Source organism: Diabrotica undecimpunctata, chromosome 5 (genome assembly GCF_040954645.1).
Source record: "Diabrotica undecimpunctata isolate CICGRU chromosome 5, icDiaUnde3, whole genome shotgun sequence".
NCBI classification, from domain to species: Eukaryota; Metazoa; Arthropoda; class Insecta; order Coleoptera; family Chrysomelidae; genus Diabrotica; species Diabrotica undecimpunctata.
The window spans coordinates 98,378,814-98,522,992 of record NC_092807.1 but is presented as its reverse complement, the minus strand read 5'-3'; the positions used below and the strand labels follow the sequence as shown (position 1 = coordinate 98,522,992).

At 32.6% G+C, this 144,179-nt stretch overlaps 3 protein-coding genes across 7 annotated transcripts in view; 1 reads left to right on the top strand and 2 right to left on the bottom strand.

The window, feature by feature from the left end:
• oys (lysophospholipid acyltransferase 6) overlaps positions 1 to 34,531 on the top strand; it is a 312,406-nt gene extending 277,875 nt beyond the window's left edge. For 2 of the 4 annotated variants that reach the window (XM_072532326.1, XM_072532323.1), the window contains exon 2: positions 33,059 to 34,531. In XM_072532326.1, the coding sequence (XP_072388427.1) occupies positions 33,062 to 34,267 (1,206 nt within the window). In that variant the 5' untranslated portion in view covers positions 33,059 to 33,061 and the 3' untranslated portion in view covers positions 34,268 to 34,531. Of the gene's footprint in view, positions 1 to 8,412; positions 8,509 to 22,720; positions 22,919 to 33,058 lie in introns of those variants that run through there. The other 2 variants (XM_072532325.1, XM_072532324.1) reach the window with 2 other exon arrangements.
• LOC140441541 (uncharacterized) overlaps positions 1 to 65,856 on the bottom strand; it is a 129,942-nt gene extending 64,086 nt beyond the window's left edge. The window contains exons 1-3 of the mRNA XM_072532327.1: positions 65,659 to 65,856; positions 48,078 to 48,272; positions 47,178 to 47,351 (exon numbers count right to left, since the gene is read on the bottom strand). Of these exons, the coding sequence (XP_072388428.1) occupies positions 47,178 to 47,351; positions 48,078 to 48,272; positions 65,659 to 65,710 (421 nt within the window). The 5' untranslated portion in view covers positions 65,711 to 65,856. The remainder of the gene's footprint in view (positions 1 to 47,177; positions 47,352 to 48,077; positions 48,273 to 65,658) is intronic.
• A 17,243-nt stretch (positions 65,857 to 83,099) lies between these two features.
• On the bottom strand, positions 83,100 to 143,361 carry capu (formin protein cappuccino). 2 transcript variants are annotated; one of them, XM_072532317.1, is made up of 11 exons: positions 143,217 to 143,361; positions 135,871 to 136,842; positions 123,221 to 123,400; positions 111,568 to 111,743; positions 109,016 to 110,027; positions 98,182 to 98,208; positions 93,360 to 93,739; positions 90,850 to 91,059; positions 87,379 to 87,703; positions 86,131 to 86,428; positions 83,100 to 83,341 (listed from the first exon to the last, which is right to left on the bottom strand). In XM_072532317.1, the coding sequence occupies exons 2-11, from the start codon at positions 136,589 to 136,591 to the stop codon at positions 83,218 to 83,220; spliced, it is 3,453 nt and encodes a 1,150-aa protein (XP_072388418.1). In that variant the 5' UTR covers positions 136,592 to 136,842; positions 143,217 to 143,361; the 3' UTR covers positions 83,100 to 83,217. The 2 variants fall into 2 exon arrangements, with proteins under 2 accessions (XP_072388418.1, XP_072388420.1); XM_072532319.1 differs by lacking the exon at positions 98,182 to 98,208.
• Between the last annotated feature and the right edge of the window lie 818 nt (positions 143,362 to 144,179).

The window sequence follows — 144,179 nt, the reverse complement described above, 5'->3', positions numbered from 1 at the left end:
TCGCGAGTGTATATATAAGCATGCATATTTGGCACTTTATATTATAAGATGTGTAGTTTACAATGTTTCTATTTTTTCTTGGGTATAGGTTTTCCGTTTATTGAAAAATAAAAAAACTTTTTACGACGTTTTACTACAAGTGTGTATATTCATATTAATGTATGAATATAATAATGTCTTTTCAATTATAATAAGCAAAAAAATGAATTTTTTATTTTATACATATTTTTTATTTTAATTTTATACATATTTCGATGGTCGGATTCATTACTGGAATATTTCCAAAATCGTGTATTTTGAACAAAGGTTGTAGAATGGTTAAATATTAAAAACACTTTCTGAATACTTAATTAACATTTAAAATTAGAAAAAATTGTTTTAAATTAATGTGTTACAAAATATCTTCGAACTTTGACTTGCATTTTCCAACATTAGCTTAATTTACAATGTTTCAGTATGAATCCGGCCGACAATTCATAATAGCGATTTATTGAATATTTTATACTACATTATTAAAATTTATTTCTTAAAGTTACCAAAATTTGACATATTTTTGTCTAATTTTCTTTAATAGTTACTGAAACTAATATGTCTGTTTATTTCTCTTAATCTTATATAATGTGCGTGTCTTACTGAGACATAGGAGTACCTCAAATGGTATCGTGGTATTCTCAAGCTTTAAAATTCGCAAGAGTTAAAGTTTTCTATGTCAGCTATTGAAAGATTTTAGGTTTTTTTTTTGATAATGAGCTTTCATGGATTTTACAAAACAATGATTCCATTTTTAGTGTAGTTTCACACAATTTTTCGTTTTGGGTACAAAAGAGAACCCCTCTAGAAACTGTCTTTATCTGGTTCCATATATGACACCATATATGAAGTTTTTGTAAGGTTTCCTAAACTATATTTATGTTTGAATTTGTAGACATGATACACATTGTAGCAAAATATCGAAATCGTAGCTTGATAAAGAACGCGGGAAATATTTTGTTTAAACTATCGAATATGAACATTTTGTCATTTTGTTTTGGTCAAAATATCGAATATACTGCAAACTGACGAAAATAGAATATTCGATACTTTTGTTTTGTATAAATATAATTAAAGGAACATTTTTTGTACAACGCAAAATGACGAGTGTGTCACATTTATGAAATTTCACAAGCCGAAAAAGACCTTTGCAAAGTTTGTGTCACTTATGATGGTAGTCCAGATGACTACAAGGTTTTAAACCGCAAAGCCCATCACAAACACCTCGAAAGAAAAGATGCAGCGAGAAAAAACGAAATGGAGATAAACAGTCGGCTTTGGAGAATAGGAACATATTAGCATATAATTTCGATCTGCAATCTGTTTTGTCTTTTGTCTACAATCTTTTTTATGTGAAAAAACTTGCCATTTATAATTTGACCATTTATAATTTATTTTTTTTTTTTTTTTTTTTTTTTTTTTTTTTTTTTTTTTTTTTTTTTTTTTTTATGGCCTTGGCATAGCCAATTGACCAGACTATTTTGTAATTTGTATTCACAGAACAACAATCAGAGTTCGAGTTAGTACTAAATGTGAGTTTTAATTTTTCTTTTTATTTTAATTTTTTTTTATTTTTATTTTTATTTTTTTTTTATTATTTTTTTTTATTTTTTCTTTTTATTTTCTTATTTTTCTTTATATATATTTTTTATTTTGTTTTGGTCATCCTTTGTAATAATTTTGTTTTACATTTTTTTTTTGTTTTGTTTTTTTTTTTATATATTTTTTTTTTATTTTTTTTTTCGTATTAAAAGGTTTATTACATGATTGGAGTTCGCAAATTGCTTACAAGTTTCATCTTAATTCTATGGTTAGTAAATTATATTGTTTAAAGTTTATATTTACAATTTCTTATTAACTGATAAATACAATTATAGATTTCTACGTTTCCAGAGAAAATTAATTCATTTATGTGAAATGGGAAACAGACATTTAGTTTTCGTAAATTTTCATATAAACACGTAATATTTCCTTGTTGGTTTACACATTCTAACAGGATATGTGTTAAATCTCCATATTTACCACAAGTACAGTTTGGAGTGTCTACTAAATTCATTTTGCACATTCTTGAAGGTGTTAGAGCATGATTTGACCTTAGTCTATTAATAGTTTTAATAAAACTTCTGTTGGACTCTGAATGAAACCACCTTTTTTTAAGAAGTGTGGGTTGCCAATATTTAAATGATGACTGACTTTCGGATTCCGTATAATTGGCTTGCCATTTTAATTTAAGCCGATGTTTATTATATACATCTATATATGATACCGGTAAAATATTGTTGTCTATGGTTTCTCCGCTTGATAATGCTTCTTTTGCCAGAGCATCTGCTATTATATTACCCATTATCCCAGAATGGCCTTTGATCCATGCGATAACAACTTCTCCTCCGAGCTTTGAAACCTCGTAGTACAATTTTAAAATCTCTATATCTAGATGAGTCAATTGCTTGGATTTATTTGTTATACCTAATCTTTCTACTGCACTTTTACTGTCTGTAAATATTACACAGTTCTTCATTTCGTTTGTCAAAGCGTGAGAAAGAGCAAACTTTAAACCCAGCATTTCGGATGTGTAGATGGTGGCTTCATCAGGTAACTTATATTTATGCTGTAGTCCAGAATTCTGTTGGTATATTGCGCAAGCAGTGTTATTTCCTTTTTTTGAACCATCAGTAAATATATAATAATAATTAGGCCATTTCTTCTGAATTTCTGCGTTAAACATGGGGCCTTGGACATCATTGAGAAATTCTGTCTTGATTTTTATTGAGAACAGTACATGAGGCTTTTCAGTATAAACTGGTGGAAGATGACCCTTATAAAGTACCTCTTTGAATTTAGACAGATTTCTATAGCTTACCGCCACGAGTGGAGATTTTTTCTTAAACCAATACCTTTTAGTCAAATCTAAAACAGCCAGATTGTGTATATCTTTAAGAAATACTTGGTCTCTGCTAATGGTACGAGCTATATATTTGTCGGTAAGATACTGCCTCCGTAAATTCAATGGCGGTTCAACAGCTTCAATTTCCATTACATTAATTGGTGTAGATTTCAGATACCCAAGGCACAAGCGTAGGCACTTATTTTTCTGTACCTCAATTTTTGTTAAATGGGTGTTCGATGCGTTTCCATACAAGTGGCAGCTATAATCGAAAACTGGTCGTATCATAGATCGATAAAACATTAAACTAATGTTGGGATCTGCACCCCAGTTTGTTTTACAGAAAGCTCTTAGGATATTCATAGTTTTTTCGGTTTTTTTAATGATATGATGAATATGGTCTTTCCACAAAAGTTTTCTGTCTAAATAAGTTCCCAGGTATTTGATACAGTTTTTAATTGGAAATTTGAATTGACCACAACTTATATATCCTTCTGGAATTCTATGTTTTCTAGAAAAGAAGCAGATTTCTGTTTTGGATTCTGATAATGTTAATCCATTTGATTGATAATATGCATGTATTGTTGATATAGCTGTTGTTAAATTATTTTTAGAAACATCGATTGATTTGTCTGATGAATAGAGTACCACATCATCTGCAAATTGTAGTATTTTTGTGTTAATAGGAACAATGACTTCTAAATCTATATTATATAAAATATATAAAAGTGGACTTAAAATACTTCCTTGCGGCAGGCCTATATTGGACAGTCGAGGAGAAAAAAATTTCTCATTGATTTTTAAGTAAATCAATCTCTCTGATTACAAAGTTTTCAAAAAGGATGTTATACCTATAGGTATCCCGACTGACAATAACTTTTGTTCAAGGATATCCAAATTTATATTATCAAAAGCAGATGATACGTCCAGAAATGCAGCTGCAGTAGATGAGTTTTCCGTGAAATTGACTTGAACTGTTGTTACGAGAGCAGTTATGACATCTTGCGTGGATTTGAACTTGCGAAAACCAAATTGGGAGTGTGGGAGAATGTCATTAAATTCTAACCAATGCTCTAATCTATTTTTAATTAGTCTTTCCAGGGTTTTAAGAAGACAAGAAGCTAGAGATATTGGGCGATATGAATTGTAATCGTCATCACGTTTGCCAGGTTTTCTTATAGGTATTATAATATACTCCTTCCAGCTTTCTGGAATTGGTGCTTGTTTCTGCCAAATATTATTTAGAATATGAAGTAGATGGATTTTATGTTCATTTGTCAGGTTAGAAATCATAGAATAAGATATATTGTCTTTACCAGGAGCAGTATTGTTATTTTGTTTGAGGACCCTTCTTAGTTCCCATAGATAGAACGGACGATCTAAGCAAAGGTTATCTCTAGAAACAGTGGCTATGGAGTTGGTAATATCATTCGGAACCCAATCTGGAGAAATTTTTTGGTAAAACTCTGTTATCCATGGTTCGTCCGGGTCAATAGGCAATTTATTGGATTGTTTGCGATTTTTGAAGCAATTTACTTTCCTCCATACCTCCTTGATGGGAGTATTTTGATTCAAACTTTCACAATACTCCCTCCAGTTTTTCCTTTTCTTCTCCTTAAAGGTTTTCTTCGCTAATGCGTCCATCTTTTTGTATTCTATTAGGTTACTTATTGTGGGATTTTGCTTATATTTAATATAAGTTAATTTTCTGCGTCGGGCTGTTTCCTGGCACGTTTTGTCCCACCAAGGTTTTGGAATGTGATGTTTGTTGGTAATATTCGTGTATTGTGGTATTGCTGTATTGGCTGAGAAGTAGAAGTTTTCAATTAGATCACCATACGTCCTGGGTTGGTTTAGAGATGTAAAGAGTGATGAATACAAATTCCAATCTGCTTTGTTGAAATTCCAGATTTTGTGTAGTCTCTGGGTTTCTTTTCCCTTTGGGTGATAAATTGAAAAGATAATGGGTAGGTGGTTTGATCCATGGGGATCTTGTAAAACATTCCAATTCAGTAGCGCTATAATATCTTGAGTACATATTGTGAGGTCTATTGCAGATGCTCGTGAATGTGTGGTTAAAGGAACAAGGGTGGGTGAACCGTCATTTAAAAATACAAGGTTACACTGCTCGATAGCATCCAACAATGATTTTCCAGATGTGTCATCAACTTCACAGCCCCATGCGACATTGTGCGCGTTAAAGTCACCTCCCAAAATAAATGGTTTTGGTATAATTTTAAAAAAGGATAGCCATTGCTGTGTTGTAGTTTTGTTTTTCGGTTCATTATATAGGGATACAAGATGAATGGTTTTATTTGTTGATGGTAGTTTAAAGGAAATACATGTGTATGTAATAGGAATATTTATGTTAAATCTAATTTCTTGACATTTAATATTTGTTTTCAATAAAATAGCTGACCCACCATATCCATCTATACGATCTGTTCTAAAGCAATTAAAGTTTTTAAAGTTATAATACAAACCAGGCTTAAACCATGTCTCCGATAATAAGGCAATATGAATTTGATTTTGATGGAGTAAAAATTCTAGATTTACTTTATTTGAAACTGCCGAACGACAGTTCCATTGCAAAACATTTAATTTTGAGTTTAGGTCTGCGAATTTGATAACACATCTGGATTTACATGTTTACTAATTAGTTGGATGATTTCTGATTTAGAAACATTTAAATTATTTGTTTGTTGTAGAGAATTAACAATTTTCATAACCAATTCTAAAATTACATTAATTATACTAGGATCTAGGACCTCTGACTGTCGATCTGTGATAATTGTTTTTTTGTATTGAGGGCTACTTAATATTCCTCCCGAAGTACTGGGAACATTAACCTGAGAAATAATCTCTTTTCTGATCTGTTCAGATGGATCAGGAGTATTTGGCCTTGGCCTTTTATTAGATTTATCTTTTAATTCGTTTGAGTTACTGTTATAAAGCAAATGGGAAGCAAATTGTTTTCTAGAGGAGTTGACTTTTGGAATATTCTGAACAGAAGTAGAGGAAGAACTAGAATGTAAATAGGTAGAAGAAGTGGGTTGAACAAGTAAGTCAAATGGATGGCTCGTATTGCTTTTATTTAAAATATCTGCATAGGAAGTTTTGGGAACCTGTTTATTGGCATCAAAAAAGCTTATGTTGGAAAAACTCATAGCTTCCTTAATTAATTTTTGTCTCTTAAACTCTGGACACACTGATAAATTTGTTGTATAGTGATTTCCTTGGCAACTGAAACATTTTGGGATATAGTCATTTATTTGGCATTCTTTTGTATTATGTGACTCTTGGCATTTACCACATCTTGGGCGACCTTTACACTGACTACCTAAATGCCCATATCTGAGGCAATTAAAACATATTAAAACTTTTTGTGTATAGTGTTCAACCTCTTTAATAACTTTATTTATTGAAATATAACGCGGCAATATCTGAGATTTAAAGGAAACAATACACGATTTTGTGGGAACGTAAATTATTTTTTTTGAATCATTTTCAATTACTTCCTGTTTGCGTTTAATTCGTTGAACGTTTACAATTTCAAAGTTACAATGACTATCATATTGTTTAATTTTTGATTTTACATATTCTTCAGAAAATTCGGTATCAATATCTCTAATTATCCCTTGTCGGAACAGAATGAATTTAGGTATATACAATTCTAAGTTATTTTTAACAAATACTGATGAATTTTTTTGATTTATTAAATAATTTGCATTTTTGTAGTCTGTTAATTTAATCCTAATTCTATTACGACCAATAGAATCAATATTTGTAATTTTTGAGTCCAATTCAGGAAACGCAGAAAGAATAATGTCCCCAACTCTTAAAGCATTTAACTTACCGGTGAAAGATCCCGAGAAATTTTCTACGTAAACATGATATGGTCCGGTATCTTTATTTGTATATAAATAAACCTGTCTATTATTTACCTTCTCATTAACGTTAGAACCATTATCGTTTTTTCCCAAAGAATTAGACATTAAATTAGTACTTACATTCTGGTTCTCTTGTTTTTGTGAAATTGTTTCCATATTTGTAAATTCCATCATACCAACCTGATTTTCATCTTTATCATAAGGGGGAGGGTCGGGGGGCTTGCTGCCCCCATTTAATTCACTCATCTTTATGAAAAAACACCTATAGTTTCACCAAAATTAATTGTTTATCGCAAAACAACAAAACAAATAGGAAAAAAGTTTTGTTATCGATACTATTAACGCCGATAATTTACACACGTCCGATCGATTTGAATTCTACCGAACAACTTGCATTTATAATTTAATAGACGGGAACGTCCAGTGTTTCATAGGGGATGAAACCGAAGGAAAAGGCGGTAGTACTCAAATTGCTACATGTATATTTAAATGCATCATGTCTTACCCTGATGTTGAACATGTCAAAATTATGTCCGACAATTGCAGTGGATAACAGAAAAACTTTGCTTTTTCTGCTATATGTCATGTTGTTAATTGTCACCCAAATTTAAAAACAATTGACCATGTGTTTTTGGTACCGGGTCGCTCAAAAATAGAATTCGATTCTGTCCATTCAAAAATTGCATTCAAGTCAAGAAATTCTCCTGTATACACCCTTGAAGGATGGGCACAAATCATAAGGCTTGCACGCACTAAGCCATGCCCTTTTAAAGTGACATACCTACTTCATGACGACTTCTAAGATTTTAACCAAAGAAGAGTGACATTTGCACTAGAAAATAAAATAAAACCAAAGTACAAGCAAAAACAATATGAAAAAGAAAATGAAGTAAAAGATGAAGAGCAAACAAGTAATTGAAATACTAATTTTATATACATAGATGGTATATAGTACCAGTATCGGAAAAAATGAAAATAACAAACTTTTCATGAAGACTAGCATTGACGGAGACTTTTTATTTTTTATCTCTTGAAACCAAACAAAATAGAGGCAACCAAAATAGTATAAACCCCGTTAAAGAATACGAAGAAAGGCTCCCAATCACGGATGCGAAGAAAAAAGGCCTCTTATCACTATGTGAACAAAACTTAAACCGAGGCCACCAATCACCAATATTACCAATCTTTACCAACATCTAGTACTGCCAGAATTGTCTTCCAGAACCTGACGCAAGTGAAGACAATGGTAACGTTTAATTCAAAATTTAACTTTTAATTTACCTTTATTTTACAAGAATTGAAGGTCATGACTGAGTACTTGAGGTATCTACAGGACGTGAAGTTCCATAATTAATGTATTGTGATTATTTTTAACTTTTATGTTGTTTACGTTTCTAATTACATTAATTTTATAGTAATACATACTTTCATAAAAATACTTTTAATAATTTCTTTAAACATATTTTCCCATTTTATCCTACAACTTCAATTTTGAATTAAATGTTTTGTAATAAACTTTGTAAGAACATTAAAATTATTTAAATTTTCCTTCTTTTCAATAAAGAATATGAATATGTTAAAATTATACAAATATGAACTGTCGAAAATGTCACATTCGCAATTTTGACACATCGGACCAAAACAAATCGTTGATTAATACAAAAAGCAAAGTAACGAATGTGATTTTTTGGAAAGACAAAAACGGTAAGGGGTTTAATTTTTTTATCAATCTAACAAGGATTAAACGTTATATATAAAAAACAAAAACAAATTTTTCCATTTGTCAAGGATGTTAATTCTCTAAAAAAGAGTTATCTTCCTCTCCTGAAAAGTACCACTTTTCACATTCGATAGTTGGAAATATTCATTCGATAGTTGGTAGGGACGATATTTCAAGGAGTCCCGATAAATTTTTTCTTTCACCTCATAATTGTCTGCGACTTTCAAAACGTCATCGTCAATTATATTCTTTAATTCTTTGGAACCTTTAGTTTTTTCTACCAAATTAGATCGCATTTTTTTCCAAAGCAAATATCTTCTGACGCCGAAATATCGCTTGGCAATTGAGGACTTTCTACCGAGCTGATACTTACGCAGGATTTAGTAGTTTCAATAGTATTGCGACATTCTGTAAAGATCGCCGCCGAATGTTTTTCTAAAATATACCATCTTAATCTATATTTAAAATCTATTGGCGAAGGATGATCATTTGCACCACTCATTTCTTGAATATAAGAAGCACGTCTCTAACACGTCTCTCCTCTTTGAGTCTGCTTTATCGAAACCTTTTTTTAGTAATTAAAAACACGATTTGAAAGCAACTGGTATTTTCTGATATCTGTAAATAATTGCAACACAACTAAAATAGTGATATTCTACCGAATTAGTTAACAACGTTAATACCTATTTAAAGGCTATTTATGTGCTCTTATCACCCTAGTTAAAAGTTTTTTCTAGTATATTATATTATGATAGTGTGCAATTATCATTAGCGGTTAAACTTAATTTATGTACTCCGCCATAAAAGTGTTAAAAATAATAAGTAGAATATTGAATGGAGTTTTTTTATTTAATGGCAAGTCGACGTAAATGATGATAAAACTGTATATTTCGCATTTTAAGTACGAAATGACAGAAAAATCTCTGTCATTTCTCCTGAAACCTAAAGAGATTCTTAATCTCTGTCGTTTTTGTTTTAGCTACATCCGTGATTACTATCAACTCCTCTCGATATTATGCACCTTCTTCACCACTATCTAGTGCTTTTCTATTCTTGTAGTCTCGTCCTCTAAAAAAGTTTTCTATATTTTCGTTGATCGACTCTTTTTTCTGCGTTCTTGAAGGCTTTAATCCAAGGCATCCTTCTCAATGTGTCTAATGGTTTCGCTAAGAGATGTCCAATTATATTAAATTTTTCATCATACTTTCCTGAAGAAACCTCTTGTGGCCTTTTATTACGGTCCATTTTCCTTTAAGTTTTCTTTTTTCCTTTACTATCCTGTACTCCGACCTTTCCAAAATTTTCGTCAAATTACTGCATAAAAACAACTGCATCACTAACAGTACCTACAGTCTTGCTTGTGACCAAAGTTCTTCTTAAACTAGTTAAGATAAATAAAGATACGGTGACCTAAAATACTCTTTAAAACAATCCTCCATTACCCTGTCTCCGGCATAATTTGTTCTCTCACCGATCTAACTCCGCTAGTTTTTTGTCATTATGCAAGTTTTTCAGGTACTTTCAGATTCAAAGCTGTAACGCCTGCGCCTTAATCCGTGCTCTGCACTCAATTTTCTCAAAATGTGTAACGTAAACAAACTATTTACTTAAGTACACAAACAATCTAGCCCTTTCTGCTCGTGTCATAGAGTTTTTGTGCGGTTCCTTCAAAATCTGTTTGTATTATCTTTAAAATTAAAATGAATTGGCCGCCATTCCTTAATAGTTTATCCTTGTAAGGAAACGAGCTCAGACAAAGAAATAAAATGAAAAATTTAAAACAAAGCTAACCTTTATTATTTTGTAACGAACAAAAAGTTATTAAAATATTCTACCTTAAAAAGTTACGTCATCCCAGAAAAGAAATAAACAATTGGTGTTTACGGTAGTAAATTACACATGAGAAGTTCTTAAACAAAACTAAAATTCAAATCATATCAGAAACATTTTATATCTTGGCATTAGATTATGAATGAGAAATATATGAGAATAAAATTATACTTTATCCCAAATTTCGAAATTCGTTCACATAAAAAAATACGTTTATATATTAGGTAGAATGTAGATATTTATTGTAATTAAACGATCAATAATAAATCATTTCACTGTTAGCTGATTCTAACTGACAGTGTGTACTGGCAGTGTAGAAAGGAACTACAGTAGCGTCCTTGAGCTAATTTAAATGCACTCGGTGGATAGATGGCGTGAGCAACATTGATTTGAATATTTACTAGGATAATAAATTTTGAAACTTTGAAAAATAATTTGAAACTTTCGAAACGGTTACAAATGCTTAAGTAGTTTTTGGTCATTCTGCATACGTTTTTGCTTCATATGCAAACACTGGCCGCACTAGCTTTGTGTTATTTGACTTTTCAGATCGTAGTAACGTTTATTTGCAAGATTTTTTAAAATTTCTTCGCTGGCGTTGTTATCTCTAGTCAGTAACGATCCTAGCTATTCGAAGGTGACAGCAAGCTTCAATTTCATCCCAACTAAATGTAGATAGATAAAAGCAAAAAACTATAAAAAACACAATTTTTTTTATTATATCCTGGACCAGAGATTTCGTCACTTACAGCCAATCTTCAGGTTCCCGATAAGGTTACTCAATGCTATTTAACTAATAAAACAAAGACATTGTACAATTATTGTTATAGGTTTCTATACGTTATTTGTTTGCAACTGGCAGCTCATCATAAACGCAAATCTGCAAACAGCAGGTAAGGTGGTCAAACTGAAATCACTCCTCTCCTGTTAAAATGTAGTTTTGGTATTATTTTTCAAAGATTCTACTCTGTTCACATAGAAATATCAATACAAACCCATGGATTATATACCTAATAGGTATGAAGTCTGCTATTTTTTAATGAGAAAAGTCTTTCTATTGGAATTATCCGTAATTAATTCCCAATAAAAATAGGAAATAATATTAAAATGCAACATGAAAATAGGTTCAGAATAATAATGAGGTCTTTGTGGTCATAATCTTCCAATCAAAAGTTTGGATCAATTTTTAGCAATTCCATAAATTTTCTTCCCAAAATAATTTCGTAACCGATTTAGTAACTAGTAACTAAAAAATATTATCGATAATATTTTTAATAAAAACATTGGTGATGCGTTTAATTTTGAAATTATAATCAAACAAACTATTTCTATAGATAAGAATAAAAAACCACTTATTTTTCATATTGTTATTAAAGGTTGAATTCATTCTCTATTCATTTTAATTCACCAACAATAAAAAGTACACCCACTTACCGTAATTACCAACCAAAATAGTTTATTGCTTTGTCAAGGTCGAAAATAAAATAAATCAGCGTTTTTGTTATGATAATTTTGGATTTTTCACTGGGAAGATATTATGTTGACTAGGTTCAGTATCAAACCAAAATAGTTTGATAAGATGTTGATATTGGTTATAAATAACTGAACTGATATTATTTTCGTAACCATAATTTTAAATTGGAGATGAACAACAAGAGTATACAATGTATTGAGTGCAACAAGACATTGAATCAAATTAATATGGGTCCCAACATTGTAACAGCTCACATGACATTTTAATAAGTAATATGCGTCCTCTATCGTGAGCCAGCTGTAACAACACACGTATTCACTCTATCAGTGATTATGTCCTCATTATAGTTCCCTATTTTCTTCGATATAAAAACAAGGGTACCATTTTGCAGAAAACGAGTATCGCCCAATATGGGCAACAATTAGACGCTGACTGTTACCTGGCGCTGCTCGCAAACCTGTCGATAAACCATTAACAAAAGCTGACTAAAACTGGGCCAATTGTATATACAGCATTAATTTAAGTGTACTTAAGATAAAGATTTTACTTTTTTCCGCACAATATTCCCAAATTGACCCATACTATTATTTTTTTCTTAACTGTTAAAATGTATTTATAGACCGGCAGCGTTTTATATATCCAAAGTTAACGGGTTACATAGGTCTTTTATTTTTAAAAATTGCATGTAATCTATATAAAAGTGTAGTACTTTAAAAGTATTTACACCAAATTTGAAGTAAATTCGAGCAATATTACCGGAGTTATAGAGATTTGAACACCGCGCGGTCGTGCGGTCGGTACCTGCTCTCTCAGTTTAAATAAACGCATTTTTTTGAAACTGTGTTTTTCCGTGGGCTAGGCACAATTTCTCAGTTCATCTTTATAGTATTTTTTCCTCACTGAACATAGTTTTTAAAACATTTTTTTCGTATAAAATCAGGACAAGTCGACTGATTGAAAATCACTTTGTTCAATCACGAAATAATAGTATAAAGATGAATTGTGCAAAGTTTCAGCAAAATCGGTCGATTCGTTCTCGAGAAGTCGTGTCTACCGCACCAAAAAAATGTTTCGAGAAAAACGCGTTTGAAGTTTTTAAACTGAGAGCGATATTCAAATATCTATAAAGCCGCGTTTACACGATGACACTTGGCGAGACAATTGTCAGAAGACAACTGACTGGCATGAAATTATTGTCTTCGTCTAAACACTTCAGGCCAATTGCCTTGCCAACTGCCCTCACAATTGGCCCAAAATTCAGTTGTCTCCGGGAGTAGACTGAGGACAATGAGCTGCGCCTAGTGAGCCCCCTCACCACTCGAAACCTGAATTGTCGCGACAATTGGCGCCGTGTGAACGGTGTAGGCCAGTAGTGCTGTCTTGTTTTTTGCCAGTTACCTCACCGGACACAATAGATGACGAGCAGTCGGCCATGTTTTAGCTGCCTTTGCCATGGCAATAGTTAACCCCGTATAAACATCTTCTCGTTTAACTGGATTGGCCTCCGACAATCCGCAACCACGTGATGACAATTGTCCAATGACAATTGTTTTGCCAATTGTCATCGTGTAAACGCGGCTTAACTTCGGTAGCTTGAAAAAGCTTGAAAGCTTGAAAATTAACTGACTTATTGAAGAAAAACCAATGATATTTTTGAGAGATAATTTTGTAGCGTGAAAAATATACGTATTTTGGAGCTCTCACATATCTAAAGTACGTATAAAAAATTTGTAGATGAATATCTTCTTTCCAAAAACGACATTTTCATTTCTAAAACTCAAATATGCAGAATCTTTACAACCAGTAAAAATGAAAAATTTGATGTACTAGTCCAGGTATTTTTTTTATTTACAAAAAACCCGCTTCAACCTAATAGGGTTATTAGCGGAAAGGTAACAGTTAATTAATTGTGCTTATTAAATTAAAGTCTTTTAAAGACAAAAGTAGATTATTTATAGTGTTTTCTGAATTTAAAATGTCTTTAAGATTGTTTGGTAAATGGTATTTAATTCTGTGACTAATAAACTTTTCGCACTTTTTCACTAGCACATGTTTTACAGTAGGGGGTGAACCGCACTCATTACAAATTGGGTGTTCTTTTTTCTTGAACAAATGTTTATGAGAAAACTGGGTATGTCCAAGTCGTAAACGGAAAATAACTATTTGCTTTGTGATGTGATGTGATGGGATCCAGAGACCTTGATGCTTGCATCTTTAGTATCCAATTTATTTAGTTATTTATTTATTAGTAAAGCTAATGAATGTTGCGTGTATATTTTCCTGATTATTTCTAGTGATGACATAGAATCTGTGACGATTAATATTTTGTTAATCTTATTTGCATTTGCGTGTAGTATCTTGGTAAATTGCATATAGTTCTCTTGTTAATATAGTTGCAGTGTCTGGAATTCTATATTTGAGAATCTCTGTGCTGTTAATTATTGCCACTCCGACTCCATTTTCAGTTTTAAACGCGTCTGTAGAGTATACTGTGTAATCGGAATGGGAGTTAATTAGATCTCTGAACAGTTGTATGATAAGATTAGAGTTGGTGCTATTTTTTTGGAATTGTAATAGACTGCAATTGACTGTTGGAATTTTTATAATCCGAGGTGAAGATGAAGATATGGTTTTGTAAAAGGAAAGACAGTTAATATTTGATTTCACGTACAGTGCGTTTGTGTATCCTCTTGTACGTATTTCATCCTAAAAGGAATCTTCGGAGCGGCTATTCACAAACGCTCTGAACGTGAAATCAATCTTTCCTGTCGTAGTAGTTTATCATCAGATGTCGCTATTGCGTCCATATCGAAGCCATTTTAGTGTTGCTTCTACTACGACAGGAAATATTGATTTCACGTTCAGAGCGTTTGTGAATAGCCGCTCCGAAGAATCCTTTTAGGATGAAATACGTATAAGCGGATACACAAACGCACTGTACGTGAAATCAAATCTTAAATGTCTTTCCTTTTATTTCGGTATACTCTTTATGAGTACTAGAAACCAATTCGCTAAGGATTTTTGCTTAGTTGAGGAGATATGTTGGGGAATGCAATTTTAAATTCCCCATGTCTCTAATTACATCATTATCAACGTCTGTTTTGACTTGCATTTCTTAGAAAGCACAGATTAAAGCAGAAATCTGAATTTGGTTTTGACAATTAGAAATCTTCGGATTTCGTTTCGTGATTTATGTTTTTGTGTTGATATAAGGGTGGAAATTGCTTCCAGTTAAGTAGTTCATTGCATGATAAATTATGCGGGAATATGGGAAATGGAACTTTGAAGAGTCGTTAGCCATGGATATGTCTAAAAGGTTATTTATTGGAATTATTTTATTTAAAGTTATGCTAGAAGTGTAATTAAGGGTTAATTTGCTGCCTACGAAGCTCTAGCATGGGTTCACCTATTTCAGCTTGTATGCTATTTATTGGAGTTGTTCTGTACGCTTGGAGGAGCTGTTAAAGAAGATTTTTTGTAATAGCACAGAAGCTTGGACATCTTCGTGTGTGGTTGTAAGAAACTTGGTTTATTTTGTAATCTAACGTTCGCGATTTGCTCGGGAGATAATTGTCAAAACTGACCTCCAATTAATAAAAAAGAAGATGAAGTCGATGAAGATGTATCAAATGATTGTGATGGTTCCTCATTTTTTACTATTTTTTTACATAATTTACCATAATTTTTACATATTAAATAATTAATACAAAAATTCAAATAACAATAAGTGTTTTGTACTATTATTAGGGTAGAGGTAGTTTCAAATGGTTAAAAAAGTTGCAACCAAATAAATAATGTTTCATAAGCAAGGAACAAATTTAATCTACTATTTAATTAAATAGTAGAATTTTAAAAACAGGTATTGAAAAAACTTATAAGACCATAGGCACAAAAAAAAAGAAATTTGGAAATGGAATCAACAAGTTAAAATGCAGTGATTGAAAAAAAAAACGACCATATCACCAAATAGGAATAAGTATTTGCAAAATAAGACGAAAGAAAACAAAGAAATATACAATTGGGACGTGCTATTTCTGGGACAATAACCTTGGTATTTACATTTTGTTATCAACAGTCATAAATTTATTTATCAATAATTATACAATTTCATTTATAGGATTAAAAAAGTAAAAAACTGAACACAAGCAATCAGAAATTGTAGACCACTTAAAATCATTGTTTAAGCCTGTATTGTATACCCTACAAAGTTTGACATCATCATTTGGAATTTTTGTTATCTTTTTCACTAAACAAACATTGTGTTATTGTGTACTAAATGACAGAAAGTTTATTTTTATCAACGCATTAACCGAACATATTATAAAACAGTTAAATCAACTAAAGCGGGTGGCCGCACCCTCCGACAAAAACGGAGAAATGTATGTCAATATTTAAACTTCACTATATTTTATCGGTCCTCTTCGTAATTTCTATATCTGAGAGACTAATTTTTACTTTTATTTCACGGTATTTTTGTCTATGAGTGTATAAAAATAAAAAATTTAAATTTCGCAAAAACTATTCAACAATCTGGCCCATCTTTTGCACACAATTCAAACCCTCAAGTTCAGGTAGATTTAAACAAATTTTAATACCTTAATAATATAAAAGTTATTAACAATATTCAAAAACAGCGATTTTGTTGTTCATTTTGCAATAACTTTTTGTTTATCATTCGATTTTAATTTAGTCTCATTTTGTGTATTTTTCTTCTGAAAAAGTTCTCTGTTGAGGTCAAAATGACTAAATCTAAAATAATAAAATGTCTAAATAGACAAGTTTTTAAGTTATGAACAAAAATGAGTTTGGCGTTTTGATTGTTTATTTAAAAATATTTTCACTAAAAAATTGATTAATCCCTAGATGAGAGTCTTTTTGTAATATCTCATACTACACATTTTAACTGTCAAACCCATCTATACATGACGAAAAAATTCTTATTTTTTTCTAATTTGATTGGTCTATTTGTTAATGAACTTTAGCGCTGCTAGAATTGCATACAGTTCTGCATTGAAGATATTTTAGTTGATTTGCGTTTACACGAAAAAATTTTTAGAACTGCTGGAACCTATCTATCACAACGTCGAGGTGTCTGTGGTTAACGAGAATTACTGGATTTTTATCTGATGGTGCATTGAACCATTATCTAGGCAAATAGCTAAATTATAAATAAATTAATCAATAAACAATTTAATTTTTATTATTAGTAGTAAATATCATTAATTATGTTTACATGATTCTCCAAATTACTAGCGATTAGTTGTTAATGTAATATAAATACTATTATAATGACTCTATCGTAGGAATATATATATATATATATATATATATATATATATATATATACATATATATATATATATATATATATATATATATATATACATATATATATATATATATATATATATATATATATATATATATATATATATATATATATATGTATATATGTATATATACAAGAAATACTGGATATTAGTGACTGTCGATATAAACAAACAACCAGTTTATTAGGGATGCAGTGAGAAGGTTTGTCGGGATGTTAAAGAACCACTCTTTTAACTTTTTGTCTAGCTTTCGGAATTGTTTTATTCCTTTTTCAAGACGCTGTAATATAGATAAAAAGAAAATGTAAATATTTACAAAAAATCACAATTCGTCAGTGTAACTTTAGTCGTTGAGATTATTTATAATAAGCTTTGAGCTTTGACCCACAACATTAATAACACAAACATAAAACAATGAACAAAATACATTCTAAAATTTTGGTAAGGATAGTAAAACTTTGTTTATTCTATGACATCTTTTGGTGGTGTGTTTTAACTCTGATACATAGAGAACAGAAAGAAAAAAACAATAAGATGTCAGTTTATATAAAGCTGTTCAATAAATAACCTTTTTGCTATTTCTTCCATTTTTTACGATTCTAGTGATGCCAATAAAATTTATTATTTTCATTGCAAAAAATCATAACAAAATTGCAAAAATATCGCACCACGTTTATTTATTCAATACATTTATAAAAACTGAAATCATTTGCGGCAAAATACAAAAGCTGCATTCCTTACCTTTAAAATGCATCTTGATTTTTGTAGCTAGGACCCTCGGATCAAAAAATATTTAATTTTTACCGTCAAGCTGACACAAATTTGATTGAGCATTGATTTTGCGCGCCTAACTGACATTCATCAAAATCGCCGAGTGTTTCAATCGTTGTTTCTGAGAGAACAGTACCAAATGCCACATTTTTTATTTGAAACATTTTTTTCTATGGCGAACAGATTCTTGGTAAATTCATCTTTTGGTAAAATGATCCTTTTATGGATCTTTTTAGCGTCCCAAAATTGACATTCTCACCAAAATTCAGCTTGTTCGTATGATTTTTAGAGTTTCAGTGCCATTTTCGTCTCTGACGGCTGGAGTATAAATGTATCTTATATACATAATTTTAGTTAATAAAAACTACATTTTACTTATGCGTTTAATTTTAAGATAGTTTTTTTTTACATTTACTGAAAAAACTCAAATTTGGTGCTTTCGTCCGCCTATCACACAATTATAATAACGCTAACGCCCAGTGATCTATTTATAAAACGAGTCACAATTCAAAAATTGTAAACAATTTCATGAACATTTCGATATTAAGAACAATATTACTGATAATTATATACATAAGTAAGATCTTTAAATAAAAAAAAAAAAATTTGGCGGTAAAGAGTTAATTAATACAGGGTTTTTCAAAAAAAGGTAACCCCGTCTCTAGGGTAGGTAAAAAACTGAAAAATAATTGGGGTTTGCTTAGTAAAACATTTTTGTAACGCCATCCGTTTTCAAGATACAGGGCGTTGAAGAAAAAAAAATTTTACGCATTTTTTACGATTTTGCCGAAACTACTGGTAACATTGTAATGAAATATTATACGAATATGTTTTGGAAGCTGATACATCCCATGAATTTGTTTTTATATCTGATTCTCATAGAGGGCGCTAGTTACACGGACCGTACTAAGTATTAGTCAATATAACTTTTTTAAGAGTATAATTCTTAATCAAAATTTTCTAGTAAACTTAAACATCATTCAATTTTACACGAAAAAGGTACTCTTGGTAAAACTCGATACTGTATACCGTTTACGGAATATTTTGATTTGGAAATTATGAAGTAATAATTGATGCTGGTATAAAATAGTTAGTAATTAAACAAAACTCACAAGAAGAAAATTAAATTAATGACTAAGAACATAAAATAAAATTCAATTACAGTAAGTGTTCTATTCTTTTTTCTAAAGATTCCATTAACCTTCTAAACGGTAGGGGATCAACTATGATGTCATTAAATTGACGTTGAATTATTTCTTCCAATTCTTCGCGTGAATTTACCTCTGTAGCATAGACTTTTTCCTTAATATACGACCAAACTGCGTAGTCCAAAGGGTTAAAATCGCATGACCGAGGAACCAATGAATCGGAGCTTCAGCACCTCTACCAATCCATCGATTCGGAAAATGATTACTCAACCAATTACGACACCTTCTATCAAAGTGTGGTGGAGCTCCATCGTGCATAAAAAATAAAGATCTTCGCTCGTTTAGCGTTAAATCTTCTAATATCTCGAATAAAGAATTGTTTAAAAAATCAAGATACATATCACCATTTAAATTTCCAGGTATAATATGATAACCTATTAATTTGTTACCTAAAGTTGCTGCCCAAACATTAACTTTAAATGAGTGTTGGTAATGTGATACTCTTTTGACTCGTGGATTCTCATCACACCAGTAGTGTGCATTATGGGAGTTAAACATACCTTGTCGCATAAAGGTGGCCTCGTCTGTAAAAAGAATGCATTTTAAAAAATTTGGATTGTGAGCTGTCCTATGTTGCAATGTTTCACAAAAATCCACTCTAACCGGTAGATCATCTGGCAAGAGCTCTTGGACTTGTCTGTAATGATAAGGATGTAATTGCTGTTCTTTCAGTATTCGTCAAGTACTTGAAGAAGAAGTATTTGTTTGTCTTGCTATATTCCTTACGCTAACTGTTGGATCTTGATCAAGTAAATTTAAAATATTATTTTCTTTATTAATTGTTCTCGTTATTCTTGGTCTACCAGAATTTATTTTATTTGGTCTCACATTCCCAGTTTCTCGACAACGTCGTTCAACGGCTCTAAATATTTTTTTACTTGGTAAGTTTCGTCTAGGAAACTTTTCTGCATAACGTGTCACAGCTGCACTAGAACATCCTAAACATTCGCCTAAGGTTAATAACATGTCAGTGTATTCAACATTTAAGTACATTTTAATTTGATTTTACAAATAACAAGGTTTCAAAACTCTAATTATTGTTGATTTATCGTCATAACAATCAATAAATGTCAGATTTCCATGGCATACTTGGAGAAAATAGAGGTATACCTATTAGAACTTTATCATTACTACCAGCATAAATTATTACTTCATAATTTTCAAATCAAAATATTCCGAAAACGGTACACAGTATCGAGTTTTACCAAGAGTACCTTTTTCGTGTAAAATTGAATGATGTTTAAGTTTACTTGAAATTTTGATTAATAATTTTATTATACTCTTAAAAAAGTTATATTGAGAACCCTCTATGAGAATCAGATATAAAAACAAATTCATGGGATGTATCAGCTTCCAAAACATATTCGTATAAAATTTCACTACAATGTTGCCAGTAGTTTCGGCAAAATCGTAAAAAATGCGTAATTTTTTTTTCTTCAACGCCCTGTATCTTGAAAACGGATGGCGTTACAAAAATTTTTTACTAAGCAAACCCCAATTATTTTTTAGTTTTTTACCTACCCTAGAGGGGTTACCTTTTTTTGAAACACCCTGTATATACTTAAGTAAAATTTTTGAATTAAAAAAAATTTTTCGGTAAGGAGTTAATTCATATATATATACATATTTTTTATAACCGCATGTTTCATAGGACATCTTTTAGTTTATTTTATATTGGGTGTGATTTGAGTATAGAAATTTTCAACATCGTCCTTGGCTATTAATTACCATGCGTGACTCACAGGTCTGACCTGACTAATGCATGTTATAAAAAAAGCTGTCATCTGATATCTTAAATAATAATTATATATAATATAAAAAATATTACACGGAATGATAAAGATAACGCGCGATTAGGTTATTTATATATTATGGTTCTTCTCAGACCCATCCTTCAATCGTGACGTATTATTGTTTTTAGGTATGTGAAGAATTATTTTAATAATTCGAGACCAATTTGATAGCTGCCAGGATTGTATTAGCGGATATGTGCACTTGTTATATAATAATTTAAGCGGTATTTTATTGCAATTTCCAATTTTAAGTACACAAATAGGTTCTACAACTGGTCCTACGTCACCTTATAATTTTTTAGTCCTAACCTTAGTCTCCATTGCTTCCTATCTTCCAAAAGGTGTTCTTCCAGATTCCACTCCTGCATCTTTGTCCATATTTTTCCGTCAACTTTGTCTAGATCCTCCATTATTCAGCCTTCCATGGAGTTTTCATTTTAGAATGCGGTTCAGAAGTCGCTCTTGAATTATTCTCTATACATCGCCAATCCAGATTTGTTTTAATATCGTCTGCAATATATGTTTTGTACTCATGATTTGTCTTATGCGGTCGTTTGTTACTATTTATTGCCTTGACTATTCAGCTGTGACAAGGCGAGAAATCAGCCAGACCAGCTAGCTCATCTAGCTGATTAGACTACCAGATATGTTGAAATTATAGTGAGATTATGACCCCTTTCTCGCTGTAATCAAAGTAAACTGGTGACAATTCAAAGTAACCATCTGTTAAACAAAATAGAGTATAACAAATTTTCTATCCACTTTCCTCGATTTTAAAATGCTTTATTTTGTATACCTAAAATGCAAATAAACAAGCTTTAAGGATTTACCAGAATTATACGCCTCAGTGATGGAGACCATGAATTTACTTTACCGTAGAGACAGTGTAACAATTTATAATTAGCTTATTGGGGATTGAAAGGGAGACTGAACAATTACTGTGCTTGAAGATAGGGTAAGCAAATAATATGAAACGTTTGCCAACGGCTACTCGCGTTTTGGTTAGAGAGCTAGGTCGTAGATAAGGATTCCTTTATTTACAGAGGACTGGGAGGACTAACTACGAAAAAGAAATAAAAAAAATACGTACAGAGATGTCCTGAGCAACACTACTCAAGAAGGTTCCTAAACTATTTTAAATAGGACACCGTTTAAAAGGATCCTCTTGGTACTTAAAAAGGTTTTTCTTTCCTAAACAATTTTAAGGGTGAATATCTTTCTAAAAGAAATAATTTTAGACTCCTGGTTTAAACAGAAACATTACAGATTGTAACGATAAGACTACCAAAGAGAATTGAAATACTATTATAAAACTAATATCTCAATCAACCATGGGAACTTATCGTCTACGCTTCGCCTAGCTCAGTCTTTCAAGTGTGAATTCGTCTTGTCTTAAACTATTAATTAAACCATGAACCATTAGCTGATAGCAAATAAAACAATGACTTAACTAATCATATTTATTAAAAATAAGAAATAAACCCTGCCAATCCTTTACAGTAAATAAATCTGGCGTATACTTATGGCATCGATGGGTGATCGTGAGGCCTCCCAATTAGGTGGTTAGGTCCTCCTGACAGCTGCAGTTATTCCATACAATATTCAGAAATATCCCATAAAGGAAATAAAATTTTCTATACAGCCAATAAACCCTAGACAATTCTGCAGACCATAAAATAAAGCTTATAATAATTCCTACCATCTTTTATAAATTTCAGAAACAGGCAAAAAATTATATTCCCACTACATTAGAAAAAGTGATTGATAGAAAGTAGAAAGGGACTGCAATGAAGTTAGCACAGATGACATAGGACGAATGCCTATGATGGAATTAGCTCTTGTCAACATAGAGCAGAATATTTAGTCTACTGGACAGAAAGAGAGAGGGCGAATATTTATTCTACTGGAGAGATAGAGAAAGAGAAGAAAGACAGAGGGCGCCAACTACTTTTTGAAAAAAAAAAATAGTAAAAAAAAAGAAACTGAAGGTAAAGGAGTTAATAAATTAACAAAGAAATTAAAATAAAATAATTATTTAAGTATAAATTACCGTGAAATGGGGTGAGATTGATCAATTTTAACTTTATTTGGTTTATTATTTTAAACGTTTTTGTGACTGTTCTATATTTAAACACTTCACGTGTTATATTAATACCTAGAGAGTAGTGATTTAACACTAGTTTTGTTTTAATTATTAAGAAAATCCACTTATCTCATAAAAAAAGGGTGATCAATCTTAGACCTGTACTGGGGTGAGATTGATCATGATATTATGCATAAAACAGTAGTGCTTTTAAATAGAATATGATGAATCTTAACCCGGACTAATTAGGTCAGACAGATTGATCATGCGGGGTGAGAATGATCACACTATTTTTATTGTACTATTCTTTATTTATACAAAAAAAAACATATTTTAACAACTAAAAATGTCATTCAAAAAAATTAAAAAAAAAAAATTTGATTTAACATTGTTTTATATTAATTTCTCCGCGAAAATGATATTTTTGTATCCTATCAGAAATCGTCTTAAGTTACGGATCTGGTAGTAAGGCTACTACTTCCTTGAAGGGAACAGTGGATATGTCATTTTCAATAAGGCCTTGAACTTCGATTTCTTCTCCTTCTAAAACTCCTTTTACCTGACAAACATAGCGAAATTCCGTCTTTTTGCGAGAACCAGACAAAAATCTCACTATCAGGAATTTTCTCTTCGTGATGTAATAATTAAGGACAGAAGTATTTAACCTTCTCTTCATCTTTGTTAATATCAACATCATTGTTGCTGTCATTTAATTCCAGGTTTTCATTTGAATCATCGTCACTGGACTCCTCTGATGGTTTAGGTGCTGTAACACTTTGACCAGGTTCAGCTGCTAACAGTTTTCTTTTACGTCTATTTTTTTCAAAGCCGGAATTGTACCTCAAGGCTTTCAAAAAGTTAGTAAGAGAGCATCTAAGCTCGGTCAATAGCGTCTTGTGGTAGCTTTTCCAAAACTAGATTGGGGTTGAATGGTGCATTGCCATATGCTTCAAAACCAGAAAGTAAATTTCTTTTTACAGCACTTTCTCTCCGTCTGGATTTTTAGGTGATACTTTATTCATGATTTCAAGCGTTTGATGATTTCATGATGTTAAAGTTTTCCTCCAGCTTTCTTTTAAAAACCTGAAGAATGCGACATCCAATGGCTGGCAAATATTAGTAGAGTTGGCTGGTAAGCATGCAAATATTATATTATTTTCTTCACATTGTCTCAGAACATCTGTATTAAAATGAGATACTAGGTTGTCCCCTATTAACACCTTTTTTCCATCGAGTCGCCTAGCATGTGGTAAGAAGCAAGTGACAAACCAATCATTGAATGTTGACATATCAATCCAACCATGGGAAGTTCGATTATATCGTGTCCCCAGTGAGAAACATGGCTGTTCGCAGCATGGGCTGCCTTTGGGACTATTTTCTGTCCAAGTCTCCCATACATATTCCGCCTTGTATATGACGTAAGGTGGCAGAAGTATACCTGAGGCGGATCCACAAATCATTATCGATGTAGCCGATTTTGGATGGTTGCATATTTTTTCGGGATATTTAGTACCTCTTCGGTAGATTTTTTCCGGGGTCATCTGAGACGTTGGACTCGTCGTAATTAAAAATATTTTCAACTGGAACATTTTCATTTGTTTATTGTAAATTGTCAAGTATTATTTTTTAATCAGGTCCGGAGATACTTCTGCTCAGCTTTTTTTAATATTAGTTGCTAATCTTTTACCAGCAATACCTCCGTGTCTCTTCAACAAACTATTTACCCAGTCAATTCCAGGAATATTCTCCTTAAATCTAGATACAATTCTACCAGTCTTGTCCAAAAACTTTTGACGAACATTCTCAAATCCATTGCACTTAGAGGATATCCCCAATCTGCACACGTTAAAATGCGATTTATAATGGCTACTTCATCTTCATATGTGAATACAGATTGTACACCTGTTTTCTTAATCTTCCTTCCACGCTAATTGTTATTTAAAGTTCCGTAGGACAATTTGAATTTTTTTCCGGCTTTTCTTAGTGATATTCCATTTTCCAATACATCGTGCAACGCCTGATTAACTTGTTATTCATTAAAATTGCCATGCGTTCTACTGTCTAATTGTCTTTTGTCTATTAATCTAGTACTCTTACAGAGTATATCGGAATAAAAGGAAAAAGACAGTTAAGATTTAATTTCACGTATAGCGCCTCTGTCTATCCGCTTATACGTATTTCGTCCTAAAAGGGCTCTTCAGACCGGCTATTCAAACCGGCTATTCGCTCTGAAGGTGAAAATAAATCTCTTTTGTCTTAGGAAGCAACTGTAACATGGCTTCGTATGGACGCAAATAGCGACATCTGATATTAAAATCCGTAAAATAATTTTCGAAACCAAATTCAGATTTTTGCTTTAATATGTGCCTTCTAAGAATTGCAAGACATAACAATTAGTTTACGGATTTCAGTAAAAACACTTCGTTAATCTATGTTAAAACTTTAACGATTGCTATTAAATGAATGTTTACAAAAAGCTATTACCGTAATTGTTGAGAATTACAAACTACACGTGAATTAATATCTATGTCACAAATCCCTAATTAGATTCGCAACATTCAGTTTGAATTGAAGAGCATCACGGTTAATTGTTTTTATTCGTAATCTCATTATTTTCGGATTGAGCCTAGCTAATTTATTATTTTTCTTTTTTTATTGTTTTTTGAGCGTATGACATTACATCACAGTATATAAATATAATTATATACACAATAAAACCGCAACATAAGGTTATTACTTACACATGTTTACTTATTTATATATTCAATTGACTCATCTATGGCAGTCAGGAAGTTACTTGCTTGGCTTGACTCCATAATGTGGATATTTTGATAGTACTATAGAAAAAGTGAAACAATAAATGTTGTATATGCCTTGTTGTCATATTTAAAATTTGAAAAAATATATAGGGAATATACAGATTTTCTTGACATGCTATTCCTATTTCAGAGAGTATTTCATTGGCTAGAACTAGTAACGAGTTTATATGACATCATTATTATATTTGGTGAGATCGGAAATTGTAACTGACGTCTGTCATAGTATTAGCATAAATTTCTAGGTTAAACATGATACACTAATATTTCCATTTTCATAATACAAATAGACTGACTGTTGCAAAACAGGCCCATTTCCCCAATGCGACAGAGAAAACTGACGCAAAGCAGTCCCTGCATCTCTTTCTAATGGACCGGGTTTATGGACCACGTGACCTAAATGATCAAAATGGGAAGGTCAGTTTTCTCTGTCGCACTGGAGGAACGGGCCTGTGTTGCAACCGTCAGTCAAAATTTGCAAATTGTCTGCCAGTATGATTTCAGTAGTCTGAAACATTATTTTATTTCATTTCATTAGAATTATCATTTAAACGACTAAGACACCGACGTTGCCGAACCTGTCCGGTCTCGAGAGTTCCACACTGTTGGATGTAACGACACTTGACTTTCAAGGGGATTTCAGATAACTGTAGTACTGCACCTTTAAGATCTAACGTTTCTTCGTTAATCTTTTTACATCTTTTACGTACTCTTCCGTACGAAATTGGGGAAGTAATTTAACACTAGAAAGTCGGAGGGGCCAATTTGGCCCCTGTTGCGATTTGAAGTTATTGTAGTTCTTTTATTTGACACAATAATAATTTCATATTATATGACTTTTAATATTTTGATACAAAGTCTTATTTAACGCAAAAAAATATTGTTTACTAAATTTATTAAATGGATTTTCTCACAAACCTACCATAGAAGTCTGAAGGGGCCAAACTGGCCCTGTATTAATTATTATCGTTTTCTCGGAAATTTGACGATTTCTTTTAACTTTCTGTCGTATAGATAAAATTATGTTTATGTACGTTTATTCCTAGAAGGTATTTTGTTACATACTGTTTGTTCCTTGAAAGTATTTTTTTTATTGAGCGATTTATTAGGTTCTGCTGACTCTCGTTTCTAGAATATTGAAACATTCGTTCAATTGTGAAAATTCAAGACGACTGTAAAGATGTCTCGTCGTGGACTATCAGAGCTTGAACTTCTTGAAGAAATACGAAAAATACAAGAAGATGTTTCGGGAGGTGAATCTGAATTTGCAGAAAATAATGAGTCAGACGATGAACGATACGTACCACCACAAAATAATGATTCAAGTGACTCTGATGCTTCAGAGCAGTTAGAAAGTTTTATTGTACAAGACTCACCAATTTATGTAAACACTGCTTCTACAACTCAACAGCACGAGTCAGCTAATTTTATCGTGAATCCAAGTGCATCTAAGCCAAGTCACAAGAGAAAAAGAGGTCAACAAGGAACAACTATTTTAATCGGAGACACCGAACAATCGAAAGACGGAACAACGTGGAAAGTTATTGATTCTGGATCAGTACCTGGTAAGATTATGATTTTTAGTATCTTCATATTCATTGAATGTTTGCTCATTACACGACGCCGCGCTCAGCACAACATTTATCGAGAGGAATCAGGTCCTACGTCGTATGCAAAAAGGAACGTGAGGAACAATTGTGTGGTAAGTACTTGGCATCTAATAATCAACGACAGCATGTTACGTCATATAAAAGAATGCACTATTGCAGAAGCACATCGATGTTTGAAAAATGACACATGGACTATAACTTTGGAAGAACTGGAGGCTGCCCTTGCTATTATGTACGCAAGTGGAGTCTACGGCGCCAAAATTTTCCCAACCAACAGCTTGTAGTCAACAATATGGGGTTCTCAGTCTTTTAGGCAAACTATGCCACGAGACAGATTCAAGGATATTATAAAATATCTCAGATTTGACATAAAGCAAACGAGATCTGAACGATTGAAAACCGACAAATTTGCTCTAGCCTCTGCGGTTTGGAATGGATTTATAGAAAATAGTGGTGCATGTTACAAACCGAGAATAAACCTTACTGTGGACGAACAACTACTGCCTTCTAAAGCCAGGTGCCCGTTCACACAGTACATATCAAATAAGCCGGATAAGTTTGGCATACAATTTTGGCTTTTGACATGCGTGGAATCAAAATATATTGTAAATGGTTACCCTTATACTGGCACTAATCATCTACGCAAGAAAGATACAAGTGTTGGTGAACATGTTGTTTTGCGGTTAATGGAAAATCAACTGGAAAAGGGCAAAAATGTTACAACAGATAACTACTTTACATCGTTAAAATTGGCCAAGGCATTGCAAAAAAAATTAACAAGTCTTGTGGGTACTTTGAATCGCAACAGAAAGGAAGTTCCTCTAAGCGTAAAGAGTAAAAATGGAGAATTATATGTTACCCATATATTCCAGAGCAACGAAAAGATAACACTTACTGCATACCAAGGAAAGAGTCACAAAAATGTGCTTTTGTTGAGCTCATTACATCAATCAGTGGATGTTGCTGTCGATGGAAAAAAACTTACTCAAACAGTAAGTTTTTATAATAAAACAAAATACGGGGTTGATATAGTGGACCAAATGGCGCGTCTTTATACTACAAAAGTTGCTTCAAGACGATGGCCAATGCACGTGTTTTATAACATTCTTGACTTAGGAGCAATAAATGCATGGATTATTTATAAAGAAGTTACTGGAAGTAAAATCAGTCGTCGTAAGTTTATTCTTCAGCTGTGTGAAGAATTACGGGCTCCATACCTTGCCTCCAGAAATCTGGTACTATACCCAGCACCACCGGATTTACCAACCACCAGCACTGTTACTAGCCAAAAAAGAAAAAAATGTCAGTTAAAAATGTTTTGTAAAGGAAATCATACTTCCAATGAGTGCCACGGCTGTAACAAGGCAATGTGTGGCAAATGCCAAAAACTGCAAACTGTATGGTGTTCCAAATGTTTAAAATGAAACTAAAAAATTAAATCAAATTCTATCGTCAAGAGTTTATATAATTTCTTAAAACTGTTTATTTTTATTTTTTGTTTATTCCCAAATAAATAGTTAATTCTAAACTTGGTTTTTATTGATTTAGGAACTTGGGGCCAAAATGATCCCTTCGGGCTTTCTAGGTAGGTATGCTAAGCCCGACTTTCTAGTGTTAAAGGATGTAGTTCAGGATGGAACAACTTTTGTTGAACCTACTATTGTACACATTTGTCTTATTACTACAGACAAACAGATATCTCGTGAAATTTAAAAGTCACCGCGCAGAAACAAATTTGAAAGTGGGGGTCTAGTAAAGCCATTCGTGCAGTAAACGTTATGCAGTGAGTAGCTGGATATTTTTACACTGTTGCATTGTTTCTTTGACTCGCGGTATTTAAATTTAATTTTGTTGTGATTTTACGTTTGGTATTTGTGTATTTTGTTTTACCCATTTTTATAGTAGTTTATTAAAGATAATTTAGTAGATTTTTTTAGTAGTTTACTAGTTTGTACTAAAATCAATGGATGTTACAATCTGTCAAACTTGCATACTTTAAAAAACAATCAGAGCATTCTTAAATTTTTAAAGGTAAACTAATATAAACAATTTAAAATGAAATCAAATCCAGAATTATTACAAAAATATAAAAAGTTAAAATAATTTTTGATCATCTCTAGGATCAACATCTTCTATGTCTGATTCCGGTAAAGCATCTTTTATGTTTTCGGAATAAGGTAGATCAGTGAATTCGTTTTGAAAATATCCAGGAATCACTTTTTGTTTACAAAGTTTGATGAGATCGTTATATTTGGTGTTTGCTATCGGTAGCAGGGGCAGATGGTCCAGCGAATAGCTCATCCATCAAAAAATTATTAGATATTGGACGAATGATATTGATTTTATCGTCATCTGTAGGAGTCCCAGTTGATGTCATTGACAGATTATCATCAGACACGGTCTCGCCCTGAAAATAAAAGAGTAATTAGTTATGTATAGTTAATAACATCAGACACTAATATAGTATTAGAAACACTAAAAATATTAGACATATAGGTACTTACCAAAAATAAATCTTTGGTAGATGCCCCTGCACTTTCCAAAGCTAGGTTTAGGATGTTATGTATTCATTTTCTACTATTAATTATAATAACAAAACAATACAATTACGTTAACCCAAAAATGGGTTAAAAATAAAGTAATACACAATAGTACAAAATATAGATTTGAACTATTCCACAATTTGGAGTACATTGACCGATATTCTGTTACTATCTATAAACCAAACTATGATTTGGAGCTCTTCTAAACGGCTTCAGGTTACGTGCAATAATGATAATCTTTCTTTTAGCATTTCTATTTTAAAGAAATAATATATTCTATCTAAGCAACAAAAACATTAAAAAAAAACGGCAGGTAAATTATTATCAAACGACAAATTCCACCTGTTTTAGGTAGCAAGATACTACTATTTATCTTGTTTAAGAGAGTTACATCTAGATATAATTAACTAACAAAAAATGGTATTTAATTAATGTGTAAACATTTAAAATACAATCTAAAAAACTTACTAACTTTAAAGGATTAAAATGGAATAGGTATCAAATGAAAGTTGTTCTTAAATTTTCAAAATTCTAGTCGCTTGGTCGCCAAAAACTGTTTAACATTATTTTAAATTACCGCCTGACAAAAAAGTCATCGTAGCCACATGAGAATACAACCAATAATAAATTCAATATCGCCCAAATTTGCGCTTGGTAATTTTTGCCTTTCACCCTGCGATATATTACTAAACTAAATAATTACTAAGTATATTTAAAATGTCATTATTAAAATAAATAAATAAATGTTATTTAAAATATGATATAATAAAAACTAATAAGAAAGTTATAATAAAAACATGTCATAATTATCTCTTATTTTGTAAATATTATAATTTAATCAAATCATTATTTTTGTTTTTCTTCTAAGCTGATCTTTTTATCAAGAATAGTTTTTTTTGTAAAATGTAAGATAGACTTTTCTTCATTTGTATACAATTTTTTGGGACACACTGTGTATCACATCTCACCAAAAATCATTCCCTTATCTTTTAGTCATTAAATTGTTGTGTAAATTATTAGAAACTCATTTTTTCAGATATCAAACTAAAAATACCCAATATTTCTGTGATCATCCACATATTGACAACATTGTAAAATTTTTAATATCTACGGAGTGATTATCAATTTAGTTATTAATGAACGTATAGCGGGATACGAGATATCATATGATACTGTTCATGGTAATAGACACACTATAAGGTAATTTGCTTTATTAGCCAAAAGAAGGCCTTTAACTGAGTACAAAATAAACAATTAGCCGAATCCTAGCTTATGATAGATCAAATCAAACGACGTGAGACTTATAATATATATATATATATATATATATATATATATATATATATACATATATATATATATATATATATATATATATATATATATATATATATACATATATATATATATATGCATATGTATATATATATATATATATATATATATATATATATATATATATACTCGTATATAAATATGATATTGTAATTCTGAAATATGATAAAACAATAATTAAATTAATTATGTTCCAATTAGCTAATTAAAACAAAAAAAAATTCATTGAATGAATTTGATTACGAATACGTGAATAAATGTTATTAACGACGCCAATTTCCTAATTCATATGTTTTCTTATCTCAGGGTTCCTATTTGAGTTAAAAAAATACCTTTTTCTTCAATAGTGTTCAATAAGAAGAGTAGTAAAAGGAACAAAATAAAAAAAAAACTTAAATTTGTGCAATACAATTAAAATATAATGGTAAAATAAACCTTTTAAAACTGTTTATACAACTAATGAAATAAATGTTCCCAAAACATATAGCTTTCACATATAAAATTACAATAGGAAAATTAGTCCAATCTATTGTCTCGTTTCAATAAATTTTTCTCTGCACTTTATGAAAATGATTCAATTTAATTAACTCTCTATCGGAAAACTCCTTTGGTTCTGCTTATAAAAACAGTCCTGTCGATCAAAAGAACGTCCTGACTCACGTTTATATCTCCTTTTGGGATTGTCCATATCTGCTTAACCACGAATCTCTCCGGGAATAATAATTTGTTTCTACCTACAAATTCTGCACCCTTTTCATCCCGCAAATCAGATTTCAAAACTTACTGACACTACTATTTTCACAAAATCTATACTTTTCTTTCAACTTTTAAAACAAAACACATACTTGATCTTTCTTCACTTCCCGTCCAACAGCAGAGATTCCTTTTCTGCTTCAAAAATCATTCTCGTCTCGCGATCCACTCCATAATATTTTGTTGACCAATCAACATCCTCGACTCCATTCTCCAAACGCCAACTCTTTCCAATTCCCATACTTGTGTACAAAAATATCAGACAAATACTTTCTACTTTCTAGTAATACCCTTAATGACTTGTTTTGTGGTAACCGAAATTAATCCTTGAAAAAATGCTGGTAGATTTGATATTTTAATATAACATTTTGTTTACTTAAACTAATCTTAAATACCTATCCTAATTTGAAAAGTCCGAAATTTACAGTAAATCTAAAATTGAAAAATTCTCTTTTCTTCACCAAACAATAAAATTAATTCGTATATCTAAATATGCTATAACTATAACGTGATTTTACAAATTTTTGTGTCTTCTTTTTTAATTTTTCTTTACATACATTTTCGGATCATATCAATATATATATATATATATATATATATATATATATATATATATATATATATATATATATATATATATATATACAGGGTCTAGTAAAAAACATGATGTCAGGTCAGAAGTGCACCTAAGATCGTATTACCAATAGTTATCTTTAAATACGAAATCTATGACACATCATTTCTGCTCTCTTTACAGGGTCGCGCAAGTTGATTGTCGACTGTTAACTCACGTTTTGTTTATTTGACAGTGAATTTAATAACGCAATGTTTTAGGTTATTACGATGTTATTCCCAAACTTATATTTTAATTATTAAATGTAACCTAAATAGTAAAACACGTGTGGGATATTCCTCACTATGCCAAGATATTTTTAATTGATACTAATAAATTTCTATCTCTTCTAACATTTTGTTTCTTTTGTTTCAGATAATGATTACTCAAAATCCACACATAATGCATGGATTGGTGCTAACAGTGGCCTTAATCTACCTATCCTGCGTCCACCTGCATCGTCAAATTTACGATTACGGTTCATACGGCTTAGACATTAGTGGTCCGTTGATGGTTATTACCCAGAAAGTAATATCCTTAGCCTTTAGTCTTCACGACGGTCTTACCAAAAAACAAGACGAAATGACGCACAACCAGAAATACCACGCCGTTTACAAAACTCCCAACGTCTTAGAATATTTTAGTTACTCTTTGTTGTTTCCCTCCTTAATGGCAGGACCTATCATTTTTTACAACGACTATATAGATTTTATAGAGGGTAACAATTACGTCAAGATCAAGAACAGCGTAGAAAACTCGAAAGTTATACGAGAACCTAGTCCAGTGAAAGCTATAATCAAAAAAGTTGTGATCGCCCTATTTTGCGCGTACATCTTCCTGAAGTTCCTACCGAGATTCCCGATTTCGCGGGTGAAAGATCAAAATTTTGTCGAAAGTACAAGCATAAGTTATATATTTTGGTACTTGACAGTAAGTACAACTTTAGTTAGGTTTAAGTATTATTTCGCGTGGACTGTAGCCGATGCTATCTGCAACAATTGTGGTATAGGCTTCTCGGGTTATGCAGAAGATGGTACAGTTATGTGGGATAAGATTTCTAATGTAGATATATTTCAGTTTGAATTCGCTACTAGTCTTAAGCAGGGCATTGAGGCTTGGAATAAAGGTACAAATATTTGGTTAAGAATGATAGTTTATGAGAGGACGAAAAAGTTTTCTACTGTTTTAACATATATATTATCGGCTGTGTGGCATGGGTTCTACCCTGGATACTACTTGACATTCCTTAGTGGCGCTGTGTTTACTTTTGCTGCCAGGACTGTAAGACGCCATGTCAGAAATTACTTTATGACTACTAAAGAGGCCAAATTATTGTATGACCTTATAACTTTTGCTGTGACTCATTTTGTATTCGCTTATCTTACGTTCCCTTTTGTTTCTTTAGAATTCTGGTCTTCCATAGTATTATATAATAGAATGTATTGGTGTCTTCATTTAGGAGCTATAGCTGCGATGATATTTCTACCACAATGTGTGCCTAAATCTCAAGCAAGAGAACTATCTTCTAAGAGCGGTATCGCTTTAGCTCTACGACAAGCGGGACCATATTCCAGTAACGAATGACTGAATAATCAGAGAATTTGACAAAAATCATTTATATTTTATACGCACATACGCACAAATTTCTCTAACAATATGCGACTGATTTTTTTACAATGTTGCAGACTCTCAAAGAACTGACAATTTTTTATAAGTTTTTCAAATACTGTTTCAAATTATTTACATATAACCAGCTAAGTTAATACCAAAAATACTCGAAACGAAACCTTGAAAGTTTTAAATATTTATGTTAAACGTTTAATCAAAATATAATATTGAATGTTTGTACTTTGTGTGTTTTATTTCTTTTTCAAACCCCCCTTATTCTAAAATGGCAAAATTTGTATTAATATGGTAATAAGCTGGTAGTAACATAAAGACGATACCAAGGACTCGTTGCTCATTATCGGTAGCGTGAAAAGTGGGTGTTCGGATTTGATCCAAACTGGCAACAGCGCTCCCGCGTCCTACCCCAAACCACCCTTTGGTACAGACCAAAATTTGACGATACGAAAGATTGCACAGAATTCTCTCTCTTTTACGTTTAACTGTCCGAGAAGACACATCGCTCTTAAGTTCAACTGCCGCATGGTGAACCATCCGATCACGTCTTAACAATAATAACTGTAAGTGTTAATATTTATTATACAAGCAACGGGCAAATAAATAGTAATTATTATATTGTTTATCAACCAATTATGGGTATACTATTTATAATTGAAATACATTTCTACTGAACAAGAGTAGTTTAATTAAATCCACGTAACAAAAAGAACCACCGCTTAATGGAAATATACCAAGTCGAAGGATAATCCGAAGTAATTATACCTTATAATTACTTGTACCTAGCCGAAGTATTTATTCGGCCCACTTGGACGGTGCAGAGGAACCCAGCCCGTTCCAGTGGGTATGAATATGAATAATAAAAAACATATCCACAGAAATAAAAGGAATGAGGAATGCTCCAAAACTGTAAAGCTAAATGGGTGCCAATAAATCTTAACCAGAGAAATATAAAGGACTCAAACTACGTTCTAGTCCATGTTGTGAGACCGCTCCCTTAGGAAAAAGTTATCTGATTGTGTTTCTTTGCTTTTTCTTGGTAAAAAAATGTCACCTTTGAGCAAATCTAAAGGGTGGCGGCCGAAATTTTTGGAAAGAAATTATTTAAGAACAGTGGCGGCCGGTCAGGGTCAGTTGATATCTTTTGTTTCTGTGAAATAAAAAAAATATCTGTGAGATAATAAAGACTAAATTTTATTCATGGTTTTTTAAAGAATTTGTCCAATCTGAGTGTTAAGTGATCCCTGTGCAAGCCACTTTTCAAATTAATGTTCCGAATTCGGAGACATGTGAATTTCTTAAAAAGACACGTTTCGGGGTTTCAGCATGCCGATCCCACGCTTGACGATTTTCATGTAAAAATCAACAGTATATTAGTTAATGAGCAACAAAACATACATTTCTTTCCATATGAATTTAATTGCTAAGTACGGCAAGTTTAAATTTGCCGATGCTTCATTTGGATTGGTGATTGGTCGCGAATTGTACCTTGCGAGCACAGAATGAAAAAATGTTATTTCGGGATGGATAAGTCATAAATAGTTAAGAACTTAAGTAGTGAAGTGATATTGAGATCACGAACTAGCTTTTCTTTCTGGGATTTATTTTTATTTTCTAACGTAATACTGTGATACGTTACGTCTGCAGTAAATAGTTAAAGTTTAAAGGGCTTTTTGATGTATTAGAAGTTTTTTTTAAATTAAAGTGTAAACAAATTCAGGTAAATTAACCTAAAAAATGCAAGCTATGGGAGAAACTGTAAGTATTTTTTTTTATTTATTTATGCCTCAACCTCATAGGGTCATTGGCGTTGTACAATTTAGAGTTTTACAGTTTATTTAGTACATTTATGGAATGTAAGTATGATGTCAAATTTTTCGTATCAGTTCCGTCACTTAATATTGCCTGTAAGGTATCTTGTAATTTATAGTAGTCTCTCCATGCGATATAAAGGACACTCCAGTAAAATATGGCGAACACTGAGCACAATATCACATACGTTGCACTTTGGTTTTAATTCACTCTCTAGCAGATGTTTATGGGTGATGGCGGTGTGGCCTATTCTCAGACGAGATAGGATGGTTTGATGTTTACGCTTATTTGGGGTTGATTTCCAAGGTAATATGGAATGTTTTACTTCTCGTAGTTTGGATGTTGATTTATTCCACTTGGTCTGCCAATCATTGATTATTAAGTTCTTGATTACAGGTTTTATATCTAGATGTGGAATGCTTCTGATTTCTACAGCTTTCGGACTCGAGATTGCTAGTTTTGTCAAGGAATCAACTTCTTCGTTACCAGCATTTCCAATATGGGAAGGAATCCATACAAAGTTGACATTTATGTTCATAGTTTGCAGTTGGCATAATGCTGATTTAATAAGTAGTAGACTTGGATGACTAGGATATAAGTTATTTAGGCAATTACAGAACTTAGGGAATCCGTAATAATGACAGGGTTTTTGATACTATTTTCTACCACAAAATTTATTGCATTGAGAATAGCGGTTAATTCGGCTGTGTAAATGGATGTTGATTTAGGGAGTTTCATTAATATTTTTGTTGTATTAGACATAAATGCTGCTCCCACTCCATCTATAGTTTTAGAGGCATCGGTATATATAAGAGTATGGTTACTGTATGTCTTGAATTCTTGAAGGACATATTGATATAATGCTTTGGGATGATTATCTGCTTTTTTATATATGGAGAGATTGGTATTGCTAGATGGGATGGGAACAGTCCAAGGGGGAACAGTGTTAATATCGGGTATACAATAGGTATCTTGAAATAAACTGTAAGTATTGATAAATCTGATATTGTAAATTATATTTTGTAAAATGTTTGGTTTATAAATATTAGTGCGGGGGGTAAGGGAAGTAATAGATCATTTTCAAAAAATTGGTACAGCAAGTACTGATGGCTTACGGGGGGTGAAATAAAAAAAAACAAACTTTTCTGTTGGTCTTGCATTTTATTTTCGACAAATAGGGGCAAACATCAAAATCCGTGGTATTAATCTGGTTACGATAATTTAAAGGAATTATTTAGGGCTTTACATAAACATGATATTTCGAAAGATCATACATACAGCCAGATTAAATTGGATTTATTTGGAAAACAAAATATCTATGTTTCATTAGATAATGCCCAAATGGGAAAATGCTATTAAACAACGAAATTGTAAAAAATAATCACGCAGTTTTATGTCGTTTAATTGATGTTGTTTTTTTTTTAGTTGTCAGGAATTATCATTTAGGTGACACGATGAATCGGAGCATTCGTTAAATCAAGGTAATTATAGAGAACTAATAAAAATGTTTAAGAAATACGATTTGGAATTTTCTAATTTACTTTCTGATTCAAAGACATTTAGCGGTGTATCTAAAACAATCCAGAATGAAACATTAGAATCAATTAGTTACATTTTGAGTAACGTTATTGAATCTGAGATTCAGGAAACCATTTGCTTTTCACTAGAAGTAGATGAAACTACCGACATAATGATGTCATTCACAATTATCAATTGTTCGACACGCTTTACGTGGTAATATTTATGAGAAGTTTTTAGTTTTACAGACGTGAGTAAAAGCCATAAGGCAGAATATATTTTTGGTGTTTTAAAGAAGGACAGATTAATTTTTTTTTATATCAAAAATAAATTGGTAGGGCAAACTTATGACGGCGCTGCCATGATGTCTGGTGAATTGAATGGTCTTCAGGCAAAAGTAAAAACTATTGCACCGCAAGCTTTATTTATTCACTGTCGTGCGCATAGAATGAATTTAGTTTTGCAGGATACATGTAAAAAAATTAAAGAATGTCGTTTTTTGCCAGTTTCGGCGGATTTGCTTCATTTTCTCAAGCTCGCCTAAACGGATTAATGTTTTAGAACGGTTTGTTTCGAAAAAAAAAAAAAAAATGCCAACAGTGTGTCAGACGCGATGGAATTTTAAATCTCGGTTAATTCTGACTGTGGCAGATTTTCGTGAACAGCTTTTGTTTTTTTTTTGGAACAAGTTTTTGATTTTATTATTGAATGCGACGATTTTGAAAGTGATGATATCTCGATCCGTGAAGCAATCGGTTTGAAAACTTTATTAAATGTTGAAAATTAACATACTTTTAAATATTTTTAAGAAAGTGTTTACCCAAACCGACTTGATATTTAATGCTGTTCAAAATCAGTTAACTGACATTCATTCCAAAAATAGAATAACAAAACTGGTGCAAAATCTCAGAGATGATAGTAATTTTCAGTATATACGCAGTGACGTTTTGGACTCGCTTGATATTTCCGAACCCTCCAGACAGAAAAAGACAAAGGCATGACACAGAAACAGATCTCGAGAAACGAGTATATTTTGAAATTTTGGAAACTATTATTATGCAAATAGATTTCGAATTTTGAAGATTTGCAAATTTTTGACCTCTTTGACGATTCAAAATTTAAAAGTTACGCCAAAGAATTTCCAAGATATTTATTAGACAGGATAGATAAAAATTATCCATCATTCTTTAATAAAATAAAATTAGAAAATGAATTAAGTTTTATTTTATGCTGATCCAAATATTTTAGGCAGGTGGGATAAGTTACAAGATATGTATAATTTTATATACTGCAATTCATTACAACAAACTGTTACCGAAATTAATAAATTACTGTCACTAATTCTCTCATTACCACCAACGTCTACCTCAAATGAACGAGATTTCTCTTGTCTCAAAAAATCAAAACGTATTGTCGAAACACCATGAAACAAGAGAGAATGTCAAGCTTGTCTCAAATGTCAATATAAAAAATAACTTTTAAAATCTCTCCAAATCTCTAATAAATTTTACGATGGCGTTATAACCCATTTTGCTACTTCAAAACAACGTAGACTAGAGTTAATTTATAAACATGTTTAGATTCTAAATTTATAGGAAAAAACAAAAAATTTCCTATGATGATTGAAGTCTTTTTATCAGACGGTATACCTATCTGAGGAGACAAAAAAACCTTGCCGACCTTGTTTCTAAAACCACGTGCCGCCACTGTTTAAGAAGTTTTTTAAACAAACTCCAAAAGAAATAGAGGAACTAATTAACAGTAACATAACTAAAGCATTAAATAGCAATAAAAGTCACTTCAAGTATTTAATTGGTGACTTTCATGCTAAAGTGGGAAAGAGAAACGGCAAGGAACAAGTCGTGGGAAAGTATGGAGTCGGTGAGAGAAATGAAGGGGGAAAGACTGGTTCAATTTGCACACTACCAAAACATGTCTATTGCAGATACATTCTTTAAGAAAAAATCTAAGAGAAAATGGACGTAAGTAGCACCAAAAAAACCATTAAGAATGAAAGTGACTTTATTCTAACCAACAAGATTGCTACAATAATAAACTGTCAGTGTAATAACTAAATTTTAAACTGGCAGCGACCATAGACTAATAAGAGTAAAAATTGTTTTAAATCTGAAACTAGCAAGAATAAAATTAATCACAAATCAACAGTAGCCGGTATAAATAATAACAGTCCAAAAGAAAACTCAGAACCCCTACCAAAGGACAATTTATAACAGATTAAATGACCAAATCGACAGCACTCAATTAATGGAAATCATCCTAGATATTACCAAAGAAATCGGAGACACGCAACAACAAAATAAACATATTAAACTGTCTGATAAAACCAAAACAATGCTAAAACAAAGAAGGGAAATGAAAGTAACTAGCAACGTACAGAGACTACAATACAAGGAACTTTGTAAGACAATAAAAAACAGCATTAAGGGAGACATAAGAAAATACAATAAAAGATTGATGGAAAATGCAATCGAAAACAGAAAAAAAATATAAGAAAACAAGAAAAGCATTAATCATTGGAAAGAAGCAAATCGTGGCTCTAACAAATGAAAACACTAGAATTACAGACACTAATGAAGTAATACAACTAGTGACTACAGTTTACAGCGAACTATACAAAGTTCCTGAAACACTTAAAGAAGCAATCAGTAACCAAGACGATGTACCAGAAATCCTTCTGGAAGAAATAGAATCGATAATTACAAAAATAAAAAGCGGTAAAGCAGATGGAATAGATGGCATAACCGTGGAACTGCTTTAATACGCTGGCAAAAACATGGAAAATCTTAGCAGGCATATTTTCGAGCACAGCCTAAGATCAAGATGCATACCAGACCTCTGGAATACAGCAAACATAATTCTCATTTATAAGAAAGGTAGCAAAGAGGATATTAAAAACTACAGACTTATAATTCTACTACGAATACTAACTACAAGATATTTACAAAGATTATCGACAACCTCAGAGTAGAGAATTTTACTCCTCAATATTTCGCTACTCTAAGTCAACAACCGATTAACCCGGCGTCAACCAGGTGAAATGTGTGTATAATAACCCAAGTGGGGTATTATTGACCCCATTTAAAATTGATTGGAACAACTCAACAAACATTTCGAACACGAATTTATTTTTTTAAATATTTTATTTGACTATCTAAGTTTTCATAAGTAACAGCAGTTTTTACCACTGGATTAAATTTGACCGGCTGCGCCTATTAGGTAAAATACTAGATACATAAAAAATTCACAAAAAAAGATAATGATTCAAAATAAGAGATTTTCCTAAAAAGTTTTTTCAAAAGGTTCAAATAAAAATATAAAAAGCAGGACATTGGATATCCAAGCTTGAAAAAAGTTAGGAATCCCGGAACTGGATACATTCGTCGCAAATGCGATGAAGGTGATCTAAACAATAAAAATTTTGGCATTGATCGAACGTTTGTTTAGTTTTCCGGTCAGATTTTCTGGAACACTTTTGACACCGTCCACGTCCCGTACGTTGCTTTTTCGGTGGAGCTTGATCACTTTCTCCCAAAACGTGAACTATTTTGGATCGTAAATGTTTTGTAACTCGCGGATTACTTTTTCGTTCTTCCATAATTGACGTAACTAATGCTAATCCCAGATCTTCCAGGAATATACGACGTTTCTTTGAATAGTCACTAGTGTTTGTTCTGTAAATTACCTGGCTGTTGATTCCAGCTGTGTCCATTCGTGAAAAAAATATTCTTAGTGGCCACCTTCTACAATTACGAGCTACACTGTAACTTCCTGTCAACTCATCCACCGTATCAACCCCTCCTTTTGTAAAGTTATTGAAACTTATTATTTTTGGTAAAAGTTTCTCGCCGGTAGATTTATCTATTTCGTCATCGTTATGAAGTGATAATAATAAAATCACGTTTTTCCCATTTTTTTGATACAAAGAACACCATAGTTATTATGTTCCTAAAATCCAAATACGGAGGATTGTGGTTGTCTGTTCTTAATCTGTATAAATTTTGGGGGAATCTTTCGCTTGTTTTTCCTCAGAGTTCCTACTGAAGTTAAACTATGTCGTTCATACAAAATTTTCACAAGTTCGTAAGAGGTATACCAATTATCGAAAGTGATATTTCGATTTTTACCAGAAATTGGCGCTATCAGTCTTTGGACGATATCAATAAGTTTATTGTTTATTTGGTATGGCCCATCTGGCTGGGTCCCTGCATAAATTTTTATATTAAAAACATTAAAAGTACGGGAGTCTACTAGGGCCTGAATTTTTATTCCGTATTTCGCAGGCTTGTTCGGAATATACTGCCGAAATGAGCAACGTCCACGAAAAGAATCTAACTTCTCTAACAATCTAACAAATTTTTCAAAAACTGCCCTAATAGAAGTCAACTTATCAGACTGTTGCCTTTCTTGTCGATTGTCTAAATTATCGAAATGTAAGCACTGCAATAAAAATGTAAATTTATTGAGTGCCATCACTGAACGAAATATATCGATTCCTGTACCTTTGTTCGCCAAAGGTCTTTTAGATTACGATGACCATTTCTATATACACCCGCTAGGTAGAGGAGGCCAAATAATGCCTTTATTTCAACAATATTGGTCCTGCTACAATATGCTTTTATCTTTGTAGGCTAACTCTTTTTATCTATCAATACATTGGTGCAGACCGTGATACCTTCAAGCATTTCTTCATAAAAAAAAAAAAAGAAGCCAGCAATCTAAAAGAGTCTTTGTGTTTTTAGCATATGGTTTGGATATTTGGTAAGTTCGAAATGATGTTCTCTGCCCTTGTTCTAACTGCTTTATTCCTATGGTGTTTGTCCATTTTGTTTTGGAATCCCTACCTAAATAATAAGGATATTTTTTATCTTTTTGCTAATTTTCAGATTCCAATACTTCTAGTTCCTTAATTTCTTTATTTTGTTCCTCATCAGACTGATTACTTGTGTGATCAATTTCATTTTCATCGTCGGAGTCCATAATTTCGTTCCTGTGAAAGTGCCAATAGTTTGGCTTGTTCTATTTCGTAATTCATTCTAGAGAAAATAGTTTATATATACAACAAATAACGCCACGAATTAAAATTGTCTTAGTTACCTAGCGAATTAAAATTGTGTCTTCGTCACCCAGGTGGGGTCTAATCGGATTGCAGAACACTGTACTCACTTTGACGATCAACTTACAACTGAAATTGGTTCAGAATATCCAACGGCAACATGTTTTAGTAAGCTATAGAGAACCAATAAAACATCGTGTATTAACCATAGAATTATGCTAGTTCTAAGTGTGTTAGGGGTACCATTAGGCCCCACCTGGGTAACGCCGGGTTAACAAATGCATTATAAGCCAAGAGAGCAGGCTTCACAAGTGGATTCAGTTAATGGACTAATTTATGATTGAACAACGGGGAATCCTTCGACTGTATTGTACGTTCTTTTTATTTTGCTTTCGTTGTCAGTATTAGTTAGTATTTTGTCAGTGATTTTAGAGTAAAATTATATTGGAATATTATCAAGCGAGGGAGATTTCCATCATCAGCTGTTCTTGGTTTATAAAACTCACATGGTCACTTGTCAGCACAACTGTGCCAACGAAATTTGACAAACGGCTAAATAAAAACTAAAAAATAAAGAAAACTTTATAGACTGCTTCATCAAAAATATAAAATTTTTGATGAAGCAGCGAAAATAACAAAAATAAGTTTATGCAACCTACATCGAAAACAAAACTAAAATTAGATGATAACAAAATGTAAATTCTCTCATTGTATTTTCGGACAAATGACCGTTTTATCAATCATACTTTGCAAATTATTTTATAAACAGATTTAGCAATGAACCAAGTTATAATTCTGAGGTCAAGTGATTTGTATGAGTTGGTTTATTTATGGTTTATTAGTCTAGATAAGTAAAGGTAAACTTTATTTATCTTATTACGAAAAACGGACATAAATGGTAAATGTTTTTTTAAAGTTATATACCAAAAAAGAATCAAAAAGGGACAGAAGCGAATAAAAAATTATGGGTCATATTAAGAGATGAAAGATTGAACAATGGAATGGGCAGAAAATATATCAGACCTTTTATCTTTACCTCTTTTTATCTGTAGACAGTGTGTCCGTAAAGTATGGAATAAATTCATATTTCCTACATGAAAAGCCTTTTTGAAAAAATCTAAAACACGTCGATTTTTAAATTTAATGTTCTACATTTTACAACAAAATTTCATTATACAAGGTGATACACATTACAGTGATGACGTCATCGGCTCTTTTTTAAATGTAAAACCCTGTATTTTAGGACATCTTTAGATCGATAAAAATGAACTGATTTCTAAAAAGTATAATACTCTAGTCTAATGGATATAATTTGAAAGATATGCGCTTAGAAAATAAATTATTTATTATCAATTGCAAAAAAGTAGCCTACTTCTAGTTTTTGGTAAACTGTAATTATTTTTAATAACATTCGATAACAATTAAGTAGTACAATAATGGTCTTATAAAGTGACATTCTGGAGACCTCGAGAAACAAAAAGAAGCGTGGGAAGACCCAAAAAGAGATGGATAGACGATATAACAGCTGTAGCTGGAAAGCAGTGGATGAGAATTGCAAAAGATAGAAAAGCGTGGAAGCAATTGGAGGAGGCCTATGTCCAACAATGGATAAATAAAGGCCGAAGAAGAAAAAGTACAATAATTATATTAATTCGTGAATGTTCTGTATTATTGCTTAGAATTAATTTTAAGTAGAAAGGAATTTGAGGGAAAGCAAAGAATTGAAATAATCATGATGATTGGGTATGGAGACAAATCGCGAACTCAGATGGAAGTATGTAATTTATTTAATGATAAATATCCAGAAATACCCATTACGCAGTCAACAGTAAGTAAGATTGAAAAAAAATTTCGAGAAACTGGTACGGTTGAAAATGCACGCAAATCAGGTCGTCCCTCTGTAAATTATGTTACAACATTAGATGTTCTACTTGCTTTTGAAGAAGATGCGCACACTTATGTTCGTAAGGTTAGTAGTGATCTCGATGTTTGCAAAACAACGGTACACAAAGTACGTAAAAGTAAGTAAAATGCACAGTTGTACAGGAAGTAAACGAGGATGATCCAGATAAAAGAATACCATTTTGCAAAATAATGATGGATAACAGCCACCGAAACCCTCTCTTGGTTCAAAGATTATTTTTTCTGATGAGGCTACATTCAAATTAAATGGCGATTCATGGGCAGTTTTTAAGTGGGTATCTCGTACCTACTTTAGTTAATTTATTCCCCAGTACAATTAATCTTGGAGGTTTTGATAAAAGTTTATGGTTTCAACAGGATGGTGCGCCTCCGCATTATGCTTTAGATGTTTGAAGGTATCTCAACGAAATTTTTCCGAACAGTTGGATTGGAAAACGTGGATATACTGAATGGCCAGCAAGGTCGCCAGACCTCAATCCTTCGCATTATTTTATGTGGAGTCATTTAAAGAATGCTGTTTATAAAACGAAACCTGTAAATATTGGAGACTTAAAAACAAGAATCCGTAAAGAAATAAACAATATTTCTTTAGAAAACATAAACAAGGTTCTACAAGAATTTGTACAACGTTTGGGTTACTGTCAAATACAACAAGGGCTACAATTCGAACATTTAAGAATAAGTCATGTATTAATTACTGGATTACTTTCAAGTTATTTATTAATATTATAAGTCAATAAAAATTAATTTTCTAAGCGCATCTTTCAAATTATATCCGCTGGACCCCCAGTATTATACTTTTTTGGAATCAGCTCATTTTTATCGATTTTAAAATGTCCTAAAATACAGGATGTTACAATTAAAAAAAGAGCCGATAACGTCATCACTGTAATGTGTATCGCCTTGTATAATGAAATTTTATTGTAAAATGTAGAACATTAAATTTAAAAATCGACTTGTTTTAGATTTTTTTAAAAAGGCTTTCCATTTAGGAAATATCGAAGTTATTCCATATTTTACGGACACACTGTATATATATATATATATATATATATATATATATATATATACAGGGTGTCCCACACTATTTTACCCATGCTATATCTCTTAAACGAATAGAGATTTTCGAATGGGATGAAAAGTGATAAATTCTACTTGTAATACACTTTAATATGGCAAAGAAAACATCATCCCCTAAATATTCATCCCTTAGTTACAACCCCTAACTTTAATTTTTTTAATAGCACCCTGTATATTTTTTTATAGTTTTGGATGTGGTCTTCTATCGTCTATTCAATCGATTTTTTTAAAATAAAATGGGTTTCCAAGGTATCAAGAAAATATCAGTTTATTTTTTATTTTTGTTAAAAATTAATCAAGATAGTCTTAAAAAATAGAATAGAATATAAAATAGAGTAATATACAAAATATCCAGAGTGTAGTAGGAAATTTTCAAAACTTTCAATAAATCTTCCAAATAGTATATGGAATGTTGATTTAAAATTCTGACAATTTCGTGATACTTCTTGGATATGTTTTTCTAGGAATCTACTAGGTAGGAATAAATATTTATGTATTCTTGATAAGAAGTTTAAATGGGTATAATATAATAGAAATGGGTTCTTACAAGGAGATTCTGATTATAAAGTAAAGTCATTTTTTTTAACAATTCAATTTCTATAATGAATTTCATATTAGAACCTGATATGCAACATAAGTTTTTATGTATGGAAGAGAAGGTTTAGGTACTATTTCATCTAGTGGAACTGGCTGTAAGGCTAAAAAGATTTAACTGTTCTAATCTACAGCAATATTCTACGACTATAACCTAGCGAGAGATCAAAATTAAGACAATTTTGAAGATGAATTGCTAAATGAAGACTTTACTGAACTTTTTGAAGTTGAAGATTTTTGAGCTAACTTTAGTGTTATGGAAAAACTTGAGAAGAATCATTAAACATGTATTATTTTTTTATTTATTATTAAATTTTTCTGTATATAATTTAATTTATTCCTGCCACAGCAAATTGTATAATCAAAAGAGATAGTAAAACATTATTGCGATTTCTTTTAAAAGACAGGTACATTTTATTTTATAAATAAATGTCTATCCTTTATATAACTATCTGTCAGATAAGAAAATATTTATCTGGAGGTGAAAAAACCGGCCATTTCATGCAAATTATTTTAAAATTTTAATTTTTATTTCTTTTAATAACTTCGTTGATCCTAAAAAATTGACTGCGAATTTAGTGATCGGTAAAAAATATAATACAAAACTCGAGTTTTGCCAACAAATAAATTGCCAAACTAGAATTACGCTGGTTTTATACGTAGGACTTATTTGTTATGAAAGTTGTACAACATTAAAATATTATTCTGTTGTCATCCTAGCCTTAAATAGGAGAAAGACAGAAAAAAATAAGTGAAGTGATTCTAGATGCAATTGATTGGATCCCCCGTCGCATGTTGACTCAAAATCACTAGTATTTGATAAAAGCTGATGCCATAAGGAAATAAGTTTAAATAAATATGAGTACTTACTTAGAACTATCATTTGTTTTGATCGTACATCCTCTGATTTAAAAGTCGACACCCCACATGTATAATTTCCTGAAAGCTCGGACGTGGGATTAGGAATAGAAAGTGCTCTGTGGTATTTATTTGGATCTGCAGGATCAGCTTTGTAGTTGATATTTAAACGTCCCTTCAGAATACCTAAAATAAATGCATTCTAAAAATCATCGTAAACAAATGTCAGGCAAGTAAATGGGTATAATATAATAAAAGCATATTATAGCAGTGGTTGGCTGTTATATCAAAATGTAGAAGCAGTGAAACAGCTGCTAAGAGAATTGGTAAATAATTTGTCTCTAGTCGTTTACTCATTATTGAGTGTCGTGATTTCCTATCATACAAGCCCTCTCTTTCCTTCGGCTTCTATCCTGGGCTGCACTCGTGAACTCAGAGAATATCTTGTCACTGGCTTTATGTACTTAATCTGTCCATCAAGTGGGTGTGCGACCTCTGCGTTTGTGCGAAACGTTTTCTGACATTATAAGTCTTTCAAGAGAGGTCAAAGGAGTTGTGATTAGGTGTTGCTTCCTGATAACCCTTCTAGACACTCCTACTCAATTCCTATTCTCACCTCCAAGAAGTGTATCTTAATCACACGGGTGAATGCTGGCAAACCTGAGCAACCTTACTGGAGATTGGGTAACCAACCAGTGACGTCAGGGCAGACGAGGAAGGGGAAAATGGTCCTCTGAAAAGATTGTTGGGTGAGAAGCCAACTACTTAACAGATAAGCCTCGGAGTATAGGACGAATTGATCAGCGACGACTTAATCAACGAAATATGGAATTAGAAATAGGATCGTGGAATGTCTGATCCTTAAATAAACCTGGTGCGAATAGCTATTCGTAAATGACTTAAATAACTTACCGATTGCCGTTGGAGGGTGTCCTGAGATCCACTGATAAACCAGATTCCCGTCGTTAAAGTACCATTTCACTACTAATGCACCGTCATCCACATCTAATGTATAATCGCAGTCTAGTACTACAGGCCGATTGGTGTCCGTCACTGATGGAACTACAATATTGGTGATTTTCACTGCCGACCCGGTTTCAAAAAGACCTTAAATAAAACATAGAGATGTGTTATGATCAATGATTGTTTATTGAAATTAATAGTAAATGAAAATTATTAAGTCCTCGGGAAGAACCGCGTTGGGAATTTGATACTCGACGTTTCGTCACTCATTTTGGAGCCATTATTAAGGGGGATACGGTTTTGTTCGAGTTCGGGGTCTCAATCTGTCTACTCCCCTCACTCGTTGCGTACCAGTATTGTGTTCTGTAGAAATACAAGAATCGTCAAACGGCACTGAGGTCTCAATCTGCTAACTCCTCAGTTTCTAGTGTGACATACCAACATTTTTTTCACAAAAAATATCTGGGAGTTTGATGCATTGTATATTTGGATGCAGTTTTATTTCACTGTTTCCAATATCTAGCAAATGTTTGGAAAACATTTGTGCCGATTGATCCTTTTGCACTTGTACTCTTATGTTAATGGTCAACCGAAATGTTTCGACGTTTGGCAATAAAAATGATTGTTTTAAACATGCATTAATCGGATGATATACTTTATGATAATTGATATCCTTTAAAAGAAGTTAAAAAAATAATTGAATAAAATCAAGATAAATATAAAAATGAACTTGATAAAACCTACCGTTTTTTTTATTTTATTTAAATATTTTATAGAATTTTAAAGAAGTAATAGTGTATATAAAACACAAAACTTACTTAATTGAAATTTGCTTACTGTTATCAATAACATAAAATATCGCACGGCAGAATGATGACAATATCAAAATAGAATGTATAGTCAGTTCACTAATATCAATTTAACTCTTGTAAATTTAACAATTATTTTTTGTGAAGTTGGATAAATAAATAAAATAAAAATAATTACTTTCAATCATAATTTATTTATTTACACCATATAATGTCTTGATCAAATGAACAAATAATAAAATCCCAAACCGTGTTGCTCGATTTTTGAATAAATAATGAAAATCATTTAGAATTATTACTTTGAATTTAAGATGTTAATATTGAATAATACAGTGATGAGTGCCCTACCACCCGGCAAAATAGCGGAAAGGATAGAAGACAGATTAAGTGAGATAGTACGCTATAAAGCTAGTTCTTAGGCTATTTGACTTCAGTCATAGTTATACGGATGACCTCGAAAATATTTTATTTTAATAATTTCTGATGTTAGAATAAATGATTGAATACATTAAGATCTATTATAGTAAAAAACATTAAATAGTAGCGACTTTAAATTATAAATCTTTAAGTTTATTTAATAATAAAAATAATTCAATTGAAATATTTGACTAAACTAAAGGTAGGTATGTTCAGTCCGAAAACAATTATTGTGTGTGGAATTTGTGTAATAGTTAGAGACGTGGTCTATTGACAAGAAGATTGGGGTTCAATTCACACCAAGGATAAAATTTTTGTTTTACTCAATCAAAATAATAAAAAATATGATACATATTAGGTAACAAGTTTTCGAAAAACTCATTTACAATTTATTCTTATTCCAATGTTACAAAATAGAAATACAAAATAATTCAAATTCAATTCCAGTTTTACAGTCTTCAGTTGTATATGCAAAATAATCCGGTGAAGACTGGTTAATGTCAAATCCATCACTAAATTCTCAGTGTTAATATCAACTCCTCTGTACAGGTAATGATTTTCAAAACAATTGACAACATTGGAATGGATGTGCGCTAACAGCTGCCTGCTTTACAGCTAACCAAATCATCAAGCCTTCAGCCATCAAATAATATCGAGAAGTGTTTTTGCACGGTAAACAGAAACTTTTTATTGAAAAAACAATTCGTGAAAATGGTTTTAACGGTCGAGGAAAAAGTGCAAATTGTTGTCTGGCATGTGAATGGATTATCAGACAACATGATTAGACAACAATTTGTAAATATGTTTCCAAATAGGCGGGCTTCAGCACGATCAACAATTCAGTCTATTATACGTAATTTTTTTACATATGGATCCGTGTTCGCTCCAAGAGGAGTTCGTAGACGAAGGGAGGTAAATCCACTTTGGAACTAAGGGACACTTTGATTTGTGCAAGTATTGAGCAAAATCCTACCCAATCAACATCTCGTCTCGGAGAACAATATGGAATTTCAAGATTTAGAGTAGGTAAAATTTTGAAAAGACATGGATACCGTCCCTATAAACTTCATAAATCCAACGAACAATTCCCTGGGGATCAATATAGACGTTTAGAATTTTGTCAAACTGCAATGGAAATGTCACATCAAGATGAACATTTTTTAAAAAACGTTTTGTTCACCGATGAATGTACGTTTTCATTGCATGGCCATTACAATTCAATGAATGCTCGGTATTGGTCTCGAGGAAATCCTCGTCAGATTTATGTCGCTCGTACCCAGCGTCCTCGAAAAGTAAATGTTTGGGGAGGCATAATAGGGAATCATGCCATTGGTCCATTTTTTATAGACGGTATGTTGACTGGGCGGATACTTGGAACTTTTGCAAAATCAAATTGTCCCAGCCCTTCGTAATTTACCAATACCTTTTGATTCCATATGGTTTCAACACGATGGTTGTCTTGCACATAACTCTCGCATTGTCAGTGAATATCTCAGTGCGACTTTTCCTAATCGATAGATTAGTGGCCACGGAGATATTTTTTGGCCTGCAAGATCACCTGATCTTGCACCTTGTGATTTTTTTATGTGGGGATATATCAAGTCCAAACTATATGAAATTGAAGACGGTAGACCTAATTCTGTCCAAGAATTAAGAGAAAAGATCTCTGATTCAATGAGAGGTATTAGTCCAGAAACATTAACTAATGTTAGACGAAACTTTTATAATAGATTGGGTTATTGTTCTGCTGCTAATGGAGACTTATTCGATAATTTTTTGTAAATACATTTCATTAGAATAAAATACGTTTATTTAGAATATTTTTATAGAATTTCTACCTATTTAAACATTTTTTGTAAGTACATTTATTTAGAACGTTCTTTTATGTTTGAAGAATTTTTACTTTATTTTCGAAAGTACGACATTGTTTTTTCAATAAGATTTTCATGTTTTACTGTAAACACTTCTAATAAAGACTGAAATAAATGTTTATTGATTTAAAGCAAAACGATATATTATCTGCATAATTTTAAATTTTAAAAAAGTAAAACCTTCATGTTGGATTCGAACCCTGAGTGCCTTGATGAGAACATTGTGCCTTGAACTCTGATCCATCAGACTTTTACAATTAATTAGTGACAGTTTGGGTTATTGTTCTGCTGCTAATCAAGGCTTATTTGAACATATTGTAAATACGTTTATTTCCAATATTTTTTTTATTTTTGTAGAATTTTTACTTATTTAAACATTCTTTAAACGTTCTTTTAATTTTGAAGAATTTTTACTTTATTTTCGAAAGTACGACGATACTGTTTTTTTAATAAGATATTTATGTTTAACTTTAAACACTTCTAATACTAGTAACGACTGACAAACGTTTAGTGATTCAAAGCAAAACGATCTCTGCATAATTTCAAATTATAAAAAAAAAAGAAATCCACATGTGGGTTTTAAACTCGAATCGTCTGCAACGTCTGTGTCGCAGTGTCGAATTCTTACAACTAATCCACGAAGAATTGATAATTATTTCGTGACAAGAGTGTATGAAACTCGTCAAATCATAGTAGAAATTATTCTTGGTTAATAATTTAAAGCTTTAGATTAAATAATCACTATTAATTAAATTATTTTATTCACATTTTTGCTTTATTGTGGTCAGATTTTACTTTATGCGAAATTAAAAAATGGAAATACGTCACACATACGACGTTACACATAATAATTATGACCGAGGTGATTTAGCTCGAAGCTAACGTCTAAAGGTGTGAGACTATCGATAGTGGTAATGTAATGTAATATAAATTATAGGTTTCTATCGATTATTTCTCACCTCTACGAGTTTCATCTCTTTTTATTTCACAAGGTAACTGTGTTTTCTATCTGTTACGTTAAAAAGCCGGGTGGTAAGACACTCATCACTGTATATTATTGAATTTTATTCATTATTTTAGGGAAATATTAAGTGAAATGACATTTCAGCATTGCATACAACAACTGTAAGTTGCCTACATTTGGCGCAAGTCAACAACTGTAAATTATGTGTAGTGTTTTTTATAAAATATACTTCATTATACCAACACCTATTAGACCTTCCTAGGATTTCAAATAAATATTTTAAAACTATAATTAGCCAAATCTATTTAGTGGTTCTCGATTTATTATAAAAAAAAGTTAAACGCCATTTTATGATATTTTATAATTACATGGATCAAATAAACTAAAACTGTAGAGATGAAGTCGTATAAAACATTTGGAATTTACAATTAAAAAAATAATGCTCATTTATTTTATTGCAATCGGTTCAGTGGTTTTTTGATATTAACTTACAAACACTATGACACGAGGTTTTCATATATAAAGATATTTTGATTTCAAACTCAAGGTAATCAGTTTAATGGTGGATGCCAATTAAAAGCAAACGAGTACGTAATTAAAGTGAGGAAATATGTTTTTGTAAATATGCTGCACAAATATTAAACGTAATTAAAATTAAATCTAGTAATTAATACTTAAAACTACATTCGTACTTATTAAACTTTAAATAATGCACATAAATCATAGAGCTCAATTTGATGTATACAATATATTACAAGTACAAATATTGCAAAAGCTAGATCCATCTTCAATCGGATGGGGGCCTTCTTCAAGAGTCACAACCTCTCTCTTGATACAAAAGTAAGAATGCTGCAATGCTACGTCTTCTCTGTTCTTTTTATGGTGTTGAATCGTGGACCTTGAACGAAGATATGTGCAGAAAACTGGAAGCATTTGAGACGTGACTATATCGGAGAATGCTTAAGATCCCGTGGACTCACCGAGTCACAAATGAAGAGGTCCTCAGAAGAATGAATAAGAACCGAGAAGTAATGACCACCATCAAATCTCGAAAGTTACAGTTCTTCGGGCATATTATGCGAAATGAATCCAGATATGCTCTCCTTCAAACCATCCTGCAAGGAAAAATATTTGAAAAACGAGGTCCAGGAAGAAGAAGAACATCTTGGTTAAAGAACCTCAGAATCTGGTTCAATACAATATCTGTGCAGCTTTTCCGCGCTGCTGCAGATAAGATAATATTGCCATGATGATCGCCAACATTTTTAACGGATAGGCACATCAAGAAGAAGATAAATATTGCTATCTCCCGACAGTTAAATGAATCTCTTTACTGTTTGACACATGTTTCAGAGCATATACATTATAAATCCGACAAATTTGATTTTTGTTCAACAATACTTTGCATTTTTAGGTTTGCAACTGTTAAAATAGATATAGGGGAGGCAATAAAATCCGATGAAAAGTAATAATCTCGAATGCATTTAATATTAAACATAATTTAGAATTTATTTTATATGGGATTAAACCATAATTGGATGTAAGAAGAATAACATTTTATATTTGTTTTGATAGAATGAAACACTCCATATTTTATATATATATATATATATATATATATATATATAAATATATATATATATATATATATATATATATATATATATATATATATATATATATATATATATATATATATAGGTAGATTTTAAAGCATGAATGGGGAAATAAGTAGACTAAGAATAAAAACAAAATTCTCTAATATCCCAATCATTAATTTTCACTACCCAAACGAAGAATATAACATAAAAGTAGACGAGCTTTCCAAATAGATAGGAGAAATATACGACATCGTCCCTAGAAGTCATCAGTTTCGTATTAACATATATGAGTGCGCAAACTTACAAAGAAAAACTTTTCTTAAGAACAATTTTCAACACCTCACTCCAAGGACCTGAATTTAAGTTCAAACATTGTTCTATCATTTCCCAATAACTATTTTGGACCTACTTAATTTTAAAACGTTTTTTAATTGTTAATAATGCGCTTATGACCGAACGGGCGCTCGGGCTGCCGCATGTATAAGAGAGAGAAGTAAATATATGATCTAGGCACAAAGTTTAGCTGGTTTAAATTCTCATTGTAAAAATAAACGACTGCACTGCCATACGAGCTGCATTATCATTTAAACAATAATGGTTTAATAGTTATATATGCACCAAGGGTGTTATTACTTAATTTAACTTACTTAACTTAAATTTAGGGCCGTGATAAATTTAAAAATAATGTTTTTTACTTTTTTTTTTTTTGAGCCATAAAAATCGTAATTTTGCGTATTTCTCTGTTTTAATTTATTTATAACTTAAAAACGATCAAGTTTACAGAAAAACTACAAGGTATCTACTTTGTTCAGAATGATCCAAAAAATTAAAAAAAAATTGTCCGGCCGAAAAAATTGATTGTTACAATTTCTTTTATAAAAAATTATTATTTTAGGGTATCTCATGAAAGTGATTATGCAAAAAATAACAGACCGATCATATTAAAACAATCGGACTCGGACTTCACCTAATTTAATTTATACATAATAGAAGATCCTATTAAGATCGTCTATAGAGTATTCATCATGTCGGGAACATCAGATGAAAGTTTCAATGTAAATAATTTTCCACAACATTCCACTGCTAAATCTTATTGAAGAGTACTAACTCAACAAACATACCCAAGCCCTGAACAAGCAATTGTATTTTCTTCAAAATATAGATTACGCCTTCAAGATTATCTTATACTACTAGGAGCGCTTATACAGCCCAAAAAGAAATTTTTTTTTTCAAGGCTATCCAATAATCGAGTATTCATGTTTCTAGTGGGCAAAGAAATCATGGATAGCTTCATACAGGTACATGATGGTTTAATACTAATAAATGATGAACCAGTTCAAGCTAGAAAATATATTACTCCAGCGGATAGGTTAGTTTTATCAAATGTAGTCCCTTTAATCTCCTATGATATTCTTCTTAATGAATTAGAAAATCTAGGTCTTAAGCTCTATCTTGCTATAGCTCTACCTTGTCCTTGCCTGAATTTAATCATATTTCTAGTTTTAGAAGTCAAGTTTTTATCAACCCTGTTATAAATCCTGTACCAGAATTTATTCTGAATAATCACGGTAAGAAATCCTATCAAATTTTCTTATCCCTAGACAACCAACTATGCTTTAACTGCAAACAGCAAGATGATACCCCTAATAATTGTAAAAATCCTACAAACCCTCAACCATCACCCTCACATTCATCTATTTTATCATACTTCACAAATAAACACCGCAGAAAAACTTTCCAATCAGCCAAGTACATCCAGTAAAAACAGTACAAATGCTGGAAATGTCGAACCAAAAGAATCCTCAGTTACCAATCCAATACAATTACAAATGCAAAAAATAACAGCACTACATCTCCAGATATTACTCAACAGAGAAGCCGTAAATGTGACATTAATCAAATTCTAGCACAATCTCCATCTAATTCACCAGTTCCATCAGAAAATCACAAACACACTGAAATAAGTTTCGCGAAACCAACACAACAGCAACCTAATAATAAACTCAAGACAACCTTAGCTACTGATTAAAAAAAAATAATTAATAAAAAATCACCACCATTTATCCTTAAGCGCGACCAATTTATAGATCAATTTATAGATCTGTTAGAAAATGCACAAGGTTCTCCAGATACTATGGCAACTATAACAAATTACACACATCTGGACTACTATTATTAATTACTAACTTATATGCTCACATAACAGATACATCTCTCAAAATTAAATGTACCAACCTTAGACAAAAAGTTACAAAACATCTCAATGACAAACTCCCTTCTACCGACAATGAAAGTGACCTTTTACAGGACACAGACTAAGAATCACAATAAAACTAAAACTATTCTACAACTAGAAATTAAAAATATCGTTGTTTAAATCAATTCTTCAATGGAATATAAACGGATACTATAATAACTTATACAGATGTTACAAATTATTATTATTATTTTTTAAGGCCTTCTCTCTACTCGGATTGCCGAATGTAGGCCTCTACTAATTTTTGTCATTCATCTCTGTTGTCTGTAAGAGGTTTCCACATTGGTCCTGCAGTTCTTTTAATAGCGTCGCTCCAGCGCATTTGCGGTCTTCCTCTTGGTCTTTTGGCTTCATATGGCCGCCAATTCCCGATTTATTTATTCCGTCGGCCATCCTTAAGACGTTCGTTATATCCAGCCCATTTCCATTTCAGTTTAGCTGCCTGTTCGACAGCATCTTTTACTTTTATTACGAATGTCTTCATTGGTTTTATGGTCTTTGAGTGAGATACCAGCATCTGACGTTCCATAGTTTTTCTGATCTCCATGTTTATTTTAGTGAATGTCCAGGTTTGAGCTCCATATGTAAGTACAGGTAGGATACAGGAATCAAACACTTTGGTTCGCAGTCTTTGAGGTATATTTTTATTTTTAAGTACGTATGAGAGTCTTCCGAATCCTGCCCATCCCATTTTTACACGTCTGCTTATTTCGGTAGTCTAATTTTCATTGCTTACTTTGACATTTTGACTCAGATATGTATATTCATCTACGTGTTCTATCTCTGTCCCTTGGATGTTTATCATAGGTTTGTTGTACCTCTGCAAACACGTTTAGTAGCTGTTGCCATTTCTCTAGAAGGGACCACAAAAATAAATATTTATTCTATTTACTTACTCCCGGGACAACAAAGTGATAAACAGCATCTTTTACACCTTGTGAGACAAATACCATTTCCACGTATTTTAACAGGTGATTTTATTGGTTATAAGAGTATTTGGTGTTTTACATAATAATGATGATAAAAGAGAAATATTTATTGAAGAATTAATAGATCAGTATAACCTATCACTTACCACTATTGAATTATGGACGCCCTATAAGATTCAATATACACACAGGCGAATCAACGCCCTTGGACTTAACGATAGCGGATAATGACATGGGACAGATTAGACTACACTTATAACAGTGATCATCAGCCAATAAATAACAGGTCATGTTCGAGTTTAAAAATGAAAAATACACCGCTAAATCGAAAACCAATGAAGCAAATTTAAAAATATTATAGAAGAACATATCAAACTCTATAAAATATCAGACAATGTTGATAAAGACACAGAAGCTTACTTAAACATCATCTTAGATTCAGCTGAGGTAACAATCAAGAAAACTTCATTTATTACAAAACACCAGTTCCATGGTAATATGAACAATTTAAGATATCGATCAAATAGAATTTCAAAAATTTAAAGTTTAACAAAAAAAAAATTCGTGGAAACAATTTGTATCCACTATAAGCAATAGGACCCCTATGTCTGAAATGTGGAAGAATATTAAAAAAATATCTGAAATACCGGCCTTTAAAAACTTAACTAAAGAAAGATAATAGGGTAATTACAACAGATGTCCTAGAATTTACAAATACAATGCAAATATAAAAATAGATTTGATACAAATTATTATAACAATAATTTGATCAATTTTAAAAATAACAAACAATGCAATGTAATTATACCCTTTGTAGATGACATAGATGCTTAAACTACAAACTTAATATATCTAAATACAAAGAAGCTGTGTCCAGATAATATCTTAATGGGTTTTTAAAGCATTTACCTGAGAATGCACACAATCATCTACTTAATATATTTAATATTATTTGCACAGAACAGAAATTTCGAACAGCGTGGAGAGATTCTATTATAATATCAATATTAAAACCAAAATATTACTAAACAGATCCTGAGTCTTACAGACCAATTGCACTAACATGTACTGCATATAAACTATTAGAAAAAAATGGTCAACCATCGTCTCCTTTGAGAACTTAAATATCGAAATATTATTATTCCAAAACAAAGTAGTTTCTGAGAAAATAGATCAATTCTAGACAATATTATAGACCCAGAAGAGGGTCTATAATATTGTCTAGAATTGATCTATTGATCTATGAGAGTCTATATTCTTTGATATTGAAAGAGCATTTGATACAAACTGGCGCCACTGTATCATCAGATTACTGTACGATTTAGAAATTAAAGGGCACTGTCTTGCATTTATAAAAAACTTCTTACATAAAAGGTATAAGCAAGTGCGAGTAATTGGTAACTTTTCGTCAAAAGTGGAATTAGAAAATGGGATCTCTCAGGGATCTGTTATAAGTCCTACGCTTTTTATAATTGCCATAAACTAATCTTAAACTCCCACTTAAGGGCTGATTATATGCTGACGACGTCAGCTCGTAATATTTGGCCACAGCAAAAACTAAACCAAACCTACTGTAATCAGTACTTAAAAAACTCGACACTATTCACAACACAACACTCAGAATATGTTTGGGAGCCTTTTGTACAACACCAATTAAAAGTTTACTTTGCAAAGCTAATGAATTCTCGTTAAATGATAGAAGAGCTTGTCTTAGACTAACGGATACACCAAAATCTTGAGGATAATCCAATAAATCCCGTCTATAGAAATACTTTTACTGATAAATTACCAAACCCACAGCTAATCCCCGTTCTGCTACACCTTTCTATAAACGAATAAAAGGTCATATTTACCACGCGTATCACTATATAACATTGAACTTACGTCATTTGACAAAAACTCCACTAATCATGATTTAATTATTTCCCGTTACTGAGATTTGTGATTTCTTAGAATATTCCTAACAATTTTTCTCCACTGGTCTTTATCTTCAGCTGCTGTGAGTTTCCAGCTAAATTCTTTATTGATGGCTCAAAAATAACTGAAGGTGTGGGAGCATCTGTAGTAACTCCAGAGAAGGTCGTTACATTCAAGGTATCTATGGTTAGTACTATTTATACAGCCGAACTGTATGCTTTCTATCGTGCCATAGAACTAACCAATCTGACAATAAACTGCAAATATATTATCTTAACAGACTCACTTAGTGCCATACAAAGTATCCGACAAGTGTTTTCAAAAAACCCGCTAGTAAAAAAATTAAAACTGTCTTTTATCAGGCTCATATCAAGGATAATGAGATGAATTTCATCTGGACTCCATCCCATGTAGGAATTAAGGGCGACGAAATTGCTAAAGACGCGGTTGTGAGTGAAATTATAAACACATCGGTATCAAGGACATAAAAGCTTATATAAAAAGAGACATAGAATATGTTACCTACTTTGAGGAGTAAAGAAATAATAATAACGTGTCTCAGACTCGGTCATACTGGGGTAACGCATGATTACTTAATTAAAAAGTGCGAATCTCCACGGTGTAAAACTTGTAATACCACATTAACAATAAAACACATACTATGTGAATGTTCCCTCTAAAATAATCAACGAAGTAACAACCAGATACCAGGAACACTTCTAGAAACCCTAGATGCAGACTGTAATTTCAAAAATAGTATAAATTTCTTGAAAGACATTAGCAAATACCACAAACTTTAATAAACTTATGTAATCTATTAATTTGTCGTTAATGGCCATGTGGTCGACGCGATTATGTAAATAAAAAAAAATGAGTGTGGCAGTTCAGTGGGACTGCTGTTAGAAGTTATACTTCTATACACGCGTTCGCCGTTACAAATTTACATGGGAGTCAATCTGCACAATCATTACATATGTAATGTTATAGATAAGAGAGAGCAGAAAGAGAAACAGAATTAGGTATATAGGTATATGGTGCATCGTTTGCTGTATATGAACAAAATTTGACCTATAATAGAAGTATAATTAATGAATGATTGAATCAATATTTTGATAAAAATGTATATTTTTATTTTCATATACATATGTATGAAAGGAGTTGAAAGCAAAAAAAAATTTTTAGACATACTCTGCAGTAAAATTCATTGTTTATTTTGTTAATAATATAAAAATACAATACAATACACTGCAACATAATTCAATATAATAATACAATACAAATTAAAATGCAACATTCATAAGTATTTAAAATTGATGATAATAATATTAATAAATATTAAATATAGTTACAAAAGGAACATTTTTATTCTCGAGAGAGAAGGAAAGAGAAAATATATCTTCTGTCTCTCTCTTACCTATATCTTATATATGTAATGGTTTTGCCAATTCACTCCCGTACAAATTTCCAACGTCGAACGCGTGTATAGAAGTATAACTTTAAAAAATCATGTATTAAAAAGAGCAGGCACATTCTCATATAATTTTAATCCTGTAAATTTCTATGCATAGAAGTAGAGTGCAGTCAAGAGAAATATTCGAAGATCGACTGAGACTTTTTTATTATAAAACCAAATGTTCAATTTGTACTAAAGGTAAAAATATCAAATAATAAAAAGGTGGTGTACTTCACATGGTGATTGGCAACACGGTAACCAAAACGTAAACAAATATTTTATTTGTCGTCTGCAATAAACTCAATTTCTGAGAGTTGTAACGGGAAATAAATTATTGAAAATATCCAGTGAACAATATAAGACATTAAGTGAAGGAGAGTGCTAAGAAAAAACTTTAAAATCGGTGAAATTACATCCGAAAACACCAAGGCCCTATAAAAAGTAAGATCGCTGTAACTGATAAGCCTAATTAACATCAAAGCATAGAAACGAAACTCTGACCTTTGAAATTGCGACGTTGCCGTTGTGAGTAGACTTTCGGGGTAGACACAGAAAAATAACAACGGTTAATAAACATAAAATAAATACGGTAAACGCTGTCTTCTCTGAACTGTTGAGGTGGAAGACAGTGTTTGGCGCCGGAAAATGGAAAAATATATGAAAAATTTCGACAGTGATGATACACTTTCAGAAGGAGGGGCAAAAAGGAAGGACAGATATAAAGACAGCGAGGAAGAAGATAACATTTTCAGAAAGAGCAAGAAGTTTTCGAGAACACCAACAAAAACTCCAGAGAAAAAAAATGAGGCAACAAAAATTGATCAATTACTAATAATGGTGAGCCACCTCACCGATGATATTAAGGAAATAAAAAGAAATCAACAAGAATGCAAGGAAACGATAGAAAAGCTCATAATGGAAAACAGAGAGCTGAGAAAAGAAAATTCAGAACTAAAACAAGAAAATATAGAGATCAAGGAGGAACTCAGAGAAATAACAAAAAACATGGAAGTTATGGAAAAACACCGACGAATAAATAACATAGTTATGTACGGCCTAAAGATAGACACATATGAGCAAGCAAGGTTAAAAGGAACAATCAATAATTTCATCAAACAACATATAGGAGTAGAGGTTAAAATAAGGAATGCTCACAAGTTAGGCGAAAAAACATGCCTAATTGAATTGGAAAACCAGGAAGAAAAAAGAAAAATAATGGAAAAAAAGCACAAGTTAAAAGAAATTAAAGAGTACAAAATATATATCAACGAAGATGCAACCACAAAAGAACGAGAAATACAGAAAACAATTAGAAACATTGCTCAAGAAGAAAGAAATAAAGGAAATGAAGTCAAGATTGGAGTAAAAAAAATATGGGTGAATAACAGCGAATGGAAGTGGAATGACAAAGAAGGCGCAATATGTAAAAAAACATCAAAAAACTAGCAACTAAATGTACTACTGGAATAAAGTTGACGAAACAATCACAGAACAAGGTTAGCGATAATACGAAAAAAGAAAAAAAGAGGAAAAAAATGATAACGGGACCAAAACACAAGAAAACATTACGAAAAGAACACTTACTTTTGGGAACATGGAATGTAAGAGGCACATATGGAGAAGGCAAACTTAAACACTTAGCGAGAGAAATCGAAAAGTTCCATTTTGACATAGTAGCTTTACAGGAGACGAAACAACTGGGAAATGATATATTAGAAATAGAAGATACAATGTTTTTTAACAGTGGTGGAAAGAATCGAACGTTAGGCACAGGTTTTATGATAAGAAAAGAGCTAAAAGAAGCACTAGTAGAGTTTAAACCAGTATCAGACCGCATATGTAGTATCAGGTTCAAGGGAAAATACCAAAAAATCACCCTCATAAATATTCACGCGCCTTCAGAAGAAAAAGATAATGATGTCAAAGAATGTTTCTACAATGAATTAAACAGAACAATCGAAAATATACCCAGATATGATATGAAAATTATTCTAGGCGACGCAAATGCCAAAATAGGGAAGGAAGAAGTATTTAGACCGACAATAGGAAAATATAGTAAACACAATGAAACTAATGAGAACGGACAATTCCTGATAGATTTCGCAAGAGAAAAAAATATGATCATAATGAGCACATATTTCGAACGAAAAGAAATACACAAGGAAACTTGGATATCGCCAGATAGAAAGACTAAAAACCAAATAGACCACGTGCTCATCGAAAAAGAAGAACAGCAATGTATAAAGAAGATAAGAACATACAGAGGACCAGACGCCGACTCAGATCATTACATGGTGGGCATCAAAATTAAGCAACTGATACCAGAAAACAAAAACAAAATAAAAAAAAAGAAATGTATACATAACCCAATTCGATTAGCAACAAAGAAAGAGCAAGACATATACGAGGAAACAATGGAAAGAGAACTAAAAAAGATACAAATAGAAGAGCAAACTGAGAACAAATGGGAAAACATAAAGCAAATAATGAACAAAGCAGCAAAAGAATGTAACAAACAAGAGAATAAAAAGAGGAAAGACTGGTTCGACATAGAGTGCCAAAAAGAAATAGAAATAAGAAAATCATTAAGGATTGAAATGATCACGAAAGAAACAACAGAGACAAAGAATAGATATAGGGAGCAAAGACAAAAAGTAAAGAGAGTGCTGAGAGAAAAGAAGAGAAAACACATAGAAAATAAGCTAAAAGAAATAGAAGAGAATTACAGAAATAAAAAAATAAAAAACCTATATCAAGGTGCTAGAAATGAAAAAAAAGGTTTCCAACAAAAACCCATATTCGTCAAAAACAAAGCAGGAAATAATATAAGCGGGGAAACAGAAATTGCCGAAAGATGGAAAGAGTATTTTGATGAATTACTAAATGGCAATAATAAGTCAAACCAAAGAGAATACGTGGAAACAGAAGCAAGAATCGAACACTTAGAAGACATAGAAGATAATTCACCCAGCAAAGAACAAATCGAGGAAATCATAAAAAATCTGAAAAACAACAAATCCCCTGGAAGCGATAACATAACAGCAGAGATGATGAAATATGGTGGAAAACTGCTAAATAATTGGATATACAAGATCATAAAGGAGATATGGATAAAAGAACGAATACCCGAAGATTGGAAGGAAGCCATTATTTGCCCATTACACAAAAAAGGAGACAAAACAGAATGCAGTAATTACAGAGGAGTAGCGTTACTAAATACCGTATATAAAATCCTATCAAAATCCATAAAAGATACGCTAGAAAAAGAAGTTGAAAATATAATAGGCGAATACCAATGCGGATTTAGACGAGGGAGAAGCACAACGGACCAAGTATTCATAATCAGAGAATTACAAGCAGAAAGCTATGAACACAACTTACCAACGATAGCGCTATTCATCGACTTCCAGCAAGCATACGATAGAATAAAAAGGAAGGAATTAAAAGAGACCCTTGAGGAACTGGGAGTTAGCAGAAAGTTGCGTAACATGATACATCTTACTTTAGAGAATACAGAAAACAGAGTCAAAGTAAACAATCATGTATCGGACAAATTTATAGTAAACGAAGGATTAAGGCAGGGCGATCCTTTGTCATCATTACTCTTCAATTTATGCCTAGAAAAAATAATGCGAGAAGCGAAAATCAATAGAGAAGGACTCCTATATCATAAAAGACACCAAGTTTTGGCATTTGCGGATGATATAGTGTTGCTGGCAAGAGGAAAAAAAGAGCTACAGGAGATAGTACAGAGAATAGTAAAAGCAGCAAAGAAAATGGGACTTTACATAAATGAAACTAAAACAAAATGTATGCAGTGGACAGATGATCAGTTCAGGGATGGACAAAAGTTTAAAGTAGAAGTAGAAGAAAGATTATCATACGAATTCGAAATGGTAGAAAGATTTACACACCTAGGTACAATAATATCACGCAAACCTAACATTAAAGAAGAAATACAAGCTAGATTAATGGCAGGCAATAGAAGTGTACATGCTCTTAGTGGAATGTTGAAAAGCAGGTTTTTATCAAGAAAGGCAAAAATACAGTTATACAAAACAACTATACAACCAATAGTAACGTACTGCAGTGAGACATGGACAATGACAAAAAATGAACAAAATTTACTGGAGAAATGGGAAAGGAAAATCCTGAGGAAGATATATGGAGGAATAATAAGGGACGGTTTATGGATAAGAAGATCAAATGATGAGTTAAAGAAATTATATAATCAACCTAACATAATAGGAGTCATAAAGGCACAGAGACTAAGATGGCGAGGTCACCTAGAAAGGATGCCGAACACGAGGACTTCAAAAAGGGTAATGAACTACACTATAACTTTAAAAAAGAGAAAAGGAAGGCCAAAAAATAGATGGAATCAGGAGGTAGAAAAAGATATGGAAGAAATTGGACTACAAGGCCAGAAAAGAAAAATGAATAACAAGAAGGAATGGAGAAAAATCACATATCGAGCCAGAGAAGATCTCAGTACATAAAGAAAAGCGAAAATGAAGAAAGAACAAACTTTTTAAGCCATGGGCCTCTAAGGCCTTTAGTGCTATTGTATATATAATACTTCACATGGTTTCGAAGCATGCGTTCCAAGCAAATTTGGAAGCCGCACTGAACTTTTTTTTAATAATAAACAATTTCAATTATTTAGAGTCTAATTTTCATCCTTAATTAATTTATTTTGGATTTTCACAAAATTTTGTGTTCATTGATCGAGCTAAAAAGGATATTAGAAACTAAAACAGTAAAGAAACAGAAGAAAGGGCAATCACAAAAAATCTGGATAAATGCAAAGAAATGACAATGGTATTGGGAAATAAAAAAGAGAATAGACACCAATACAAACAAAAAATCCAGCACCGTAATAGGTAAAAGGTATTAAGAGAATAAGAACAAAAATGGTTCATACCCATTAGAATAGTATCTAATTTAAGAAATCTCTTAAATACTTTCACGGAAAATGTTGCCGCTTTACGTGTTCTTGATTTCCCGGTTGAGCAATGGGATGTCCTATTTATCAAAGTAAAACTTATTTTTCTGAAGTAATAATTGGTAATAAAACGAAAAATAAAGGATGAAACTAAGTTTGAGTATAAAATAAGAAGGGAAATTAAATATAAGGAAAACATAAGAAAGAAAATTTTCATTTTAAAAGCTAAGTTTTTAAAAGACAAAGAGGTAATTTTTAAACATAGTATTATGATGGCAAAACATACGTATATATTTTTTTCAACTAAAACAGTGTAATTTAAATTGTTTTTATGAAACGATAAATAAACAATATTGGTAACACTTACCACTGATTACAACAATTAAAAACAGAACAAAACTGAAGATATTCATTATCATTTGTGTATAACACTTTTAAAATTCACACACGAAACTCCCCAGAACTTTCAAATTTATTACGATTCTCAAGTTAGTCTAATTGTTTTCTGACTGGCGAAGAGTTAGTCGATCAGAACACCCCAGCGATACTGATGTTTTCATAAGGGTACATATTTATTTTATCTCTTTGGAGACATTAGGATGCGCAGGCTCCAAGAACATTCCCAAAAATGTTGTTGGTGTTATCAAAGGTGGCTGGCTTTGATACATTTTTGACCTTTTTGATACTGGGAGATTCCATAATTAATTTATTTAATAATATATTTATTTATGAAAATTTAGAATGCTAGACATTGTACTATACTGACGTGATAATAAAAATAAATCGAATTAAATTTGATACAGTTAATTTTAAAATGCCATAAAGCACAGTTTTATCTATCAATAATTTTAAAACAGAGTATATATTACTAACAAAAATAGTCAAACTAATAATATTTTATGGTGAGAACACAAGAAGTTATACCAATACCGAAGAATCAATAAGAAAACTATTAAGCAGCTGTCCAAACAAGAGCAAATTAAATACAAAAGTAGTTACCAGGGATGTAAATAATATAATAGACAACAAAAATATCAAGGAAGTATGGATATGAATAAAGTAGGCATAAGAAGGAAGACTATGAAAGAGACGAATTCTACGGCACCTTAGACAAAGACTATGATCGATTTCCAAGTCATGACTTTCTGTGAAAATAATTGCTGGGACCATAATACAAAAATTACCAAACAACAATTTTTCTGGCTAACTATAGGACGTAAGAGCTTACATGAAGATAATGAAGAACGATAACTGGTTGAGACTAATAAACTTGCAAGCACCAAAAACATGAGGGCATGAGTACCAAGACATTCTTCGTATCTTCTTGACGTCAAAAGCTAACGAATTCCAAACCTAGATAGTGTTAAGTGTACCACGTACCATGAAGAAGAAGAAGAATATCTTGGCTCCAGAACTTACGAAAATGGTTTTTCTTGACCACTTCAGAACTATTTCGAGCTGCGGTCAATAAAGTTAGAATTGCCATGCTAGTAGCCAGCATCCGTAACGGATAGGCAACCCAAGAAGAAGAAGTACCACTTTCTTATAATGGCAAAAATCAGAGGAACAATATAAAACTTTCTTTTTCTTCTTCAAGTTCCGCTCCTATTGAAGATTGGAAATCATTCTGACAATTATAATTTTGTTGGTTACGTTAATAGTTCAATTAAACTGCATTCAAACCATTCAGGGAGATTGCGTAACCACGAGATTTTACGTCTCCCTACGCTTCTGCCTATGATTTTACTCAGCATTATATTCCTTAGTAGTTTGTATTTTTCACCTCTCATGATGTGAAGTATTGGTCGAGAACTTGTTCGTTTGTTTTGCGATCCAAAATACGTCGGTAACACCACATTTCGAATGCTTCTAGGTTTTTTTTATATAAAACCTAAAGAGAGATAAACATTTAAAACAAGGCAGAAATTAATTTTAATAATCTGTGCATTAAAACCGTTGCGGGAGAGTATAAAAGAAAAATAGATGAGGAAATGGAAAGCCAGAAATCGGAGAAAAATTTTGGACAAAATGTTGAAAGACAATAACTGAGAAGGCAACGGAAATATTGGAGAACACCAAACCAGTAAAAAAATTAATGGTTTGGTAAGAAGTGCCAAGAAGCAACAGATAACAAAAATAGAGCATACCTAAGGACAAATCAAGCAGGATATACAAGAAGAACAAAAGAGCAATACCAAATGATAAGAACAGAAGAAAAAAGATTACATAGAAAAAAAGAGATGATTTAAGGAAGAACAATTAGAAAGCATAGAAGAATTTAATAAAAATGGACAACGCCAAGAATATAGAGCTGTAAAGACATTCTAAAGGGTAATATCCTAAATGACACGGTTTTAATCTTGAACAGGCTGTTTACATTTTTCGAGCAAAAATTAATGGCTATCACATCGAAGAAGTAGATAACACGCTAGCAGATCGAAATGATTGAAATATATTCAACTCAAGCGAAAGACAACTTACCATTGAAAAGATGCCTAAGTTATTAAAAAGCTTAAGAATAACAAAATACAAGGACCTAACTTATTAGGTAATCACACTCAAAACCTTAACTAATTTCTTAAATATTATTGTAGATATTTCAAATAAGTCTATTGATGTGCTCATTTGCAGTTCTTAGAATTCTTACAATGGGTTAATTTTGACCATACGTTTGAAGTATATAACGGAATATGAAGCGGAAAATCTCAGTACTATGAGTGTTAACATTACAACTTATTAAACTTAGTAACTCTGGATCTTCAAGTTAACCATTCATAATCTTATGAAGGAAACATAAATCTGCTTCAAACCTTCTCTGATGTAGTGATAAAATATTAAGTATTGAACGTGTATCATCACATGTGTATTGTTGTCTGATAAAACCAATATTTTAAACATATACTTTAAAAAAATTATTTGAACTCTCTCGATAGTGTAGATGTCACTATTATACATATGAAGGAAACTAAATAAGAGAACCATACTGGTTATTACCACATTAAAGTATCCTATGCTTGATCTGCTTCCTCCAATCGCTAAAGATCTTTTATTGGAAATATTTAACGAAGTTCTCTCTACAGGTACGCATAAATTTAAAGAAGTTATTGTTATCCTAATTTTAAAACCAATGAAGGGTCCGAATCTCGCAAAATCACAGCAATTTCACTTATGTTTTGTATTCTCAAAGTATTAGAAAGGATACTAAAAGTAAGACTCGAGTGGTGGTTAAGTGAGAAAAAACTACTTCCAAATTCTCAGTTTATATTTATAATTTCATTTATACGGGGTTTATGTGGTGATTAGAATCATCATGCTAACTAACTGCTTACTTAACTTAACAACTTAACAAAAATTAGCGAATATACTCTATGAAAGGCTACACATTTACACTGTGGGTATAATAAAAAACTACCAAGCCGCATTCACTCAAAAACAATCAACAATTGACAAAATTCATCCATTAAGACAGATCCAGTAGAAACATTAGGATTTAGCATTAAAACTCAACATCTATTCGACAACTTCAAGACCACGTACGACAGTGTTAAGAGAACACTAATATGCCGATTAATAATTTACAAACTGCTGTGTATGATAAAAACGATTTTTAAAATTATATAAATAATAAACGAAAATTTATTCTTCTGGCAATTTCCAAAACATAGCAAATTTGTTTGGTAATTTTTTTAGTTCAACTTATGTTACTAGTAATATAGATTATCCGGCTGTAAACTCTGATAATAGAAGTTATAGTTATGGTTAAAATCAAAAGATCGTCAGGTCGTCAGAAACCCAGATTTTCTTCTTCTTCTTTAGCTGCTCTGAACAATTGCCTTGAGCTGCAACCAAACCACTCTCTCAGGTTCTTCAACCAGGAAACGCGTCTTCTTCCTACGCTTTTCCTACCCTCTACTTTTCCTTGAATTATGAAAGATGTATCTTTCGCTTCTCATCACATTTAATTAACATTAACATTTAATTAGCCTTATTCTGAGGGCCAATATCAGATTTTTTCATTTTCACGAAGTTGGCACGTGCTTTTCCAATTCTGACTCTTATTTCTGCAGTATAATCGTTATTTTCTGTGATTATCGTTCCCAAGTTTCCCAGATATAATCCCAACCCAATTATCCAAAATATAGTGGATATGTCATTTGTAGGTGATACCTTCACTCTAGTCTAAGCCTGACCAATATATTTAGAGACGTCTACAAACAGTTCAATATGAATACTGTCAAATTCTGTCAAAATTTAGTTTCACTATTTAATTTTAAATTGCAATTATAAATTTTTGTTTAAATTACAAATCATACTATGAGTTCAGATTCCGAATTGAAAACCGTAGCACAAGATGCCAGATATCACAACTGTAATTGTACAAATTGGTGTATGGATGCTTTTGTCGATTACCATAAATGTGAAAGGCTACTGGGAAAAGGGTAAATTTGTTTATTTTATTCCTAATTATTGACTCAAAAGTATTTTTGTATGTCATAATTAAGTACCTAATTATCATTAATTAGATACATTTAGTTTATTTTAGTTGAGTTATTATATTTTATTTAAAAATACTTCTTTTAGAAATACCTCTTGCGAACAGTTTTGGAAAATCTACCGAACAATCTGTCCTAACGACTGGGTGAAAAGATGGGAAGATCAGATAGAGAATGGTACGTTTCCATGCAATTTGCCACCCAAAGAATGTCGCAAGAAGAAATAAATTGCAACAATCAATAATGTATTTTTGTTTTGACAATACAATTTGTGAATAAATTATGTAATCACAAAACTGGAAAAATGTTTATTAATATAGAGTATAAACTATATAATTAAAACACGGAAGCTTTATATATATATATATATATATATATATATATATATATATATATATATATATATATATATATATGAAAATTACTGAGTTCTCGGGAAGAACCGCGTTGAGAATTTAAAACTCGACAACCGGTCTTGTCACTCGACACTGAGGAGTAGACAGATTGAGACCTCAGTGCCGAGAGACAGTTCTTGCAATATAGAACACGATACTGGTACGTCTCGAGTGAGGGGAGTAGGCAGATTGAGACCTCGAACTCGAACCGAACCGTATCACTCTTGATAATGGCTCCAAAATGGGTGCCGAAACTTCGAGTTTTAAATTCTCAACGCGGTTCTTCCCGAGAACTCAGTAATTTTCATATATATATATATATATATATATATATATATATATATATATATATATATATATATATATATATATATATATGCACACTGCACATTTTCTCATCGAAAAAAAGTCATCGATAAAAAATAAAGTCGCAAACAGGGCACTCACAAATATGCCCAGGAAAGCGATCGTATAAACCACTTACATTATGAATGAGAGCCTCAGGCTAAAAAAAATTTCTAAGAGATGGAAAGAAGCATAAGTGACGAAGGAAAGAGACGAGCTGCGAAAAGAAGGAAAAAACGGAACATTTCGTCAAAGCTATAGACAATCAGCCTACTATCATTATTCAATAAAACTGCAAAAAGAGTTATACTAGCCGGGTTAAAAGAAGAGTTTCTTCTTCTTCTTCCTCTTTATAAGCAATTTTGCTTGTGTATTGGCGGATTACTACCTCTATGGAAGGTTGTCGCTCCATCTTTTGCACAGTCGTCCGATACTTCTTTTGTCGATTGGTGACTTACGTCTTGCTATTTTGACCACACTGATCTCCTCCATTCTGCTTATGTGATTATTCCATTCTTTTTTTCTATTTTGTGTCCATACATTTATACACTATACGTTACATTTTCTCCTAATATCTTCATTTCTCTTTCGATCTCTCAGTATATTTCCTGTAATTCTTCTCAGTATTCTCATCTTTGCCGTTTCCAGTAGCCTTTACGTTGTGGCTGTGTCAAGTCTTGTTTCTAAGTTATATGTCATTATTGGTCTTACACTGGCTTTCTAAATTCTTGACTTCATCTGTGTTAATGTGCCTGTTTCGCCATTTATTCTTATTAAGTCCTGTCAGTCTATTTGCTTTTTGCACTTAATCTCTTACTTCTGTGTCCAGGTCTTTATAGCTAAACAGTCTAATTCCCAGGTATTTTATTTCCATTACTTGTTTAATACTAATGCCATCAATTTCTATTTTACATCTGGTTGGTTCTTTGCTGACTACTATTGTTTTAGTTTTCTGAGATAAGATTTGTCATATTATATTCTTTTGCTATTATGTTAAATCTGTGGACCAGTCTTTGAAGACTATCTTCATCTTGGGCTATCAATATTGCGTCGTCTGCGTAAAAAAGTATTTTTATTTCTTTGTTTCCCTATATGTATCATCTTCCTTTGTTAACGCTTTTATTTCATCTATGATCAAATTGAAGAGCAATGGGCTCAATCCCCTTTGTCTTATTCCGCTACCTATTTCTATAGGTTCTGTAAGTTGTCCATCTATTCTGACTTCCATTTTGTTGTTTTAGTAGATGTTTTCGATAGTTTTTATAATATCACATATTCAAGAGTCAGGTTGAATAGTGTCGCTGTCAGCCCGTTTCCTTGTACTAATCATTTGACTATTAAAAAGTTATCAGTAAGCTCATTTTGTACTCTGGCAATTACTGTTGGCAAGTCCATTGTTGCTTTTACTAGTCAGATATATTTTGGGGGATGTTAAAGCCATGCAATAATTGATGTATTTTTTTTCTATTAATTGAGTCGTAGACCTCTTTGAAATCTATGAATATGTTGTGGATGTCAATGTCGTATTCCCACGACTTGTTTAGAATTTGTTTCACTGTGAGTAGCTGGTTAGTTGTAGATCTTCCTTGTCGGAAATCATGTTCGGATAAGTTTCCGCGGTCAAATAAATGAAAATTACTGAGTTCTCGGGAAGAACCGCGTTGAGAATTTAAAACTCGACGAACAAAATAGCAAGACGTAAGTCACCAATCGATAAAAGAAGTATCGGACGACTGTGCAAAAGATGGAGCGACAACCTTCCATAGAGGTAGTAATCCGCCAATAAACAAGCAAAATTGCTTATAAAGAGGAAGAAGAAGAAGAAACTCTTCTTTTAACCCGGCTAGTATAACTCTTTTTGCAGTTTTATTGAATAATGATAGTAGGCTGATTGTCTATAGCTTTGACGGAATGTTCCGTCTTTTCCTTCATTTCGCAGCTCGTCTCTTTCCTTCGTCACTTATGCTTCTTTCCATCTCTTAGAAATTTTTTTTAGTCTGAGGCTCTCATTCATAATTTAAGTGGTTTATACGATCGCTTTCCTGGGCATATTTTGAGTGCCCTGTTTGCGACTTTATTTTTTATAGATGACTTTTTTTCGATGAGAAAATGTGCAGTAGGTAGAATTTTTTGTGGACCAAGGAATGAAAATAAATAATAATCCAATCAAATCAGAATAAAACATAATAATATGTAAATGTCTGAAACGCAACTACAGAGAGTTCAATTAACCTTTATATTGTCTCTGGGTACGCCTGGACCCAGTAGTAAAATTCAAATGTTTATATATTTATTATATCGTAAATTTGAGACGTGATGTTTCATGATATCCGATTAGGTTTATATACAATTTAACGTATTTGCGTTATGAAATATCAGTTTCGTTTTCTTTGAAATGAAAGAAATACATCTGTTGTTTATGGGTCCACCTGCGCCCAGAAGTGTTTCCAAATGTACGTGATGTTTGTTTTGTTTATTTCTCTGAGAAGAGGGATTAGATTTTATGGGTTTTATTTTGATCGCTTGAAGTTTAGAGTTCAGAGTGGGGTGCACAATCATTTGAAAAACAGAATAATAAGCGCTTGCTGAAAAATGAGCTCCAGGAGAGGACCCACAGAAGAGGAATTTGTTACGTTCCAAATTTAAAGTAGAAAGTCCCACCTCTATTTTATCAAAATTTAAATAATTCAGGACGTGTAAGAGCGGTTGCCTATAATATATTATAAGCAAGGTGGCGAAAATAAAATTAGTAATTTTTAAATAGGGGTAATGTCTGGCAAATTGTGCTGAAGTTAAGGGAACACGTCCTCTTTTTTGTGAAGAAACTAATTTAGATCGTTCTTTCTAGAGTTATCTTGGAAGAATTGGGATCATAAAATTGAAATTTTTGAATCTCGGTATTATTCGGTGACCTCCGTGTGTCAAGTTGTCAAGTGTTCGGAAAGACGACGGAAAGAAAGTGATTCCAGATTTGACGGTGTTACTGAAAGGTTGGGCTAGATTAAAAACGGCATTTTGTTTTTTTGCTTTTGCTGCTGTTCCATGTGGGATCTGGACTAGTCCGAACCGTGTGGATATTCAAGGGGATTTGCTGCCTTCGTGGAAGGGTTTTTTTGGAATATCCACAATTTCGCTAAAAAAAGCGGATCTACAGTACACGTGAATACCGGGAGTCGTATTTAGATCAAGAAATTAGCCTTAATCACGAGTCCAAATAGCCGGCTACGCTTCGGTCCAATTTGGGATATTTCAAACCCCTAATCTGGCTAAGAAGGGGTTGGTTGGTTTGTTTGTTTTTTTCTGCTTCTTCTTCTTCGTATTTTTCCGTCTGGCTGTAATTTTTTACTTTTCAACATTGTCACACAAGTCTATGTACAGCGACAAGCGTATGGGATTTTGGATTGAAGACACGCTGAACTATAACTGGAATTCCACGCGGTGAAGTATATGAAAATTCGAGGTATGGATCGATAATTAATTTTCAACGGAAGATTTAAGCGCCGTCTAATTTGGTTTGCGGAATACAATAGTTTTTTTTAAAGATTATTTGCTGTTAGTTTTTATTTTCATATTTACAAATACTTTACAGATTTTTTTTAAAGATAATTTGCGGTTTATTTTATTAATTCAATATTTACACATACCTATTTTAATTTTGTAAACTGCGTCTAAGGGGGGGTTATATATTTGAGATTTATTTTTTTTATATTATTTTCTGCGCACGCACTTGAGCTCACGTGGTGTCCTATTTGCGTTAATTATTTTTTTTGGTTGGTATTGAACCGCACACCCCTTAGCGTCCGGTACTTTTGATACGTCCTACCTTTCATTTTGTTCTGTTAAATAGAAATAACTTATGAATTTTTGTTAGGCAAGCAGAAGCCGCATTTTTATATTATTTTTTTATTAAGCCTATGGTAAAGTTAAATAATATTGTAATATGTAATATGTATGTATTTATTTTCAACTATCTTGGGAATCTATTTATTAAAATTGACTAAATTCTAATCTGACAATTTCATTTATTTTTTTATTTATTCAGGTTGTATACTGTTACTTAGTATTTTAGTAGTAAACCTATTGGTAAGTTGGTGGTTTATTGAATAGCAACGTAGGGAAGGCTGTGGGCCAATTTACCTGGCGCCCCTGATATAACTTCGGATTTTTTTTGTTTTGTGGACCGCACGACCATCTCCACTGTTTTGTCTAGCCGCGAGCCATTCCCAGACTGTCACCGTATAGTACTTTTCTTTCCGGGTGTACGTCTGATTTATATTTGGTACATTTTGTAATTTTTTTTATATAGATTCGGTTTTGTACGCCACATATTTTGGCGCCCAACGTGGGGCCCTTAATTAATTAACCTTTTTTTTTGTCAATCCCTTGTGTAGATTCCTTTTAATTAGTTAACCTAACGTGTTTGGGCTTTAATTGACTAACTTTGATTTATTTACTTTACCACTGGTTTTGCACTTAGTAGTAGTCTTAGAACTTCGTGTTTAGTGGAAGTGTATGCCAAGAAGTGCTTACTAGTTTTTTTTTGTGTGACGTGAAGTTGGAAGAAGCCAAAAATGGAACTTAAAAGAAGATACTTTGAAGTGGTGTTGTGGAACTTAGAAGAATTATGGATATATTAGGACTTTGAAATATTTCTATTTCAGTTGGAGTTCAAATTTATTTGTTTGGGAAGTTGGACTTCGAAATTCTACATTGTGGTTTAACTTACTTATGTTAGGGAATGTAAAATCTTTTTTTGAGATTATGTTGTGACTTGTAATTTGTTCTGAAACAATGAAATTTTGAAAATCTTTTGTGAAATTTTATAGATTGAATAAAGCGACTATTACTTTTATTTTGCTTTTGGTTTGCTCCCATTAATAAAGTAAACTGTACCTGTGTGTTAATATTTTTACTTATATCTTGATTTTGTTTGAATATTTGCTCCTTTCGGTTGATACATTTTTTTTTAAAATTTTGAACTTTGGCAAGATGGTGCGAAAACTTGTACCCAACTACTTAAGGAAAGAGGAACTGGAATATGAACTCAAAATTCGTGGAGTGTCTACTGGCACTGTTGAGTCTATGAGGTCTAGTCTGTCTGATGCACTTAGTCGTGAGGCAGCAAATGAAAGCTTTAGATATCCTGAGCACCCATTCACCTTTTCACAGGATAAAACTGCAATCGAGACTAAACTTGCGGAGCTGAATACGGCTGTTGGAAAGTTTGCCGGAACTCCTACTTGTGCTGAGTCCTTGAGATTGCGGACACAGATTAACCATGTCTTGGGGAGAATTGATCTTATGGTATTGCCAACAGGTGATGATGCAGACGCAGCCCAGGTTGTTAAGTCAGACTTTCTTGCTGAGATTTTGAAGTTGTCACAGGATTTACATGATAAGCAGCATCCAATCGGATCTGGTTCGGTACCAGTAGCGCTCGATGTGATTTCGGTTTTAAATCAGTCTTTTCAGGCAGGGGTAGGACAAGTTCATGCTTCTTCTCCTGGAGCGATGTCACAAGCTGGTAATAATGTTTTTTCAGGGTCTGTCTCTAGTTTTTCTTCTGGGATGATACTTCCTCATAAATGGGGAATAGAAAAGTTTTCAGGTTCTGCTAGGGGTATGTCTATTTCTGCATTTTTTGAGATGGTGAATGAATTGAGTCTCGCTCGTCATGTACCAGATAGTATACTTTTGGAATCAGGTATAGATTTATTTTCGGATAAAGCCTATCAGTTTTATAAAGATGTTCGTCTACGTGTAGGGAGTTGGGCTGAATTAGTTGAAGAGTTTCGTAGGGAGTACCTGTCAGCTCACCATGGGGAAGCGCTTTTTGAAGAGCTTCGGAGGAGAACTCAGCATTCGTCTGAGACTATTGGAGTTTACTTGGCAATAATGAATAGTTACTTTAATCGCTTGCGTTGTCATGTTCCAGAGGAAGTTAAATTGTCTATAGTTATTAGGAATTTGCATCCGTTCTATCAAGATAGATTACGTGATCCTTTGCCAGCTACCTTGGAGGAACTTCGTGTTCTATGTCGCAGTATGGAGGAAAGACGTGATTGTATTAGGAACTATGTTGAACCGAATAGTAGGAAAATGAATACTTTGGAAAAGGACCTAGCTTATATCAGTGTGGATGCTGAAAGTTGTAGTAGTGTTAGTGAGGGTCCTGTTGTTTCATCCGAATCGGAGTCCGCTAGAGGAAAGTTTAGGACTTTAATCTGTTATCGTTGTAATCAGTCAGGCCATAAGGCAGTAGGGTGTCTAATGAAGAAGGAGGCTGTTCACTGTTTTAAGTGTAAGAAAGAAGGGTTTACAGTCAGAACTTGTCCTTCGTGTAATTCGGGAAACGGAAGGAAGCGCACCTAACTGGTCGAAGAGGTGTTGCCGACGTTGACTCGACCAACCTACGTCCTATTTTAGACTTTATTTTACATCATTCCGAAGGAGATGAACGTCCATATTTGAAAGTTAAAGTCTTAGGAAAGGAAATTTTGGGATTATTGGATTCTGGTGCTTCAAAGACCATTGTAGGAAGAACTGGTTGGAAATTTTTACAAAACTTGGGTTTAGAGTTGGATACTTCGAAGAAGACCGTTTGTAGAGTGGCGAATGGTCAGATGTGTGAATCGTTGGGGGAATGTTTAGTACCTTTCATGGTTAGGGATCGCTTGCGTGTCTTGCCAGTATTAGTTATTTTGGACGTACCGCACATTCTGATTTTAGGATCTGATTTTTGGCGTGTTATGGGTATCGTTCCAGATTTGAGGCATAACGAATGGTATTTTTCGGACGCTCCAGCAATGGTAGGTTCAGTGGATCATCTCCGAGGTCAAACTATTTTGACCGATGCAGAGAAGTCGCAATTGGAGGAAGTTATTAATAGAAGTCGTGAACTAATGGGCACTTCTCTTGGTTGTACTGATGTCACTGAGCATGTGATTGTTTGTAAATCTGCACCCATAAAACAACGTTACTATCCTGTATCCCCAGTAATCCAAAGCCATATTGATAAAGAGCTAGAAGATATGTTGGCGAAAGGAGTAGTGGAGCGATCGAATAGTGCTTGGTCGTCCCCGATTCTCTTGGTGAAGAAAAAGGTTCCAGAAGGTGAAGAACCAAAATGGAGGTTCTGCGTAGACTATCGAAAGCTTAATGCCGTAACAGAGAGGGATGGCTACCCATTACCGTACATCTCTAATATTTTAAATAAATTAAAGAACGCGCATTATCTTTCCACCATAGACATTAAGTCGGCGTATTGGCAGGTACCTGTTGCTAAGGCTTCCAGGCCTTATACTGCTTTTACGGTTCCTGGTCGAGGTCTTTTTCAGTTTTGCAGAATGCCTTTTGGATTACATAATGCCCCGGCTACATGGCAGAGGTTGATAGATCGTGTCCTCGGTCCGGAGTTGGAACCCTATGTTTTTACTTACTTGGATGACGTGGTCATCGTGACAAAGTCTATTGAAGAACATGTAAGGATCTTAGAGGAAGTCTTTAGACGCTTGAGAGAAGCTAAGTTAACCGTTAGCTGGGATAAATGTCAATTTTGTAGACCGGAACTAAAGTATTTGGGTCATGTGGTTGATAGGAATGGACTACATGTTGATGGTGATAAGGTCAAGGCTATGCTACGTATCCCAACACCCACATCCGTCAAGGAAGTTCGTAGCATCATAGGCACATTTTCCTGGTATCGAAGATTTATTCCTTCCTTTGCGACACTACTAGCTCCAATTACAGCGATATTGAAGAAAGGAAGAAAATTCAATTGGACCCCGAGTTGTGAAGAATCTTTTCAGAAAATAAAAGAATGTCTAGTTTCTGCTCCGATACTTAATTGTCCTGACTACAATTTGCCTTTTGTTGTCCAATGTGATGCCTCAGGATATGGAGTGGGCGCCGTGTTATTGCAGCCAGGCCCGGATGGTGACGAAGTAATTAGTTTCCTGAGCAGATCACTAACGCGTCAAGAAAGGAATTTTTCCACGACGGAACGGGAATGTTTAGCTGTGTTATGGGCAGTCGAAAAACTGCGTCCTTATTTGGAGGGTGTTCCGTTTACGGTCGTGACTGATCACGCATCCCTCGTATGGCTTCAAAATTTGAAGGATCCTACTGGAAGATTAGCTCGATGGGCGGTAAGATTGCAACAATATGACTTTAAGATTGTGCATCGGAAAGGAAAAGAACATGTTGTCCCCGATTTGTTATCTCGGTCAGTTCCCGTGCTTGATATGGTTGAAGAGGTTGTACCGCTTCCTAGTGGTGATAGTTGGTATGATAAACTTTGTAGAAAAATCGAGTCTAATTCCTTGAAGTATCCTCAGTGGAGAATATCTGGTGGCAAACTTTATAAATACATCCGTCCCAGTCAGGGATTTTTGGTCGAGGAAGTGGACAATTGGAAGGAAGTCGTTCCTAAGGGTCAACGATTGGAAGTGCTGAAGTTGTGTCATGATAGTCCTTTAGCAGGTCATATGGGGATCCTGAAAACTTATAAGCGTATTAACGAGAAGTATTTTTGGCCGAAACTGCGGAGTGATGTATCTCGTTACGTTGGACGTTGCTCACTGTGTGCCATGCATAAGGTGGAACAAGGTAAGCCCAAAGGCTTTATGACTCCTCAACCTAAAGCTACTCAACCATGGGAGATAGTAGCAACCGATCTTATGGGACCTTTCCCAAGATCAACTCAAGGCTATAAGTTTATCTTAGTGGTAATGGATGTGTTTAGTAAATTTTCTTTGGTATTTCCGTTGCGATCCTCAAAAGCCGTGCATGTCGTTAAGAAAATAGAAGAAGAAGTTTTTCTCGTATTTGGAGTTCCACGTCTGTTACTATGTGATAATGGTGTCCAGTATACTTCGGGTATTTTCAAGAAAATGATGGAAACCTATGGTGTCTCAGTTCGTTATAATGCGTTGTATCATCCACAGTGCAATCCATCTGAACGCTATAACCGAACCCTTAAAACAATGATGGCAACTTATATAGCTGACAACCATAGGAAGTGGGATGAAAATTTGGCCAAACTAGCATGTGCTACGCGCACTGCATACCACGAGTCGACTGGTCAAGATCCCTACTTCATAAATTTCGGTCGGAAGATGGTAGTGGATGGACGAGATTTTTCCCGAAAGGACAAACTCGGAGACCCGGAGGACGAAGTAGCTAAAATGGGATATAATCGATCGCGTGGACTCCAGGAATTATTTGTTGATGTTAGAAAACGTTTAGATAAAGCTTCGGCTAAGTGTGAGAAGACCTATAATCTACGGAGACGTCCAGAGGAATTTCAGCCCCATCAGTCAGTATGGCGGAGAAATTTTGTGTTGTCAGATGCCGCTAAATATTTCACGAAAAAGTTAGCTCCTAGATGGATAGGACCCTACTTCGTGAAGAAGAAAGTTTCCCCCTGGACATATAGTTTAGAGGATGAAAATGGCAAGGATCAAGGTATTTGGAATATTAAGGATTTAAGGATTAGTAACCCGACTGGTGATCCCGATAGGATTTAGGTCGGAGTAGAACGGACTAGCAAAGTTTTGTCTAGTCTAAGTAAATTCTTCTGAAATTGGTTGTATTTATTTTTTTTTGTTGTGTCCGTGAAGGATGACTGAGTGTTGGCTATGATCGGTTCTTAGGATGTATTTGGATGGTCAACCGATTCGTTTTTTTTTGTGTTAGGTAGCCAATACGAAGTCGTAGGGTTGCGGTAGCCTTAATTTCTTTTGATTTATGGAATTGAATGTCACTTAGGTTTGGTCAGAAATATGTTGTCTTCGATGATATGGCGTTGGGATTTGTTTTGATGTTAGTAAGCCATTCTATTTAATTGGGATTTTTTCGAAGCCACATAATTATGTTTTGGTGAATCTTGTTGGATAATAGCTTAGTTTTGGATGATTCACTAAATTTCGTTGTATACGGATTTAAATTCTGAAAGACCTATCTCATTTTTATTTTAATGAACAATTGGAATTACACTACTGTTTCGGTAGATGTTCCTCGCAGTATCAGTAAGAGTGGAATGGTGGAGAGTTTCTTATGGACTCATGTTATGCGAGGTATAGTGAAGTACTAGCGATGCCCCAGAGCTGGGAGGTCGCGAATAAGGGCAACATCCAGTAACCGACCTAATCAGTGTTGTCAGATTGACGTTGGAATTTGAAACTATTCTACTTGATCTCATACGATGAGAGATGACTGTTGTGTGGAAGTGGAGTAAGTGTTGTAAGTAAGTTGTTGCTTTGTGCGTGTGGTTTGAGGTTGGTATGTCTTTCGTTGTCCAAGTACTTGCGCATGGTGAAGACGGTGTGGATGATGATTGTGTGGATTGTGTGGACTTCGCTCAGAGTTTAGGTAGTGTGTCGCTAGCGCGAGGGAAAATTTTCTTCGTCTAGTTTTTCCTCGTAAATTTTCCTCTGGGAAAGGGAGGTGCGAAAAATCTTCGAAAAAGACTCAGAAAATGAAGATTAATCTACCAATTTAGAAACCGTCACTAGTGATAAAGAGTTAGTAGATGAAGAATTTTCTGAAGAAGATCGTGTATCTACGGTTGATGATGACAAAGATGAAAGCGAAAATTTGGAAAATGAAATAGAAGTTCCTAAACAAGAAGATTTACAATATACTGCTCGCGAAGGGACAGTTTGGAACAAACATCCACCACCTCAGTCACGTGTAAGGTAAGTGGTGGCTCAAGTGCTACACATATTTTCTTACTAAATTTGTGGGTTTACTAATTGCGTTGTATATTGTTTAGATCCATCAATATACTAAATCCTGTACCAGCTCCCACCAGATATGCCACTCAACGAATTACCGATGAACCTATATCTTCAATGAGATTGTTTTTCACTGATGAAATGCTTAATTTACTCTTAGTAGAAACTAACAGAGAACGTGGTCGCATATGTAATAAAAACATGTTAACTGTAAAAGAAATATCACTGGACAGTTAGAGGCTTTTATAGGTAAATACTTTCATTACAGTTATAAAATAAATTAACTTGAAATTTTGCATTTTTATTCAAGGTTTACTTCTTGTGGCTGGTGTTCATAAAGGTGCCGGAGAATCCCTGCAAGAACTTTGGAGAAATTCTAATGGTAGGCGCATTTTTAGAGCTACTATGTCTTTGAAACGATTTTGTAACATCAGCCGCTTTTTGGGATTTGATAATAAAAAGGATAGAGCTATTCGACGGAGGCACGACAAGTTAGCTCCAATTAGAAGTTTTTTTGATTTATTTTTAGCACAACTTCCCAAAATGTTTGTTCCATATGAAAGCCTCACTGTCGACGAACAACTTGTACCATTTAGAGGTAAGTGTCCCTTCAAAGAGTATATTCCAACAAAACAACGTGGGAAATATGGAATTAAATTATGGCTTTCATCTGATATCAAAACTGCGTATGTGTATTGTGCAGAAGTATATACAGGAAAAGCAGAAAATCAGCCCCGTGACGTATATCAGGGCAGAAATGTGGTTTTGCGACTTATAAAAAATGTTCAGAATTCTGGGCGAAACATAACCACGGATAATTTTTTTACTGACTACTATTTAGCGACTGAATTATTAAAACGTAAACTAACACTAATTGGAACATTACGAAAGAACAAAACTTTAATTCCAGTTGAATTTCTACCAAATAAAAGTAAAGAAGCCCTATCGTCAATTTTTGGGTTCAGAAGAATATGACTTTAGTTTCATATAGTCCTAAAAAGGGAAAATCTGTTACTCTTTTGTCCTTGATACATTTAGATGACCAACCAGGTGTCATTGCAAGCACATAAGAAACCAGACATTATGTTAGAATACAATAGAACCAAAAGAGGTGTAGATACAACAGATAAATTAGCGTCAGCTTATACCTGCAAAAGAGGAACTAGAAGGTTTGCTTATTTTGTAATATTTTAGATTTGGTGGTAATTAACGCATATGTATTATATATGCATGTAAATCCTCAATATAATAGGAACAAACTACATAAAAGGAGGCTTTTTATAAAAGAATTGGCATATAATTTAACAGAAAAATGCCGAGCTACCCGGATGGCAACAAACGTTTCACAAAAAATCCAAATAAATTTACAAGTAGTAGCTGGAACAAGTGGAAATGCAAAAGAAAATAAAAACGTGGAAGACTGCGGATGGGAAAAAGACAGAAAATCTTGTACAAGATGTCAAGCATGTAAGAGGTTTATTTGTCCTCATCATTCAAATATCTTTTGTAAAAGTTGCAATGAATAAATATATAATTTTAATTGAATATAAAGTATTATTATATTTTTTATTACAAAAAAAATGTTTTTAGTTTTGATCCATCGATAACATGAAACTACAAAAGCTTCTACGAATTAATAAAAAGAAATTGGAATTTAATTCAGAACAGGTATGAGTTTTATCCACTGGATTCACCCGTACCCATAGACAAAGAATGTAACATTCACTTCGGGAGAGTAGGAAGGTTAAGGAGAAGTAAAGTAAAGTGAACCATAATTTTCATTTTTTTTTTTTTGATACAACGTCATTCTAACGAGTGAGACATTTAAAAAAACAACAATTTATAAAAATAAATTTATTTTTCTTATTCGTAAACTTCTAGAACATTGTAACAACGGATACAAATAAAATATTCGAAATAAATAAATAAAATATATAGAATAATATAATAATAAAAATCACGTGTTAGTTTGCAGCTTTTGTTTAACTCTTTTTATTTTGGCTTTCAGTCCGTTCTCTCTCTCTTTTATTTTCTTTACTTCCGATATTCTTTCTTGTTCTTTTCGTCTAATTTCTTGAATTCTGGAAAATAAAAAAAGTGGTAAAATGTTCTGGTCAAAAATTTAGTATAAATATTTACTTTTAATAGCGAATTCAAAGATCTCGAATCATTAGAACATATGTAAAGACGATATAATCCTTTCAAAACCAGACAAAACATAAAAGAACAAAATAAATTATTCAAAAAACTAGATTAATCGAAAGTTACATTAAATATGAAATACGACAGAAAAAACTATTGTGAAATCAAGGAAAATAGTTTTAACACCTGCTTCTCCTCTTTCATTATACAGTAAGGTCTGGTTTTATGCGGTGGATAATTTCTACAGAGCAGCGCATATAAAAAAAATGGCATAAAAAAGACATTACAGTAGTACCTCGACATACGAGTGTAATTTGTTCCGTAATCTTGCTCGTCAAATGTCAAATTGCTCGTATGTCAAAGCAATTTTCACCATTGAAATTAACTGAAATGTCATTAATCCGTTCCAGTCACCAAAAAAAAAACAGGTTAGTTGTTTTTGTTAAGTGTTTTTAAATAAGAAAAATGTATTTAAACGAAGAAACATTTATTTATAAGTAACAAAAAATCCATACATATTCTGTAAAATCATAAGAAAAAGTGAAGTGCTTACGAAAGCGCTTAATTTTCGTCAGTGGTCTTAGCTTTTTTCGTGACACACTTTACTCATTTTTATCTGCTGATCGTTTAAAAAAACTAGGTCCATAGAGTTTTGTTCTTCCTCCCTTTCAGAATATTGCGGAAATGTGTTAGACAAGTTTCGTTGAACAACACCGACGCACGACCAGTTGTAACTTTTTCAGGGTGATTTTTATTCACGAATTCTGCAACTTTCTCTCACATTCCCAGGATCTTCTTTATATTTCTTGTAGAGACAACGTCTTTCACTTCTGGCTCCTCTTTAAATCTAATTTTTCTTTGAATTACTATATGCGGCTGTGAATGTAGTTCATCTAACTCCTTGGTTGTCAGCTCCTGAGACTGTTCCTCGACAAGTTCGTTCACATCTCTTTCATCCACCTCCAGACTCATGGATTTTTCAATAGAAACAATTTCATCTACCACTGACACTTCAGGTTCCAGTCTTTCGCAGGCCAATTCATCTGCAGCCTCAGGCCACAGCTTCTTCCATGCAGAGGTTAAGGTCATTGTTGTAATACCTAGCCAAGCCTGCTGAATAATTTTTAGGCATATTACTATGTTAAAGTGGTCCTTCCAGAACTTTCGAAGGGTAAGGGATGTGTTCTCAAAGCAGCGCTAAAAAATGTGCTTGGTATACAACTTCTTCAAATTAGAAATCACTTGCTGATCCATGGGCTGCAAGATGGGAGTGGTGTTGGCAGGTGGGTAGAGAATCTTTATAAACTTGAACACTTGGAGTAACTCATCTTCGAGAAGGGGTGGGTGAGAAGGGGCATTATCGAGGATAAGAAGGATTTGCATGGGTAGGTTGCAACACAAACACCAGGTTTATTCACTTCACAAAGAATTTTCTGATGACCCACGCCTTTTAATTTGCTCTCCATATAACCGGCAGTTTTTTTTTAAACCTTATGTGACTTAAAGGCTTTGAGATTTTCTGAATGGTACACTAAAAGAGGTTTGATTTTACAGTTGCCACTCGCATTGACGCAAAGTACTAGAGTTAATTTATCTTTCATAGGTTTGTGACCTAGCATCGTCTTCTTCTCAGCTATGTAAGTTATGTAAGTCCTATTCGGCATTTTTTTTCAGAAAAGCTCTGTCTCGTCACAGTTGAAGACTTGCTGGGGGATGTATCCTTTGGCTTCTATCATTTCGGAAAACATTTTGATGTAAACTTCAGCTGCTGTTACATCCTAACTTGCTACCTCACCATCCCTCATTATGGAGTGAATGTCGGTTCTTTTTCTAAAGTTGTCAAACCAGCCCCGACTAGCTTTAAACGAGTCTTCCAATTTATCATTTATGGAAGTGTGCGGAATCTGCTTCAGCAAATCTTTGTAAATTTCAAACGTTGTGGTTTGTAACTTTATCCATATTCACCCCACTTATTTTTAAGATTAACCTGTAAGTCCATACCTCAAACGCTTTTATTCTGTTGCTAAAGTTCTTTTTCAGCGTCCATGGCCCCATTTCATATAGTAACGCCAAAACAAATAACACCTGAGTATGCGTACTTTGAGTTTCCAGCTGAGATCATTGCTGTAAAGTCCTCTTCTCAAATTTCACCTTTTGAACTAAATATAAATTTCTATGTCTCACTTCAGTCGATAAAGTATATATGTCAGTTAGATACTCTTAATTGCCATGTAAGTTGTATTTTAAAATAAAATAGTTTGCTGTTCATGTATATAAAGGAATTTCTCTATTTAAAATTCATTTCTATTGTTAAATCTTTTCTGGCGTGAGTACTTACATTTCCAGTTAATTAGTTTTTAAGCGAAACTTACTTGCACGTAGAAAACCAAAAGAGAATCCATGCAAATGAAGAAAACGTCATATGGGCAAAAAGGTAGACGTTCAAAAGATTACTGGAGATGAATTAATTATAAGTACACCAGATAATAAATTATACCTTTTGTAGTTCTGAACAAAGAAGAAGAAGAAAGGCGCCAGGAGAAATCGTTAAACTCCCCATAAGAAAATATCAGTTTTTTACCTAAAATAAAATGCAAATGGAAAAAAACTTCTTGGGAAGGTTAATGATAAAACATAGTTTGATACGAAGGTCTTCCTATTAAGCATCTTACATGGAGTATAAAGAAAAAGAAGAATACATTGAAATAATATGGCGATATAAACTTACTTCTCCTTTTCTAATCGCATTAACTCCTTTTTATATATATTTTTAAAATCATCACAGAAAGGCAACCAGAGCTCAAAGAACATATTGGGAGCAAATGTCTCTAAACATCCGGATTTGGGTTTAAATAAATAAAATTTCATGGTAGCTATAAATTGTTTATGACAGTCTTCCAGCGTGTCCCATTCAGCAGCCAACTGTTTCTTCGAATGGTCCAGGAAAACAGACATCTTATCTTTAAATGGCTGGAGATTTTCCGGCGAAGATGTTTCTATTATCCTTTGTGTCTTCTGTTCACAAACTAAAAACAAAAAGAAGCTTAAAAATATAAAAGAATATTAAATTATTATTAGATATTGAAGATAAAAAAAGAAAAAAGACACGGATATACAAGAGATAGACAAAGATTATATTGGTCAAGAGACGAGAGGGATATTTTTCGTTGGAGCCCTATAAGTCCAACCAGGAAAACTGTCCAAACCTTTATTCCATGAACACTGCCTAGACAGTTAACTTTATTACATTAACACATTTTTGAATAGGTTCAAACTGCAGAAAAGGAAAACATAATGCTTAATTAACCTAACAAAATGGATTAAGAACAGATGTATAACCTTAGTCACCGACTGGTTAAATAACTGGGAAGAACTTTGATGCTTTGATGCAACATATCATCAATACGCGAAGAAGTGAGTTCCTTGTTTCAGGGTGAATCTTAAAACCACGATATTGTAATTAAGGACATTGCTGCTCTTAATATCTAGAAACGGTTCCTGGAAACAACAATATTTAAAGGTAAGTAAGCCCGATATATAACAAAGATAAAAACCAGCAGAATGGTAAGATTAAAAACTAAAAAACAGACTGGCGACTAAAATGTCTTTCAACTAAGATAGTTTATGAGATATAAGTGCAGTAAATACTGTATTTAATTTAGAGCGCGATGGATGAAGTTATAGAATAAACTCCAGTGGAGGTCCTGTTCGGTAGCCAATCCAGAAAGTTAGAAGAATCATGACAAGGCGAGATGGAGACAAATAAAGGGATAATAAAAAGGGCGACCGTTCACCTCCGGAACGAGTAGAGCCTAGACCAGGTAGATAAGAATTATGTAAGAATTATATCTGAGTCCAAAAGAACCATGGACGTGGGATAATCTAATACCAAACCTACGACATTAATTGCAAAATAAATGTTTATAATACGTACAGTAATTTACAGACCTTAACTGACTATAGATTAATGGCTTACCTTCCAATTGTTTTTGTAACTTCTTTAGATCCAACCTTACATCATCAAAGTTAACAGCAGCTGCTCTTCTAATATCACCAGGTTCAGGTACCGGTAGAGGCAGGTTGGCTTCGAAGGGGTTTTTAATTTTTTTCATATAAACTTTGACAACGTAGTGAAGAAGTGTAATTTTGGAATCGTTCGACTTTACATCTTTAAGTTTTGACAAAATTTCTAGACCGAACCCATCTGCTTGTCCTCTGGCCATGTTACCACCATTCATATAATTTCCCAAGGTTAATATGATCGCCATTATTTCTTTTAGTTCGGGGTTGTTCATTAAAAACTAAAAACCAAATATTGAATGATAGTATGTAGAAAATAGTTAGTAGAAGAATTTGTAAAATAATATTAATCTATGAATGTTTTCGTAAAATTGTGAAACAAAATAAAAATAATATTAAGAGGATCAAACATGAACCTGGCAAATCAGATGTGAATGCATTGATGAAATAAAAAATTTTAGGAAAAAAAAGTAGTTTTTCTTTTACGATTGCATTTGTCATGATGTCCCGTAAATTAGTTTTATGCTAAAAGACCTTTTATAAAGAGAAATTATGACGATAATACTTATTTTTAAGTATTTTGTACACGATGCGATGAGACAACTTAAAAATATCTCTTTCTATCTCGGTACACACGTGAAGATTCAAATACAAACACAAGAAATATATGTCTTGATAGGGGAAAAGAATAAAGCAAAATAGACAGCGAGAAGGACAAGGAACCAGGTAGACAAAAATAAAGCAAACAGACTAAACAGGGAGGTAAAAACAGCACTACAACAACACCGTAGTTAAAGCGGGGAAAACCACATTCGAGACATGGAAGAACAAGGTCCCAATATGTAAAATATTTGGAAGCTCCAAAGAATACTCAGAAAAGATAGAACACCATTACCTCCAACACACGGAGAAAACAGAATAGTATACTCTACTGATGAAAAATCAGAGGTAATGAGAAATACTCTCTCGAGAGAGTGCACCCATTAAATTACCACCCAGACAAAGGCATCGACTTCATAGAAGAAGTCGAAGAACAAAGAGAAAGGCCCGAGGACATAAACAAAAACATCCCTCCAACATCACCGGAGGAGATAAACGAGCTAATAAAAAACAGCTCGCCGATAAAAAGCACCTGGACCAGACCAAATAACAAACAGAGTTATGTTTTGTGTGGGGCTTTGTTTGTTTTGCCAATCAGAAGCAGTTGGTGGACTATCTGATTTGGCGTTATTGCACATAGCTCTTTCATCTCTGTGGGATCACCATTAAGTTTTTTGATCATATTCCAAGCCTGCTTACTACTGTGCATCATATCCATTTTACTTAAAGCCTCGCTCCACCGTTGTTGTCTGGAGGCACTTAGTGTTTGCTGTAGTCTCTCCCCTATCTCTGCCGTAACTTCGCTAAATGGGTCTTTACTATATTAGTTGGTGTACTTTGTCATAATGTCTTTTGTTTCATCGTTCAGACCAGATATGTAATGTTGTTAACATCCTCTGGGTATGTGATTACATGAGATTCGTTTTACAAGTTTGATGAACTCGTCATAGTTTTTGGGGATCGGGAATATATTTTTCACTTGTGTTTTCAATTCATTAGCAAATTTTTTCCAGTTCGCTTTTTGAAATTAAACCTTCGTTTGAAAGAGATTTTGGGAGCTTTTATATAAACTACTACCATTGGCCAACGTTTCGTATTTCTGGAAACATTATATGATGTGATTATTCTGTCTACAACATCTACTCCACTCTTTGTGGGATTATAAACAGTAATTATTTCTGGTTTTTTCTGATCGCCAGTATCTTCATCAATCCGATCATCTCTGCGCACAGTGGAAACAGCAATCACATTTTTTCCTTTCTTCGGTATATATGATACGGCAGTCATATCGTTGCTAAATGCAAAAACTGAAGAATAGAACTGCTTATTTTTAATTTGCGTTATTTCTGGCCAAGTGAAACAAGATTTCAAGAAAAATACAACTAAGAAGCAGTACAAATATTGTTCCACATTTGATCGGGTTGGGTCTGTCAGGACAAACGGCCATGCAGCAGCTATTTAGAAATTTTAAAAATAGTTTTGTATAAAAAAAAACGAATGGTATTTAGTTTCTAGGAAGGTACTGAAAAGGTAGAAATTTAAAAAAATAAAATGAGAGAATTATCCAAAATTTTTATTTGGTTGTAGACTCACAGACCACACCCGATGAACGGAGGGTTAACAAACAATCACATATACCTTACTTCTATTTCATTTGTTAATATCTCTCCCGTCAAGAAATTTCCTCGTTAATTGTCAGACAGTTACAACATTAACCAAAGATTACCCATTATCAGCAATACAGGATAGTTTGAACTATGTATCACGAATCATTATCTAAAAATTCTTGTACCGACATGTAAGTAGTGTTTTGTTTATTTATAATTTATTACAATTCAATAGATTATCTCTTACCAATTTGTGGGTTTTCACTTTGTCTGCTAAATCAATTTTATGCATATTAATAAACACAGACATGTAATATTGGCATAATTACTATAACCTTTTTTGATCTATATCTTTATAAGACAGCATGCTAATATCCGCTTTTTATAATTTCAGCATTTAATTTACTTTGTACCGTTTGACCTGAAGATGCTTTGCAAAGTTTAGAAAGCGAAACCGTTCGTTTTGGTAGTAAAATTAAATTGATTGTAAGTCTAATTTTATTTCTTTTGTCCATTTAACAATAAATCAGTTTAAGTTTATAATAATGTATAATAATTTATAATAATCTGTATATTTACTCATAAAACAATATTTTAAATTATCTGGTAAATAGTTAACAATCAAAAGTCGCCAATATCCATTCGATTAATGTGATTTTCTTTCTTATTACTGAAAGTATCAGTTATTTGTTTTCTATATTTTAGTTATGAATGTAACAACTATGTACCTGTAGAAATAAATATTTTAAAATTTCCGATTTTTATGCCTAAATCGTTTTTATAAATTTGCTCAGATTGGTTTAGGTGGGAGATTGTCACTTTTGATGTCATTTCAAAGATTGCACATGCGCAGTTGACGGATCGGATCCCTGCCATTAATCGTTCCTGGTATGAAGTGGTTGAGACAGTTGTCAATTTTATTATTTATCAAAACATCCACTTTATTTAATTGTTCGTTTTGAAGGTTTGTTGAATATAAATAAATATAAATATAAATGTATAAAAATAAATATAATTTATAAATTTTATAACCTTTGATTACTTGGTGACGTATAATTATAATGCAAATCTATAGTCTTTATATTTCTTTAATATCATTCTTGATTATTCCTACTTTGTACTTCATCAAGAAATAAAATAGAGGTTAAGCTAAGACAAATCAACAGGGATCATTATTTTCTACAGATCATAATAAAAATACACGTAAATATATTACTTACATCACAGGTTGTCTTTATATTGGTTAAGGTATGACTAATTGTATTTATTGAGTCGTCTAGCTCCACTTGAAACATCAGACAGGATATTCTCTCTGCGAAATTGGATATTTCGGATAACTCGTACAAAAATTGCTCAGGTTTGTCTAGTGGAATATTAGGCGATGTTTCCAAATGCGCCTTAATCATTTCCAGTTCCTCCGAATTTGCTCTCTAAAACAAAAGAAATAATTATTTCTTAAAAGTCTACAAAATATTTACCTTAAGAGGTGTTCATCTATATTTATTCGCGAACATCTTTGTGAAAAACTAAAAGACCATCAGAATTCTGCCACGGATTCTACTGGTATTAGAATAGACACGGGTGAAAAACGCGCAATTAACCTCGAAAGGCAAAGTGACATTTACCAGGCAGTTGGTTATGTCTAAAAATTGAGTTTGGCAAATAAATTCCAACGCACGATAGTGTTTGACCTTGAATCCTATTGTTTTTTGTAGCAAAAGTTGTATTAACAGGAAACTGCTAAACCCTTATCTTGATTAAGAGCTCCATTTTTCTTAAAAACAAATGTATTCTATTGATATACACAACTTCTGAATTATCCTTTTCCGTTAACATTGCGTACAAAGGTATCTTTGTACACAGTGTAATAATGCTTATTACATTGCGTACAAAGATACCTTGACTTAGGAGCTTTCAATTGAGCGTTTTTCATCCAGTTTCAGCAATAGTTTCATAACAAACAACACATGGACGATTACTGGAACCTACGTGTTCCAACAGATGACTGTCGTTAGGATTAGGGTTTTGTTGAATGGACTTTACTACGAGGTTCTATTTGAATTTTCTTATAGTCATTTTCTCATTTGATACTTCTTGATGTAAAATATACGAATTTACTAACGTAGTACCCACAAGCAGTTCAATTGCTAACTTTCTATATCACTTTTTTCCCTTTCTCAATGAGGTGTTGAAGGTTTTTATTTGGTCAGACATATCGATGTATGTTTTATGTTTATTGTAGTCAATTACAACTTATGGTTTTAGCTGTCTTTTGTGAGTTCGGCATTTACTTAGAGTGTAAATATCGCGTTTGTCTTTCATTTTTGAATCACTACTGTACTTCTGCAATTTCTGTGTTCTGTATTTTATGGGCTAGAGAAATACTGGTGTAATAATTATCTGTATAAATTGTAAGTCCCTTATCCAGTAGGTTATAAGACAAAGTCAGTATGGAAATGGGCAATTAATTTTAATAAACGATATTAGATAACAATACCGCATGAATCATATTAGCAAGCAAATTAGTAGAAAGAATTTAAACAACTTTCCATCGTTGAAAAAAAGGGTAGCCGCTCATTTGAATTATGTTTATTACGAGACGGAGCTGCAAACACTTCATAGCGAGTTTGAAAAACGCTTAGCTGATTTTAAAAAATTGACAGATATTGTAACATTCATGCCTAATCCATTTTCTTGCCAAGACGTGGAAAAAATAGTCAGTGAAATATCCGTTACGTTCAATATGGAGATCATTTTGCTCCAAAATGAGGTACTGAAAATAATTTCGGATACACACCTTAAATCCAGAGGGACCGATACGAAATTTTGGTCTTTCATATCGTCTGAGAAATATCCTTTTTTTCATGTCCAAATGATGGTGAATGATGTTGTGTACGCGTTCGTAGGAAATGTTTAGCACCTCTATTACCTCGTGGAGCTTAATTCGACGATCTGTCATAATCATGTCATTGACTTTGTTGATCATTCTTGGCGTGGTGACTTCATTTGGCCTCCTGGGACACTCATCATCAAAAACACTCGTAAGACCACGAACAAAGTCAGCTTTCCAAAATTTTACTGGTGCTAACGAAGGTGCAACCTCACCATAAACTTCGTCCAGATCGGCTTTGATTTGCAATTAATCACCGAACGATACTCGACTTTTTCCATTTCTCCGAAAACACAAAATTTGCTTGCTTTTGACGGCTGTAAAAACCAAACTAATTGTTTTTAAAACTTTAAATTTTGACAGACGTCAAGTCATGAATGGCAAATGTCAACATCGATACCAATTCGATATCAAGTAGCGCTATCTATCAAAGTCTAGTTTAATATCAATCTATCCTCGTATATATATATATATATATATATATATATATATATATATATATATATATATATATATATATATATATATGTATATATATATATATATATATATATGTATATATATATATATATATATATATATATATATATATATATAATATAACAAAAAATATAAATAAGCTGTTTTAAATTGTATAAATAAGCTGTTGAGTAAATACTTAATCTGGTTATTTTAAATTTATTTAATTGAACTTACTTTGTTAAAAATGCGTTAATAAATCTGCCTGTAAATCCACTAATATTAAAGTTTTTGTGCACACATATAGCCGAATATTTGTTTTTTCTTGTACTTTTTAAAATACCTTTTTGTGACCACTTTTCTAATTAAAAATATACATACCACTTCATAAATCTGATGCAAAGCTTCTAAACCTATAACCGAGGTATCAAAATTGTAGATTGCATTTTCTATTTCCTGAATATCAGTTTTTAAACTTTGTGCCAATATTCCCACATTCTGCGACCTTTTACTGTCTAACAACTTAACAGCAGCTGCTTTAGGTTTACTTTCTTGTTTCTTTATTGTCGGTTTCTTGGTTACTACTTGTCTAGAAAACAAATCGGTAAAATCTGGAATGTCGTTTATGGGAATTTCATTGAGTTCTTTCCAAAGCGCGCTCGATCTTTCAGGGTTGTCGGGTTCGTCAGACGTGGCTATGATTCTGGTCCAGTAGAGGGGTTTCATAGGTACTTTGGGGGAGAGGGCTGGCTTTCTGAGTACTAAAATAAAAAAGAACTCATGATTGTTTTGTAAAAATGTATTTATGCATAAACGCAATAAGCAAAAGCGTTACAAAAAGAGTTAAAGCTTATTCAGATTGTAAGAACTCCACCTCCCTGATAAAAAAATATCCCTCCTTGAATATGGAAATAGTCGCTGGTGAATATTTGAAAATTGTGGGTTGTATGTATTATAGTGACGACTTGTGTTAGCAATAGTGTACATAATACGTTGGTCAATAAGCCCCGGACCTAACCATGAGATGGCGACTCTAATGATTTTTTTATTTGACATTTCGGTAGTCCTAACTTTCAAAAGAATACTTTAAAAATGTGCATGTTACTCAGATTATTATTTATCGAGTAAGTGACGATACTTTTGTGATTTTTATAAACAATAGTTTCGAAGTAATTTCGTGTACTGATTTATCACTGTTATGTGATAGGAATCAATACCGTCAAACTGAGCAATGGCTCAAAAAGCGTTACCAGCAGTCTGCTTCATCGAATACAACCATTAAACAATGGTTTGCTGAATTTAAACGCAGTCGTACCAACCTTTTTTCCTTAGGAAAAGCAATACAAATACAATTTTAAAAACACTTGGGAATAAAACTCTATGATAGTTTTAGGATACGACCCTACTTAAGTTTATGATATAAGAGCAATAATATCAGCAGAAATAGAAAGTCATCATAAATTGGTACTGTCTGAATAAAAACACATATATGTATATGATAATAAAAAAAGTTGAATATATAGACCACAAAGATAAAAGTTGAAAGAGTAAAGGATGAGTCCACAATATGCATATTCCAAAAGAGAATAACAAAAAGAAGCAGAAACATAAATATCACAGTAAGTGATGGAGTCGAAGAAAGCTGGGTAAAGATTAGGTCAAACATTTTAATCTCGGCTAAAGAAGTTCTTGGCGAAAGAAAGATAAATAGAAATAAATCGTTTCCATAATTTTGCACAGAAGTGAACGAAACATCATCATCATCATCATTGGTGCTACAGCCCTATAAAAGAACCTCGACCTTCCCAAGTCTATTACGCCAGTAAGTTCTATCCTGTTGCCAGTTTGCTGCGCCCATTTTTCTACCATCCTCATCTACACCATCCCTCCATCTGAGTTTTGGCCTACCCCTACTTCTACTTCCCACAGGTTGTGATATAAGGATTCTTCTAGGAGGGTTATTCTGCTGTGATCTTGCCAGATGTCCTGCCCATCTTAGTCTTCCATCTTTTTATAAAGGATACTACGTCTTTACCACCAAATATAAGTTTATATCTGTGATATATCTCGTAGTTGTACCTCCTTCTTCAAACACCATTTTCACAGATGCCACCGAATATTCCTCTCAGAATCCTTGGTTCAAATATAAGCAGGAGGTTTTCATCTGCCTTGGAAATAGTCCATGTCTCCGACCCATATATCAACACTGCTTGTATAAGGGTTTTGTATATGGTTATTTTTGATTTTTGGCTTAAGTTTCTGCTTCTCATATGTCTACTCAGTCCAAAATAGCATTTGTTTGCTACAACTGCTGAACGAAACATAAAACAAAACACAAGAAAAAAGCTGAAATATACGTCTGACCAGACATAAAAAGCAAACGGTAATTACAAGACAATAAGAAATGAAACACACGCACTTGTAAAAAGATAAACCATGGTTAATGTTAATCTTTTTCGAATGAAATGGATCATTTTTATGGTCTCAATGGGAAATAAGACGCTTGGTAAGAAGTCAAAGAACAGAAGTAAATGAACTAATAGACTCGCAACACATGGAAAAGGATACATGGATTGACTACTTAAGAAGATATTCACAGATAAGCTGGAATGGCCCTATAATTGAAAACACCACAAGTTACCACAAACGAAGAGGTTAATATAAGAGCACAGGAAGTGAACACAGGACACTTGAAAGCTGAAGAAAAGAAAAGCTGCAGATGAAGAAGAAATACCAAACGAATTACTGAAATGTTGTGAAGCAACAAAGACCAAACAAATACCTTCCCTAATTAACAAAATTATAAAATTCAGTAGATTACTAGAAAATGGGGAACTAGCGAACTAATCCTACTACTTGAAAAATAGGGATAAAAATAGCCAGTAAACTATATAGACCAGAATTTTTGTGTTTGATTGACTTGAATAAAGCATTGATAGAGTAGGAGTCAAGAATGTAATCCATCTTCTATATAATAGAGAAATTCCCTTAGATGTATATATAATCTTCTTCTTCTTTTTATGTAGACATGGCTCTGTCTGTTTTTCAATGTGCCTCCAGTAAGTTGTCGTTCCATCGTTTTTGTTGTCTTTCTACTGATCGTCTTTCTATTGAGAACCTTCTCTTGCTATCTTTACTACTCTATTTATTATTGTCATTCGGCTTAGATGATAGTTCCATTCTACTTTTCTATTTCTTACTCAGTCCTTGATGTTCTCCACCTTACATCTACGTCGTATATCTGTACTTCTAGCTCTGTCCCACAGTGTTGTACCATCAACTTTTTTAAGTGTATTTATCCCTGCTGTTTTTAACATCCTTTTTGTCCTCTCTGTGTCAGGTTGTGTTTCTGCCGCGTTTGTCATTATTGAAGTCTGCTCTATTCACTTGATCTTCCACTTCTGTTTCGAGCTTTCCGTAACTAGATTATGTAATGCTTAGATATTTAAACTTCATCATTTGTTCTATTATCTGACCTTCAAGCTCAAATTTAGATCTTAGTAAATTTACTGTTATAACCATGCATTTTGTCTTTTAGAGAGGAATATTGTATTGTCTGCATAGCAGATTATTTTGAGTTAATTTTTTTCCATTTGGTTTCCTTTTTTAGTTCTTACTTTTTTATTTCATCCATAATTAGGTTGAACAATAAAGGACTCAGGAAATCTCCCTGTCTTATCTCATTACCAGCTTTATTAGGGTCAATTAATTCTTATTCTATTTTTACTTTTATTGTGTTGTTTTGGTAGATGTTTTCGTCATTTTGATTACTTCTAGAGGTATCTATCTTTCTTGCGTACAGTGAGTGGAAAACGGTCTTTAATTTGACCCGATCAAATGCCTTCTTAAGGTGCACGGTCGTTGCATTTGCCTCAATATAAATATAACGTCGGTGCATGAACTTCCCAACAACATTGCTGTTTTTCTTCTAGTGTCATAATTTTATTCAGTATATTTGTTATCACTTTGGTTGTTAATTTTAGTGTTTAATGAATTAGTTTCTCTGTAATTATTCGGGTCCTGTTTGTTTGAGGAAAAGTATTAGGATGCTTGATTTTCATTCATCAGGAATTTTGTTTTGTTCTATTATTTTTGGAAAAAGCTGCAATTCTAAGGTTCTTTGTAGTTTTACTCCCAAATTATGTGTCTAGCTGGGTATTATTGCTCACCAGGAATCCTTGTCATCTTTTGTTAACAGTTTCGTTAAAGGCAAGGTTAGCAGTTTCGTTCTGGGATGAAGTTAGTAAAATGCGTTTTTTTTAAATAACCGTTTCGTATGTTGAAGATGTATTACCCAACCATAGGGACTTATGGACGAAATGGGAAAATATAACTAATGTGTTATTTGATAAAACCTAATAATGTTCGGGCACTTCAATGCCGAAATTATAATCATCCAATACAAACAATCGCGAAAGTGTTTGTAATGAAGTTGAAGGAAGGACCAGGAGCATAAGAGCAATGAGTGCCTGATGGAACACGCTTTAAACAGATATGTTTTTTAAACTCTACCTATTACTATGATACAAGTAATTGTTATATAAGTTTATTTTTAAAGTGCTGAACAGAATAAAGTTTTTTGGTGTCACTCTAATACATTCCTTAACCTCCCATATCCCACGCATACTAAATACCACGGTACCACCATCAAATTAAAAAATCTTAAGCCACCAACACCTTAAGGTTGCTATACCCAATTATTTTCTTTACCAAATATTATTCACCAAATATACGGGGCTCGAAAAGTTTTAATAGAAAGATGCTTATATACGTAGATTTGTGTTTTAAATTGAAATTAAGGCATCTAACTTTCCATCTCTATCTCTGCAGAAGTAGCTATTCGCGTCCTATAAAAATATGCAACAAATACTGAAGATTGCAAATATTCGCAATGATAGTTTTTTAATAAATATAAGAAATACCTTTAAAATTGCATATGTGGTGATTTTGCTGTGATTTTATGGGGCATTGTGTGAGTGTCGGTACTGCTCACGAATGAAGCGATAGAGATGGAACACTACATAAAAATTATTTTAAAAATAAGAATATAAAATCATTTTCGCCTATATTGTTAACAATGCAGATATCTGCCGTAGGACTTTTCGAGCACCCGTTACAAAATTTAAATAAATACAGTATTTATTTGGTTAATCCACAAAGCAGCACAAGCAAAAATAAAAAAAAAACTTTAATGGTGCCTTACCTAAACCGAACGCAGCTGGGGGGTTCTCTATTTAAACATAAAGGGTATAGAGATGCATTCTGAATACTACAACTTAGAGAATATAAAAAAACAACATAAATGAAACAGTGACGATGTTATTCATGCTATAAAACTACTAGAAAAGTGAATTTCTATAAGTTTTCCTGTTGATATATCATAGTTTACTGAACATTTTGTAGATAAATACAGTGTGGCGCTACAAGTGTTGATTAAAAATACTGGCGGATACAGTTCAAGAGTAGCCGAGCTAAGTGATCTTAGTGCCAAAACATAAATTTTGTTTTTTTTTAATCAATATGATCTATATCCCCCTATGAGATTTAAGTGCCAACTTCACTCTAGTGGTTGCAAACGAAGCCCAAAGATGGAGCCGCCTGTAAGTCCCACATCATTTTCTTTGCTAATTGATCTAAATGCCAGTATATAGGTGTTTATAACGTGCTTTCAATAGTATCGATTATTATTATTGTGTATGTATTTGCGTTTTAACGTAAATACAATAAATTCTAGTGCGTTTGGCGACAAAAAGAATACGAAATCAATAAGGAAAAAAACAGAGTGAAGCTAGATTGAGTGGAAAACCCTATGTTACTCAAAAATGTAAGCTGCAAAAACCTGGAAAAAAACGGTCCAAAACATGAGGTCAGTACGAGATTTTTTAACAGATATTTCGCTTGAAATTTTAGGCCGTACGATAGTCTAACTTGTCAATAGCTACCAATGCTATTCGATATTACAACCTAAAACTCTTTTTATTGCTACTTTGGCGCTTTGTTGATATAAAATTATCATAAAACTTTTCTATTTTAGATCACATGCAAATGTAAATTTAGCTGTAGGGACGGTGTTGATATGAAGATTGAGCTTTTCGACTTGTATCATGGCCTTGAACTCAACGAGCAAGGCAGCTATCTCATGGGACTATTGTAAGTTCTGCCAGTTCAACGTCGCCGCCATGATAGTTATGATAATTCACCAGAAAGTAGACGACAGTGTACCGTAGCTTTTGCAGTTCCAGATGGGCAAGGTAATGTGAAAAGAGTTTGTAAGAAAACGTTTTTGAAAATATTTGCTATAAATCAGCAAAAGATTACTACGCTTGCTAGGCGTAAAAAAGAGGGACACACAACTTTCAAGGATAAACGAGGAGGTGTTACAAAATTTAAGTAGGTACACTCTTCATGATAGACAGATGGTAAAAGATCCGAGACAAGAGCCACTACAGTCGATCAAAAAGTGAAAAAGAATGTTAATAAGCTATTCAACGCTTTTAAAATAAAACATCCTGACTGTACCACAACATACAAATTTTATAGGAGAGTTTTTATAAAGGATTTTCCGAATCTTTCCTTTAGAAGATCTAGAGTGTGATTTCCCTTTTTTAAGAAGCAATGACAAAGACCGTAATGTATCCAGAAAAGCTAAAACTGAGTTAGAATTACATCATAGAAAAACTGGTGAAGCTCTTAATGTTATTCAAGAAGACAGTACCAGCAGTACTCTTCAAGGTAGCGATACCTGTAGTCTTACCATGGATCTACAAAAAGTATTTTTACTTACTCGATTGACGCATGCATAGTAGTATCTACTACAGTCGCTAATTGTCATGCTACAATTTTGGCATACACGTACAAGATACGTCAGATGGGATAATGTGCATCTGGCATGAAGGACAGTCGGGTCGTGGTTCGAAACCAAATGGCATAATGCCTTCTACAAGCCTTGAATACAGAACAGCTTTCAGCTTATAAGCAAATACTATGTATATGGAGCGACAACTGTGTTGAAAAACCGAATGTTAATTTTCTTATACATTTTCTTGGTAGCCAATGGACATTTGGTAACATCGATCATAAATTTTTAGTTTCCGGTCATAGCTTTTCACCTTCAGATAGAGATTTTGCTCCTATCGAGAAACGTGCAAAACATTCCAAGCTTCAAACAGTAAACGATGTAAAAGATGTAATTGCTATAGATACATCTAAATACATCTAAACTTGGCATTACTTAAGCATTGTGGTTACGTGTGATGAAAGAAGATCCAGGAAAGGTATTGTACAAGAAAAGCTTCAGTGACTCGATGGGATGGAAAAGTGTCGTAAATTGAAAAAAGATGTGAGAGTCCAAAAGTTAAAGTCAACGGAGCTTTTAGCCTTTCCTGGTGTTCAGCAAATAAACAAAAGTAAGAAAAAAGACTTCGCGCCATGCTAGAATTCATTAACCAGGAAAATAGAGCATTTTTCACCTCTATTTTAGATTTTTAATCATAAATTATTTCTGTGGATTAAGATTATTTCCATTTTTTCTTTATTTATTGTGAATTACTAAGTTTCTTCATTGTGTTAAGACCAAAAATTTAAAAGATATTATTTTCGTACTTTTTAATAAAGTAGAATTTCGATAAACAGTTATATATTTGTTGGATGTTCAAGTTTTTTTTTTCAATTCTGGCAAATTCTAATTTTGGCACTTAGATCACTTAGCTTGACCAATCTTCAGTTATGTTAAAAATCTGAAAATTTGAAGGTGTAGGTTTTGGACGACACTGAGTTGAAATATAATGTATGTTGTCCTGAATGTGGCACTCCTGGTTATACCAGAAGTAGACATCAACTTTGTGATTTTAAATAGAACCTAATACTTTTAATAAGGGGATCAAATTAAAATAGCAAAGTTGACGTATTCAGGGATTCTACAGTATTCACCGCCTTCTCTCGCTCAACCGTTTCCATCGCTCTCTGTTGTCCCATTCTCCATCGTTTAGGCCTCTCTTACTCACGGCGTCGTCTACTTCGTTTCTCCAGAATTTTCGGGGTCGTCCTCTTTTCTCCTTCCTATGGGGCTCCATTTGGTTATTCTCTTTATCCATCTGCTGTCGCTAGTTCTTCTTACTTCAAACTTAACGTCAACTTCCTTAAGTACCACAATCAGGACAACATTATAATTTAACTCAGTGCCATCCAAAACCTACACCTTTAAATTTTCAGATTTTTAACATCTGTAACTGTATCTGCTACTACTTTTAATGAAAACTTGCCGCGTCACACCCTGTATATAGACTTAACAATAAAATATTTCATTTTGTTTTTGGTTTTAATTTTTCATATTTTAATTTTTGTGATTTATGTTGTTAAGTATTGTTCACAAATCTGAAAAAGCCATCAAAGAGCAGTCGATACAAAAATCAGACTTATATTTTCCCTAATTTTTCTGTAAGTTATCTTCAAACATGGTTAAGTAAGATTAAACCAGACCATATTTTTAGTACATGGCTATTAATTAGAGAACTTCTTGTGAAATATTTTCTTTCATTACAACGCTTCAAATCATAGGTAGAGATAACGGTCTACAGGAGGATCATGACACGAGTGGACAAAACAGGTCTGTTGCGAGTACCATGCGCCTATAGGACTGTGTCTGCGGCAGCATTGTGGGCCATCACTTGATAAGATCCAACTGCATGTGATGACCGTGGAAAAAAAAGAGCTACATGAGAGAAGAGACCTGGACCTTACTTTGACCGAGACAAGGCAGTTAAGAAAAAGGTCAATTAAAAGATGGCAAGAAGAAAATAGCAACACGGAGTATGTAGCACAGTGGACAAAGATGCTGATCCCGAACATAAGAGATTTGGTAAGTGTAGTCACAGGGGATAATTTCCTATTGCAGGTGCTCACAGACACGGGTGTTTTATGGCTTACCTCTCTATATTGAAGAAGGCTGATACGGATGAATGCCTATGCTGCGGACATTGTGACACATACGATGTTAGACTGCAACAGAAGGATAGTAGAAAGGAACAGAATGAAAAGAGAGACCGATGTGAATTTTGTTACAGTGAGAGAAATGATTGAGAGAATTATTAAAAATATAGTAGGTTAGACTAGTGTACACAACTATATCCGTGGAGTTATCAAGAAGAAAGAAGAGAAAGAAAGAGCTGGATCAACTGTTAAGGTAAGAGGGAAATATGCTGCAAGCTGAGGGTATACGTTTGGATGAGAGGCGAAAAGTGAGTTGTATGAATTAGACTGTGAGAGTCAGACTGTTGGGAAGAATTAAATGCCCAGTGATGCCATACTAGAAGCGATGAGAGTCTTCCACGCGCTACCTGTACAAAGCTTCTCTACAAAAAAGCCAGTTTTTTGGAACAAAAAAAGGTAAAAGAGGAAAAGGGACAGGGAGCCTCCTTACTAAGGGTCTGTGAATAATGAAAATTGTACTTCGGAAGTTAATGCTCGGCGTTACAGCAGTCATTTCGCTTCCGGATCGCTGGATGACAAAGGAGGGTCTGGTTTAGCAGGTAGGGGTTCGGCGTAGATTCAGTAGCAGGACTATGAAGAACGAATTTTGTATTATGGTCAGTCGGACAGCATCCTGGACTGAGATGTTTTTTAAAGATTCCAGATCACCCTCTATAAAGACGAAAAAAAAGTTTTTAAAACTGAATATGGTGCTTGATCATATTGTCTTTTTTTTGGTATTTTTTCCTAAAGTTTTGTACCTTTCCCGGCTTTATTTACCATGACTCCGAGATATTTGGGTTGTATTACATCGATTTCTGATTAAATTTTTTCTTCTTTACCTTTTGCATTAATTTATTATGTATTTTATATATTTATCTTTAGCCAATTTTACTTGTTATTCCACCATAAATCGTTGTACACAGAAAATATTATACAAGAAAAGTACAAAGTATTCAAGTGTAAGAAATACTTATTTTGTAACCACTGCGAACTGGTTAGTGCTTCGAGATCTACATATTAGTTACCTACTTGTTTATTTATTTGTTAATAACAACAATGAAGGCCATCTACGACAATTTCAAGCTTAAAACGCAACATAAATATTATAGAGATGATTAATAATTTATTACACATACATAAGTAAAGTTTAAAAGTCCTATACTTTATTATAGTATATTTCAGCGTTCTTGGTGTATATCTATAGAAGTATGTATAGTAACTGTTTTCAGATTATCATGACTCTCATATTTCTAATACCTGCAGATTATTTTAATTGCATTAGATAAAAGACTTAATCGAAAACAAGTAATATAAGTATGATATAAGATTATTGCTAAAGTTAGTTATCACATCTAAACAAAATGTTGGAAAGGTAATAAATATTTTAAATATTTTTGTGTGCTTATTTCAGAAACGTCTTTATTTTTTCATAGCAGCTCTATTTTCTTTAGAAATTGATTGTATATTTTTAATAAAAGGAAAATTAAAAATGAAAATAAATTCTGTAAAGGGCCAATATTAGCTTGACTCAAAAATGATCTAAAAAATAGAGCTGCTTAAAAAAGAAGAAAAACATTTTTGAAATCAGAGCATCAAAAATATTTAATCAAATTCAGTTCTTACTTCTCCAGCACCAAACCGGCTTTCGAGTTTGTATCTATATTTACCAAGTATTACTTGTGTATGACGACAGCATTTAAGAAAGCTGAACCAGACTATATATGTGCATAAACAATGATATATCTTTTTAGCAAAATAGTTTTAAATAGCATATAAAAGCAGTTATCCTAACAAAGTTGATTGGATACATATGATTTTTGTTTTATAGTACCAGTGACGTGTCGATAATGGTAAATATGGCTTCAGTTATAAATTTTTAATAAGAACAGTTGTTAAACTTTCCGGAACCATCACCCCTGAAAGAGTATGTGTCAGTCTCTAGGCTAGTCAGGGATGGTAATGATAGGTAAGATATATCATGTAACGTTATAAACGTCACATGTTAAAATAATTATTTTATTTCAGTTTCTTTCGATTTTATTCATTTATTAACTTGTCATTTTCATTTTACTATTTTTATTCTAAAAATAGTACGTAGGTAGCGCTCTACGTCTCGATCTACTTTCTATTTACTAAATATTCTGTCATCTAAATTCCAATTTTAATTTTCACTTATTCTAATTCCATCATTCAGACCCTATTATATTATATGCCGTGAAAAATAAATTTCTCTGCCCCACGTTGGGTGCCAATGTGTAACAATATAACTCACAACTTTCTTTGGATGTCAATTATTAAGCCTCGTCTAGCTCAGACTCTTAGGTGTGATAATGTCTTGCCTTAGAAGTAAATCTGAAAATGAGTTTAGCTGAGCCAATAGGTATAGCGGGGGGTTTATGGTATATAGGACTGTCGTCTCCAAAGAGCGCTATCGCGGTTTAACCGTCGACTATAGGCTACTGGGTGTATTGTATAACAACATGGCTTTCATCGATCTTTTGGTAGGATCCATGTACAGCATCAAAGTCTGAAAATATCCGGTTAATTTAGTTTGTACTAATTCTCCCCATATTTCAGTCTGACGCATACTACAATCCGTTGGCTAATCTATGATTCCCCAAAGCGTTTTTCTCTAAAAACTTTTTGCCATACCATTTTATTAGTTACCGGTTTATTTTGTTTATTTTGAGTTTATTTAAGTTTATTTTTATTTATTTATTTTTGATTTATTGTTACATATTACTATTGCATATACCCTTTTCTGGGAAGAACATTGTGTTTTTGTTTTTTTTTTGAGAAAAATCTCTCAGTTGTGTTCGAAATTTTTCTGATGGGTGGTGGGAGTGTTTAACGTTACATGTTTGTTATTTTTCTTTACCCATATATTCACTAGGGTTATTTCATATAGGTGTTCGTTTCACGAGCCATTTCGTCGACAACATATTTATTATGTTCGAAAATATGTCTTCTTGGAAGATTTAATAATTCTTCTTTTAGTATATTGTCATCGAATACTATATTTCTTTGAGAGAGGTAGTTCATGAAGATATCGACTATGGTCAAATTTTTGAAAACGAATCTTCAAATTTTTGTGTGCCCGTTTCTTCATGATAATCATTGGATTTCTTGGATTTGAAGATTAACAAGCGCTTATCCAAAAAACCCGAGTCACTACTTATGTGTGTTAAAATGAGTTTCAATCATTTACCCGCTGGTGTTTTCAAATCCGATAATAACCCTTCAATAAAGGCTTGCCGACAGTTTCTAACTTTAAATTATTGACATGCCTTTGAGACAGTATGGCCTTGAATTTGCCTTTGATTTTTTCAGGCAATGTCTCCCCACAAAATAATATCTTATCTCACTATGAGAATACTGTTTCTACTTCTTTTCACGTATTTATTGCCTTAATGTTAGCAATAATACACGTCGTAATATTTTGAGTATAAAATCGTCGGGAGTTATTTTGACTGCGACTTTCTTTAAGGTTGGTGTTTCATTTCAGAAAAAGGAAAGCATAGAGTTTATAGAGCAATAGCGTATTAATTATCCTCTTTAATCTGAATACGTTTTCTTTCTGGTTTTAATCGTTTAACAGACATATCCGACTTACTTCACGTTATTTGAATTGTTTTAAAATTCTGTTAAAACTTCTCGTAAACAGTTTAGTCAAATAGCTACATTTCTTTCACGGAGTCCACAATATAATTGTATATAATATTATTTTCACCTTCCGAAAAATTTTACCGACGATGTTTCCTTTGACTATTTTCGCCTTCCATATTTGCCAGAACTCTATATGTGAATTCCCCAACAATTAAAAAGTGAAATTGTGTTTGGGAGCAAACTAAAGCATCTATTGTTTTAAATTTAAATGTAAATCTTGAGTGTTGATAAAATCAATTATATATTAAATAATATTAACTTTTTAATTCTATAGCTTTTCTTTTTTGTCTAATATATGCAAACTTTCAGTGTTTATCATTATTTTACACCTGATTCTTATCGTCAGGAAAATTATTGTCGCTCAGGTATTGGGGTAGATACTGCAATCTGGGTAAAACTTTTTTTTAATGTATTATGTAAGTAGTGACAAATACTTTACTGACAAGCATTTTAAATATATGGTATTTCACTTAAAGCACATTAATTTAAAAAGTCAGTTTATATGTTAAGCTGCTATGGATCTCTTTTTGCTAATGTTAATAGTATCTTTGACTTCTTAGAGGCAGTTTTGGAGAAGATAGTCAAGCATAACATATATTTAATTACCTAACATAGGTTATAGAACGATTCTTTTAAGACCAATTCTAACTACAATTAAATTGTAGAAACATGTTTACTGTATCAGTTTAGTGATAATGTGTTTTCGCCAACTACAGTGGCAAATACCTTAATTGAATGCATCGACTATATTTTTTCAAATTTTACTTTGAAAAGTCCTACACGTGTACTTGATAATGTTGTTAACGATAAGTTAACATATTTCACATCAGATTACCTAGGACCAATTATATAAATTGCTAATTAAAAACTGAAAAATATCGGATCTTGTGAATCTGGTATATCAACATTCCAGGGTTTATCCCAAAATTTGTAATTGATATAATATTTTCATTTATTGATATAATAATAAGACTCGCAATCCAAGGAAAAATCTCGGGAAAGAGAAATGTGGGACGTAGGAGAATTTCCTGGTTGCGAAATTTAAGGGAGTGGTATGGGTGCAGTTCGATACAGTTGTTCAGAGCTGCAGCCAACAAAGTAAAGATTGCTGTGATGGTAGCCAACCTCCGATAGGAGACGGTACTGCAAGAAGAAGATAATAATTTCACCTCTTACTTATATTTTTATGTGATATAATAATTTCACCTCTTGCTCTTTTCTTTTTTAAGTGGCGTCTCCCGAGCGGAGATGGATATCATCACTATCTTTACTCTATCTACTGCTGCTCTAAAGAGTTCTATAGAAGAGTTCCTGTATTATCAGCCTTAGCAGTTCATATCGCTGTCCCCTCATTACGTGTTCCAGATATTGTAACTTTCTTATTTTTATTGTATTTATTATTTTGCATTCTTTGCCTATTTCTCGCAATACTTCCGTGTTAGTTTTCTTCTGTGTCCATGCAATTCTAAGCATTCTCCTGTGACACCACATTTCAAAGGACTGTAACTTATTTATGTGTTCTTGCTTTAATGTCCAGCTTTCAAGTCCATATTGCAGTATCGAAAACACGTAGCATCTCAGTGCTCTTACTCTCACTTCTAATCTAAGGTCTTTGTTGCAGATAATTGTTTTCATTTTTACAAACGCATTTGTTGCTATTTCTATTCTGGCTCTTATTTCGATTGTTTGATCATTATTGTCTGAAATCCAGGTTCCTAGGTATTTTTATTAATCAACCCTTTCTATCGGTACATTTCCCAAATGTATGTTTGTTGGTATATTTGTTTTCTTTGTTATTATCATATATTTGGTCTTTTTTATATTCATTTTTAGTCCATATTTTTCACAGAAACTGTTTTTTTTTGTTTAGCCGTAATTGGAGTTGTTCAGCAGAGCTTCCATAATCACGGTGTCATCTGCATATCTTATCTTGTTAATAGATCTTCCGTTAATTATTATTCCCCTACTTTGAGATAGTAATGATTCTTTAAAAATGGCTTCACTATATACATTAAATAGTAATGGGGACATAATACATCCCTGCCTAACTCCTCCCCTGATTTTAATTTCTGGACTGGGTTCGTTATCTATTACGATTTGTGCTCTTTGATTTTAGTAGAGGTTTGTTATTATTCGTAAGTCCCTATGGTCTACGTTTTTTGTCTTTAGAATTTGGACTAATTTTTCATGTCTTTCTTTGTCAAATGATTTTTCAAAATCAACGTAACATCTCAGCTTCAGCTAAATTTGATTTTAATAAATTTATTTGTTTCTATTTAATTTGAGCATACTGTATGCATATTTTGCCTTTTTGTTAGTTCATGTGATTCAATATCTAAATTTTTTTTGCAGTATGGCCGATTCCATATAATTTAAAAAATTCTTTAATACAAGTACGAATAGCGCTACCTCTAAGTCTTAAAAAAATTTTACACCACCGGAGGATCAAAAATAAAAACTTGGTCACAACTATTTCTTAAAATTTAGTACCTGCAATTTAGTACTCTACTGTTATAACTGTTGCCATATGTATCTTATCTTCTACATTATAATTTTCTTCTTTTTATAATTTTCCGCCACTTGCTATTTAAATTTAGAGTTAAATGTAACTGTATTGAACATGTATACGACTCAAATTAATTTCAATTGCACACTTTAAATTTATCCTTATCGTGTTATCAGATGTAATCAAATATAACTACAAAAGAAAAATTTAAAGTGGTGAAGTGCGTATAATGGAATTTGATCTATTAGTAGTCGTTTTTAGATTAGAACAATCACTTTTTTTATGTGTAGTGATGACGATATCGTTGATATTTTTACAAATAATTTTGCGATAAATTAATTAAAAATTAGACGTAGATATATGTTAGTTCTTAACGAAATGAAACATGCTTATCTATTGCTAGTAAAAAAATAGATACAGCTGAAGTTAAGAAAAACCTAAGTACACTGGAAACTCTGAGAGAATACCTGTATCCGTTAAATATTACAAAAATGTTTTGAGTGATTTTAATGTTTTCTAATTTGAATGTTGGCATTAATTTAGTCAAATTTAATAATCGTATAACAATGGAAACCAATACACCATTGATTGAACGTAGCGATCCGAGAAACCAATTGCTCATCTACTAGTACATTGTCGGGTCAAAAAATATCTGAATTGATAGCAAAAGTCAAATAATTCTGTAAGTGTACGCTGTTGATTTGATCATTCTTTCTAACTCAGAATTTAAACTCGGTAAAAATTTAAGTTATCTATCAAAATACACTACTACCGAGCCTGAACTACAAGTATCCTCCCAGTAATTTATCTGTATACATTCAGGTACAAAAGTTTTTTGCTCATATTTTAATTATTGCTAATCTATGTGAATATAATGAAATATAATTAAAATTACCTGCTTTTTGTGAGCTCCATCCGCCAACTGGGGGAGCTGGTAACGGCGTCGGTCCAGACATTCCCGGCGCAGGGGGAGGTGGAGGTACACCAGGCATCGGTGGGGGTGCTGGCATACCTGGCATAGGCGGCGGAGGAGGCATTCCCGGCATAGGTGGCGGTGGTGGCATTCCTGTCATAGGCGGCGGAGGAGGTATCGCTGGCATTCCTGGCATAGGTGGTGGATGTGGCATACCTGGCATGGGCGGGGGAGGTGGCGCTCCTAACGATGGTTGCGTGGCTGGCATAGGTGGTGGTGGGGGCGGTGGTATTCCTGTCATTGGCAGAGGTGGTGGGGGAGGGGGAGGGGGTGGTTTATTAGCTGTTGGTAATGAGGTTGTCACACTTTGTAACTGAGGTGAAGGGGATTGTATTGAGCTATCTGACGATAAGGGAGCTGGCATAGGAGGAGGTGGCGGCATAGACAAACTTTCAGTGAGCAGTTGTGGTTTATTGCATTGTGATTGTATTGAAATTTGTGTCAAATTATTTGTAAACGACTCATCACAAGAAGTTGACCTGGACACTGTGCTAGGTTTTTTTATACCATCTATTTGTTCTGTTTGAATCGAAATATCCTTTTTAATTACTTCCTTATTAAGTTTCACAAATTTTTCAGAAAATTTTTCTTCTATACTTGGCGATTCTACAGGAGAAGAAAAATCTATTACAGCATTCTTTGTAAGCGTTTGAATTTCAACTAACGTTTTATATTTTTCGATTTCTTGCTTAAGTCGTTTAATTTCATCTTCCAAACTTAATATTTCTACATCTCGTGCCGAATTCCTTAGTTCTGGTCTAGGTTTAAGAATTTCGTCTATGATTGAAGGTGCTGATATTGGTTCGTTTTCATAAGGCGACATAAGAGTTTCCGATGGCGACATGGGCGGCCACGATATCATGCTAAGCCTGCCGGGTGTTTGAGGGACAGCTGCTGGGGCTTCGGTGTGCGTCCAGAAGTATATTAAATCTGGCTAAAATAGTATGAAAACAATACATTAGAAATAATTTGGTATATACCTAGTGGTAATTTTTCCAATATAATTCTTATAATTTGAGAACAACTAAAGTCTGGTTTGTTGAATGTAAGTATATATATATATATATATATATATATATATATATATATATATATATATATATATATATATATATATATATCAGGATCACTCGAAGAGTGGTGGGTTTTTCGGTCAAAAGGTAGAGAAAAAAGACAAAGAAGTTGGCTACTTCATCTATTTATTGAAGCCGTTTCGCTCTCTAATCAGAAAGTATTATTAGTTCATCTAAAAAGCACAATATAAAAAACCAAACATCCATAGACAAGTCAATATAAATGTGTTACCTCAAAAAGACATGTAGAAGTCAATGGTGTAAAATGTAAAGAAGCTTAAGATAATAGACATAAATAATTAGTTGTATAAACAATAAATTGAAACTAGATACAGTTTACAACTTGATTCAAACATAGCACAGCAAAAGACCATGTGGTTATTGTACATGTAATTTAAAAAAGTATGCTAAAAACTTATGTAAAAAATAAGTATTTGCCGAGAACTAACAAGATCAAAAGATCACACTTTCAACAGTTTGATATTAATTTAATTTTATTTTTACTCTAGGTAACATTATTAAAAAGATTAAAATTAAAAAAAGATTAGTATAAAAGCTATCAAAATGTTTATCTAATACTTGCAAAAATTGTTTTTATTATAAAAGCTTTGGACCAAATAATAGTCCTAAAGAAGTGTGGACCGCTTTGGGAGAGACCTACAAGTGGACTAATAGGTTTATTTAAAATAATTATGGAAATCAAACAAATTCCAGATGAATTGAAAGTTCATCGTTTATTAAAAACCACGCAATAATGTATTGTTTTCCGAATATTATTAATGTTTCTTAACATATACAACTTGTTTTTACAGTAACTCCTATTAGGTAAAGCTAGCATTAGCTATTGAGATGTGGCTTTATAGAAGAATGCTGAGAATATCATGGACAGCAAGGATCACGAACAAGGAAGTTCTAGAAAAAATGAAGAAGGAACCAGAGATTGTGTTTACGATCAAACGCATAAAATTGCAATATCTGGGACACGTTATGAGAAATCAGCACCGTTACTCCCTGCTGCAGTCTATATTGCAAGGTAAAGTCAAAGGTAAGCGAGGACCCGGTAGAAGGAGAATATCATGGCTGCGGAATTTAAGAACATGGTTTAAGAAAACCTCAACGGAGCTGTTTCGAGCCGCAGCGAGCAAGGTCATGATTGCCAATATGATTTCCAACATCCGAAACGGATAGGAACCAGAAGAAGAAGAAGCAAAAAAGTTTTATTTCTATCAGTAACGTCATACGCTGTTTTTATTGAAAACATCGAACCTTTGTATTTGCTATAAACTACTAATTTCCAATTTAATATGGCATAGTAATAGACCTTTTCTAAATAGAATCAAATTTCTAAATAATTTAAACCACTAATCTCTATGTACGTGCTCGAATTCGTCGTGCTCTTACCTTAAATATATTATACATCGGGACTTCTTTGTCAGGTAACTGCTTTAGAACTCCTGCTGCCAATAGGTGAGTACAGAATTGTATGACTAATATTTTTAATTCTTGGAAATTTATTTCTTTACTAATTGAGTTTTTTTCATTAATCTCGGAGAGGCACCAATTAACTAACATATGACCTGAAACAAACAAAAGTTTTGATAACACTGTGGATATTATACATGATGTATAATTGATTCTACTGTTTTGTTATAATAATCAGAGTAATACAGTTCAGTGTGTATTCAGTGATAAATAGACTGAAAAGATTTTGTAAAAATGCTGAAACTGATCGATGTTGATTTTTAAGACAAATTGGGGATTAAATGTCCCTTCAACCATTTTCCGTAATTTTCTGCAGTCATGTCATCATGATGATCTCAGGACTTTCCCCAATACTGTGTATGATAATCAACCTACTTCCTGTTAAAATCTTTTCGAACAATCCTTTATGACCATCATCTGATCAGCTGTTCGGCGCAGTATGTCCTGCATGTAGATAGGTATCATCAACATGTATAATTGGCTTATCTTAACTTCTGTTGTATTTAATACTGTCTAAATACTTAAGACGAAGAACATGAATTAATTAATAATAGTTACAATCAATTAATAAACGTCGATGATCAATCTTTTTTTCTATTTAAATCCCAATTTTTTTACAATGCTGTAAAGGAAACCTTAACTTTCAATCCACTTGTACGCCTCTTTAAGTCATTTCTGCAAAAGCTTCAATGGTACACTTTAGTCTTACGAAAACGGTAAATTGTATTATCAATGAACTGTTTGTATTATACCCTCAAGTGTGTCACAGTTCCTTTTTGTTTAGTATGTGTTGTAGATGGATATGCTTGTGAATTATTTGAATCTGCGTTTTTTAATATACTCCCTTGTCTTTTCTACTATGCTTACAGATACTACAATATCTTCGCTCACACGTTGTTTAAGATTGGTTCGATTATCTTCAGGAAACAGTATTTGTATACGTTAAAATTGTAGCATTTGCAAATTCCTTGGAATATATTGAAATCCCCTCGTATATGTATTTTCAATCCTTCTAGCGTCGTCGAATTGATGTAAACCATTTTAGAGTTTGTTTATATACCACGGACGCGTAATTTTTTGGTATTTTTCTTTGATCGTTAAGCCGCCCGATATATGCGTTTCAAATAAACATCCATTTGGATCGCTGAGAAGGATTTCTTCTACCTCTATTTTTATCAAGCATGCTTGTACGTGTGATGCCAAAGGCACATTGTGCATACTTGTACAAAAAGATTGAACAAGTATGCTGGACAAGCTTGCAGTTGTATTTGTAGCCACCTTAACACTAACTATTCAAACAAAGTACAAACACGCAGAATAAACTAACTAAAGTAACTAAGCGGTCAGTAAACTACAGATAGTCGTCGCCGCCGTTGCAAGTACGTTATTCTCTCTCCCCTCAAATGCTAAACAAGCGCAGACAGAAGGCATGCTATTTTTCTTCGAATTTAGTGATTTATTTGGCAATGTCAAAATTTTTTGGCTGGCTTCTTCTTTTTTAAGTTCCATCTTCTATCGAAGGTTGGAAATCATCATGGCTATGCGGACTCTGTTGACTGCCACTCTAAAAAGTTCTGCACTACTGCATTCAAACCATTCACTTAAGTTCTTAAGCCAGGATATTCTTCCTCTTCCCACATTTCGCTTTCCTCGGATTTTGACTTGCATAATAAGTTGTAATAATGTGTATTTTTGCCCTCTCATCACATGTCCTAAGTACAAAAGTTTTCGTCTTTTGATAGTTGTTAATATTATTTCCGCCTCATTTCCTATCCTTCTAGTTACTTCCACGTTTGACATTCTTTGAATTCATGATATTCATAGGATTCTTCTGTAACACTAAAATTCAAAGGCGGACCAACTTATTCAGATGGACTTGTTTTAGTGCCACGCTTCCAAGCCATAAAAAAGAGAAAAGAATACGTAACATCGAAGCATTCTCAGGCGTAGTTCTAACCTTATGTCTCGACAACAACGAAACATTTAAGTTTAATGAATGATGCACGTGCTATTTCAATGCGTGTCTTAATTTGTTTGGTTTGGTCTACATCTGATGTTATCCATGTTCCTAAGTATATTAGCACACAAGTTATATAGTTATTAACACTCTCAATTGCAGTATCTTCAATAGTCATTTGAATATTTGCATGTGCAGATTTAGTCATGATCATGCATTTAGTTTTCTTTAAATTTATCTTCAGCCCGTACTCATGACAGTGTTCGTTAAGGCGTTGCATTACGTTCTGTAAATCATTGTTGTTATCCGTCATTATTACTGTATCGTCTGCAAAACGTAAGTTATTTAAAACTTCTTCATTGATACATATACCTTCTGAGGTATATGTAGCAATGGAGCACTCTGAGAGTGCTTTTTGAAATACCGCTTCACTGTAGACATTAAAAAGTAGTGGGGACAGCACGCAACCCTGGAGGACTCCTCTCTGTATTTTGATATTTTGGGTGTACTGGTTGTCAACTCTTACCTTGGTAGTTTGATTCTAATATAAATTAGATATAATTTTCATATCACGACTGTCAATGTTTTTGCTTTTTAATATATCTACAAGCTTTTTATGTTGAACCTTATCAAATGCCTTTTCAAAGTCTACAAAACATAAGTACATGTCCTGATTCAGGTCCATGCATCTCTGAGCCAGCATATTCAAGCCGAACAAAGCATCTCTTGTACTCATACCATTTCTAAAGCCAAATTGTGTGTCACTAATTTCATATTCAAGAGTTTTAACAATTCTGCTGTGAATTATTTTCAAAAATGTTGTGTGACTCATTAAAGCTATTGTTCTGTGATCTGAGCAAGTTGTTGCACTTGGCTCTGGCATTGTAAATTATTCGATAATAACGAGATAAAACTAACTTATTTAATTGTGCATTACTTTGAAGAAAAAAATTGCTTAGAATTAAATAGAAATAATGATAATTTTTATTAGGTATCTTATCAAGTGCCTTATCTATAATTAATTTCACTTCTTTGGAGTTTATTTATAAATAATGATGTTATTTTATAGTCGGTTTACAAGATTTTACTGGTAAACAAGATCATAATCATTTGTTGTAACTGATAAAATCAGGTTTATTGAATGTTTACCTTTTTTTACAGTATATTTTTTATTTTGGTTGACGTATTTTGCTAATATATCAACCTTAGTTGTCTGTGGGGCAGGTTCTCTTCGGATTTAATCCATTTACCACAGAATCGCAATATTAATGATAGTATGGTAGAGTTTAAAACTAGTGGGTTTTTCAGTAAAACTAATATTATAGTGAAAATAATGAACCTTGGATCATAATTAACCCTAAAAATAGGGTTTTGAATATGGTTTTATGTTTATGTTTTATTGATATATTTTTTCTGGAAATAAACCATCTCATTGTTTTTCTGGATCAAAATTAACCCTAAAAATAGGGTTTCATGTTTTAATTATATATTTTTTCTGGAAATAAACGATGTCATTGTTTTTTTAAATTGGCAAAGTGCCTCTTCAGTGCCAACATCTTCTACGCAGTGTTTTATTAGCGTTTTATCATCAAACCGTGTCAAATTTTTGGAAAAATGGTTAACTTAATTCCACGAAGCTGTGGGGTATTTTTTTTTAAATCAGAGTAAAACTACCGGTTTTTTAAATAAAAAAATTAAAACTTTATGCGTAAATCTAATACTGTGTATTGATAAATAATGTTGTATAGTTTTGGAAGTATTGCAACCAACTTAAATTTGAAGTTCTAATTTTATTTTTCATTGCAAATGAAATTTCTCTGAGAATTCTCTCTCCTGATGCCAAATATAATGTAGCTTCGCCTTTTTTTTTTAATTTTAAACTGTTTGTCCTTGTGTAGTGTAGTGTAATGTACAATTTTATGTTTATGACACTCTCAACAGATTGTTGGATAGGCCAAAATTGACGAAATCCCCTGACGATGCTCTAGGAAGCGAAAGTACTTGGGCAAGATTTAATTAATAAACTGTGCTCGATATTTGCCTTTCATTTGATCAAAGTTTATTAACAAATATATCAAAATGAAACGAGCAGAGACTGTCTATAGTTTTGAAAAAGTGTCAAAATTTGAATACTTAGGAGTAACTACAAAAAACACGGGAAAAGAAGAAAAAGAGATAGGACAAAATATTAATGAAAAGAAGCAGAGCGATAGGGTCACTAAATTCATTACTAAAAGCAAAAAATGTGCCAAGAATAGCTAAACTGCGAGTTTTCCTGACACTTTCCCGAATAGAATGCACAAAATTTCACAGCGATTCATCTTGCTGCGGAAAATTGGTAGGTTTAATGCTTCGTTTCCTCGCCTATTAATGGTAATTTCAGTTAATTAGCGATTCTTTAGAAGTTAAAAGAGCAGAAATTTGCGTTTCTGGGGCGCAAATTGAAGAAACCTTACTTGCATTAAAACTACACAACAGTGAAAAACCGTTTACAATTAAAATAGTTAACTGTAATTACTGCTTTGAAGTACTTACACATAATAATGTACTTACGCTTTCTAGAAGGCTTCAAAAAATATTTTGTAATCATTTGAATCATTTTTACATGTTGCTCGAAATAAAAGGCATTATTACTATAAAGAACTAGACTCGTATTACATTTATCACTAATCGTTTTCATCATTTTTGCACGGAATAGATTAGTTAATTTCACCCAAGTTGCCAGAATACTGAGAAATTCATTAAAAAAGTAGACTTGATTTAAGACTGCATATTGTATTAAATCAGATAAGATTAGATATACAGACTTAGAATATATCAATATTCTACAGGGAAATTTCGAATGAATATATTGTTACTATAAATTATAAATGAATGAATGAATATGTGTTTGTACTGGGAACTTCTTTTCTAAACGAATATTCAAGTCGAGAGTTACCTATACGCTGCAAAAACGTTGGACAAACACTGTTTGTCCGGTACCATAACTCGTAGCGCCACCTAGGAAATAAAACTGAACTACCATCTGATAATTAAAACCTGAATCACTTCCTGCTGTTAATTCACTATCACTACTGTCTTCTCCTGGAGTAATGATAATGGGCTCGATAAGAACTTCAACACTCGTGTCTATATCCAACATTTTATCTTCTTCTTTCTGTGTATGTTTAATGCGTGACTGCAGTTGGAAGAGATTATATTTTATATGGCTTGGTCTAATAATAATTTGACATCTTTTAATTTAAATGTTGTATTCTTTTGTGCTACCTTATTTTTTAATTGTGCCCATATCAGCTCGGTGGGACTCAATTCTCAATAATACGGTGGAGTTCTTAATACGGTTATGCCATGCTCACGTGCCATTTTGTCTACTGCAAATCTTATGTATAAACTCTTAGGTTCGCGCACTATATCAAGTAATTGTACCTTTATCATGGATTTATTAAAATCTATATTTTTACTTCTTAACCAATCTATTATATGTCTGCCTTTCGAGATGCAGAAGTTGGTATTTTTCCCATACCACGGATGTGATAAGGTGCATTGTCTATTATAATTACCGAACCAGGATCTACAAGAGTCAGTATAGACGAAAATCACTTTTCAAACACATCCGAATTCATATCATCATGATAATCGGCCGTTTTGATTGAGGTTAACACATTTAAACCACCTTGTTAAAAACCTGAATCGTCTTCTTTCGGTTGAAAGTCCCTCAATGAAAGTCTGTAGCGCACTTTTAATATTCAAGTGTTACCATATTTTGGATTTCGTATGACCCTCATTCAACCACGTTTCGTCCGTAAAATAATTTTTTTTACCAAGTTGTCTAAAATCATGAAATTTTTGTTAATATTTTCTCCGCCATATCAATAATTCGTCTCTCTCGATCAACCAACTTTTCCGATTTCTTTTCACATACCGAAAGTCCATTTCATGTAAAGTTCTTTTTAATACTCTCATGGATATTTAATTTAAAGTATCATTTGCGTCTGCATTAACTTTTCGTTAAATAGCCTTTAACGTGGGCAGTTCGTTCCTAAAATAAAATCCATGAACTTTTTTTCGGATTATACTTTTCATACTATCGTCCAATACAATTTTTGCACGTTCTTAATGGATTGATCTGAGACATACAAAATCAACATTAGTAAATATACTACCGTGCCAAAGGTGAGCGCGTTGTCTTATTTTGATAGAGCTCTAATTAACTAGACTTTATTATATGTTTGCTAGTGTTTGCTGTTTGGGTTTTCGGGGCTTCCATTTATGATACTTAATGATCCTATTATGATATGATAATCATTAGATTAGATTATGTGAGGTCGTTAAGGCCATGCGGCCTCACCGTACTTCGACCTATAGAGATCTTTTGTGCATACCTTAATCTAGTTAAACTCTAGAATGCCAATATTTCTGATGAAGTTGATTAGCTTCCTAGGTGACTTGTTTCCTATGTCAGAGGACGTCAAACTGACCTCTCCTAGGAATTTTAGTCGTTTTCAGAACAGTGCTACGCAGTTGCATAGTATATGTTCTGCCGTTTCTTTTTCATTGTGACAGAAACGACAGTTCTCACTATCTGATTTGCCCATCTTCTTGAGATGATATCTCAGAGGGCAGTGACCAGTGAGAAGGCCAGTGACCATTTTGATATCTTTTTTACTTATTTCGAGAAGGCGGTTTGTTGCAGTAGGCGACACTTTTATGAGCCTTTTTGCTTGCCTTTGTCCTGGTGTGTTAGACCAATATGATCTTAGTTGATAGAGTTCCCAGGTACGGAGTTCCTCCCTGATGTGGCTTTTCCATAGTTTACAGAAGGGTTCCGGACCCTGGAAAGGGGTATTAGCTCCTTCTTTTGCGAGGCTGTCAGCTTCCTCATTTCCTGCAATTCCCTTGTGACCTGGCACCCACATCACAGTTACATTGTTGCGTTCCGCCAGCTTCTTGAAAAATTGTTTACAGTCCCAAACCAACTTTGACTCACATGTAAATGACTTTAAAGCTTTTAAGGCGCCTTGGCTGTCTGATAAAATAAAGACTTTTGCCCTACGGGTGTCTCGTATTGAGATATTCTTGGGCACTTATGTCTATAGCATGTATTTCTGTCTGGAAGATAGTTGGGGCATTTCCAAGAGATTTAGATGGGGCCCTGAAATTGGGCCCAGTAACTCCCACTCTTGCCCTTTCATCTATCTTAGATCCATCCGTATACCATACGAGTTAACCTTCTTCCACTTTTGGTTCAATTTCTTTACCCATTTGGTGGTTTTTTATGATAACTTCAAAGGGTGTTTCAAAGTCGAATTTGACTGGCATAGCATCTGTCGGCATGGCCTTAGAATCCAATGGAATTTCTTCTAAGATTTTCAGGTGGCCAACTAGATCTCCAGGTTACACATCATACCTTAATGTCTATTGCAGGATCCGGTTTGGGTGGTCTTCTAACTCAACGAATTATGTTATACTTTTTCCTCCATCATATGCAGTACCCTTATTTGTTTTAGGTCTCTGAATAGGAACCGTTCAGCGACATATTTAGGCACGTTTGTAGCTTCTCTAAGTCAGTTGTTGTGTGCGGCTTAAATCCTTTTTGTGTTGCTAGGACTTGTGTGTCCCCATTCAAGAGATACATATGTAATTATTGGTAGTATGATGCTGTTCATTAGTTTTAATTTTGGTTTCATAGCTAATTTGATTCTTCCTCCTGTGAGTCCTTTTATTGTGGCTCTGGCCATTATTATTTTTTAGACTGTCACGTTAATATGTGGTGTGAATGTTGGGCCTTGGTCCATCCTAACTACTAGGTATTTATTTTCGTTTTGTCATTTAATGTGTCTGTCTTATACTATTAGCTGTCCTTGTAAGTTATCTCTTCTCTGGAGAGTTCTCTCTTTTTCTAGATTTATTGCTATTTTCCATTGGATACTCCATTATTCTATCGTATACAGTGCCGCCTGTAGATTTCTTTCAGCCATATCCAGGTTTCTATGCTTTGGCTCGATTACATTGTCGTCTGCATAAAGGCTGATTAGCGTTCCTGATGTTTTTGGAACGTGTGCTGCATATAGGCTATACAGGAAGGGTGATAAGACTGCTCACTGTGGTACTTAAGCTTCCAGGATTCCCTGTTTAGCTAGAACTGCTCTTATCTAGACCCTGAATTTCCGCTCGCTTAGGTACAAAGAAATAAGTTTCATCATGGTCCCGCATTTTGTATGTCAGTCCTTCATGCCACACTCTGTGGAAGGCTTTACTTACATCCAGGAAGGCTGTTCCTGTATATTGCTGGTCGTCGAATCCAGCTGCTATGTACTCTGTAAACCTGAGTACTTCTAGTTTGCTGGATTTTACCATGAAGTCTTCTTCTTCTTCTTCTTTGCGCGACTACTGTTTATCTGCCGCTTATTCTGTTTCAGTCATTGTTGACTGTGCATTATCTTTCCACTTTTTGGCGGCCTTCCAACGAGTCTTCTGCTATACGGCTTGTTGTTTTTACAGATGTTCGCTAATCTATCTGGTCTTATTCGGTTTACATGTTCGTTCCACTTTTTTTTCATGTTTTTATCCACCTGTTAATATTTTGAATTTTGCATTGTTCGCGTATACTTCTGTTGGTTTGTCTGTCTCTTAATGATATGCCCACTATTGATCTTAATACTTTCATTTCGATATTGTTGATTTGTTGTTTCGTCTATCTTGTATCGGTTATTGTCACCGCTGCATATGCTAGGATTGGTCTTACTGTTGTCTTGTATACTTTCACTTTGCTTTCCGTGGTCAGATATTTATTTTTCTATATGGTTTCTCGGTGGCAACCACTTACTCTTGCCGCTTTTGATGCTTGCCTTGTGGTCTCTGTTCTTATATCCCTGTCACTAGTGATATCTACTCCTAGGTAATTGAATTTCATTACTTGTTCTACAATTTTGCCGTCTATTTCTAGTTTGCATCTACGCGGCTCTTTACTGATCGCTATACATTTAGTTTTTTCTACTGATATTCTCATATTAAGTTTGTTTGCTGTGATATTGAACACGTAGAGCTGCCTTTGTAGGTCATTTTTGTTATCAGCAATTAGTACTGCACCATCGGAATAGCATACTATCGTGATTTTTTTGAGCTCCCATGTGGTATCTGTGTCGTTTCCTTACTTCGCGAATTATTTGATTCATCACCATATTGAATAACAATGGGCTGAGCGAGTCTCCTTGGCGGATTCCTCCTTTCATTTCTATGCATTCTGTTTCCCCTGTTGGCATTATAACTCTGGTTATCATCATAAGTGATAACCATGAAGTCTCATTTAACTATGAAGTCTTCCCGTAAAATTGATCGTTTTCCTATTATTCTATGTAGAATTTTTAACATTTTTTGTTAAATGCGCATGTTTCACCTTCAATAAGGTGTTACTCGGTTTATATTAGGTTTACATCGAAAATGAAAAGCGATGTTTTTGTTTTTTTTGTAATACACATTTTATTCCTTTACAGTTTTTTCGATAAAACGTAACTTTTTTAAGTAATTCGCAAAAATTTCATTGATAACATAAAGAAAAATAGTATCTGATAACATAAAGAAGGTTTTTAATCACGAATAAGTATTGATTTTTTGAAAACACTCTTTTTATTTTAGTTTTTGCTCTTAATGTATCTTTTTTTTTAGATTTTTGAGGTTATTTTTAATATAAACTTTCCAATTCCCCATTGGGGTGGATTCCACACCCCGAGTAGAAGCACACTTAGTATTCCCCATTAAGATATTCCCCACTATTTGTTAAAATTTGAAGAAAATCGATGAATGTTGATGGAATTTATTAAAAGTTAAAAAACATGGTAAACTGGACTATTCTATAATTCCTTCAATAAATTCGCGTTTATAAAAAAAATAAAACTCATTAAAGCTAACGTTTGTACTCTCTAGACATAAATATTTAAAATGTTTGCAGCTATAATCAACAATATACCAATATTGGTTGTAACAATTATAGATCTCTAATAATAAATAGCTTATAATAATTACGAGAGAGGATTTATTATATTTGCAGCACCGAGAAGTTAATAAAGTTCGACAGAAGGTATGATTTATGATATTGATTTAATTAAATATAGAGGGTCGAAGGGCAATCGATCTCCTATATAAAAAGGAATTAAAATATACAACAGAAACTTATATGCTTAAAACGAGACGTCATAATCAGTATTTTAGTATAAAACTTCTTGATATAGTTAAAATTAAGTATATAAAATACAGTATGATTTAAATATCATCTCTCCGTCATCGTGCAAAGCAGTTGTATGTGTCCATCCACTTTATGGAAGATTTTGAGGACACATTTTGGTTTGCCTGCTTACAAAATCCAACTCGTGCAGGAATTGACGATACATCTAGCAATGCGTACATGCGGAGAATGAGCCCAAAATGAGATTGCTGTTGATCCTGATTTTCATAAGCGAATTATGTTTAGCGACGAAGCTCACTTTTTGGTTGAATAGCTAGTCAACAAACAGAACTGGCGTATTTAGACTGAAGATAATCTTCAAGTGTATGTTGAGAAACCATTACAACTAGAAATACTGACTGTCTGGTGTGCTTTACGAGCTAGCGGAATAATTAGTCTATATTTCTTCAAAAACAATGCTAACCAGAACGTTACAGTCATTTATGACTGCTATAGAGCCATGATTAATAAATTTTTCATTCCTCAATTGAACAATAATGATGTACAGGAGCTGTGGTTTCAATAAGACGGCGCAACATTTTACATTTTGCTATTTAGGGTGGCAGTGAAAAAAATTAAGATAGCTATAATTGTGACCAACGTCCTGAAAGGACATGGTACATAAAGAAGAAGAACATTTTACACAGCTCGTACCACAATTGGTTTATTTAAGGAAACATTTGGTAACCGCATAATTTTACGTTTCGGACCCGTGAAGTGGCCTTCAAGATCGTGCGATTTAACACCGCTAGACTATTTTCTATGGGGATATGTGAAGTCGCTAGTCTACGCCGATAAGCCTGAAACGATTGATTTGGAGGGCAATATTCGCCGCGTTATTGCCGATATACAGCCATAAATTTAGGAAAATGTCTTGGTCTTGAAAATTGGACCTTCAGATCAGCCGTTGCTGTCAAATGTCAGAAATCATATTTAAATTATAATACCAAAAGATTATCTTTCGAATAAAGGCAATTTTATATTAATTTAAAAAAAAACACTCTTTACAAATTTTATTTAAAATTGATTTCCCTCGCGTAAGTGACATTCAAAATCGCCTGTCGTTTCTGAGAGTACAAATCCAAAAGTCCAGTCAAAAAATACTAATAAACATTTTAATTCAAAACTATATCAGTTACATTTTTTATTTAAACCATTTTTTCTACAGAGTTTAGATTCTTGATAAATCGATTTTTTTTGCTTTCCCCATCAACGAGGGGGTTTAGGGGCAAGCCTAGTTTGCATGATTTTTAGAGGTTCAGAGGCATTTTCATTGGCAGGTTTAGACTACTATAAAAAGAAAAAATAGAGGATGATATAAAACGATCATCAAAGAACCTGCTGTATTAAAATTAAATAGGTATACTAAACCATATGAATCAGATTTAACTTACCTTCAAATTTTTCATACAATTGAAAGTCTAGTTTTTCTGGAACAAATTTTGGTTTTGTAATTCTCGCTTCTAGATCTGTTCTACTTAAAGTAAAGGATGCTACTTTTTTTAACTTAACTTGTTCCTCAGGTTCAGGCATGTCGAGAGGAACGGACATATTTCTTTTGTATTCTGGAATAGCTGAAACGGAAAATGGTAAATAAGAAGTCACATAACATTTATTAAATACATTCTAAAATAGTGTTTCCTTAGTCGGCACATGATCAATATATTAATTATAATCTATATTTTTTGGATTTTTGGATCATAAAATCCAAAATTTTAAAATTTACTAGAAATATTCTAGTTTTTAACAACCTGTAACGCATTAAGGGGTGCACTTTTGCTTTTAGTAAAATCTGACAAAATCTTCATACTTTTTTTGAACAAATAATAAACTGGCAGTTGTATATAATAATTATTTATTGTACAAGACGATAAAATTGTACTTTATCTTCGAGAGCGTTTTTTAGCGTCGAGGCGTCAGTCGAGACGCTAATAATTATGCTCGAGAAGATAATGCGATTTTACCGTCGTGTGCAATACAACATTTTTTTCTATAGCAAGACTTCAAGTTTAGGCAAAAAAAAGAATTTCAAAGAAAATTGTAATTTTTAGCACAAAAATCGCAATTGTGTTGCTCCGTTGCTAGGAATATGAATTACTCTGTCAACAAATGTCAAACAAATGTTACGTTTTGGTTTTTGCGGAGAATATTGTTGCGTTTTGTGTACAAATGAATAAATACGAAATAGACGGAAAATAATTGACACAAGAAAAGGAAAACCTGCCATCAGATGTAGAAAATGCAGCGTTGGAAGCAGAAAGTTTATTGTTGCCACAAAAATCTAGGATGATGTATGAGAAAGAATACCAGTCTTTTAAAAAGTGGAAAATCATTAAGAATATCAATGGCGTTAGTGAAAAAATACTTCTGGCGTATTTTTCTAAAAAGTCGAAGAAAGCGATGCCATCGTCATTATGGTCGTATTATTCGATGCTGAAGCGTACGTTGTTGGTGAATGAAAATTGTGACATTTCTAAATTCAGCAAGTTAACCACCTTACTAAAAAACCTGAGTGGAGGATACAAAGCTAAAAAGTCCAAAATCCTGGAGTCAGATGACATTATTAAATTTCTGACAGAGGCTCCTGATGACGTCTATTTGCTGATGAAGGTTATTGCTATTTTTGGTGTGCATGGAGCGACTATGTCCGATAAATTGTACAAATTAGAAGTGTTTTTTTGGACGACAGAAAATCGGTGATAATCGTTTCATTATCTGATACTAAAACCAAGCAGGAAAGGTCGTTTTGTATTACTGACAAGAAAAGTGGACTGAGTTTCTTGGAAATTGTGAGAAAGTATATTGCCTTGCGCCCCAAAAACGTACTTCACAGTAAGTTTTTTGTAAATTACCGACAGCAAAAGTGCACTACTCAACCGGTGGGGATTACACTATATATAATATCCCCAAGAAGATTGCAGATTTTTTGAAACTTGCAAATTCAGAAATGTACATTTGTACACATTGTTTCCAGCGTTCTTCAGCTACTATGTTCGCAAATTCTGATACTTGGAGTAACGATAATTAAAGAATTACTAAAGGAAGTACAGCTATAGGAGCACTAAACATAACGATCAAATCTAAGTTTCGTCCAGGAATACGAAAATCAGAATTTACAAAACGATTGTGCAACCTTTGGTTCTGTATGGCAGCGAAACTTAGGTGTTGAATCAGAAAAATAAACAGCAATTGGAACAATGGGAAAGAAAGATATTTTGCATGCTATATGAAGGAACAAAGAATAATGACGGCGTATGGAGAGAAGACCAAATAAGGAAGTAATGGAGCTCTACAACCAACCAAGGATCATACAAATAGTAAAAGCACAAAAAGCGCGTTGGATTGAACATGTTTATACAGGATGTTTACAAAAATACAAGCGAAAAAAGTATTAAGAGAAGGAACGAGTGGAAAGCGCAGGCGAGGAAGACCAAAAAAGAAGTGGTTAGTGTTCTGTTAACAGTTCCTTGTAATAGTCCTTCCATTCTTTGTCCTGTATATTTTTCAATTTAACTTTTTTGAGCTTTGTTTCAATCCTCTCAGTACTTTCCATGACTCCGAAGTTCTTGTACCTCCTATGCATGTTCAATATCTAATATTTAAGCAGGTTCTTTCCCATTCTTCATTCTTTTGTTGTGTTATTTGTTTTTTCACTTCTCTATCTTTTTCTCTATATTCTTTATAAACTTGATCGTTGTTTGTAGTCAGCCATTTTGTGTATAGTTGCTTTTTTTCTTCAAATATTCTTTTTGTTGGTTCATTTATTTCAGAATAGTGCTGTTTATTTGTTATATGTTCTTTTTCTCCAATGGCTTCGAATGCTGCTTATATATATATATATATATATATATATATATATATATATATATATATTTATATATATATATATATATATATATATATATATATATATTATATTTATATATATATATATATATATATATATATATATATATATTTATATAATGTTAAAAGATGACCCCTTTGGAATAAAAATCGACTTTCAGTATTTTCACTTTTCACAACATCCAATGAATATTGTCAAATATCAGGATGGACTCTTTTGAATGGCCAATTCTGTATAAAGATAGTAAACATTAAAATAGTGACAATTATTACAATATTATAAGCGTATAAAACCAAAATATACATTGCGTTTCAAACAAATAAGTAGTCCTGAATAAATCTGATAATAAATTACTAAAACAAGTTTAATGTTTTTTAGAGACAAAACTATGATGACGTACAATAATGAATTGAACAGCGACGGTGTTAAAGACATAGCCGATAAAATATTGGCAAAACAAAAAAAAATGTTAGTAAATACTATACTTTTACCTCTGCTGGGTAACGCTTGAATACCATACCATATTCCTAACACTTTAAACAACATTCACTGTAACGATTACAAAAACCTTGGTAAAATCTTTGGCAAAAAAAATCTTTGGTAAAAATTCACGAAACACCTTTAGAATTAATTGAAAAACAAAAAATAAAACTATTTTGTTGTTAGTATGTAAGCAGATTGCAAAGCAATGACTATTTTTAGTGTATTAATTATTTAGGAAACCGGAATATTGTTGATGACTGAAATTCAATCTACCAAAGTGCATTAATTACAAATGCTAATTAACTTAGTTTATAGAGTGTTTTATTTTACACATCATGTTTATGATGATGGTTTTTAAGGTCAATCTAAGTAATCAATTTAAACCATATTTAGACAGTTTTATATAGTCCTTACTTTTATATGTTTTCGACTGTATAAAACTAAACTTAATTTTTACTGCCGATGTGCTTTTTACGCAAGAAAAAAATTGTTTTGTTTGCTGACAAGACGGCAGTATTCATTTGATCAGTGTATAATCCAAAAAAGCTCCAAACGCATCTTAATCTATTACAAAACTGGCTGCAAAAGTGCGTTAATTATCCACAAATAACAATTAAGTGCCAGGTTATCCAAACCAGTAACGAAGTTAAATATTTTGGTATTTAGAAAACAAAACATTAACTTTAATTACATCTCTACAAATAAATTGGCTTATTTGTAAAAGATCAAAACTGTTCAAAGTAGCAGTATATATATATATATATATATATATATATATATATATATATATATATATATATGTATATATATATATATATATATATATATATATATATATATATATATATATATAGACCTATGAGACTAAATAATGAGGATATGCAAAATTGATTTTGCAGGCCTACAATCCAAAAAAATTAAGAATTATAGATAATTTACTTTTTTTCTTTTGACATATATCTGTACAACGAGACGTACAATGCATCGAGAAAAATAAGGCATCTTGTGGTTTTTGATCCAATACAAAATTATGCGTCGGAGCTAGTGTAGAAATAGAAAGACTATCTAAGCTGAGAATAACAAGAAATTAATTTTAACTCAAAATAATACCGTCGAATAGCCAAAAAAGTGGCCATGATAACTGTCAAAATAGAGACGGCTCTTAAAAAATAAGCATAAAAATCTTTGTGAAAAATATAGACTTAATTTTAAACCATATTAAAAGTTTTAATTGTGGTAGAGTCTACTTAACGTGATCTAAAAGTCAAGTCAAGGATGTAGGGTAATGTAAGGTAAGGTAAGAGGTAATACCTTTTATAACGACGACTACATCGAGCGTTATAGACAAGAGATGGTTTTTGATAACTGATCCTCAAAAGACACCCAACTCTCGATAGCTTCCTTATTAACGTAGGAGCACTCTGTTGCCATTAAGTGTAGAAATCAACTGTAAAGGTGTAATAGCAAAATCAGCGGCATTAGGATCTAGAAAGCAAGAAGAAACTACTTCATAAAGATCCTTTATGGATATCTTACGAAAATCACTCATCATGTCAAGTACAATTAACAATGATGTTGAACTGTTGTATACCTTTGGAATTAGTATATTAGAATGTCGTACGCTAAGTAAAGATCTGACAGTGATCTCACTAGTGCTTGCACTATTCCTTCAATAAAACAATATTATTGTATTGCAACTTTATTGCATTTTAAACAATAAATTATAAAATAAAAATTAGACTAATTTAAATATTGTTACTATTTAACTTTATTGTGACTGAATACAACCCGTTATACATATTCTACACTACGTGTGGCCTAAAATTAAAATAAATCTGGCAAATTTTTATGATTTTGCAAAATTTTGAAATATGTTTAATTCGTAAAACAATTTTAACCTGTGTTTTCAATACATATTTAAGTCTTCTACAATTATTACCTATCTTATGACTTTTAATGTAAAATATTTAGAGAACCAGGAATTCAACAGTTTAGAATTTTCCATTGAGTTTCCTATGGCCCGTTTGGAGATTAACTACTCTGTATAGGTATGCACGGTAAAGTCACTTGAACCAATACTAATCTTATGAACTAATATTTGCAATCCTTTTCACTTCTTAGGAACTCCAAATGGAGAGTATTTTCAAAACTAATAAATCTTTTTCAGATAACAAATATTTGTTTTTACTTAATTGTCTTAAATCTAAAATATCAACTACAGATTTCAATACAACAACTACAACTACAAGTAAAATACGTTTACCTGAACAAAATAACACACAACTGCCACATTTTGGATATGTATATTCAAACTGATATTAAAAACTGTTTATACTTCAATTGAAACGTACTACCAGACTTATTCTCACGGAATAATACTTTTAAAGAGTAAATAAAATTTTATTGACTGGTTTCATTATCGAATCATTCCCTGTGAAAGTGATATCAATAAAATTTAGTAAAGCTTAAAATAATTTGCAAATAGCAAATACTACAAATTGGATATCGGTTTGTTTGGAAAAAAGGAGTAACCGAAGTGAACTGATACGAAAGTATCAAATTGTTATTGTAGTTCGTTGACGTATTCGTTCATGAGTTCATTCATCATAATAACTATTTATAATTTGACAGTACATATTTGATAAAGCGGCCTTCTTTTGAATCATCGTTGTAATTTGTTTTATATTTTCATATTACATATCTTTTTGACGATTTACTGCTTGCTCATTGTATGAGAATATATTTCTACTTCATTGATTTCTAATAATGCAATTTATGCTTTTAATTAGACGTTTGTAAAATTATGGTGAATAAATATTTTTTTCTAAGATATCTTTAGAGTTCTCATTAACTTTTTAGATTTTAGGAATGGTATTGTAGGTTAGATAGCTTAATTGCTCTGTCAGTAAGCCAACACTTTTTTATGAGTTATAGATGCTTTGTTATTAAAATTTAGATTTCTAGGTCTTTTGGACCAAACATTTTTTGTAACAACTAACTGGTTTACAAAAGATGTTTGTTCCAGAAGATATCTAAATTTTAACCAATGCTCATGAAAGAAGTGTTGTATTCATCACTGACAGAGCAGTTAAGCTATCTAGCTCACAATTCAAAATTCTGAAAAAAATTAAAGATAGATTGAAAAAAATATTTATCCACCACAATTTTACAACCGTCTAATTAGAAACAGAAGTTGTATTATCAGAAATCAATCTAATTCTAATACTAATCCAAATCAAACCCAAACGATAGGTATCTAGCAATAATAATAGCATTGTCACTAAATGAAATCAATACTATATATGCTTTCAAATTTTAATAGATTCTCTGAACAAATATCGAAAATGTTGCTAAAATATAACATCAATGTTCCGGAAAATATTTTTCAGAATTTCAACCCAATGTTAATAAAGATTGTCAGTCGGATATTATTTATGAAATAACTTGTAAATACTGCAATTCAACATATATTGGGCAAACACACCAAACCAATATCTACATAAGAGGATTGTTGCACACAAACATCGTGTACAAACCGACAAATTAAATACCTCAGCCTTAGCCAAGCATTTTCTAGAAAATAACCATTCTTTTGATTTTGAAAATATACAGATTTTGAAAAAAGAAGAAAACTAAATGTTCAAAATTATATCATTAATAAGACTGATATCAAAGATCTTTATAACATTAAAACGTCACATCTTTATTAGTTTATATTTAAATCATTATTTTATTTTAATTTCTTTATTAATTTATTAATTCCTTTACCTTCAGATTCGTTTTTACTATTTTTTATTCAAAAGGTAGTTGGCGCCCTCTGTCTTTCTTTTCTTTCTCTTTCTTTCCGGTAGAATAAATATTTGCCTTCTCTCTCTCTGTCCGGTAGACTAAATATTCTGTTCTGTGTTGACAGAAAAGCTAATTCCAACATAGGCTTACGTCCTATGTCATATGTGCAAACTTCATATTAGGCTCCTCCCTACTTTCTGTCAATCAACTTTTTTAACGTAGTGGGAATATCTATAATTGTTTGCCTGTTTTTGAAATTTATAAAAGAAGGTAGGAATTATTATAAGCTTCATTTTATGGTCTGCAGAATTCTCTTGGGTTTATTGGCTGTATAGAAGATTTTGTTTGCTTTATGGGATATTTCTGAATATTTTATGGAATAACTGCAGCTGCCAGGAGGACCTAACCACTTAATTGGGAGGACACACGATCACCCATCGATGCCATAAGTATCCAGATTTATTTATTGTAAAGCCATGGCAGGGTTGATTGTTTTTTCGTCAACCTTTTAATAAATATCGTTAGTTAAATAATTGTTTTATTTGCTATCTGCTAAGGGTTTATGGTTTAATTCCTAGTTTAAGACAAGACGAACTCACACTTGAGATACTGAGCTAGGTGAAGCATAGAGGATAAGCTCCCATGGTTGATTGAGATATTATTTTTATAATAGTATTTCAATTCTCTTTGGTAGTCTTACATCTTTCGTTACGTCTTACATCAGTCGTTACATCTTTCCAATGTATCATAAATTAATAAATTGGGTAGTTTTTTAAATGCACCATTGGCAGATTGACATGTTAAAATTAAAAACTATATCCAAATGTGCAGACAAAAAATATGATAATATATTATGTAATGTTATTTATTACTTTTTATTATATCAGAAATCCTTTTCCCAAGTAAAAATTAAAACGTCAATAAATTTATTTTATACCCAAATTATGGCTTATTCCAAATAAAAATAGTACCTAATTGCTTAAAGACGCCACAAGAAAATAGTTTTAGAACAATATTAATAAATCGGTATGGGCCCAGCGTTATTCAAAATTGAAATAAGAAAGGATAAACCATTGAGTATTTTTATGAAAACCGATTTTATCACTATTGAAGTTAAAGTAGATATTTACAAGAAACTTTAAAAGGGACGGCCCGTTGCAATGCAATCGCTAAGTCAGCACTTGATTCCTCTTTAGCCCACAGGCAAACCACTTTCTGTGCCTAAGGTTGAAGACAAAAATCTTTAAGATCTTTAATGCATGTAATATTAAATGATGCAAAACTTCTATACCGCTCCTTATTCAGTTACAGTACAGTAGAAGATGACATCGACGTATTTGATGGAGACACACTTTGAGATATAAGATGAGTAATGTTTACTTACTATTTTCATACTATTCAGAAAATGTTAACACTGAATTCAAGTTTTTTTAGTCTGCTACAAACGCTAGACTTAAAAAATTAGACCGAATCAAGTACAAAGCTCTGCGTTTGGTTTTAGGTGCACTTAAATCTTCACATACTGAAAATCTATTAGTCAAATGTATGGAACCTCCATTAAATTTAAGACGTCTTTTTTTAGCTGAAATTTATCCTTAAATGTCAAAGTAATAACCAAACCTACCCAATTGCAAAAAATATCCGAAATATCTGTGTCTAACTTAGTTGACAAATGGTGGCATAACAAAAATTATCCAACTTTAGCTATAGCATTCCCTACCATTTCTTCCTATTTAGAAATCACAGCTAAAACTAATTTCTTCCAATCTAATTTCAATATTATTTATTCCAAACCAAAGTTTATTTCCCTCCTTTTGACGATAACAACGTCATTTAATTTCAGAAGCAACTTGCCAAATTTGATAGGCTATATAGGATTTTCACAGGTGGGTTAGAACCCATTTTAGGAGTTGGTTGTGAGGAATACATCCAAAACAACCAAGAACACATTGTGTTTAAGTTAAATCAACAATATTCCATTTATTCCGCAAAATGGTTTGCAATATTATATCATGATCTGGAGTGGACTATTGAGAAGAAAATGTCTGATCAACAAATAGTAATCTTGTCTGATTCAAAATCGGCGTTGTCTGCTTTAGATAATTCGCATTAGCATGTATACAAAAACAGTATTATCGTCAAAATGTTAGAAAATCAACTAAAGCTTTTTAAAAGAAATAATTCAGTCTCTTTTATTTGGACAAAGGGACATGCTGGTATCTCGGGTAACACCAAAGCAGATTATTTTGATGAAGAAGCGACTTCAAAAGGATTAGAAATTAGTTGGCTCAATACAAGTGATATAGTCTCGTTGCGTAAACAAGAATTAAAAGAAAACTGGGAAATTAAATGGAATGCTTTTTGTAATAGAAAACTTTTATACAAAAATTCACCTTATTTTACCTACTGTGCCTTTTGTTGCAAGAAGTTATCCCAATAGAAAAGTATATTCAATGTTTGTTTGATGTCTTGTTAATCATGCTACTGTGAAAACCTATCTTCATAGATTTAATTTAAGTATAACAGAACTTTGCGATTGTAATGGTAACACTGACGATATCAATCATAACTTATGTAATGATGCTGCTATTAAGTATCTATTAGAAAATCTGATAATAGAAGAACAAATACCTCTTCCTCAGAGCCAATCTTTTATATTTTATATCTCTCGTAGTAATATTAGGCTTAATCAAATTTTTTGGGAGTTTAAATCTAGCTTTGTTCCCTCTGTCTATTCCTATGTTATATAATTACCTCTTAGCCGTTGCCTGTCTTGTGTTGTAATAAAGTCGCTATGAATGGCACTTTAGCGTGAAAAGTATCCCTATATTATGTAATCCCTTGTTGGTTCTAAATATTCACTTTAAGTTGGTTAGGGCCCTGAATGTAACGAATAAAATTATGGTTTCTTGTCAATCTACTAATTCTTGTCACACTGATAGTTACAATATATTTTAAATTTACCTCTAGACGCAGTACTATTTCGTTAATTAATGCAATAGGTCAATACATCATTGATAATTTTAAGAAATCAAAAAGATTATCGTGGATGAATGGACCAAGTTATCCAAAGCCATTAATATAGAAAAAATAAGAAAGAAAAAATAGCTAGTGGCCTACTGATCATTCACTTAAAGTGATGTTTTAGTTGCAATTCACTAGATCAGCGTTTCCCAAATGGTGGGTCGCGACCCGGTACCGGGCCACGAAAACAAAATGCCGGGTGGCCTCGCTTCACCGTTTTACATCTTGCTTTTTACGGCCGCGCTCTGACTGCAAGCAATTTGATTAAACCCACTCTGAGAGACTTGCACACCCCTTACAATGACATGCGGGTGTTACAATTATAATTCATTGGAGCGAGGTGTATTGATTCGTGTTATCAGGAACCACTCCACCGCGCTCCAAAGTCCTGAGTACAAAAATTCCAACATGATATCCGAACCCGATTAATGAAGAACCAAAAAAAGAAGAAGGAGTACTGGACCCGACAGTATTCTGAAGATTACTTACTGTTTGGTTTTATAAAGGATACTGATGACAAACCATTATGTGTTATTTGTTATGCTACATTTTCAAATGAGTCCATGAAACCTTCAAAATTGAAGCCGCACTAAGGAATACAGTGGTAAGCCAATAGATTTTTTTATAAAAAAAGAAGAATTAATAGCTACCAAAAAGACTATGTCTTTGAATTTTTCTCAGAACGCTCAATCTGAAATCCTTGTACTGGCTTCTTATGAAATATCAAAATTGATTGCTGAAACCGGTGATCTTCACCCAATTGCCGAGAAATTAATAGTTCCAGCAGAAAATAGTAGTATCTCGGATATGTGATAAAAAGCAGGAAAAGAAAGTGAATTCGCTGGTTCTATCAAATAATACAGTGAAGCGTGGAATTGTGAAGATGGCAGATAATATTGAAGAAACTATTATAGGTCACTTAAAGGAGTGTAACTATTTTACCTTGCAAGTTGATGAAAGTACAAATATACCAGATAATGCTAATCTAATGTGTTTTGTAAGATACGATTTTAAAAATACTGTTCACGAAAAATGTCTATTTTCTAAATCTCTGTCAACAAGAACAACAGCTGAAGAAATATTTAATCTGATTGATAGCTACATTAATGACAATCTAATTTAATGAAATAAATATGTGGGATAAGTAGCGATGGAGCACGAGCAGTGGTAGGCGCACGTACAGGACTTTTTCCGAAGATCAAAGCCGTAGCATCAGAATGCGTTGTAGCATCCACAGAGAGACATTAGCTGTCAAAAAAATGTCACTGCTTTTAACCGAATCTACGCAAAAGTGTGTAAAATGTATAAATTTTTATACATATCGAGTCAGTAATTGAACTATCATGTGATAGGGCACACAAAGACATATTTGACAGAAACCACTAATAAATCTTTGGCTGTCTTGCCGCCAGGAGTACCCAGTTTTATCAGAAAAAGCGATAAGTTTCTAATTCCTTTTGTTACAACCTATAAGTGAGAGGCAGGGTTTTCAACACTGGTTTTCCTCAAAAATAAATATAGGAACCATTTGCAAGTCGAACTGGACCTGAGGATAAAATTAACATCTTTTCCTCCAAAGTTTTAAGTTAACCATAAATAGCTGCATATTTTTCAATAATCAAGTATGTGTGTTTTATTACAGTTTTGTTTGAGCTAATGATTTTTTATTAAAATATATAAAACTATAATAGATATTTAAATATGTTTTCTTGTACAAACACAGCAGGGTATTCAAAAAAAAAATAGTGGGCCAAGAAGGATAAAAACAAAAATAACCAGGCCACGAAAAAATAAGTTTGGAAAACGCTGCACCAGACCAAACGACCTCCATGTCGACACAATTATTCAATGTGCCGAAAATCGTAAGTCGACCAAAAGCCTTTTTATTTTTGTTCCCTGTTTTTTTCAACATTAGCAAGTTACTATTTCGCACTGATAGCAAATATAAAAAACTGTCTCTGAAAACAAAAAATTACAATAATTGTAACATATACTGAATTTTGTGAAAACTTTGAAGTCAAATATCTCAAAATCAATTTTGGCACTGGTTCTAGTGATGTATAACGCCGTAACTATATAAAAGTAGAAGAAAAAGAAGAAGTTATTCACCATCTAATGAGATTGCACTAAAATCACTGTCAGATGTATTTATAGTAATTATTTTATATAATAAGTAATCGTTAACACTAAAAAAATTTTGATGGAAGGTTACACGAGTGGAAACAAACGAAAAAAAAAAAAAGATTTAATCATATTACATATTTTGTCCTGTGAATTACATACTTCTCTTTCTTTAATTACATGATTGCTTTTAGCCAATAATTTCCAGCTATTAGCAACAGCATTTAATAAAATTGCTTTTACATCTTTTGAACTTATTTTTGATATTAGTTCATTTTTTACAATGTTTTTTGTTGTACAATTTTGCTAATAATTTTTAAATGAAAAATAAGATTTATACTACAAATATCCTGGACCATCCCACAATCAAAAATATTCTTCTTTTCATTTAATTATAGACCTTTTCTGGGGCATGCAGCCAATTTATAATCAGTTTTATTGTGCTTTCATACATAAAGAGGTTACGGATAGAGCAAAAATAAACATATTTTTGATATATTCAGCATAAACTACAACTTACTTAACTGAAAATTATTATATATAGAGAAAAAAAAGCAAATAGTATCCAGACTGCAAAATTAAAATAATTCAATGAAAATACCGGATAAATCAGTAGCAAATGGACCGTTAATAGATTGTTAATGTTCTAGAGAATAAGATATAAAAATAATACGATAAGCGCGCTATCTAAAGTAATTTAACAAGTTGCAAAAGTCCATGTGTTCCTAAGTTAAAATAAAAATATTAATATAAAACGGATATGTATATTAGATCACTTACCATTTTTAACACCAACATCTGACATTTTCCTAACTACTTGTGGAACGTCGTTGAATTCATCACTTGAAGACAAACTTCTCAACTTTCCATTCTCTTCATTTTCCAAGAAAGGATCGACGAACCCACTATCTGCATGAATTTGACTGACAACTTCGACATTGTCAGATACAAAACACTCATTTGGATCACTATCTAAACTAATTTGACTCGTCTTAGAAACACCTAATTTACTAAGTTTTTTAGTCTTTTCTTCCTCATGTCTAGCTCTGTACTCATTGAGCTTAAAACTGTTCAGAGTTAGATTGTGCAGAAAAGTTTCGGTACCGTTGTGTAGGTCTATATCCAGTTTGGTAGGTTTCTCGATGTTGTTGATAACACCGACTGGCGTTTGTGGATTCGTAAAATACGATTCCGAACTGGATTGAGGTGTGGTAGGTTTATTTTGGTCACAAACATCATTAAATCTTTTTGTAGTACATAAATTTTGTCCAGTGTCGTCGATTAGTTGATTATTACCTCGTATATAGTCTTTATTAAATACTTCGTTCTCGGGAATGGACGTGAAGGTCGTTGGAATATTATTTGATAGTTCATCTTGCTCTTCGGGTACTACGGCAGTGAAATTATCTTCTAATTTACCTTTCTTCTTACCTCCGAGTTTCACTTTAGATTTTATTTTGCCTTTTGTAGATTTCGTCTCTCCAGTTTGTAAATTTCCCATTTTTAACTTTTCGTAGAACTATTTAAACATTAACGATTTAAGTATAATTTAAAGCTGTGTCTTATGCGTAAGAAAACTGTTCGCAACTAACTAAAATACACTTTCTCACATTTTTTCTGCGCTTCACAGCGTTTGGTTTTCATTTTACATCTTCGAGGTAAATAGAGAAACTCGATGCGGAATTCGCCCAGACATTGCGCAAGCCCTAATGGAGTGATCGATAGTTCCTTTAGTTCTTTTAATCTTCGGACCTGAAAATAATCAACTATTTTTATTTTGTTGTAAACTGAAGTCATTGTACATTATTTAGCACAGTATAAAAATATACAGGGTAATACTATTTTACCAATAAAAACACTTAAAAAATCTTGTATAAAAATATTAAGAATTTAATAAAAGTTCCTGGCTTAAAACGCGCCGTTTATAGTTATCTATTAATTATTACCTTTTGTTGAAAATTAACCACAAAATATAAAATAAACTCTTTATTTGACATTCCATCGCAGAAGATGATATTAATATACAAATTTTTAGATTTTAATTTCTCAAATTAGCAACTTTTTAAAACGTGAAACTTATGAAAGAGCTCAAGTAAAGCACATACAAGTATAAAAAATAAAGTAGCAGACTTATATCGTCGCCTGAGAATTATACTGTTCTATATCCACTTTTTGGCAGTTTGGAGTTATATACATAGAAATTTTTGTAAAAATTAGCTTGTTCTATATCCATTGAAATGATGATAATATTCAGAACTAATTAAAAGTTTTCAGTAACATTTAGTTCTATATCCCGTATGCCTCAAAATATTTTTAAAATTATTTTGTTCTATATCCTCTTTAACTTTTAGAATAAATACGTTACTAGAATTATAGTGTTCTATATCCATTACGCATAATGTGCTTAATACCGGACTGTACGTGTATGTACATCATGGCATGTTGGTAAATGATCTACTGTTTTTTGTAAAAAGTGAATAGTAAGAAAATGTATTTAAACTAAATAGTAGTGGGTATTCCTGAAACAATTTAAGTAAGTACGTTTAATATTATTGTGTTGATTTAATCATCCTTATTAAACGAATTTGCAATATTACCTAACCTCAAAATTTTCATAGACACGGATATTTTATTGAATAAAATGTAATTAAACCTATTCAAATCAATAAAAAATCTTGATAATTATTATAAAAAGAAATATGTTACACATTATTATGTATTTGTAACTATTAAATTACTAATACGGGTTGTATGTGTTTTGATATGAATAGAGTAGTACAGGGGTGGATTAGCAATGGATTAGCATGAATGTTTCAGAAAGTAATGTGGTCATATTTCAAATTCGTTCCTTTTAATTTTGTAATTTTGATTCGAATTGCATGTGTTTCTTACTACATTGATATTTAAATCAATTTCTTTTTGCAGTTTATAATGAGTGCAAAACTTTCACCGTCGCCAACAAGGCCTTCTTCATGTCCTAGTGACGTTTGGAAGTAAGCTTACATTAAATTTTTTGACAAATAATACCACTAAATAATATCTTATTTTAGCTCTTTGTGGCATATTATCGAAGAGGATGTCGAAAACGACAAAGAAAACATTAGTAAAGAAACATCTCAAGATAAGCACGGACCTAAAGCGACACCAAATGAAGGAAAAGTTGTTGTGTTACAAATGGTTACTTTAAACACTATGGATACACAAAATTTACAATTTAGCACACTGCAGAAGTAGACGCATTGGCACAAAACTATGAAGAAAAAGAAAATAATCTTCAATCACAAAAGTTACCTGAGAGTCAAATTGAGATGGCAGAGGAAGAAGAGTATCTTAACGAAGAAGTTAATAAACCTGCGGTGATTAGTCGAAAACGAAAAAGAAGACCATCAGATTGGAAACAAAATATAAGAAAACATAAACGACAATCTGGACAAGAATATGTTGATACAATAAAGCGGACCAGGGAAAAGAAATCTGTGAAAATAGAGACATGTCGATCTGAAAATTGTGTACTACAGTGTACTGCTAAAATTACTCCTGACGAAAGAGATACAATTCATAGACAGTTTTGGTCTCTTAATGATGACAAAAAGAATCAGTTCTACTCAAAACATGTGAAGCGTATTTTGGCAGTAAGAAAAAGAACAAACAATGAAACCACCAAAAAAACATTTTCATATCAATATTTTTTTTATGTATGTGGAGTTAAAATAAGAGTTTGCCAACATTACTTTTTTAATACATTAAATATTAGTAAACAGAGGATTTACTACTTTTTTAAAAGTGTAAAAGATGATGTTAGATGCATTGTTCGTTCCCCTATTCGTGGCAGGCATCAGAAGAAAACTATCTCCGAGGGAAAAAAACAAAAAGTACGAGAACATATTAACTCTTTTCAAAGAGTCGACTCTCACTATTGTCGACAGAGTTCTTCTTCGACAGACAATGTCTTCAGAGTTCTACTTCGACAGACAATATTTGGAAAGAAATTTAAATTTACAAAAAATGTATGATCTATACAAAACTCAAGAATCAGAACCAGTCAAATATCATATGTATCGGACAATATTCAATACTGAATTTAATTTGACATTATTTTGTCCCAAGAAAGATATATGTGATAAGTGTGCAGCATATAATTCTCTTACTAATCCGACTGAAGCAGATATTTTAAAATTTGAAACTCACAAGAAAAATAAAGATTTGGTACATCAGGAAAAAAACCGAGACAAATTTATATCCTCCGAGGGCAAATGTGTTGGTGTTTTATGTTTTGATATGCAAAAAGTTTTTTCGCTACCAAAATCTAACGTAAGCAATTTTTATTATAAAACAAAATTTTTTTGTTATAATTTAACTGCTCATTTCGACAAAACTAAGATCGTATATAATGCCTTATGGCATGAAATGATTTCTGGCAGAAGCGGACTTCATATTTCTTGTGCTTTGATTAAAATACTTAAAAAGTAGTACTAGATAATCCTGCACTTGAAAAATTAATTTTATGGTCAGACAGCTGTGTACCTCAAAATAAAAATTCAATAATGACATTTGCTTTGCAACATTTTTTGCAATCCAATTCTTCAGGTCAGATAAAAATAATAGAACAGAAATTTGGTGAACCGGGTCACAGCTGTGTACAAGAAGTCGATGCAGCTCATAGTTGTATAGAAAGATTTGGAAAAAATGTAGATATTTGGAGCCCCGTAAGTTTGTTAAAAATTTTAACGAAGATTCCAAACTCGTGGAAAATGAAATTTAAATTTTTTCAAATGATCACTGCAGATTATAAAAATTACCAAGCAGAATCAGAAAAATTATCCTATCGAAACGTACCTTACACTAAAATGAAACATCTGATATACGAAAAAGAATTTCCTTTAATCATAAAATATGGTGAACTATATGAAGGGCCACTTAAGGAAATTAAACTGGAAAACGTTAAAAAAACGCGATGTCAAATACATAATAATTTACCAGAAGTGCTGCAACTCGTTAATTTAACACCAAAATTACCTGAATTAAAGAAAAAGCATCTCAAAGAGATGATACCGTTCATGCCGGAAGTTGATAAAGAGTTTTACAATGTTGTTTTGAAGCACAATTCAAGTATCATGTGCAACAAAGAAAAACAAAAGAAATAGACAAATAAGGAAAGTAGCGAGAAATAGAAGATTATTGTTTTTTTAGTACACCTAATAATTGTATTTTTGTTTAAGTTACGGTCATATATTTAATAAATTTTGGTTTTTATTTGATAATTAATTTGTCGTTACCACCAATAAAACATTTTAAGAATTAGTTAGTTCTATATCCACTATACATGTTCTATATCCCAAATATTTCAGTTAAATGTTCCTTTTGTTCTATATCCAAATAAATTTTTCCGTATTACATGTTAATGTTGTTTTAATTGGCAATAATAAAGCACTATAACAAAAAGTAATTTAATATGCAAACAGTGATCATGATCTGTAAAACAATTTTTCAATAATATCAAAAATATTTTACATTAAATTTAAAAACGCTCTCCTGTAAAATTGAGTTTTAGGAGATGGAACAGTATAATTCTCAGGCGACGATATATTAGGCTGCAGTGCAAAATAGATGCGTTTAACACACGGATACACAAATAATCATTTTTTTTTATTCAACATCCCAATATATTTACAACCAGTAATATAATAATTACAATAAGTAAATTGTCTGACAATATTTAACAATATAAATATTATTAAAAAAAAATGTATTGTAGAAAATTGCACATTGACAATTTCCTGTGTACTTATTCTTGGCACTGGTATAGTGACACGTATGTCTTAAGATGGGCGAACTGTTCGCGAACTGCTCGCGAGCTGTTCGCGAACAGTTCGTTGAAAATATGTTTACAGCGAACTCATGGAAAGCGACGAACTTGTGCTAAGTAACAGATTTGTTTTTGTAGAATATAATTATTTTATTCATTTTTAATGAACACAATTTGGTGAAATATAATTTATACTTTCAGAATTTCTGTTTTATTCAACTCACCCTTTCCTATTTCCCGGTCCCTGTGGAGACCTATTTCTTTTCGCGCCTAAACGATGCCGATAGGGTTATCATTTTCGGCTTACAATCTTCTGGTGGATGCATCATCTTTTCAGTTTTTTCGAAAATGATCACGGTATTTCAGATCCCAGATTAAGCTGATTCTTATTCTGATATATGTCAATAAGTTAAATACATTTATTCTCGGACCACTGTGCAATCATGGAAAACTTGGGTTCATGCCGAAAAATACGCGCTAAATTCAAACTAGGAAGAAGTCATACAATCTCGATTCGACGACGGCACGAACAGACAATATCGCTGCACACACCGTCCAAATTTAACTGCGAACATTCTTTGTGTTCGTCCCAAAAACCGACAGGCCGTGGTTCCTGACGAGCAACCACAGAACAGCTTGCAAACGGTTCGTCCCGTCGTACAAATTGTACGAATATAGCGTTCACAAACGGTTCACGAACAGTTCTGCTCGCATATGTGTACCCATTTTTAGGGTTTGGTCGGGTTTCTGCTTCTAGATTCTGTTGGGCTTCTGCTACTAATTTATAGTTAATAGGTCGACTGTGGTCTTTCTTTTGAGTCTTCGTCCGATTGGTTGTGTCATTAAATTTTGGGCGGAGATTATTGGGGCGGTCTGTTAGTCTCTGATCATATTGTTGGCAGAGTTTGGTCATTTCTTCGTTAACAATTTTGAGGTTACACGCGATCGTCTAGTTTGGAATGGACAATGGAGCATTAGTTATCATTCGAAGGACTTTTGATTGGAATCTTTCAAGAATGTTAACACTGGATCTAGCTGCTGTTCCCCATATCTGAATTTCATAGCTGCAGATGGGTTTTTAAATAATTTATATGTTAAAATTTTGTTGACAATTGACAGTTTTGACTTATAGCTATAAACTATATAGTCTAATAACCAATATAGTTTGCTATGTTTAAGGCCCAGCTGTTTTCGCTTGGTAAATATGTCTTTCCTCTATGTAAGCCTGCGATAAAAATACATTTCTAAGGATTTTATGTCGTCTTTCTGTGGTAAAAGTTGACCGTTTAACGATACCGGAGGGTAGTTTCCCTTGCGGTTTGTAAATGTTACGTGCGCATATTTTGTCTCGTTAGCTCGTAGACGCCACATTAGACGAAATTTTAGTTTTGAGTTTTGGCAACAAATGTGATTCATTTAAAATATGCTTAAAAACGCTGGATATAAACTTTCACATAATAAACGATCTAAAACGTTTAAAACTTTTTTTTTTAATTACACCAGTACGTTTTTCAAAAGAACCAAACTTCTACTATAACCTACATCCTAAATCGTCTTCTTGGAGGCATTTCCCGTGACGTGAGATCGTTTGTAATGTAAAACATTAAATTCTGCGTTTTTTATTCATATTTCAAATGCATCATATTTGTTGCCACAACTTAACATTGTAATTTCATGTCATAGGTTTTAAAGAATGATCTCTAAAAATGGAAATTTAACTACGACTGGTCGACGAAAGTGATCAATTTTATTGATCTCACGAAAATTGTAAAAAATGGCAAAAGTCGCGCCACGTTTATTTATTTAACACCTTTGTAAAAACTTCTCGAGTTTATTCTCGGCAAAATACGGAAACTGCATACAAAAGCTAAACTTAACTTTTAAAATGCATCTTAGAAAATTTTTTCTATTTTCATGTACAAACCAAAAATATTTTTTCAATTTATATTTTGAGAACGATTTCCTGGATGGAAATCTAAAATAGAAAATGAAACAAACCTATATTTTGAGAACTAGACAAATTAGATGGAAATGTTTTTGTATATCAACGTGTAATATTTCTATCTTTTGACAGAAAATGTCAAATTGAACGCCACGATAACAAATTAGTTATTCCAATTTAATAAGAGGTTATAAAATTGAGTTTTCTCCATAGAAGATTTGAGAATTTCACAGACTAATACAATTATTCTGCTTACAATTTTTGAAAATAAATTTTTAAAACATTTTGGCAGCTTTCTGGACACTTTGCAGGTGGGATCATGTACAAACACTACTACTACCATTATTGTAACAAATAATTATTATAAGAATCACTAACCTTTCTATTCCTCGGATATGTAGAGAAGTAATAACCAATTTTGACACAATATCACCATGTACAAATAAATATATTTTGATAATGACAACCTCAAAAATGTATATAATCACAATCAATGACGTTGCCGGTTGGCATTAAAATGATATAGTTAATCGAGATGTATGTATAATTTTGTCCCAATTCTGTTTGTAATATATAAATATAAACAATCAGTATTCGTATATGATAAAATATCCGGAGTCTATTATTAGAGTGGGTGTAGACCGGTGCAGTTTCCTGGGATTTTTTGAATTTTTATTTTGATTAGTTATAATAATATATGTTTAGATTATACATTTATTTAAAAGAAGTAAATATATATACATATATATAAATAAATATATATATATATATATATATATATATATATATATATATATATATATATTATCTAAAATAACAGCTGATCTGGTAGATGAATAGGGGGCTTAAGGCTAATTGGGTACGCAGCTGATTGAAAGCCAAGTGTACTCTGTTCAACATTTCATTATATTTCGCCAATTTTCATTGGCATTATCAGATGAAAGCTACAATCATTTAAAATATGGTAAAATATAATTTAATAACTGTTTGTTATTTATAGTGTTGCCCAAAGTCGGTCTTGGTCTTGCAGTCTTGGTCTTGGTCTTGCATTTTTGCAAGATCAAGACCAAGAACAAGACCGCCTAATATTAGCAAGACCAAGACCAAGACTGGCCGTGCAAGATTTGAGCAAGAACAAGACCAAGCCTGCGAGACTTTTGCGTCTTATAGTTAGGACTGAGTGTCGTTTTAGGGAGTATAGTAGTTTGTGTATATGCAAGAAAACTTGACACATTTAGCACGTACTCAGAGGTCATAATTATTACAATGTAAAAATAAAATTTTTTGTACATTCTTTTTTCAGCAGACGACTTCTTTGCTCTAAAATTATTGTCTAGATTT

Bases quoted from the DNA above. Each gene is read 5' to 3' on its own strand.
- capu (XM_072532317.1), bottom strand. From the start codon at position 136,591: ATGGGAAATTTACAAACTGGAGAGACGAAATCTACAAAAGGCAAAATA. The intron at 98,209-109,015 runs GTAATTTTAATT...ATGTTTAAATAG, and splicing joins ATGGAGCTCACAAAAAGCAG to AGAACCCCCCAGCTGCGTTC. The intron at 91,060-93,359 runs GTATGTATATTT...CTTTTGTTTTAG, and splicing joins TGCATCAGATTTATGAAGTG to AGAGCAAATTCGGAGGAACT.